General features: G+C 44.3%; 1 protein-coding gene across 4 annotated transcripts; it reads left to right on the forward strand.

Moving 5' to 3' along the window:
* The first annotated feature begins 14881 nt into the window (after positions 1-14881).
* NUP93 (nucleoporin 93) lies at positions 14882-119097 on the forward strand. Of its 4 annotated transcripts, XM_058709517.1 has the most exons (22): positions 14882-14989; positions 33906-34098; positions 43876-43993; positions 83401-83463; positions 88632-88760; positions 97298-97372; positions 99382-99471; positions 101039-101178; positions 104798-104930; positions 106581-106738; positions 107864-108029; positions 108299-108392; positions 109168-109359; positions 109954-110080; positions 110194-110266; positions 110576-110620; positions 112294-112410; positions 113182-113300; positions 114187-114304; positions 114749-114832; positions 116269-116397; positions 118824-119097. In XM_058709517.1, exons 2-22 carry the CDS (start codon positions 33920-33922, stop codon positions 118932-118934), a joined length of 2460 nt encoding a protein of 819 aa, XP_058565500.1. In that variant the 5' UTR covers positions 14882-14989; positions 33906-33919; the 3' UTR covers positions 118935-119097. The 4 variants fall into 4 exon arrangements, with proteins under 4 accessions (XP_058565500.1, XP_058565501.1, XP_058565503.1 ...); XM_058709518.1 differs by lacking the exons at positions 14882-14989; positions 33906-34098; positions 43876-43993 and adding an exon at positions 67394-67785; XM_058709520.1 differs by lacking the exons at positions 14882-14989; positions 33906-34098; positions 43876-43993 and adding an exon at positions 69376-69395.
* The last annotated feature ends 13011 nt before the right edge of the window (positions 119098-132108 follow it).

Genomic DNA, 132108 nt, shown 5'->3' on the forward strand with positions numbered 1-132108 from the left:
TTTGGCCCCACTTTTCCTACTACTAAAGGTCCTTTTTGGAGTGTGTTTAAAATTTGTGACCAAGTGCATTTGAATTCATTTTGTGAAGATGTTTTTGAGAATTTGGTAGTACACTTGGCGATAATTAGACATATTTAAGATGTCATAAAATGGGGGCTTCTTGTATGAAAACAGTGTTTTCCAAACCCGTCTGAAATTAGAAACTAACTAGGCCTAAGGTAGGGGGCCTTACTGAATGTTAGCAGTTAACAGTGACTGTTACATTACAGCAAGCAGGTCTGGAAACCTCAGTCAGTGTTTGGGGTTTCAGAACTGTCACTATGATGCTCAGTCTCCTGTCTGACCTTGAGGATGGTGGGATACCCCTGAGATTCAGTTTGGGCAGAAGCCAAGCTCCACAACTGTTCATACGGGTGATATTTAATAGCAGAAACAGCAAAGTTTCAAAAGACTCTGAGAGAATTCAAGAGAGCGAGCCTTTGGTCCGTCATCCACACAGTGGCCAGACTCATTCTGGTAGGACATGTCACTTCTCTCTCCAACCACCCCCCCCCCCCTCCCCGCGCAGTGATTCACTATTTTCTCTCTGAGTAAAAGCCAAAGTCCTCACATTGGCTCACAAGGCCCTAGGTGACTCTCTCCCATCAACCCATGAGCTACATTTGCTCAGTCTTGTCCTTCATGAGCATAGAGCACGTTCTGTCTTGGGGCCTTTGCACATCCTGTTCCTCCCATCCACCCCCACCCATGCCTGGGATGCTCTCTCGGACCTGCTTCCATCCCCCATCCTTTCCAAGTCTTCACTCAGCCCCCTCCCCCTCTGAAGCCCACCCCATCCCCCCTTCCCAGCTTTATTTTTGAGCAACTGTCGTCTAATCTCCCATATATTTTGACACTTTGTCTATCTCCTCATCACAGAATGCATGCTCTGTGAAAGCAGGGATTTCTTTCAATGGAAAAATTCTTGCTTACTGCAGACATTTATTGACAGGGTGTATACATAAGCAATAAGGCAGACACGGCGGCCTTCCAAATTAAAGATCTCTCTCTTTAGAAACAAGTACATTATTTGAAGGAAACCATTTATAAGCCATCATATAGTTATCGTAAAGGGTGTCTTAAAATTATGGTAAAAATGGTCAATCTTTTTCTGCTTAGTCCTTGAAGCAATATTATAAACTAGCATCTCGGTTTTATAGGCTCCGATGAGATCTGACCTGTGTTTCCCCTGCTTGGTACCTTGAAGGTTTATTCTGCCAAGGAAGACACGGGAACCACGAAAGGCAGCTGTGGGGTAGCAGCCCTGGACTTGAGAATAACCCACATTGGAGAATGAGTGCCAAGAAATGAGCTGTGCTTGCTTGGGTGGTTCTAACAAAAGCGAGTTTAATCACCGATGTTTCTAGGGCCTGAGGTTCTGGGCTCAGCGTTGGATGTGGTCTCTGAAGGCCTGGTGCCGAGCTCTGTCTCTGTCACTCGTAGGCACGTCACCGTGGGCCAATCCAGTGCCCCAAATCGTGCCCAGCACGTAGTAGGTGCTCAGTGAGAAGGCAGCCAGAGATGGCAATGCACTCTTGGAGGTACTGGGGGTGTGGGGAACCAGGAGTCGCAGGTGAGGAGGAGAAGGTAAACACTGCTTTTCCTCTCTTTTGAAGGACTCTGAACAACGTGTGTTCTACCAGATGTTTGCCCATGCCCAGGGCCAGGGCCAAGGTGTGGCGTGGGAGGAGCCTGCAGGGAGGTCAGAGGCCAGCACAGAGGGCCCGCCCTGGAGAAGTTCATAGCCTAGCACAGGTGAGAGACGCCTCACCATCCACCTAACATGGACCGATGTCATCTGTGCCACTGAGGGGCTCAGAGATCACCAAGGAGGGAGCAACCTGTTCTGGGAAGGAGGGGCTGGAAACCAGGAAGTCTTGATGGGGCCTGAGCGAATGAACTCGATACAACCAGGAAGAGAAGGTGGGGGGAGGGGGAAGCATATCTGGGGGGCAATAATGATGTTTTAGTTTCCTTTTTCTCCTTTCCTTCCTCCCCTCCCCTTGATTGCTGAAGTCATGTATTTCCTACTGGTAGAATATTGATAAAGTATAGAACTAAGAAAATCTCACACCCAGAGATGGTCCTCGCTCACATTTTAGTGTCTATCCATGCAGTCTATTTTTGACATTGTTAATTTTTAATCATGCATAATACACGGATATATTCTTCTCGTAAAAAATTAAGACATTATAGATAGGTCTTGGGTCCCCTTAGACAGTCAGCCCCACTCCTGGTCCCTTCCCTCCAGCCCTTGCCTCCCAGATGACCACTCCATCAGGGTAATAAATATCATTTCAGACTGTTCTCTATATACCTGGAGATGTAGAGACCTATTTTTAGTTGGAATTATATTTTATACTGCAAATTCAGCATTGTGGCTGCCTTTTTTTTTTTCACCTCACGCGTGAGTACTTTTTAAAATATATTTATACACATAACTTAAAATATATTGTTTTGTAGTTTTTAAATTTGTGTGAACTGTGTTGCTCATACTGATGTGCAACTTGTGTGACTGAATGATTTAGGGCAAAGGGTTGAGAGTGGAGGCTCTGGAAGCTGATTACATAAATTCGAATCCTGTTTCTACCACCTCCTAGCTGTGTGAGCCTGGGTGGGCTACTTAACCTCTCTGTGCGTGAACTGCCTCCTTTGTGAAAGAAAGCTGTTAGTAGTTAGTATCTCACTTTCTCAAGAGTTGTTGTGAGGGCAAATGAGATAATGCGTATCCACTATTAAAAGCAGTCCCTGCCATGAGGGGTGCTATGAACCAATGTGAGAGTTGATCAATTTGTTAATACTTAGGGGACCAACTCATTCTTAAGGGGTGAAATAGCATAGTGGCTAAGAGCATGGACTGACTGTTCAGCGGGGCTGACTGCCAGGTGGGTTCAAACCCCAGGACCACCCCTGGGCCAATGAACTTTGGGCAAGTTTCTTAATTTTCCTGTGCCTTATCTATAAAAACTTAGAGTATGAACATTATAGGAGGATGAGTTCATTATGCCTAAGTATTTAGAAGGTATGTGCCCTTAAGTGTCAGAGTCATTTTCTCTCTGTCTGCTACCTAATATTTCGAAGATTTATTATAGTCATTTAAAAAGCCATTTGTCTATTAATAGACACTTAGGCCATTTACCCATCTCCTTCCTTGTGCTTGTTTCTCTACCCAGGAGTGGAATTGCTTGGTCACTGGGTATGCACATTTCAATTTCTTAATATTTAAAAAATGCTGGGGCACCTGGTTGGCTCAGTCGGTTAAGCATCCGGCTTTGGCCCAGGTCATGATCTCGGGGTTTGTGAGTTTGAGCCCCGCATTGGGCTGTCTCCCATCAGCACAGAGCCTGCTTTGGATCCTCTGTCTCCCTCTCTCTCTCTGCCCCTCCCCCACTCACGCGTGTGCCTGCTCTCTCTCTCTCTCTCTCGAAAATAAATAAACATTAAAAAATTTTTTTAATTAAAATAATAAAAATTGCACATATAGATTTACTCTTTTAGGTAGTTGGATTAGTAGTATCAGTTTTTCCACTTAACTATACAGCGTGAGTAATATTCAAATAATATTCAAATATCAAATATTCAAATATCCAAATGTGGATTAAACTGGAAGCATTTTCTTCATCCATCATTTTATAACCATTACGGAAAATTGCACACATCTACAAAAGTAGAGAGAATAATAAAATGAACCTCTATATACCCATCCCCCACCCCCAACTCCATTAATGTCAACATTTTGCCATGCTCTGTAGAGCACTGCAAATAATGGCTCAATATGCATCAGAAGCTTGTGCTGTAATTTATTGAATCTTTTCCCTATTGCTGGAAAATCAAGACTTTATTTTTTCATGCTGATAATAGGATTTAAATGTCTCACATTTAGCGATAGAGTACAGGAATGTCTTGCCATTCCGTTTTAGGTATTGCCCTGCTCCCCGCTTGGCCTAGAGCGGATCCTCTTCTGCCCTCAGGTTTCTCAGATGCAGAGCTGGAGGCAAGGATTCTGTGCACGTGACTTCCTGAAGGACAGAGGGAAGCAGAACAGGGAAGGGAAGAGCTGAGCAAGGATGTGTGGCCAGGGACTCTCTAGCCTGACCTTTCCCACCAGGGTGTTCTGGAGTGAAACTCATACCACTGACTTGTCCAGGTATGGGCCGGACTGTGAGCTTTCGCTCCCTCACATCTGTTAGACCCTGGCTGCCCTGGGAATGGGACATAACCTGCCAGGCATCTTAAGGGGAGGCAGAGGCCTCAGTGTCAGGTACAAGAGAGTGACGGCCTGTGGGGGGTGTGGAACGCCCAAACACCCACATCCTGCATCCCGAGACCTTTATTGACACTTATTGATGGGTGAGGTTTCATAAGAACTATCTGTGAGGTTAAAGCAAATCTTCTGAGCTCTTGGATTAAACTGGAAGATTTGGGGCTGGAGAGGCGGGAGGCAGGAAATGAATCTCTCCTCTTTTCATATCTGGCTGCAAAGCCCACGAACGCCCAAGCTCAGGCTGCAGCTAGATATGGAACGAGATGAAAGATCGGGCCACATGATGGCTCAAATGGAATTTAAGACATAAACAAAAAAATCAGTCAGAGAGCTTCAGGAGGCTGCAGGGGATGGGGGGAGGGCAAAGGGGCAGGCAGAGGGAAGATGATCCTGAGCTTTGGCAGATTTCTGGGCCTTTGGAAAAGGCTGGTGGGGGGTAAAGGAGGGCCTGAGGTGGGTGGATACTGAGATTCCGGGATGGAGCTATGGTTTGTCAGGGAGATAGGTGCACACAGACAGGAGGGTGGCGCGGGACTCTCTTGGCTGCCTCGCAAAGTTCAGGTTCGACAGGCAGGTTAGGGTGGGCTCTTAAGGGATTAAATAACCTCATCCTTAGAAGGCTGAGCCCTGATTTTCTGACGGACACGGAAGTGCTGTCCACCCTGCTGCAAGAGACCCAGGTCGGAGAAGGGAGCAGACTTTGCAGCTCACACTCCTGAGTGGCATCATACACACACGTGTTTCCTTTGGCTGGGAAGGGGACTCTAAGGATCAAAATCTTTAAAAATCTGGGGCTCCAGGAGCATTGGACCACTGTTCCCGCATGGCTTCAACGGGACTGTCTCAGTAACGGTGCCCCCTTTAAAGTGTGCATGCCACAATCCCCACTACTCCCTACTGCTTCACACCTGCCTGCTTCACTCATTCACCTGGCCGGCCCTGCGGGGGTTGGGGGGCACTCACAAAGTCTTCGAGAAATCTAACCTCCATCATCTTTTTTCTTCTCAATCATCTTTTGAGGCTCCACTCCCCGCCTCTGGCCGTAGCAATTTGTGTGATGTCCAGGAGAGCAATGAGGAATGGAAGCAGTGGACGGGCCATGCGTCCTGGAACCGGACTTTCTGGGTTCGAATCCTGGCTCCAGTACTAGCTGTGTGAGCTTGGGAAGTTGCTAAACCCCCCTCCTCCACACCGGGGCCTCAGTTTTCTTATCTATAAAATGGGAATAGTGAAATGAATAAACACGTGTAAAGCTCCTAGCAGTGACAAAATGTTCCACAGACGTTAGGTATTATTGTGATCGCTAGCCCTGGACACTGATGTCACCGTGCCTCCCGCTGCGCAAGGCCACTCCAGGGTTGTGCTTCCCCTGGCCATCTGCTACAGCGGCTCTGGCCTGGCCACCAAGATGCTCTCCCAGCCGTGCTCAGCAGTCACCACAGGCCTCCTGTGATGGGGCCCTACCCGCTCCCCCAAAGTCCCAGCAGTAGGTACCAGACCCCCAGGCATTCTTGGATGCATTCTTGGATGCCAGCCTCCATCCAAGGAACCCCTTCCAGGGATCAGTGTGCAGTGGGCCCAGGCCCACCTTGTTGTCCTTTGGATCTCAGGAAGCCATTCCCTTCTGAGCCACATGACCTCCATACCTCCTCTGGTTTCCCTGAGGAAGGGAAATTATACAAATGCCAATTCCTGGGTCACAAAATGCCAACTCCCTGAATTCCATGAATCAGAATCTCTGAGGTCAGGGATGGCGAGTGACACACACACACACACACACACACACACCCTCAGTTTTTCAGATAAAATTACGTTCATGTTGGGGCGCCTGGGTGGCTCAGCCGGTTAAGCATCCGACTCCTGATTTCGGCTCAGGTCATGATCTCACGGTTCATGGGTTCAAGCCCTCCGTCGGGCTCTGTGCTGATAGCGCAGAGCCTGCTTGGGATTTTCTCTCACCTTCTCTCTCTCCCCCTCCCTCTCTCAAAGATAAATAAACTTAAAAAAATTATATTTGTGTTATGCAAAATACACAAATCTCAACTGTGCAGCTTGATGAGTTTGGACAAATGCACACCCCCACCCCATGTATCCCACACCTCGGTCAAGGTGGAACATGGCCATCCTCCAGAACTTTCTTTCTTTGCCCTTGGGACACACTGCCCTCTCCCACCCAGCAAGCACTGTTCTGATTTCTATCCCACATTGGTTGTGTCTGCTTATGAACTTCAAATACATGGAATCATGTACTATGCACTTCTTCTGGCTTCTTTTGCTCAGCGCTGTGTTTGAAATTCATCCATATTGTTGCATGTATCAGTAGTTTGTTCATTTATATTTCTGAGTATTATTCCACCATAGGCATGTGCCACGATTGACTCGTCTCTTCTTTGATAGACATTTGTTTCCAGTTCGGGGCTGTTATGAGGAAAGCTGCTATGAGCATTCTTGTATAAGACGTTGTGTGGACATATGCTCGCCTCTCTCCTGGGTGGAAACCCAGCAGTGGGATCGCTGGGCCTTTATTCCAGGCTGCCAAACTGTTTCCCAAAGCGGTTGTAGCATTTTGCACCCTTACCAGCCAAATAGGAGAGCTCCAGTTCCTTCACGTTCTTGTCAGCACTGGGTGTTGTCAGGCTTTGAAACTGTAGCCATTCTAGGGGTGCCTGGGTGGCTCCGTTGGTTAAGTGGCAGACTGCAGCTCAGGTCATGATCTCACAGTGCATGGGCTCCAGCCCCGTGTCGGGCTCTGTGCTGACAGCTCAGAGCCTGGAGCCTGCTTCGGATTCTGTGTCCCCCTCTCTTTCTGCCCCTCCCCCCTTCCCCTGTTCCAGAGGCTCTGTCTCTGTCTCTCAAAAATGAATAAACATTAAAAAAATGAAAGTGTGTTTATTAGTATTTCATAAAGTGCCTATTTAAGTCTTTTGACCATTAAAAAATTAGCTTAGCTTTTTATGATTAACTCTCAGAAGTCCTTTATGTATTCTGGATACCTATCCTTTGCCATACACATGTATTAGGAAAATTTCCTTTCAGTCTGTGGCTTGGCTTTTCATTTTCTTAATGGTATCTTTTGATGATCAGAAATGTTAATTGTTGATGAAAAGCAGTTGGCTGTCTTTGTTCCTTTTGATTAGGGCTAGTTTTCTAAGAATCTTTGCCTATTAGCCATATCTTTACCAGATAATGGTGAATTATTGCGTGTATTCCCCCACTGGCCACATTCTTCTTAACACATGTGAACACACACACACACACACACACACACACACACACACTTGCCACATGAACAAGGAACCCAGAACTTAAGAATCCATGACATGAGGGGTCAGAGACAATGGGTTTTCACCAAATCTCCATACCACCTCCTCCCCTTTTTTGTGATAAGGACTCAATTATCTGGGGCATGTACCTCCAGTTAAGACATTTCCCAACCTACCTTGCAACTGGGGGGAGCCAACGTGACTAAGTTTTTTCTAATAACTAGTGAATGGAAGTGGAAACAAAACTTTAAAAATGTATCCTTAAAAGGGATGAGGTGCTCCTTCAGGTTTCTGTCCTCCTTCCTGCTGGCTGGAACCTGGGCATAAGAGCTGGAGCTTAAGCAGCCATTTTGAGCTGTGAGGCAGGATGCTAATGGAGCAAGAATGTAGAAGGAGCTTGAGTCCTTGATGACTTGAGAGCCACCACCTCATCTGAATGGCCTCTCTCTTCAGACTTCTCATATATGACAGAGAAAGGATGTCTTATCTTGCTCAAGCCAATAGGTGTTCGTGTTGTTATCATTATTGTTTTCGGTTTGTTTTATGCAGTTGAATCAAATATAAATTCTTGGTTGCTTTCTTGGTTAGGGAGAGGAGGAAAGTCAACTTTCCATTCTTTGGTTAATGGATGTAACCAAAAACAAAAACAAAAACATCAAACCAAACCAAAACCCAAACCAGCCAGCCCAGCTACCAAGGAATTTCTCAAGAAGTTACCCTGTCACACCTTACTTGGAAAGGAGCTTAGGAATCTGGAACTTTCCTATAGCCTTTGCATGTCTCTTTATGCGGCCTCATTGTACCCTGCCAGTTGGATCTGGATGAGCATTACTGACTCCCTCTGATGCATGATGGACTGAGATTCAGAAGGCAAATGTCTTGCCCCCTGTCCCAAACAGGCCACAGACAGAATTCAGATCCCCTGACTTTTCCCCCCAAAGCATCATGGGAATACCTGGGAACCACAACGGTACTGGAAATGAAATGGAAAGGGGATAAAGGTAAAATCCTGTTCCTCCATTCACAGTGGGGTGTGACAGAGCCAGGACTGGGGAAATGCAGGGAGATGCCACTGTTGTGTGCTGTCTCTGCACTGGCATGATGCACCCCCCCCTCCGCCCCCCCCCACCCACCCTTACCTCTCTAGTCTCACCACCTGAGACCCTGCTGTAGGTTGTGTTGCTCGACTCCTCTCTAAACAGCAGAACCTCATTCCCCAAAATCAGTTCTGAAAAGAAAATGGCAAGACCCAGGGCTGCAGCCTTATACCAGCCTGGGTACAAATCCTTTTTCTTTCTTTCTTCTTCTTCTTCTTCTTTTTTTTTTTTTTTTTTTTTTTTTGTTCCTTAGCTATGTGACCTTGGGCAACTTCTTCCACTCAGCCTGCTTTCCTCTTCTGAAACACGGGATGCTTTGAAAGAGTTCTTGGCAGGATTAAATTAAACAGCATAAATAAAGTTTTTGGCATATGGAGTTCCTTCCCCCTAACTTTCCCTTTATTATAATAGGGTTCTCCAGTGTTCCTTGTCCCTGAGAAGTGAGAAACTGTTAATTCAATATATTCTAATTATGCACCCTTCTGGGTGTAAAGTATGGTGCTAAGATTATTCACTAGCTAGAGAGAAAGCAACCCTGATCCAGCAATCCAGGAAGGAGCAGCGCTCTGGTTGTTCAAACACCCATGCACCCGGCTTGCTGAATGGAAGGCAGGGAGCAAAGAGCCCTTTTTGCCAAAATAAATGGCAATAGATCCTCCCTAAATGTTGCCGGCTGGCGAAATGCACCAATGAGCTAAGTCAAACCCATTCACACTCACAACACTGAAGTTATTTCTGTTCTCAGGTTTTCTTTCTTTCATTCATTTGACACATTGATTAAGTGCTCGTTCTATACAAGGCCTTGCATTGAAATGAACATATTTTAAATTTTTTTGCAGTAATATGTTTCGGGGAAAAAAACCCCCAACAACCAGGACAGTTGCTTCTTGACAGGATAGATGTTACAAAAACACCAAAGAAACTGATTATTGTAAAAATCGGCAGGGTGCCTGGCTGACTCACTTGGTTAAGCTTCTGACTCTTGATCTCGGCTCAGGTCATGATTTCACAGTTCATAAGATCGAGCACCACATGGGGCTCCATGCTGATAGCATGGAGCCTGTTTGGGATTCTCTCTCTCCCTCTCTCTCCCCTCCCCTGCTCGTGCTCTCTCTCTCAAAATAAATAAACATTTAAAAAATCAGTACTATATTGGATAAAAACTCCTCCTTTCAGATTTTCCAATTTAAGCTGAACCATGAAACTAAAGATCAGATTTCTCATACTACAAAATCAAATGCATCATAAAAATGAAAATTCTGTGAAGACACTTAAAGATAAAAAAAAGCAAACATATTTTTCCAGTAAAAAATTATCAGCCAGTTGGAGAAATAAAGTTTTGTTTTCACCCGAGCGCCCTCTGTCTTGACTTTCTAAGGATGGTGTTTTCTTTCTTTCTTTTTTTATTTTAAATGTTTATTTATTTTTGAGACACAGAACATGGGCAGGGAAGAGAGACACAAAATCGGAAGGAGGCTCCAGGCTCTGAGCTGTCAGCACAGAGCCCAATGAGGGGCTCGAACTCATGGAGTGCGAAATCATGACCCGGGCTGAAGTCGGATGCTCAACCGACTGAGTCACCCAGGGACCCCTAAAGTGAGACATCTAAGGTAGCCATCGGCCATGGGCTGCCGCCTGGTGGATGTGTGTGAGTGGTTTTCATAAAGGTAAACTCTGGCATTTACCTGGGTGGTAAACCTGAGCTCTTACCTGCGCTCTGCCGGGTGGCCAGCATTTAGCAGTCTTTTCCCTCAAGGCAAGACAAAGTCTGGCCACACCACAGTTTCAGGAAATGCCTCCGGCGTCCAGGAAATACCTGACTACCAGGACCACACATATACTAGCTGGCCCAGCAGCGCCATGCCACACACGCCACGGTCAGAGCACATTTGGGTCAAATGCCGGGGGTGCCAATTCTATTTGAGAAATTCAGGTTCTGCTTTGGAGCATAGTCGATAATTTGGGGGGCTGGAGTCTCCATTCTGAGGTCCCCTGGCAGGTAAGGTCAAGTGGGATTTTTCTCAATTAACATTATTCACCGAGCGCCCCCTGGTGGACACAAAGCTACAAATGCCCTGCCACTGCCTTCCAGGGCTTCAAATCCGGGTGAAAAATTTTGGATAATTGCAATGTCATGCTATGCTGGGGATGGGTAGGTATGCAGCTTTCCCCTGATGGGTCAGGGAAGACTGTATTCAATTCTAGAGTATTGTGGCAACAGGCCTCGCCAGAAATAAAAACAGTTAACACTTACTGAGCACCTACTATATGCAAGACTCTGCTCTAAGCCTTAAACGCTTATTAACTACTTTAATTAATCCTTAAAACAACACTTCCTGGTAGATTATTCTTCTCCCTGCAAGAATACCCACGATGTGAAACAGGTAATCTCCTCCCAAAGTAAACTTCGGTATTCTTGGGTATAGTTACTAAAGAAGGGAGAATGAATGGTGGAAAGCCCCAAAGCCACCCACGTCCACTATTGTTCCCCATACTTATTTGCTGATTCTTGATTTTTCCGGAGTTTGCAGCAAAGGATTAGGTCTTCTGCTTTCTAAGAGTGGTAATAGCTAGAAGTCTGCTTCGGTTTCCTACTTTCATTCTTGGAGACACACTTTTCTTTTGTGATTTAAGTCTCCCCCGCCCCCGCCCCTCCAGCTGCAAACACATTTAATAATCAACCACAACAGAGCCCCTGACAGATGGGCCTTGAAACAGATGGCTCCATTGAAAGGCAGCAATTGAAAATGGAACGTAATTTGAACCAATCAAGAAGATGGGGTCTCTTGGAGGCAAAGTTTCTACAGAAACTGAAACCGTACCCCTACAGCTCCTTTGGTATATTTCCACATCACGCCTCCCCCCCACTGCAGATGAGCCTTCCAGGGGGTGGATCCAACTTTTTTTTTTTTTTTTTAAAACATCTGGAATGTTGAAAAGGAAGAGAGAGAACCCTTAGGGCCTTGTCAATCAATTTCACTTTTCTTTTGGCAAATGTAGCATCCAGTGACAAATTGCACAATTTGACATAAACAAAGTTGATAGATGTCGGCAAAGCTGTTTTAAAACAGCAGCAATGCAGAGATGTGTAGGATGGGGTTTTTTCACTCAACAGTCAGTATGTTTAATAACAAATAAACCAACCAGATGTTTAATAAATCCTACCACCTTCACAATGTCATCTGATAGTAGCTGCTATTGGTTAATGAGACTATGGTATTGGGGCCCCTGGGTGGCTCAGTCGGTTAAGCATTCAAATCTCAGTTTTGGCTCAGTCACGATCTCACAGTTTTGTGAGTTCAAGCCCTGCATCGGGCTCTGTACTGGCAGTGTGGAGCCTGCTTGGGATTCTCTCTCTTTCCCTCTCTCTGTCCCTCCCTTGCTCACGTGCTCTCTGTCTCTCTCAAAATAAATAAATAAACTTAAAAAAAAAAAAGAATGTGGTATTTGTTCCAATCCCAATTCAGGAAGTTGGTAGTAAAGTCCATTTAAGGACTTCACTGGATAGCTCTTATTGTTATAGGAGCTTCTTTTTTCAGTTTTTTAAAAAAATGTTTATTTATTTGAGAAAGAGAGAGAGAATCCCGGGCAGACTCTGTATCGTCAGCACAGAGCCCGATGCAGGGCTCAAACCCATGAACCGTGAGATCATGACCTGAACCAAAATCAAGAGCCCGAAGCTTAACCAACCGAGTCACCCAGGTGCCCCTATTGTAGGAGCTTCTAAGCTCACCTCTGAGAGTTTCTTGGACTAGGAAATATTGGCCTTTACATCCTGAGACTAGAGAGTATAGTCCCTGGTCTGCCACTGTCCCTATGTAACCTTGGGTGAGTCATTTAATCCTCCTGGAGTTTAGGTTCCCCACAGAATACGTGATGATGATCTGCCCTGCCCTGCTTAACCCTGGGTTGTTGCAAAGTTCAAGCACAATATTAGATGAGAATCACTTTTTCTTTAATTTGGAGTGTATTGATTTTTTTTATTGAGAAATAATTTCATCTAGTAAAGCGCACAAATCTTGAAAACTCATCTGAAGTGCACAGGGAGAAGCTTCTCTTTTAAGCTTTTAATGACTTGTAAAGAATATTACTGATCATTCAGCCACGGTTTGAGAAGCTTTATGTAATTCGCCACCACCCACTAGGAAGCCATCTCTGGCAGTGCAGTTCAGGATAGGGGGCAATCGTGGCATTGGATTTTGTCTGTCATTTAAGAAATATTTCTTGCTTTCCTTCACAGTACCACATGCTTGGGATTGTGGGCAAGTCTAAAGACATAAAACAAGGTTCCAAACTGCAAACAGTCGGGGGAGGGGAAGTGCTATGAATTCCGGATAGCAAAACATGTAACATTCCACAGTATAGAGAATATTTCACTTATTTTTTACTTTTTTATTGTAGTGTAATGAATAATATATGTGCGGTAAAGTGCACAAATCTTAAATGTGCAGCTCGATGAATTTTTAAAAAGTGAATACATCCATGCACTCAGCACCCAGATTAAGAAACAGAACATTAACAGACCTCAGAAGCTTCTCTCATTTCCCTTCCCAGTCAACAGCCCTTCCGCCCTTCAAAATCACCACTATTCTGATATCTGTCACCATAGGTTAGTTTTGCCTGATTTGAACTTTAAAGAAATGGAGTCCTACTTTTGGGTCTGGTTCTTTTTTACCATTATGCCTGTGAGATTCATTCATGTTCACTCTCTTAGTTACTGCAGTATTTTGTTATGTATCTGCACCATAATTTATTTATCCATTCTTCTGTTAATGGACATTTTGGCTGTTTCCACTTTTGGGTTAGGGTGCTATCAACTTTGTTGTGTATGGCGTTTGGTAAAAATATGTACACATTTATGCTGGAAATAGAAAGATGGATCCCATGAACATACATATATACACATGTAAAATTGTTGGGTCCTGGGGGACGTGTGTATTTAGCTTTCATATATTTTGTGAGTTTTCCAAAGTGGTTGTCCCTGTTTCCAACCCTTCAGTAATATATGATGGTCCCAGGTGCTCCACAGCCTTTCAAAAATTTTTATTCTCGTGTTAAAGACGCATAACATAAAAAATATACTGTCTTAACCATTTTCAAGTGTACAGTTGAGGGATATTAAATATTTTCTTAATGTGCAACCGTCACTACCATCCATCTCCATAACTCTTCACTTTGTAAAACTGAAACTGTACTCATGAAACAAGAACCCACTATTTTCCTCCCCTTCCATCCAGTGCCTGGCAACCACCCTATCCTTCCTTCTCTCTATAATTTTGGCTACTCTAAGTACTATAAGTATAAATAGAATCATAGCATTACTCTTTTTGCAATTGGCTTGTATCAATTAGTGTGTCCTCAAATTTTATCTATGTTGTAGAATATGTCAGAATTTTCATCCTTTTTAAGGCTGAATAATATTTCATTGTATGTATATACCTCATTTGATTATTCTTCTGTCGCTGGACACTTGAGTTGCTTCCATGTTTTGTTTGTTGTAAATAATGCTGGCTGCTATGAATATGGGTGTACATATACCTCTTTGAGACCTTCAGTTCTTTTGGGAATGTACCCAAAGGTGGACCTGCTGGATTCTATGGAAATTCTATTTTTAATTTTTTAGGAACTTCCATACTCTTTTCCAAAGGGGCTGTACCATTTTACATTCCTATTCTTCACACATCAAGCTTGTTTACCCATGGAGCTTTCACTCTTGTTCGTCTGCTTGGAGTGCTCTGCAGCCAAGACTTTGCAAGACTAGCCCTTCCTCATCATTGTGTTTCAGCTCGGACAGCACCTCTTCAGAGAGGCCTTGGGACGGAACAGGCATTCTCATTCTCATTACCCTGCTTTTTTTTTGGTCATAGCCCTCCTTACAAACTGGCAGGTATTTATTGTAATTTTGTTTCTCCCACCAGCTCGACAACTCCATTAGAGCAAGGATCTTGTCTGTCGTGGTCACCACTGTGCTCCCAGCGCCACTGTGCCCCAGTACCTGGCACTAGGATGGTGCTCAATAAACGGTTAGAAACCCGCGCTAGAGATTGTGCATTCGCTCTCAGCCAACTCTAACCAGGAGGGAAGGCTGAGGGCCAAGGCCACGGGCTAGGGGGGCGTGGCAGCTCAGCCGGAGGCCCCGGCCACAGCCCCGCCCGTGTCCTTGTTCTCCTCCGCGGGTCTCCATAAAGTTTATTTGGCGGCGCGCCGCGCGAGGGCTTCTGGGAGGGCCGACTTCGGCCAATCAGGTAGCGCGGGCGAGCGGCGCGAGAAGCGGCGGCCGCGTTCTCCAGCCGGGACCTGAGCTGCTGAGACTGCTGCAGTGTCAGGTAAGGGTGTCGGTGTCTATGTCCTTCCCACTCGGGGCTTGTCCTTGAACCAACCCGGGGCCCCGAGGCTGGGCGGAGTCCGGTCCGCACGCTCGGAGCCACGTTGCTCTCACTTCCCGTTCGCCGTCTGGCAGCCGAGCACGCTTGACGCCGGCGACTCATCTCCCTGTCGAACCGTCCCCATTATAGTGTCTGGCAGCGCCCTGGGAGTGCCTTCTATCCGCTCTCTTTTTGAACACGGAGCTTTGGCCTCCTGACTCCCCTCCTCCCTTACTGCGGCGCTCTGCCGCGGCGCGTCACGCCCACACCCGCACCCCCACCCCCACCCCCACCCTGTGCACAGCGAACCCACTCTGGGTTGGGGCGGCGCCCCTCTCCGCCACAGCACTCCGCCTGCGTGCTCGCCCCTGGGGATGTACCCCGTCCTCCTTCCAAGGGCGGGGGTGTCGACCCTGTTAGCCTTTCCCCACCCTTGGCCTGTCTGCTGTACCCGCATGCAGGGGAATGCTGCTCCGCACGTAGGGACACGCAAGAGATTAGAACCAGGAGATGGCCTGCACTCTCTTGGCCCTCGCTGCAATGCCTGAGTTTACTGGGTTTCTTTAAAAAATTGCGGGACGGACCCCAGGGATCTTCGGTCAGAGTTTGGACCACCCTTTCACAGATCCGATGGTTTGCCCTTGTGAAGTGAGAAGGAGATTTGGGTTTTTTGTTGTTGTTTGTTTTGGCTGAATTGCTTTTCAGCATGAGCAAGGATCACCTTTTGTATTCTGTCTGCGGAACCTCAGAGGGTGTCCTTGGGCATCATAGCTTTTCTTTCTTTCAGCTGTTCTTCGTGCATTTGTATTTGGGACATTTGAGTTTCCATTCATGATGAATTTCTGTTCAAGGCTCATAGTTTTAAATACTTATGTTTTAGGCTAACAGATCCTCTGTTTGTATCTCCAATGGGGGCTTCTCCCTCGACATCTACCCAGCTACCTATTTTCTATCCCTACCGAGATGGATGTTAGGGAACTCAGACTGAACCTGTCAAGAGAGGCCTAGCAAGCTTCCCATCATCTCCCCTCCCAAACTGCTCTTCTTTTTGTTTTTGTTTTTGTTTTCTATCTCGGTAATATAAAAGATCTAGACAATAACCTTTGAGTCACCCTTGACTGCTCTTTTTCTCATTTCACATCCAGTGCTTACCACCCTGGGCCAAGTCACCACCACCTCTCACCTGGATTATTGAAATAGTCTCCCAGCTGGTCTCCCTGCTTCTGCCCTTGCATTCGTGCCCTATTTTTCAGCACAGCAGCTAGAAGGATCCTTTTGAAACGCAGGTCAGATCATATCACTCCTTTACACAAAAACCCTCCAGTGAGTTTCCGTCTTATTTAAAGACAAATGCCTCCTAGTGAGCCATAAGGCTTTACATAATCTGACCCACTGTTACTTTCCCACTCTCACTTTCTGCTGTTCTCCCTTTCCAGATGTCAGACATGCTTTGACCTCAGGACCTTTCTGCTAGGGGTTCAATATCCATGTGGTTTGCTCCCTCACTTTTTTCAGGTTTTTATTCAGGGATCATGTAGTGAGGCTTTCCCCAGTTTCTGTCTTCATTTCTGCTTCACTTGCTCTTCTTAGCAATTATATTTTAGTTATTTACCTTGTGTATTGTCTTTCCCTTCCAGAATGTGAAGGGCAGAGTGTTTTTATCTGTTTTGTTCCCTGATAATCTTCAGCACCTAGATCTGGCACGCAGTAGGTGCTCAATAAATGCCAAATAAACGAATGTTCCTGACACCTTTAGAGACTTGGAAATACAGTGATGAATTAAACAGTCCTGCCCTCGTTGGAGTGATGTTCCTATAGAGGATACCGCCAGCAATAAACAAACAAATATAGAGTGTAGTATCAGACTATTTTTAAAAGGAGGACAAGGATTTCTGAACAGATTGAAATGAGAGAGCAAGAGATGGGAATATCTGGGGTGAGAGCATTCCTGGAAGGGGAATACCAAGTTGCCAAGACCCTGAGGTGGGAACAGTTGCAGAAGTGGTGAGCTTGAGTGTCTGAATCTGTTTCTTGATGGACTGAAGTAGAAAATAAGGTAGAAATACAGATGTTCCAAAGAGGGGGAGAGGTCAGCAGAGACCCAGAGGTGAGGGCCCAAGGGGGTATTCAGGGAACAAGCCACTTTAATTCATCAGACATGTATTTGGTACCTATTTAATGCTAAACTTGGTTGCTGAGGGTTCAGAGTTGAGCAGTCTGCCTTACAGGAATTTGCCATGTAGAGGAGACAAACATGGGAAGAAATAATTACAACTATTTCACCGGAGAAGAACAGTAACAGAAGGTTCAGAATATTGTGGGAGGGGTGTGGGATGGGGAGGACTGCCCTAGCTGACTTTGCAGGATACATAGGAGTTCCCCGCGTGACAGTGTAGGCTTGGGATGTGTTATAGCAGAATATGCAGCTGCATATGCAGGAGTACGAAGGGAGGAAACCGCGAGAATCGCCCCCAAGAGTAGAGACTTGTTAGGGTATCTTTGGGGGAAGGGGAGTGAGAGATGTGGATGGTAAAAGTGACAGTGTCAGAACGCATGCATTTCCTCCTGGAGAGGACGGAAGGTGTCCCTGGTGAGATTAAGGCAGGGGAGCATTTCAGAAAGACTTCTTGCTAAGGGGAGGGTGAGTTAGAGGAACGAGGTAGTCAGGAGAAAAGCTTGAGGGTCAGACCAGGGGCGAGAGAGATGAGGATTGCCTTTCGCAAAAGGTCTGAGAGGTAGACCTGGATATCGGCTGGATGTTCAGGAGCAGAGGAAGGTGACCCTCATGTGATTCCCAGGTGGTTTCTGGCTGACTTGCTGGGTGCTAATAGTTTTACCGAGAGACCGGGAGTCCAGGAGGAGAAATTGGTGGTGTTGGTAGCTAAGAGGAGAGAGAAGTGATGAGTTTGGTTGGGGACATGTGTGGTTTGAGGCACCCGTGGGTCATCCAGGTGCAGATGTCAGGTGGACAGTTGGAGGTACTAGTTCAGGGGAGAGAGCTGGCCTGGACGTAGAATAATTTCTACTAAACCCTTGTTTTGATAAATTAGGGTTCTTATCTGGGCCCAGATAGTCCTCAGGGGTCTTCGGGTGGCCTTTTGGAGGAGGGGTCCTATGAGCCTCCTGCCATTGTATCTTCAAGAGTGTGTGTGTGGTTCTGTTATGTGCACATGTGTACACGAACATTAGACTCACAGATGTCTGTGGCCGTTCGAAATATTAATAATCACTGGTAGGGGTTCTAGTTGAAGCCATGGCCAAAGGTGGATCTTATCCAGAGAAATACACAGTGTGGGAAGAGGAGGTCCAAGGATAGAAGCTTGGCATTTAAGGGATGGATAGATGTAGAAGCCACAGCAGAGGAGGCTGAGGGAGGGAAAAGCTGGGAGAGCAGGAGGCGAACCAGGGAAAGGTGGCATCTTCAAGTCAAGGGAAGAGAGTGTTTCAGGAAGAAAGGAATGGTCAGGGTGTCAGAGGCTGACAGGAAGGGTTGAAAGTCCATTGGACTTAGCAGTTAGGTCAGTGGTGGCTGCAGAGAAATGGGGAAAATAGTGAGGCAAGCAGAAGTTAGGTTGCAGCGGGTGATGTGTGGATGAGGCATGACAGAGGATGGCCATCTTTTTTTGAAGAGAGAGTGAGAGCTGGAGGAACGTGTGGGATTGAGGATTTGTTTGTTGCTATGTTTGTTTATTTTTCGAGAGAGAGAGCAAGAGCGCATGTGCACACGCATGAGCAGGGGAGGGGCAGAGAGAGAGAGAGAGAGGGAGACACAGAATCCGAAGCAGGCTCTAGGCCCCGAGCTGTCAGCACAGAGCCCAGTGTGGGGCTCGAACACACGGACCACAAGATCATGACCTGAGCTGAAGTTGGATGCTTAACTGAGTCACGCAGGCACCCCAAGGAATTGTTTTTAATCTTTTAATTTTAGAATAATTTTAGATTTACAGAAAATATGTAAGATCAGTACAGAGTTCTCTGTACTCCTCACCCAGTTTCCCCTACTGCTGAGGAATTATCTTAGGAGAGAAGACACCTGAACTCTAGGAGAAGCCGCCAAAGACAGCCATCATTTCCTGAGCTCTGGCTGTGTGCAAGTCCCCGCCACGGGCTTTGCCTGCATAATCTAACGTCATCCTCACAACAGCTCTCTGATGTCTAAATCTGTTCCCTTCCTGGTCTTTCTCATTTCAGTAAGTGGCACATTCATGCTCCCGAGTTACTTACTTAGGCCTAAAACCTCGGCATCGTGTTCGACTTCTTTTCTCTCACGCTCTACATAAGTGATTCATATTTACGCGAAATCTATTCTTAAAATGTATACGTGAGTCAGTCTCTTCCGCCACTACTATCCTGGTCCATACCACTCTCCTGTAGCACATCTGGGTAGTAAGCAGCCTCCTGACTGGTCTCCCTGTTTTTACTTTGTGCCCTTCCTCCCTGCAGTCTGTTCTCCGTGCAGAAGTGGGAATGAGCCTTTGAAAAGGCTTAACCCTTTGGTAGTTCCCATCACACACAGACGAAAATCAGACGTTCTTATTACCATGTGCTGTGAAACCTACACCACGTAGCCCCTGCCGTAACCCCTCTCCCACCACTTTTCCCTGTCATGTTGCGCTTCAGTCATGTGGCCTCCTGTTCTTCACATATGCTAAATTTGCTTTTGCCTTGAAGCTTTTGCAATCGTCGTTTCCTTTGCAAGAACATTCTTCCAGATATCAGTATAGCTCACTCCTTTATTTCATTTAGGTCTTTGTTCAAGTCCTTTTTTTGTAAATGTTTATTTATTTACTTTGAGAGAGAGAGAGAGAGGAGAGTGCAGGTGAGGGAGGGAGGGGCAGAGAGGATGAGAGAGATTCCCAAGCAGGCTCAGCAGCTGTCTGCGCAGAGCCCAACACGAGGCTCGAACTCACGAACCATGAGATCATGACCTGAGCCAAACCCAAGAGTCGGACGCTTAACCGACTGATTGACCTAGGCCCCCCCCGAAGGTTTCCTTTTTAAAGAAGCTTTGCAGAACACCCCAGCTAAAGCAGTCCTACTGTTCGTTCTGCCACATTTCCCTGTTTTATCTCCTTGTGAGCACTTATCAATACCTGGCATCATTTGTCTATTTGTTTATTTTAATTGTCTGTCTCCTAACAGACACAAGTGTTTTGAGTCCCAGAACCTTGTCTAGTTTTTCCACAGCTCTATCCCCAGTGCCTTGAACAGATAGTACCTAGTGCATGGGAGATGCTTAATAAATATTTGTTAAATGAAGGAAGATGGGGCTGTGACTTTGGTGGACCCAACAAGGTCAGCATAGGAATTTAAACAACAGGAGTCAGGCTGGCTGGGTCCAGGGACCCAGAGGAGGTCCCACAGGACCAGCCAAGAGGATTCTTGTCTTTCCATCAGATAGAAATCAAACATGAGCTGAGAGGAAGTGAGAGCAGAGTTTCCTGAAGACGCAGAGTGCAGATACAAACAGAGCATCTGGGAGACTCAGAAAGGAAAGACGAGGGACTGTCATCTATGCTGGGGGGCTGGGGTTCTTACTGAGGATTGTGATCCGTTCGTTGTAAGTGCTTCTTTAGGCATCTGGGAACTGAAGTATTTAGGTGTCCTCTATAAGCCGCTTATGCCCTGGGGCCAAGGGTCTTGGTAAGTCAGTGGTCTGGAAAACATACATAACAGCCTCGCTGGTCACTCCTTAGATGTTGTCTCTTGTGCTGGAAGACTCCAAAGAAATCATTAACTTAAGAATGATTAAATCAAGAAATCATTCACAAGGAGGACATGCACTGTCTGTACTATAAGACGTGTGTAAGGCGGGGGCTCAGGCCTTAGCAAGAATGAAGGCAGCAAAAAAGCAGTCTTTCATGGGGTCCCTTCTGTTTCCCTAATCTCAGTTAGATATTCTTGGCAAAGTTTGTGGAAGTTTATTCTGTCAGTCAGTGACTGTGTTGGGGAATCTAGCTGCTGTTCAAGGACATTGTCGGAGTTAAGAAAAGTAAAGCTACAGAATGCTTTAAACTTTAGGCTTTTTGGAAGAGATGGAGAGTCTTGATATAAATAGACAATAATATAAAACAAATGAAGGAGAGTGATATCAGCACAATGGCAAGCTAAGAGGTCCTGATGCCTGTCTCTACGTAAAAACAACAGAACAACTAACAAAAACCACATATTGACAAAAATAGGTCTGTGAGAGCTCCACAGTGACACAAGGCAGCTGCAGACACCCTGTGGAGCACCAAAACTGAGGATTGGCTACATGGAAATCTGTAAGGCAGATAAATGAACAGAATTTAGGTGAGAGGGGATGTTTGTGGGATGGATGTTTAGGAAAACCATTTGGTAGGTAGGACTTGAATTGGTGGTAAAAATAATAGCTGAGGATTATTGCGTGGTTATTATGTGGCCTGTGAAGAAGATATAGCTCTTTTTCCATTTCACAGATGGGGCCTAGCAAGAGCAATTAACTTGCCCAAAGGCGCCTCACCGGAGAGTGGAGGGGCTGGCTGGAGCTCAGGGGTACAGTGGAAGGTGGGGAAAATGGCATGAGCAGGGCGTACGTAAGGATGGTTAGGAGCAGAGTAAATCGGGTAACTGGTACATAGGGTTTAATCAAAAGCAGTGCCTCGTCTGCATCCCTGTGAGTGGAAGGCATTGAGGCTTTTGAGCAGGAGCAACATAGGGAAAGTGATGGTGGATAGATTGAGGCAGCCACAGCAAGCAGAGTGACGTGGGAGTGGAGTGGGAGTGGAGTGGGAGGGGCTCGAAGACATCCTGGTGTCTCTCAAGAGCTTGGATTTAAAAGGATGGAAGTCCCGCCTCCTGTAATGGTGAAGAAGATAGAAGCAGCAGTTAGACTAACTTCATTGTGGTCGTCATCTCCCAATATGGGCAGAGATACGCATGTTACGTTGTAGATCTTAAACTTACCCCGTTGTTCTGTATCAATTCTATCTGAATAAAGCTGGGGGAGGAAGGCAAGTACCTTTTGCTATCTAAATCTGTTAAGTAATGAGAGTTGGGATAGCACATTTGGAGAGTGAAGGCTATCTTGTCATCTGAATCTAAAGTATTTGGTTTCCTGAGTTTTTGTTAGGGAGGAACAGTGGTTTGGGTAGTGAGAAATACCTGTCTGCTTTCTCTCAAAAAATATATCTGCATCTCTTTGGTTTCTGAGTCTGGAAGGCAGAGAGTACCTGTATATAAACCATCTGAAGTCATGCGCAGATGTAAAGGAGAAGGGCGAGTTAAAACCAGAGAGAGAGGGAGTGAGAGCGAGAGAGAAGCCAGGGGACAGAGTGAAAGAGATGAGGAGAGCAGGTCTTGGGCAGGGGGGAACTGGGGGGTGGGGCGGTTACTGCATTTTGAGATGTGCCAGATGTGACAGTTACGTGCTTGAGTGGAAATGCGTAGGCAGTGCCTGGAAACTCTGGGTTGCAGTGTGAGTGCAGGGCGCAGAGTGGGAGTGTGGATTTGATAGTCATTGCCATCGAGGATTCGGGGCCACTGGTGAGACAGACACTCCGAAGTAGGGGATGTAGAGCAGTTTAGAAATGAACAAGTTGTTGGGGCACCTGGGTGGCTCAGTGAGTTAAGCGGTTAAGTGTCTTACTTGATCTCAAGGCTCGTGGGTTCGAGCTCTGTGCCGACAGCTCAGAGCCTGGAGCCAGCTTTGGATTCTTGTCTCCCTCTCTCTCTCTCTGCCCCTCCTCCACTTACACTCTGTCTCTCTCTCTCAAAAAGAAATAAACATTAAAAATTAAAAAAAAAAATTAACAAGTTGTTTGAAGTTAGACAAGGTCCCATACAGCCATGGAAAAGAATTCAGACAGAGGTATAAGATGGAAAATCCCAACTCTTCCCTTTGCTTTCTGGAGGTAATGCTAAGGTACATTTCTCGCTATGTAATGTTTCTTTTCTGTGAATTATCTTAAGTGTATAGCTCAGTGAATTTTTACGTATTTATCCAATCATGTGACCACTAACCATATTGAGATATGGAACATTTACAACGTGAGCTGCCATAATAAAATACCATAAACTGGGTGGCTTAAATAGCAGAAGTTTATTTTGTCACAGTTCTGGAGGCTGGGAGTCTGAGATCAGAGTGCCAGCGTGGTTGGGTCCTGGCGAAGACCTGCTTCCTGGTTGTTAGATGGCTGCTATCTCACTGTGTGCTCACATGTTCTTTCCTGGTTGAATGTGGTGGTGGGGTGGGTAGCTCCCTGGTGTCCTTTAGTAAGACACCAATCCCTTCATAAGGGCCCCATCTTCATGACCTCATCTGAACCTAATTCCCTTCCAAAGGTCCCTTCTCCAAATACCATCACATTGGGTCTTAAGGCTTCAACATGGGAATTTTGGAGGGGCACTTTCTAGTCGATAGCACCCGGAAAGTTTTGTTCTCCTTTCCAGTCGGTTACTCCCGTGCCCCCACCCTAGAAGAACCAGTGTTCTGATTTCTACCACCATAGATTTAGTTTTTTCTGTTCTTAAAATCCATTTAAATGCAATCGTGCAGTATGTGTTTTTTCTTTAAAATAAATCTGGCTGCTTTAGTTAACCACTGTGTCGGCAAAATTTATCCATATTCCACATAGCTGTAGTTCAGTCTTTCCTGTTGCTGTGTGGTATACCAGGGTATGAATATGCTGCCATAAAAATCTCAAATGCGATACTTCTGTCTATACAATGGTGTTTTTTGTTGTTCGTTTGTTTGTTTCGTGTGTGTTTTGTTTTTTTAAAGTGACATAGCATTTATTCAACTTGATTTTATTTATTTTTTTATATATAATTTATTGTCAAATTGGTTTCCATACAACACCCAGTGCTCATCCCAACAGGTGCCCTCCTCTATGTTTTCAGATTATTTGGTGGTGGTGGAGGGCTCAGACTTTTATTAGAATCTGATAAAAGCTGTAGTGCTTTTCTTATATTAAGAAAAACAATACATGTATTTCCAGGGGTTCCTAGTGACTTTGATGTCGGTGTCATGGCCTTCAGGACAATAAGGTTTACAGCAGGGTTTCTCAGCCTCGGCATTATATTTGAGCCCTATAATTCTTTGTTGTGGAGGCTGTGCTAGGCATTGTGGTATGTTTAGCTCCACCCTCGACCTGTACCCTCTAGATGTCCGTGGTATGTGGCCTGTCTCCCTGAATTGTGACAACCAGAAATGTCTCTAGATATTGCCAGTGACCTCGGGGGAGGCAAAGTTGCCCTCAGTTGAGAAACATTGGTTTAGAGAAAAAAGCCAGAGCCAAAGACCTTTTAGAGGCTGATTTGGTGATCTTCCCTGCTGATGCCAGTTTAAGATGTGGCCGGTGTCATTAATTTCCATCACCACTCAAATGAGGCTGCTCCTTCTAAGGACACATTAAGTGAGTTTAGAGACTGACTAAAGGGGCGCCTGGGTGGCTCAGTCGGTTAAGCATCTGACTTCGACTAAGGTCATGATCTCACGGTTCCTGAGTTTGAGCCCCGCATCAGGCTCTGTGGTGACAGAGTGGAGCCTGCTTGGGATCTTTTATCTCCCTCTCTCTCACTGCCTCTCCCCTGCTTGTGTGCTTTCTCTCTCTCTCAAAAATAAACATTAGAAAAAAAAAAAAAAAAAGACTCACTTAAAATCTCTACATTTGTAGGAGCGGTCTCTTAGGAATTACCTGAGCCAACCCCATCACCTCAGTGGTGATGAGACTGCAATCCAGAGAGGGGGAAGGGTCAGCCCCAGGGCCAGAGGCTGATGTGGGGCAGAGCCAATGCGCAGTTCTTCCATTCCAGGCCCAGCTTCTACTCTGCTATTGCACTGGACAGCCCACTGGACTGCTGAGAGTTTATCAGAAACTTCCCTGGGGGATACTTGATGTTTTTATATGATGCCAGGTTGCTCCTCTTTGCTCTCTGGATATGAAACAATACAAGGGGCATTTTATGTATCAGGAAAGCTGATACTGTGCCTTCTTTACTGCAAACACTGAGTCACCCAGGCCAGTGCTAGTCCCGAATCACCCAGCTCTTTCATTTCACTCTGTCTAGGGTAATTTGTTTTAGCTCTTTGTTTTCTCCAGAAGTCTACCTTCTGAGTAATGATCAGATCCAAGTCTCTTTTACTTAGTCTCACGGGACTAGAAAGAATTATCCAACAACAGATTTTTTTCATCCTTTTCCTAAAGGCATCTGAAACAATAGTATCTGTTAAGATGCAGTTTTTCTCTTTGGTTGTTGTTGTAATTGACAGCTGACAGATACAGCAAAAAGTGGAATGATAACCAAGGTTTACATTTTCAAAAGAAGAGAGGAGAGCAGCACCAGTCTTAAACTTTTGATACCTCGGGTGAGGCTTTACTCATTAATCTTTGGTGCTGAATATTGAACACACTTCTCTTTCGTTTTAATCCTATTAAGCCCAATTAATAAGATGGTTTGAGGGCAAGATTTCTTCTTGAAATTAAATGCTAGATTTCTTTTGAATCACACCTTCATTGTGGAAACTTGAAGTTCTAATAAAAACCACATTTGATAGTGGGTAATATACATTTAAAAATTATAACTGTCTATCAGAAGTTCTTACTGAATGATAATGAAGTTGTGCTTAAGTAAGTTATAATTTAGTATCAAATATTTACTAGAAGATTTTTTTGAAGCAGAGATGTTTATAATTAAATGACAAAATGTTGCCAAATTGGCAACTTTGGAATAAAAGCTAAAATAACATTTTACAATGATGTAAATCAGTAGAGTTTATAAAATCCTTTCTGTGTATCATCAACCCCTTGAAGTAGTTAGGGATTATCATCCTCTTTTTATAGATGAGGAAATTGAGAGGAAAGATTTGGATTTTATCCCAGGGGTAAATCGACCTACTTTAAGCCAGTAAGTGAACGTTGTAGATTCAAACGAGGTGCTTCAGAGTCCAGTCTTCTCCTGTCTACCCATTCTGTTTTAAATATGTATATGTATGTTTTTACTTATTTTACTGTCACGTTAAAACTTTTAAAAATAATTTTCAAAAAGGAGTAACCTTGTTAATTGTATTTTTTGAAGAGAAGAAAGGAGGTGGAAGTAGCACCAATTATTTCCTCTGAAGTATAAAAAAAATCCGCCCCCCCCCAAAGCATCTGCAAAATATAGCAGGCTAAAAGTGCATTTCTTAGATTCCAAGATCTTTGTAGTTGAAAGAGGTAATATTTGGGTGTGTGGTGAGATGAGAATTTCACAGTGAGTACTTAGAAGTCCTGCTTGAGTGTATTGACATTCTGCAGGGAAAATCGTTGGTGTCATTTCCCTGTGCAGTCACCGAACTGAGAGAGATTCCTTTAAGACTGAAGGAAAGACAGAGGCCCTTGCTTTATCTTTTCATCTCTTTGTTACCCCCTTCATATTCCTTGGATAACTGTTCTGTTTGGATTGTGGGTGATAAGGAAAAGGGAAAATGCACATGCGTTTGATATGTTGCCCTGTCCTTGAAAAGGGCAGGGAGTTCCCTCTAGCATTCTGTGCGTTAGGTCAGAAGGACACTTTCTGGATAGATTTCATCATTTACAAAACGGATTTCTTCCCCCAAATCTGCTGTCTAAATAAACACCTTACAGAGGGAAGGGGAATGACAACAGGCCTGTTGTGTTAATCTTTACACGGTAGTGTTTTCACTGCTAGTGAGGGAGCTGTGCCAGGGGCATATAGCCAGTAAGCGTTGAACCTGGATTTACTTACCAAGTCTAGCTCAGATTTACCTAGACAAAATAGGGGTTGGCAAACTATAACGTGTAGGCCTGAGAAGCTAAAAAGGGTTTTTACATCTTTAAATTGTGGGGAAAAAAATCCAAAGAAGAATATTTTATGACAAGTGAAAATTATAGGAAATTCATATCTGAGTGGTCATGATTAAAATTTTGTCGGAGCACAGCCATGCTCATTTGTTTACTGATCATCCAGTTTCAAGCCCAGCTGTGCAGGTGCAACAGAGAATGGCCCACAAAGCCTAAAATAATTTGCTGTCTGGCCCATTACAGAAGAAGCTTGCTGACCCTTGCCCTAGCATACCAGTCTCAAAGACTAGAAACTGGAAAAGAGTTTGGTAGACAGGATGGATGGCTATGAGGCTCTTCCACTCTTTCCTTTGTTTTCGGTCAGCTTTGAGGTACTGGAGGTGCTCGTTTATGGAAATATATCCTGTAAGTATCATGGGTTCACAGCCACCTCTGAGATGACCCAGTAGTTTTTAAACCGTGGTTCCCCAGCTTGGGAGTCCACAAAGCCCTGGGAAAGTGGGAAGGCACCTTCTACTGGTGGCTGATGCTTTAGAAGAAAAGACACTAATGAACCAATAATTAATACCAGAAAACAGATGTGTAGACATTTTAATACAATAAGCATGAATACTGTAAGAAACTGAGAATCAGACCATCTGCAAAATCCTGAAGGGGCCACTCTGAGAATACTGATTTAAAATGGTCTAGAAGTGTGGAGCAGTTTGCATATTTAATTATCCATTTGGAAGGGAAAAATACCCTTCGTGTGTTTCCTTCACTGTCACACTACTCTACTTCACCACCACAGCGCTTCACTTTTGACACCCAGTGTGTGGGTTTTCCACACATCAGGCAATTTTCAGATTGCCTGCGCACCAGCTGGCTGTTACAGTTTAACTCACTTCTGGCACCGTGTACCTGGAGATAGCGGCAGATCCCACCAGTTAAGGGTCCAGTCCCACAGAACCGCGTCCACCCCCCACCCCCCCTCTTTCGGAAGCCAGTCGCGAAGCCAGGTTGCTACATGTGCTTCTGACCTACCGGCTCTAGATCTGGGGTTCCCGCAACCCTCTCCTCAGATTCGACTAATTTGCCAGAGGGGCTCACAGAGCTCAGAGAAACATTTACTTACGTGTTTACGAGTTTGTCATAAAGGATACGGATGGACACCCTGATAGATACTTAGGGTGGGGTCTGGAAGGGCCCCCGAGCACAGGAGCTTCTGTCCCTATGGAACTGGCAGGCACCACCCTCCAAGCATGTGGTCACCAACCCAGAAGCTCGGCAGATCTCATCGTTCAAGAGTTGTTGTAGAGTGGCCGGGGCTGAGAGTTCCAGCCCTCTAATCGTTTGGTCTTGCTGGTGACTGGCCCCATCCCAAGGCTGTCCAAGATGCCCCATCCCCAAGTCACCTCTTTAACATAAGCTCAAGTGTGTTCAGGTGGAGCTCCTTGTGAGTTGCAAAAGACTCCCCATCTCAGGATATTCCAAGGGTTTTAGGAGCTTTGTGCCAGGAACTGAGACAAAGACCAAATAAATTTTTTATTATACTACACTACTCTTTTCTGGCTTGATTAAATATTTAACATGGTTATATTGCGATTGTAAAAATCACCATATTTTTCATAATTAAGACACATCTTAGTAGCAAATAAACTGAAATTATTTGATGCATTTTTTTTTTTTTTTTTTTAAATTTTTGGGACAGAGAGAGACAGAGCATGAACGGGGGAGGGGCAGAGAGAGAGGGAGACACAGAATCAGAAACAGGCTCCAGGCTCCGAGCCATCGGCCCAGAGCCTGATGCGGGGCTCGAACTCACGGACCGCGAGATCGTGACCTGGCTGAAGTCGGACGCTTAACCGACTGCGCCACCCAGGCGCCCCTATTTGATGCATTTTTGCTCTGCCTTTTTATTTAGTTCATCTCATCCTGTAAGCAATTTGGGGATTTTTTTTTTTCCCTCTCGCTAAAGGATGTGTATGTGTCCAGAAGGGGGCAGTTTTTGGGCAGCGAGCGACAGGTGAGTGCTGACTAATTTGAGGAGATGGAAGTCCGCTCAGCCCTTGATTTCACCTGTAGGGAAGAGCTGTCTATAAAGCTGTGGGCTCTAATTTTTTCCTCTGCTTAATTTTCTCAGCATCCTCTAGGTGTGGTGAAGAGATCTGGATTACAGGGACTTTGCACTAAGAGCATTCTTCTAATATAGTGGGGTGCCCTACTGTGGCCTCTGAAAAACCTTGGGTTATTGTCTTTCATTTTGGGAGTAACTTTTTTATTGAAGTATGATACACAGTCTGTAAAGTACACGAATCATGAGTCCAGCTCAGTGAATTTTCTCAAAGTGAACACACTGTTAAGCAGCACTCAGCTTAAAAAAAAACAGAAAATTAGCCCCTCAGAAGCCTCCCTTCTGTCATCCCCCCCCCCCCCCCCCGCCCCAAGAGTAACCAGTCTTGCTTTCTAATAGCAGTGATGAGGTAGCCTTTCATTTTAAAGCTTTTGGTTGCCAGTGTCTGAGGAGGTCTGTGGAGGCTCAGGAAGACTTCTGCTATGTAGCATGGGAGAGGTTTGATGCTCAGGGCCCTGGTATCCTGCGATGCTTTCTGAAGCACCTGTCAGTGTTTCCAAAGTCCTCTCCTGATCAGGCTCAGTCGTTGCTGACAGAGGAGCCCTGGTGTTGGCGGCTTTGTCCTTGCTGGCCGTTTCCCATCCAGCCCCAATTTTGCTGCCTTGACTGTTCGACGTTCCACTTCCGTGGGTCCTCTGTGTGGCATTTTCCTGTCTCCCTCCTCCATACCTCACCAAGGATACAACTGGCATCCAGTCTCTGCATGTGTCTTGGCCAGATTTTCCAACATAAAGCTTGGACTTTGCCCCTTCCTACCCCCAGTTCTCTCTTGGACAAGGTTAGTAAGGTTATTTGCTTGATCATCGTTCAGTATCTTGAGTCAAAATGGATATTTGGTTGGTTTAACCCACTTATTTTATGGCTAACTTGATATTTACTTTGTGGAAGAGATAAAGTTTTTCTTATATTTATGATAATTGTAAATTAAAAAATTTTAATGAAATGGGATGGGATGATGACTACATCGCAGTATAGATTTGGAAGCCCTCATAACGTTTTTATCAATTAATATCCACTGGTTGAGTTATAATGCAGGATAGATCCAGTTTTTCCCAAATATGGCATTAAATATATAGGTCTTTTCTCTCAGACAGACGTGGAACAAGCTTATTTTCAACTCTGAAGTTGAATAATGATATTTTTTCTATATATTTATTCTTCTGGTTTGGAATTCTGTTCACCTGAAAACTGAGCTGTTTCTTCTAAAATTCCACTGGTTTTTGTCTGGGTATTTAGAGGGAAAGTACCAGTCTGGACCAAGTGTGATCTGAATTCCTGGCATTTATACTGTCACTGCCTTATGCTGTGCAGCCTCAGAAATGTTAAGTATCAGTTGGTAGTCGGAAGGGAATGTTTTTGCTCTGGTCTTTGCTTGCCAGTGGGTGCTGATTTGGCAGGAGAGTGCAGGAAGCCTTCAAGAAGAACAGACTCTCCACAAATGGAAGAATAAAACTAGTCATTCCACAAATGAGCACCTACTGTGTGCCAGGCGCTGTTCTAGAAGCTTGGGATCCATTAGAGAACAAAACACACAGAATCCCTGTCCTTGTGCAGCTTACGTTCTAGCAGCGGTGACAGTCAGATGGGGGAGTGCTAGGGACAGTTGCAGCTTGCGCTCCTAAATATTTTGTTCCAGGTTGGCATCAAAGGCCAGGTGACAGTTGAGCTGAAACAGAGAGACAGGGAGTCAGTCAGGAGTGAATCTGGGAGAGGAGCATTCTAGATAGAGGAAACAAGGGGTAGAAAGGCTCTAGGGCAGGACTGTGCTTGACCCGTTGGGGGAGTAGCACAGGGGCCCCAGGGGGACTGGAGCCCAGGAAAGGAAAGGGGGTCAGGGCTGGAGATAAGTCTGGAAGGTAAGAGGAAGGGAGGCTGCTTCTGTAGGGCTTCACTTTGTACAAAAGGTTTAAGCAAAGGAAGGATGTGGCCTGACTTTGAAAGGATCAACTAGACTGGAGGAGGCAAGGGCTGAAGCAGGGAGGCCAGGGAAGAGGTGATAGTGACTTGAATGGGTGCAGGTGGTGGGATGAGGTAGATTCTGGGTGCATTTTGTGGGTAGACTTGAAAGGCTTTGTTGGCCTGGAGGAGTCATGGAGGCCTTCAAAGATTTTGGCCCAAGCAGCTGAGTAGTGGTGGCTCCACACAGAGAAGGCCAAGGAGCGCGTTTTGTTGACAAGAGATTAGAGCTCAGCTTTAGACATATTAAGTTTAAGATGGTGTTTTTAGAGATTCAGCTTTTAGTGTATCGTGGTCAAATAATTCTATTAACTTTTAAAAGTCTTATTTTTGGGGCCATATTAAAGTAAAATGTGACTTTTATTTTGCATTTATTATTTACACTCATATCCATCATTCCACGTCTTTGTAGGGTCACGTCATTTGAGAAGTTGAGCGTTTCCTTTGTCTGAATTTGTCCGACGTGGATGCAAAATGTTAGATGTATTTTTCCCGTTTTTTTCCTTTTTTATTCGTTTCTTTAAAAATATTTATTCATTTTCTGAGAGAGAGAGAGAGAGAGAGAGAGAGAGAGAGAGAACACAAGCAGAGGAGGGAGAGAGAGAAAGAGAGGCAGACACAGAATCTGAAGCAGGCTCCAGGCTCTGGGCTGTCAGTATAGAGCCTGACTGCAAGATCATGACCTGAGCTGAAATAGGACACTTAACCAGCTGAGCCACCCAGGTACCCCTTTTCCTTCTGTTTTAAACTTAGAAAAGTTTGTTTCATTCAGTTCTTTATTAAAGGAGCTACAAGATTTTCCTTATGAAAGAAAAAAAGTATTTCCTACTCCTTGGCTCTGTTAGACGAATTATTTTTATCTTAGAGTAAAAAGGGGTGGGGGGAATTGGCGGCATATTACTTTTCTTTTCCCTTTCTGGTGAGCGACCATGTTTCTGCTAGTTAGTAGAATGTCATTGGCCCTGTTGGTTTCTGAGGAAAAACATTTCTCTATCAGACAGGAGCCGTTGTTTAAAAATACTCGTTTCAGGGGCACCTGGGTGGCTCAGTCGATTAAGTGTCTGACTCTTGATTTCAGCTCAGGTCATGATCTCAACGATTCGTGAAATTGAGCCCCAGCATAGGCTCTGTGCTGACAGTGCGGAGCCTGCTTGGGATTCTCTCTCCCTCTGTCTGCCCCTCTCTCTCTCTCTCCCAAAATAAATAAATATATATTAAAAAAAAAATACTCTTGTTTCTTTCTTCTGTCCCCGAGAACAGAAGAAAGTTCTGCCATCCCCTTGTTCTGCCATCCCCATTTTCCCACAGGTAGAGATGGCCAATTACAGCCTCACTTCATTGGTTCAAAACAAAACAATGGTTATCTAGAAACTTTAGGAAAAAGAGTTAGCATGTATATGACTTTTGCCTAAAGATTAAAGAATACCGAAGTGTTTTTATGTTTACCCCAACTGAGCCATATTTGTTTTAACCTTGTGCCTTTGCCTATAAATTTAGTATCCTTTAATGTCCATTTAAGAGAGAAATCCTCATTTTCCTCCTGTGGATTTATGGTGATAACCATGCCTTTTTTAACATTAACCTGTGCTTCATAGCTTAGATATAATTATATATTACGTTACCATTGTAACTACCATTCTAGACTAGTGGCATTTCAAAGGTGCAGTGAAAGCCATGGGTTTAAAACAAAGAAGAAAAGTATGATCAACAAGGGCTACTGTTTAAAGATTGAAAAAAAAATTTTTTTTAACGTTTATTCATTTTTAAGAGACAGAGAGAGACAGAGCATGAGTGGGGGAGGAGCAGAGAGAGAGGGAGACACAGAATCCGAAGCAGGCTGTAGGCTCCGAGCTGTCAGCGCAGAGCCCATGTGGGGCTCAAACTCACGGACTGCGAGACCATGACCTGAGCTGAAGTTGGATGCCCAACCGACTGAGCCCCCCAGGCGCCCTTAAAGATATTTTCTAATAAATAATTTTGTCAGTCCTTTAGCAGTGTAAGTTTTTTTTAATGATAGTGATACTGTTTATGTTCTGTTGATACAAATAGTGGTAGGAGTTAAAAACATGCTCTTGTTCAAGAATCTTACACAAGGGATGTACAGTATGTATAAGATTCATAAAGGTGTAATATCCATTAAATAGTAACACTGTTCATAGGACTTTTTCTCTGTCAACTGCTGGACAAACAGGTGGTCTTGTTAATAATATTTGTGATCTCGAAGCCAGCTGCTATTTATATTAACACAATTATTAGTAACAGTGGCATTTCTAAAAGTAGTAGGTACTGTAACAATAGAGTCTAATATCCTGAATATCATCTATCACCAGCAGACATGGATCTCTGCTCTCAGTAACCTCATAAGTGAAAGAATGTGTGAATGGACTCTTGAACATGAATTTTAAGACTGTCTTTTAGGTTAGTGGAGGAACAGGTGTGTGAGAATGACACGGGATTAGTCAGGAGACCTGTGTTCCTGTGTTCGTCCAGCCACACTGCAGCTGAGAGTGCTCGGGGCACCGAACTGAGCTCTGTGTGGACTGGCCTTGCTTCTCCTGTCTACTCAGGAGCCTCGTAGAGTTGTTGAGAACCATATGATATAAGGGCCTCATAAATTGCCCTGCCGTCTGTGGATGGTGGGGTTTTTCTAAGACAGGTGGAGGAATAGGAGGTGCCAGGGTGATTGTTCTTTAGCCTTCCCAGCGGGGGCCACCGTGGTTCCATTTCCTTGTTGGCTTTGAGTCTGTGGAAGGAGGCAGGAATTCTGTTCTGTAGCTCGGTATCTTTGCATTTGTTCTCGTGGCAGAAATCAATCTTGGGGCTGTCAATATGCACAGAAATGATCTATTTCTTCACAGTCTGACTCATTTTCTCTGTCAGGCCTGTTCTTGGGCTCTGTTCAGGAACAAATCCTGCTTGTTGATGAGCTGTCTCCTTGTCTGTTTACAAAAAGTCCTCGTGTTCCGTTTAGCTTGTAACAGACTCAGGCAGCATTCGAAGCCTGTCTTTCCCTTGATTTAGGTCTCTTTCCTCCCCCATCTAGGATCTGCATCTCCAATGGATACTGAGGGGTTTGGTGAGCTCCTTCAGCAAGCTGAACAGCTTGCCGCGGAGACTGAGGGCATCTCAGAGCTTCCCCATGTGGAACGGAACCTCCAGGAGATCCAGCAGGCGGGCGAGCGCCTGCGTTCCCGCACCCTCACACGCACGTCCCAGGAGACAGCAGATGTCAAGGCGTGAGTACTGGTGGGGAGGCAGCACAGCTACTGGGTGGCTCAGGGGCAGGATCCGATTCTTTCCTTCCTTGAATTAGGATGCAGTCTGTAAATGACAGACACAAGCCAGATTCTTGGGAATTCAAGAGGTTTTGTAAACAAGTCAGCAGCCTTGTTCTGTCTCCCTGCTCCAGGTTTTCCAACCTGTCTGCCTGACCAAGCCATGGTCCCGTATCACAGGCAGAGATGATTAGGATGGGAAAAGGTGAAGAGTTTTATCACACAGAAACCCGTTACAGTAGTTCCTGATTGGGTTTGCTGACCACGGGGTCATATTTATGACCGGCTCCCGTAGCTGTATTAGTAAATGCCGTTACACAGATAAGTGTTCCCTTCAAAGCCAGGGAGCACTCTGAGATGAGCAGACTTTTTAAGAGCACTCAGAAGAAATTGATGGGCTGTCAGTGACAAAAAGCCATTCAAGTGAGGGGTGATTCTTTCTGGTCATTGTTGGCAACCCCAACAGCTGCTTCTGCAAGGCCTTGCACGTGCAGTGCCTGCCAGTTGCCCATAGAACAGGAAAGTAGGTGGGCCCAAGAGAGTGCAGCTGAAGAAAAGTGCTGACTGGCTGTCCAGCCAGTGGCTCCTGCTGCCACACGGCATCCGCCAGGCTGTTGATTGCACAGTGGGGGTTGGGGCACCACTAGCCAGTCCTGGGCCACTTCTGGCACTACAGCCACGAATTACATGTGGTTCTTGCCCTCAAGGAGCTTGTAATTTTGGGAGACAGGAAAAACTAAACAAAACAAAACTTTGCTGCTTTCCATGAGAACTGTGATTTACTGATTACTTGTGTCAGAAATTTTACTTAATCCTCTCAACGAATATTAGGGCTCTTGTCCCCTCATTACAGTTGAGCAGCTAGGACTCAGAGAGGGCAGGTAACTGTCAGTTCACAGACCTGGTGAGTGTTGAGCCAGGATTCAAATCCAGTAAGGCTGACTCCAGAGCCTTGATGGAAGGGCCATGGGGGGATGGAGGGGTGCTATTACTTGTGACCTTGGTGGGTCTGGAAAATCACTGAGATTCTGTGTGGGTGATGTGGGAAATCGTTAATCGTCTGTTCAGTCTTCATTGTTTGAACTTGAGAAAGACCCAAGTACTGATGTTTCCATGAGGATGTTATTTTGGGTTTGTAACAAATGTCACAAGAGTGAGTATAAGTGCTACATTCTTCTCCCAACTAATCTTGAAAGCTGAGTGCTTTGGCTGCTCCGCTGAGTTAGTAAGGACTTTGTGGAGATTCTGTAGGTCTCCCCAGAATTTTTATTTAAAATGCTGGTTAGTTTTGATTCCATTGGTTTTGGTAAAGGCAAGTCAGAAGAACTCTGGCAGGAATATTTTACCATCCAGCCAGGTGCTCTTCTGCATTGTTTGCCAACACCCCCGCCAGCCTTGAGACAGATCTGCTTACTTGCCCTCCTTGCAGGCTCCTTACTGTTGCTGCCGATCGCCTGCCGTTACCCTCAGTCTTGAGCACGCAGGCTCTGTGCTTGTGTGCAGGGATGCTGCGGGAGCGAAAAGACCGTGATGCCAGCTGAGTTGCTATAGTTATAATTTAATTGCATCAGCTTTACAGCCTATTAAGAGCAAAAAGGGAAAATGTTTTCTTGGTAACAATTATCAGTCATGCTCTCTTTCTTGTAAATTTCCATTCTTCCTCATCTCTTTCTACCTTAAATTCATTATTTTAGGGAGGAGGAAGTTGGAACATTGAAAGAATGGGTATAGGGTGGGGCAGGTGCTTAAAAAGAAACCAAAGGGCTGATGACTGTATTTTTCCACCTTGATAGGCAGACATAAAGTGTGATGTGAATATTTTAGTACAGGGTGAAGGCAGAGAAGAGAACTGAGTAGGAAACATTTTCTTACATGAAATAAATTTTGAAAGAAAATGTGTCTTTAAGATTTTAGTTAAGATTAAATTGTAGATTTAAGATTGAATTGTTCTGTGCTGAATTCATTTGTTTAAATATACTTTGTTGGATTTTTCATTTCAGGGAACAGATTTGAAAGCTCTTTTGCATGTGTGTTTGATATTTTTAAATTGTTAAATTTCTTCACACATAAAGAATATGCATAACATACATAAAGGTGTGAATCAGGGGTTGTCAGCCTGTGACCCATGAGCCAGATCCAGCCCGCTGCCTGTTAGAGTCTTATTGGAACATGGCCACACTTATTTATGTATTGTCTGTGCTGCTTTTGTGCTACAATAGCAGAGTTGAGTGGTTATGACAGAGACCGTATGGCCTGCAGAGCCTGAAATATTTACTGTCTGCCTTTTACAGGATAAGTTTGCTGACTCCTCGTGTAAATAATAATAAAATGAATTGCACGTTGCACAGTGAAGACATAGATATCGTCAGTATCTGTGAAGCCCTCCCTGGGTACCCATTTTCAATCTCATCCCCCCTCCTTTCCCATCAGAGATGCCTCACTGGATTTTTCCAGTCAGATTCAGAAGCCAAACAACTTAGAGTTGTACAAAGAGAAAGCCAGCAGTCACTCTCTGTCCTTAACTTTATCCCCAGAGTAACCAGGGTTATTAATTTGCTTATTCTTTCACACTTCTCTCCATGTTCATGCAAAGCATAGATGCACATTTATGTGCCCACAGTTTCTCAGTAAATTATAAATTTACTTGAGGTAATACCACTAAGCAACCTCTTTGAGCACTTGCTCTTTGTCAGGCATTGTGCCAACCACTTTACATGCGTTATATAATTTCTTCTTAAAATAGCCCTGTGAAATAAGTGTTTATTGTCTCTGTTTTATAATTGAGAAACGTCAGATAGCAAGGGCCAAGCCAGAATTCAAATGCAGCTTAGTCAGTACGAATCTCTCCCATTCCTGTGGCACTTCTCAGTTCCCAAAGAATTGTCATAGGCGTTCTCCTGGCTGATGGTCACGAGCCTGAGAGGTGAGAGAGGCAGAGATTTGTTTTGACATTTGACAGGAAGAAAATGAAGCTTGGAAAACTGATGTGTCTAAGATTTTCAGGCAGTAGTGACAGGTAAAACTTGAACCCAGGCCTCCTGACTTTGTTTCTATTCCCCGTGTGCTCCTAGAACACCTTTTGTCCTCCTCTTCTGGGACTAGAGTGTTTGACTCCAGCCTCTGTGGTTCTTTGCTCAGGAGAAGCTGCCTGGTTTGCGGAAATTGGGGCAGGTATAAGGCAGGGAGCCTTTGGATTTTCTAACCTTACAAGCTAGAAGTTTCTGGTACAGCCTTTATTTGTAAAGCCACCTGTTACCCTAGATTCCCTGCTCCTTTCCTCAGTTTTCAGTCCGTCTCCCTTTCCCCATCAAGGCTTCTGCCTGTGACTGGACAGTTCCTGTGGGTGCTACCTCCCCCCAGATGGGACCTTTCTCTTTGGACTATTCTAATAGCTAGGTTTTCCATGTCAAGGCTGTCAACCCTTGTACACCTTAAAATTGCCTAGGCATTGGGCACATTCCCACATACCACGGGTGGAGATCTGACACTTGTGGGACAGAATTTGGCAGTCCCTCTTCCAGGGTCCCTCTTCCAGCAGTCCCCCTTCCAGGGTCCATCCCAAAGATACACTGGCAAAACTGTGAAAGACATGTGCCCAGCAATATTCATTGTGGCATTATTTGTGATAGCAAAAATTGGAAATGACTGAAGCATCCATCCATAGGGAGCTGGTTGGATAGATGTGGTATTACTTTTCAGTAGTACAGAAGGATGAGAATGTACACTACTATGGAATGACTCCAGGAGATATTGTCAAGTAAAATAGAAAATCAGGTGGAGAAATATGTACAGTACTCTTACTTATTTAAGAAAGCAGGTAAAAGACACCCAGTGTTCATGAATTGGAAGGCTTAATATTATTAAGATGTTAGTACTTTCAAAATTGATCTGCAGATTCAGTGCAATCCTTATCAGAGTCCCAGCTGGCTTTTTTTGCAGAATTGACAAGTTGATCCTATAATCCATGTGGAAATACAAGAGACCTAGAGTGGCCAGATTTTTAAAAGGCAGAAGAAAGTTGGAAGGCTTATAGTTTCAATTTTGTAACTTCAGACAAAACTACCGTAATCGACACCATGTGGTACTGGCATTAAGGACAGACAGTTGAATAGAATTATGAATCCAGAAATAAACCCATGTGTCTATGATCAGCTGATTTTCAACAAGAGTGCCAAGAGCATCTATTGTTTTTGTCAACAAATAATGTTGGGACAACTGAATATCTATATATAAAAGAATGAAGTTGGACACCTTAACTCTAAATGGAATACAGACCTAAATGTAAAGAGCTAAAGCTTTAAAACTCTTAGAGGGAAACATAGGTCTAAATCTTTCTGACCCTAGGTTAGGCAGAACCTTGTTAGGTAGGAAACCAAAAGCACAAGCGACCGATTAAAAAATAGGTAAATTGAACTTCATCAAAATTAAAAAATTTTGTACTTCAAAGGACACAAGAAAGAAAACCCACAGAATGGGAGAAAATATTTGCAAATTATTTATCTGACAAGGGACTTGTATCCAGAATATTGTTAAAAACTTACAACACCATAAAAACACAACCCAATTTAAAAATGAACAGAAGATCTGAATAGCTGTATCTCCAGAGACGATGTACAGTCAACAAGCAAATGAAGATATGTTCAACATCACCAGCCATCAGGGAAACGCGAATCAAAACCACAACATACTGGGGCGCCTGGGTGGCTCCGTCGGTTAAGCGTCTGACTTCAGCTCAGGTCATGTTCTCGCGGTTTGTGAGTTCAAGCCCCACGTTGGGCTCTGTGCTGACAGCTTGGAGTCTGGAGCCTGCTTCGGATTCTGTGTCTCCCTCTCTCTCTGCTCTTCCCCCGCTCATGCTCTCTCTCCTTGAAAAATAAATAAACATTAAAAAAAAAAAAAAAACACAACATACCACTTCACACACACATTAGGATGGCTGTCATTCAAAGACAGACCATAGTACGTGTTGAGCATGTGGAAAAAGTTGAAACTGCCCTATACTGTTGGTGGGATGATTAGTGGCCCAGTAGAGGTGGTGAGGTATTGACTCTGGACTCATTAGTTCATGTTTGAAATTTGCGCTCATGGTCTCTTGGAATTTGCTGACCTTGGGAGGGGCCGTCCTTCCGATGTCAGCAAGGCCCCAGTTGTGAAAGCATCAGATACAGAAAATAAAAAGGCACGATTAATATAAAAAGTAAACAAACAAAAGGTTACTTACTGGAAAGGGAGGGACTAAAGTAGAGAAAACAGGGACTTTTTTTTTTTTTTTAAATAAATTTGACTTGGGAATTGTGTAAATATTTTACATTATTATAAGACAAAATTAAATTTCAAAAAAGGAGTTCCTAAAAAAGGAAGGTAAATGCTTAATCCAGTTGGTGACATAACCACACATAAAGGAACAGTTCCAAGTGATATCATAATCTGTCTTCAGTCATCATGTCGGAGGTGTTGTTACTGCTGTTTTGGGACTGTTGTGTGTATAGTATAGGATAAAGCAAATAAGTGGTTAGGGTGGTGATGTTGAGAACTGGAACTTTTAGTGTGGGAGATGCAGATAGAAAATCTGTGAAGTTAACCCCAAACTTTGTGTTTTAAATTTTAAATTGGAAGCATCAGTATAAACTCATGATGTAATCTATCTTAAGAAAATTGAAACAGAAGTAAAAACTTCATGTCTAGCTCTGCTTATGGAAAAGGCCTAGAAAGAGTGTAGCAGTGAGCAGGCCTAGTGCCTCAATAGTGCCTCTGAAATCTATTTTTTGTTTGTTTGTTTATTTATTTATTTTGAGAGAAACCAAGCATGAGCAGGGGAGGGCCAGAGAGACAGGAGAAGGAGAATGCCAAGCAGGCTCCGCACGGTCAGTGTGCAGAGCCCAACTTGGTGCTCAAGCCCGTGAAACTGTGAGATTATGATGTGAGCTGAAATCAAGAGTCGGACGGATGCTTAACTGACTGAGCCACTCAGGTGCCCCTAAGATCCATTTTTTAATAAAAGCAGCTGGGGCTCTTTGGCGAGTTAGCTGACTCCCGGTCTGGGGCAGGTCTGTGTAAGCTGAACATGAGACACCTCGTCATGTCAAACAGAGGGAAGTTATGAAGGGCTACTTGAGTCGTGTCAGAAGAACTCAGAAACCATCTTCAGAAGGTCTCTACCGGCTGAAGAGACAATTTGAGCATCATAAAGGTAGTAACTACAATGGATTGAAACACATTAATAAGTGTTTAATATATCCCGGTTCACATATCTATGAATGTTTACATTTGTGAGTTCATAATGACATTAAAACGAAACTCATCAGTCACTTTGAGGGTGCTGGAGAACGATCTCCTAATTCAGAGTAACCGCAGTGGATGAAGAGAGTTTCTCTGAAAGGAAATATTCTAGCTGATGAAAATAGAATACCACCATTTTGCAACCCCTTGGGAATTAATGACTCTCAGCAGTGATCACCACTATCTGCCTACATTCCAAAAGAAATAACCAGACATTGCAGACTTCTTGGTCAAAATCTCAAGTAATCTAAGCAAAAAATAATGCCACCCAAATCCAATCAGACCTTTAGAGCTTATTTTCAATTTAAAGGAAACACAGAGCCTGGAGGAACATGTTAAACGGCATGTGGGGTTGCAGTCAGTAAAACCTGTTACGGGAGAAACTACGCCCTTGCTACTTGTAGTGTAGTCCCATAGGTAAACAGGATTGCGAGCTTTTTAGAAATGGGAGAATCTCACGCCCCATCCCGGACCTACCAAGTCAGAGTCTACGTTTTAATGTGCTTTGCAGGTGATTCACATGTACAGTTCAAGTCTGAGTTGTACTGCTCTACAGGGCAAATAATCCAGAGTCTCCAATAAAGAAATTGTAAGGAAAAAAAATGAGATGGGGGAGCAACCCGTAGATTAAAAAGGATTTAGGAGGCATATCGTCATTCACAAGCAAGAGACCCTTATTTGTATCCCATTCCAAAAAAGCCACAAATTTTTAAATTGTGAAATAATTGGGGGAGTATTTTAGATCTACTTCAGAATAATCTGGGTGGTGGAAAGAGGAAGGTAGGTAGGGATTCACATGAAACGGAGTAGGCTATGACATGTTAATTGTTGAAGCTGGATAATAGGTACAAAGAAGTTTACTATTTTAATTTTGTATTTAAAATTGTTTTTCTATAGGTTAAAAAATTTTTTTAACATTTATTTATTTTTGAGAGACAGAAAGTACGAGTAGTGGAGGGGAGAGAGAGAGGGAGACTCAGAATCTGAAGCAGGCTCCAGGCTGTGAGCTGTTAGCAGAACCTGACGCAGGGCTCGAACCCACGAACTGTGAGATCATGACCTGAGCCGAAGTTGGACACTTAACCAACTAAGCCACCCAGGCGCCCCGTGTTTTTCTATAAGGGTTTAAAAAGGAGGGCCCACTAAGATGACTGTATTCAAAAAGGTAATAAATATTGGTGAGGTTGTACAAAAAATTGGAACCCTTGTACATCGCTGATGGGAATATGAAATGGTATAACTGCTTTGGAAAACCATCTGGCAGTTCTTCAGAAGGTTAAACAGAGAATTATTGTATGATCTAGAAATTCTACTTCAAGGTATATATATCCAAGAAAAATGAAAACATATATTCACACAGAAACTTGTACTTGAATGTTCATGGCAGCATTTTTCATGATAGCCCCAAATTGGAAACAGCCCAAATGTCTTCTCAACTGATGAATGGATACATACATAAATATAAAATGTGATGTATCCATATAATGGAATACTGTTCAATTATAAGAAGAAATAAAGTGCTGATACAGGTTACAACATGGATGAATCTTGAAAAAGTGTTATGCTAAATGAAAGAAGCTAGTCGCAAAAGGGATGTATTGTATGATTTCATTTATATGAAATGTCCAGAATAGGCAGATCTGTAGAGACAGAAAATAGATGAACGGTTGCCAAGTGTTGTGGGGAGTTTGGGAAGGGACATGAGGAATGACTGCTGGTGGCTAGGGTTAGGGTTAGGGTTAGGGTTAGGGAGGGTGATGAAAATGTTCTAAAATTGCGGTGATGGTTGTACAACTCTATGAATACACTAAAACCAATTGAATTGTATGGTATGTGAATTATATCTGAGTAAAGCTATTATAAAAGGAAGGAGGGTGTTACCCTGATACCCATGCTCCAGGCTTCACCCAGCACTACTCAGAATCATTGGGAGGAAAGTTGCCTGGGTGATTCTAATGTGTAGCCAGGGCTGAGAACTGCTGTATTAGAAAGTTAGCTATTACGGATTATTAGAAGAGAGCTAAGATTGCCTATCTGACATGGTAGCCTGGAGGAGAAACCTCAGAGATGGCATTCTAGTTAACCCCTCTAACATGGAAGAGACAAAAATCTACAGTGGGGAGCCCTCTGGGTGCACACCATCTATTTCTGTAGTACTTAGAAGAATAGAAATAAACACGAAGTCCTTTCTCTTCTCCAGTAAGTCTGTTAGTTCAGGACTGGAAATCTTAGGTGTCACCCCTATAAGTGTTAGGGTTATTTGTGCCGCCAAGGGGTCTAGCTTCTTCTCAGTTACTCAGAAGGGACATCAACTTTGTCGGTGGGATTTTGGGTACCAAATCATCATCCAGGAGAAACAGTCTAAGCATCCAATTCTAAGTTTCTTTCTTCCAGAGAGTGTTCTAGATATTAGTAAGACTGTGATTTATATAAAAAAACAAACAACAAACAATTCTTCCATTGTTACATTGCCCCAGGTGAGTGGAAGTGAAACTAGCCATATTTTTCCCATCTCTCTTCAAAAGCATTTATTCGGTCACAGGCTCCTGTATTATTGGACTGGGCAACAGAGAGGGAGCTTGAAGATGTGATAGATATGACGTTTGGCATTTATTTATTTAATACTTATTTTGAGAGAGAGTGTGTGCTCGCACCTGCACAGGAATAGGAAAGGAGCAAAGAGGGAATCCCAAGCAGGCTCCGTGCCGTCAGCACAGAGCCTGATGTGGGGCTCTGTCCCACGAAGCATGAGATCACGACCTGAGCCAAAATCAAGAGTCGATTGTTCAACCGACTGAGCCTCCCAGGTGTCCCTAGTGTTTGGCTTTTAAAGAGAAGCCATGGGGAACCAGCCTTGGATTTGGGTTTGACTGCACTTTGCAAATCATTGATGGCCCCAGACTTCGTTTTCTCAGCTGATGAATAGTTTCTACTGGGTTATTCCTGAAGCTTCTAAAATTTGTGGTTCACTATAATCTGTCTTTACAGATGCTGTGAATACAGGATGGTGGTAAGAGTTTGTGCTCTGGAGCCTGATGACCTGGCTCTGCCGTTTCCTGGCTCTGTGACTTTGGATAAGTCAGTCAACCTCTTTGCACTTTAGTTCCCCCATCTGTATGTAAAATGGGGATTGAGAATAGCATTTACCTCATGATTTACTTTGCTGTAAAATGTTTGTAGTAGTCTAGCCTATCATTTTATTGATATTCTATCATTTTATTTAGGCAAGTTCTTCAGTGTAATTCAGGCATGATCAGAACTATTGCTTATTACCAGATACAGCACCGAGTCTATTATTCCATGTGATAGATCTTTATGGAAAGGCATAAAAAAACCATATAAAAGTGTCTGGGCTGTACATAGGAGGTTCTGAATAAAAAAATTACTCTCTAATATTTTATGAAACATATTAGATGTCCTAATCCTGCTTTTTTCTCCCTGCCCTGTATGCTCATGTAGGTCAGTTCTCCTCGGGTCTCGGGGACTTGACATATCCCACATCTCCCAGCGTTTGGAGAGTCTCAGTGCAGCCACCACCTTTGAGCCTCTTGAGCCTGTGAAGGATACAGACATTCAGGTAAGACCTGCCAGGTGCCAGGTCTGGTGCAGGTGGAACCCTAGCATGCAAACCAGGCTGAAGGCCCTGGACCTTTGTTGTCCAGAGGATGTAGGAATTCTAGATTTCTTTGTTAGTTCTCTTCCCTAGAGATTAAGAGAATGGGAGACTCTGCTTTGGAGATATGGTGGGGAACATCGGTTACTTTCACAGTGCTCTGAGAGGCTGAATTTAGGAAAGCAATTCTGACCTGCGCTTTTTAGATTATTGTAATTATGAGAACAGATTTTCCTTCCTTCCTTGGGCTTAATCCAGGGCACAGAGACATTAGTTATAAGTTTCTCTTGCTTTCTGTGCTGGATCTCAAATAATTTTACTCTTTGTCTTCCACATTTCTTTTCTACATCTTACTTGTATTGGTTGGCAAAGAGCTGGGGAAAACTTAGAGTACTGTTTACTGAAATGTACTCATCGATTTCTAGGAAGTATTTGGCTGCATTAGAGGCACCAGGAAATGGTCTAATAGAGCACTCCAGTCTCATTTAACCTAACATGCCACTGGCATAATTGATTGCTGTTTTAATCTAATCAGAAACTGGTATGGGCGTGTGTGTGCACGCACACACACAGATTGTTAAGGAAAACCTTGTGATTCATTTAGTTTTGAGGAATTGGGAGGCTGCATTCACGTTAGAGTGAAGGGACAGTGAATTGTCATTTTAATCATTGATTCACATTTGAAATGAAAGGATGCGGGTTCTACAAAGGCGAACCATTGTACAGATGGGTACTAATTGTGTTATTATTTGGGCTCAGTTTGAATTAATACTCTCTACCCACTATCCTTCCCAAGAACTATTTTTATCCATCTAATGGCCACCGTTCTACTGCAGTTATTCCATTTCAGTAACTGAAAACCCTGTGTTTGTGTTGAGTTAAATAACTATAGATGTTATTTTTCCTGTTATTGATATGTTCCCATAGTCTTCAGTTTTTTTAAATCTTGTGTACTAAATCATATTTGCTTGTCACCTTATAGATGCCTGCTCATTTCCATGTAATCTTTTTAAATTTTTTAATGTTTTATTTATTTTTGAGAGAGAGAGGGAGAGAAAGTGCGTGCGCTTGAGAGTGGAGGGGGCGGGGGCGGCAGAGAGAGAGGGAGACACAATCTGAAACAGGCTCCAGGCTCCGAGCTGTCAGCACCGAGCCCTATGTGGGGCTCAAATTCACGAACTGGGAGATCATGACTGAGCTGAAGTTGGACGTTTAACCAACTGAGCCACCCAGGCGCCCCTCCATGTAATCTTAAAATGGCATGTGTGTGTAACTGTTGTTTCTGTTTTATTTTTAGCTGTACCTTTTTGTCCCTTCTCTTTTACTGCTTGATGCTCTATAAACCGATACTTACAACAAGGATGAGGTGGGCAAAAGGGATAGAGCTCAAATTAATTTGAATAATCATATATTTTGAAGAGAATCCCTAATAGTGTGGAAGAAGTGGCACTCGCTATAAGGTTGTGTGTGTGTTTTTAATATTTAAAATTCCAAAGAAGTTTTTTTTTTTTTTTTAACCACCAGCTTTTAAATGTTCTTTAACATATCTGTAATACATATTTGGAGTACTCGGCACATTTAGTAATGCACTTCATGAATTCCCTCTGATGTGGTACTCCATTTTTTTGATTTGAGATATTAATGACAGGTTCATAAATGTATCGAGTCATGATGGTCTTCTAACCTTCTGTTTAATGCATGAACACTGCTTCAACACCCCCATTAGATGGTTTCCCAGCAGTGGATGCTCGGTCACATCAAAGAGAGTTTCTTAATTTGGAATGAGCATGGCTAAGAGTTTTGGTCCTGCACCACTGGGAAATCTTTGAACTTTGAGAGGAAGCGTGCTTCCATTTCAGAATTTTACCTCAAGCCTTTTCCAGAATAGCTCCAAAAATGCAAAATGGTCAATCCAAGATAACTTTTGATGAATTGGGAATTGATCATCTAGACCTAAAGATTTAAGACTTACTATTTTCAAAATATTCTGTTGATTTCATCTTCTTGCCAACAAAGGCAAAGGAGAACTCAATTTAAGTTTTAAAGGGCTGAGGCCTTGGCTCTATCTGAGGTGGTTCTAATATTGATAGGGGTTAGAAGTTTTGTATTGTGGGACTCACCCCGCCTGTACTTAAGCCTCCTGTGCATACAGTATCTTCTTGTTTAGTAGTTAGATGTAAGTGCCAAGTCAGCTTTCACCCTGAACATGGAGCATTCTTTCTTTTAATCCTTCTCATTGCATTGTTGGTGTTCCAAGAAGAGTCAACTTGGTCATTTTCAGTTTTTTGCTTTTACAAAAGCCAGATGTACTTTTTGACAGACTTTTTTTCTCATTTATTTTAATGGCTTTATTTATTTTATCTTTTTAAATGTTGATTTATATTCTAGAGAGAGAGTGTGCACGGGCATGAGGGAGGGGCAGAAAGAGAGAGGGAGACGGAGAATCCAAAGCTGGGCTCTGAGCTGTCAGTGCAGAGCCCACCTTGGGGCTCAAACTCATGAAATGAGATCATGACCTAGGCTGAGGTTGGACACTTAACCGACTAAGCCACCCCGGCTCCCCTTAACATACTGAGATGCAGTCCACATACCATAAACCTAATGGACTTTTGTGTATAAATTTTTCCAACCAGTGCCGTTTTTGTGATGCGAATGCATCTTAATCCCACATGCCGAGTGTCAGAGTGAATTTATTATGTCAGTTTATAAATTCGTAGAGGGAAATGCTGAAGGATCCTTTGATGGATGCTGTCCGAGACTTTGTACCACCCATTGTTTCTATTACTTAGAAGCCTGAAAAGGCATTTCCCCATGTGTAGATATACATATAGATACGTGTGTAGTCCTTTTCTGTTTGATGAACATTGATTCTGTTTCCTTCTGTTTCTCATGGAAAGTGTGAAATTAATAGAGGATTTTCACTGTTGCTGTTTGGTTGTTTGTCAAGACTGATGATGTTGGCATGCACTGAAAATGCAATTTTAAAAGACTGTAGTGGCCAGCAAAAGTAACCTATTAAAAAAATTTACTTAAATCTATATGTATGGCTAACGCTAGGAGAATTTTTTAAAATATGTATTGGTTTTCTTTTTTGGAAATGGTTATAAAGAACGCCTGCATGTTTGTGTAATAGAAGTGAAGAGCAATGGCTGTTAACAGAGCAGGGCACCGCGATGACCGTACTGCTCTGTCCTAAGTTACTTCGTGGTGCTTGCAAGCACAGGCCTTCTCACAGAGATCCACGTGCTCACTTCTGTCTTTGGAAGAAAAATATCAAGGGCAGGTTGCACATCTTTACTATGATCTGAACGGACCTAATGTACCACGGATGATATGTATTATATAGTAATAAGGTGCGAATTTACACAGTTTGGTTATATTGTGGGCTTTTCACTAAATTACATGTATATTTCAAGAAGGCTGTGCGGAAATTGCCTGAGTTGGCCATAAAAATGGGAGCTGCAGTTTCTCTGCATTAGGCTCTATTACTTCCAAATGGCATGGGACCAAAATATAATAATGTTATTGCTAAACTTTATTGTATTCGATTCCTAGGGCGGTCACAACAAGTTTCCACAAACTTAGTGGCCTAAAATGTTAGCAATTTGTCCTCTCACAGTTCTGGAATCTAGAACTTTGAAATCAAGGTGTTGGCAACACCATGCTCCCTCTGAAGGCTGTAGGGGAGAATCTTTCCTTTTGTAACTTTTGGTGGCACCGAGCTGTTTCTTAACTCCGGTGTCTTCCTCCATCTCCACAAGGTTTTCCTCCTCTGTGTCCAGTCTCCCTCTCCTTTCTCTCATAAAGACACCAGTCATTGGGTGTAGGGCCCATCCTATATCCAGGATGATCTCATCTTGGGATCCTTATCTTAATCACATATGCAAAGATCATATTTCCAAATAAGGTCATATGCACAGGGACTAGGAGTTAGGATTTACACATGTCTTTTTGGTGGGGGGACACAGGTCAATCCACTACACGTACAGTGCCAGAAATTGTAAGACTAAATTAACCGTAATTAATGAAACATCATCAAATCTAATTCTTTCATAGCTGTATGGAGTATTGGGCTAAGACATCTATTGCTAGTTGTTCCAGTGATTGCAGACCTCAACCAGATATCTGATCTCGCCCTCATCATTCTCTTTGGGGCCTTTGGGAAGACCCCTATCTGACTTCAGAGTTTAATAGTAGTTACTCTTTCCAAACAGACTAACGCTCCAATGTGTTTAACATCTTCCGTTTTCTTTCTTTTTTTTTTAAGTTTATTTATTTATTTTGAGAGAGAGAGTGAGTGAGTGCACGTGAGTGGAGAAGGTCAGAGAGGGAGAGAGAGAATCCCAGGCAGGCTCCATGCTGCATGGGGCTTGATTTCATGAACTGTGAGATCATGACCTGAGCCAAAATCAAGAGTCAGATGCATAACTGACTGAGCCACCCAGGCACCCCAAGAGATATCTATAGAGACATTTTTCAAATAGAAACAGTTTACTTTTCTAAAGCATTACATACTAGTGTTTGGAGTATGTATCGGTCGGATTAACTTGTGATACTTTACTGCAGTGTGGGGAATAAACTTAAGAATTCCCTGAGCTTGCACCAATGGGTTAACAAGGCATAAAGAATTAGACAACCATAGGATGTACACACCCAAGTTTGGGTAAACAAGATTAGATAAACGGGGCAAAGGCCCCCAGTATAGGACAAGTGGGGCAAAGGCCTCCAGTATAGGAGGTATAGGTATAGGAATAGGGAATCTCAGGATGAAAACATCCAAGATGAGGTACACAAGATTAGGTATTCAGGGTGGAAACACCCCCCAACTTAGTACAATAGCAGAAAGCTGCTTTCACTGGAAGGAAGGACCAAATTAGGTAAATGGGTAAATAGGGCTATAGACTGCTGCAGGGCGAAGTTGCCCAGAGCAGAGCTAGTTAGCAAAAGAAAGGTGCCTTGTTGACCCTGAGGTAGCATGCTCTGTCTTTCTTGTCCCCTAGACCAGTTTAGGTCAACAGAGGTGGTGCCTCACTTCTGCTGTAAGTAACCTCTCACCTAGTGCCAGGATTTTCTTTTGTATTAACCCAAACCCTTAACACCACCTATCTTCAAAACCCCCTTTTCCCTCACACCCATGAGTTAATGTTCATGATTTCATTGTCTCTTTGTGCACGCCCATCACCACGTTTGTGTCTTCGGATCCTAACAGAACAGAGCAAGGACCCTTAACTCGGGGCTCTTGTCTCCTCTTGGATGTTAGCCTCTCTCGCATTTTTAATCCTGCATCCCGCTTTCTTACTGGACAAGAGAGAACTCCAGACCCAGAGTCTGCAGTGGTAGCCAGTGGTAGCACACTGCAGTAGAAGGAGCTGTCTTGTGTGTGTGCATGCATGCATGTGTGGGTATGTGTGTGCATGTGTATATTTGTACTTCAGCCACCTTTCTTTAGCCTAGAGTAGTGCCTCTGAAATGTCCGAGGCCTCTTTCACGGCCTTCTCAGATCTCTCCCCACAGCCTACAAATACAGTGTGTCCATTTTATTGCCTAGGAAAAAACCAAAACTTTCCAAATGTTTCCCCACAAAGTAAACAGAAATTGAGCTTATGTTCGAATTAATTTAGCAGTCCATTTCGGTCTTACTTAAGTGATTCTTATCTATTCAGATCCTTCTACCAAAAAACAAAAAAACAAAAAAACCCCCAAAACACAAAAACCCAAAAAAACAAAAACAGAAAGAAGGATCCTGTACGGAAGTTCTTCATAATCTGTGTAAATTTCCAGATGGAAATCTGTCCTGCCCTGTATGAGTAAAGAGAAAATGAAGTCTTAAATAGTGGATAAAATAACTGTATCAAAATTGGAGCCAGAGAAACTGATTTATCAATTACAAGGCTAATGATGCAATAATAATTCACTTGTCAGACACTTGTCTTGCCTACCACATTGCATCCATAATAAAATATTCATTGTTTCCTTCCTTTTTCTGCCCTTGGCCTTGGCAATGTAGAGTATGCTCAGACCACTCTTAGCTTATGTTTTAAATAATCAGAAGAAACTAAATAGCTTTAGTAAGTATAAAAATGAATCACTGCTTGTGTAACCCATTATCACCTAAATTGTTATTTTTCCCGGTTTATCTTTTAATTTTACATCTTCGGAATTAAGAGACTGCTGCTTAAATGGAGCTATATATAACAGCTAAGCAGAAAAGTGGTTGTGTTGCTTACTAATTGTGTGTTTGTAGTACTGGCAAGTTGTTAGTGGGGAATTGGTTCCAGAAATCCTGTGGCAGTTTGTTTTGTTGGAAAGAGGGTCAGACTTGCCTAGAGTGATTAGTGTGCTAATAGCAGCTCTTCAGGAATATTACTGGCAAAATATTAATATTGAGGAAGAAGTGTGGTAAGCTTTCCCTCGCTTAAGCCAACTGCGGGAAGGTGCAGTCTGAAGGGATGAACGATATCTGATCTCTGGGATTATTTGTAAGTAGCCCTTTTCATTTGTTTCTAGAAATTGAAACTACTGAGCGTGTATACCGAGGACAGGTCTGACCAGAGCTGCTTTCGTAAATATAAGGAAGAGATGGGGTTCGTTCATTAAGAGTTGCATCTGTTTGTATGCTGATAATTTGTGTAATAGTCCTGAGAAATGTTTTAAGTGGGCAAAATATACCTAGCTCCCCTGTTGTTTCAGCTGTTAGTATGCCTGAGCAGGCTTTTCTGTGGTGGTGATCTAGCCCAAATTGGATGATTAGAAATTTTGAATTGATGGCACCCTGAAGGAATGAGATCTTGCTCTTTAATTGTTCTCACGTAATATAAAAATGTAAGAGAATCTAAGAGCGTGAAGGTTTTTAGTTAAGCATTTGTCTTTATTGACCTCCTTGCTTATATTCCTCTTGCCCCTAAAAGAGTCAGTGGGAAGTTGATGGTAACCTTTCTTTTGAGTTTTTAGAGGACTTTAATGGATATTTGAATCTTGCCCTTTTGCGGCTTTGTAACAGCTGCTTATCCTGGACTTAAATCAAACAACCTATAGCTAATGTCTTGGGTTCACACTAGCTAATGAATCCAATTCTCATGGGATCCAGAGCCCTGCTAGCTGGAGAGAAACCTTTTCCTGGAACAAACACCAGGTACGTTTTAGGCCAGCATTCAGTTGCAGTGGCCAGGCTGCATATGGAAAAGACCTCCATCTCACTGTGCCTCAGCTTCTTGTTCAGGGCGGTCATGGTGCCAGGCTTTGTCTCTTGTGTGAACACTGCAGTGTCCACGTCACTCCCACTTAACAAACATATTTGCTATTCCTTGTCGCTAAATCCTGACCCAGGGTAAATCTCAGAGCTGGTAAAAACCAGTAAACATGTAAAAAAGAAAAAAATAGTGTCTTCCCAGAAGCTGGTTAATATGTCATCCTGTTTTGTGTTTGTAATTAGGTATTCTGATCCTGATTACTGGGGTAAGTACTGAAATGATTTAATTTTTCTGCCTGTCTGTGATAAGGGAAAAGGTAGGCATTGTGGTCTGGTGGAAAGTATGCAATTACATTAAAGTATCCTGTGAATGGAATTAAAAATGGTAACTTTGGAATAAAAATGGGTGTTAAAGGCGTCGTCTGTGGAAAATGTGAAAAACTGCTTTTATGTGAGCCAAGGATATAAGATTTCAGCCTTTTTACTTATCCATTCACACTTACTCCTGAATGCAGGGCTTTCAGAACAAGCAAGTAAATGGATGCTGAATGCATTCTGAGCAAGCAGGAAATGACAGGCTTCTTTGTCTTCTCGGAGGTTTCTTATATCCTATAGTGAGCAAGGGAATATCAATTACCAACTAAAGAAGAAAGAAGTTGGAATGGTTCTGTAAAAGTGTTTTAGAAGAAGCCCATGGCTAAAATATTTATCTAAGAATTTAATAGAACACTTCAAATATTGGCCAGGCCCTGGTGCCTTTGAACCAGAGTTGAGTCATCCCCTCCCTCCTTCATGAGCTGTCTCTTAACCTGCCGATATCTATTGATGCCCCAGCACTGTGGAGACGGGGAGCATATATTGTCATCTTCAGTCTGGTGTCTTTAAAAGTTGCTTGGTTTCAGGAACCAGAAATGGGCATGTCTTTTCATCTGCTGACCTATTTGATACTGGAGTGAGTGTAATTTAAATGGGAGTTAAAACCTCATTGAATATCGAACACATTACTGTAGACCAGTCTGTCGTTCTCAAATGGCAGCCCTTGACCCTGTGTATCACTTTGATCCGCTTGCTGCGGCACCCTGTGATCTCTTATTTCTGTTTTGGATTGTTCGATCTGAAGCTTTCCAGGCCGGTAGCCTGATGTGGCTCCTTCCATTGTTATCAGTTGCAAAGTGTGGTTCTTCGGTGACAAAACTCTGGGGTCCAGGTTCCTACTGTATCCACTAAAAATCCACATTCTGTGAAGGAAGTGAGAGGGAGCTCAGACAGGGGAGACCCCTGGTTTTGCTTCTTTTTGTTTGTTTGTCGGGGACCAGGAACAGAAAAAGCTGGGAGAAAGTCTGGGCAACATCCTTCACAGACAAGACCTGTATTAGAATTTCTTTTGCTGCAGAGCTCTCAGAACTAGTATGTATTGCTTTCTTTTTAAGCTTTTTCCCCGTTTCACAGATGCTTGGCTTCCATCTTGTACTTCAGATATGGAGAGGTTCAGTGAGCCCCTCAAGCTCAGGTTGCTGGCAGCCGAGCTGAGACTAAGGCCCTCAGTTCTGACAGCCCCAGGTCTGCAACGCTAACGACGCCACTTTAATTATCTTGGAGGACGGAAGGGCGAGGCCTTGCCTCTCACCGTGGAGTGGCTGTGAGGCTGAGATGCCATCAGCCAAATCCTGCCTGTGCTTTTGAGAGAACCGCAGCCCTGGAAGCACTGCCCGGAGGCTGCTGCGCGGGGCTGGGCGTGACACGGCTTCCAAGAACTTGTACAGAAAGAAGCCTGGTCATATGGAACATATTTACAACCAGCACCAGGCAATTCATTTAATTTATAAAACAAAGGGGAGGATTAGGTCAGCAGAATGCAAATGGGAGGGTGGATTTACTGACTGATTTTTATTATTACTACCTGATTTGGTCTCTTTCTTTGAGTGACATGAGCAGGATATGAGGGAGAGTTTCCTCTACTCCTCCCTTTTCTTAAAAAAAAAATTTTTTTTTTGTCTACTTTAAAATGCTGTCACTATCTTAGGGACAGGCAGAAATGGCTATGAAGGTTATAATGTGCTTGATTTGTTCAAGGTACCAAAATAATCTGGTGTGATATTATCTGGGAGCACTTTGTCTTCTGCCAGGTTTTCTCTTATCCATGGTGCATATCAGTCTCCCATATTGTATTAGATAGGACCAGCGCAGGACCTGGGGATCCTTGGTTTATGGGCATTCACAGTAGCACTTAGTTCTGTGACGGGGTCCCAAACTGTCCCAGAGGTCTTCACGGCGAAGAAGTATAGTGGTGGGTATTTTTCTTTTGGAAGGTGTTTACTGAATCGGTGCCTCCCAAACGAGTTTGTCTTAGGCTGAGAGATGCTCTTAGAAAAATACAGTACAAATGAATTAGTAGGAGAAAAAAAATGAAATAAAAGACATGCAAAGGATAAGCCTTAGTTTTTCTAATTAAATTCAGTAGACATAAAATTACTCCATCAGCTTGCTATAAAAGTTCTACATGCTTATTCTCTGTTTGGCACCACCTATTTGGGGACTGGTGCTCCTTCAACCACACTTTGAGTAGCGCTAGTTTAAATAGTTGTATTTCCACCACCCCCCCCCCCCAACCTATCCTCTTTCTCCCTTTCCTTCCTTACTTTTCTTCCTTTCTTTAGTTTAAGTGTTTCCTGCTGGTGCAGTGAATCATGGCACTAAAGACAAGTTTTAATTCCTGTCTTCTGTTTTAGCCCAGCTAATATTGAGGAAGCAGAGCTAAGGTTTACTGAACATTTATTTTGTCAAGACACTATACTAGGGGGTGCCTGGGTGGTTCAGTCAGTTGAACCTGCGACTTGGTTCTGCTTCAGGTCACGATCTCAAGGTTCGTGAGTTCAAGCCCCACATCAGGCTCTGTGCTGACAGTGCAGGGCCTGGTCGGGATTCTCTTTCTCCCTCTCTCTCTGCCCGCTCTCTGCTCGCTCTCTCTCTCTCTCTCAAAATAAGCAAACTTCAAAAAAAAAAAAAAAGACACTGAACTAAACACTTCCTGGGTTTCCGGTAACTATTTCAGGCGTATACCATTGTCAGCTGCATTTCACTGATGGGGAAACCTAAGGCCTGCAAAGGCTAGATATGCCAGACTTGAACTCCCTTCTGTTGGTTTGAGTTCAGTACTATGGCCTTAGTCCCCTGGGTTTTAAATTTCATTTGTAGGTCAAAGCTGTTTGGTAAAGAAGTGAATTTTCAAGATATATTTGAAAGAGTGAAGTAGTTGAAGTATTTTAGTAGAAGTACTGCTCAGTGATTGCTCATTTAGAGCAAAATAAAGGCTAGAAAGCCCACAGTGAATGGATGTGGTGGGCATCGCACTTATTTATATACGCTTAGTAGTCAAATCATGTTGACTGAGGGACAAAGCTGGAACATGCTTTCTAAACCTTTACACAAATCCCTGCTGGTTTGGGGGTGTTGGGGGTGGTGGGGGGAGAGAAGTTTTGCAGGAAGGCCAAACGTGCTTCATCTGTTTATCTCCAGGTGCTTGCTTTTTTGCCATAGTTTTGTGCTTGCTGAGCTGTCAGTTTAATTTACTGTCTAAAGCTCAGCCTATTATTCCTCGGGTTTGCTGCCCTACAGGTATACTGTAAAAGGTTTCTGTGAAATCCTAGAGTAGCTTTTAGTTTCGAAATGCCAATGCTTTGTGCTTGTGAAAATAGGTTGTGTTCAGCTTCTTGCTTGATCATCTTTGTTTTGTTTTGCTTTGCTTCTGAAGCGGAGCTCGAGTTAGAAGAATGATGCTAGAAGCAATTTAAAGGGCACATCCAGTTTTTTACTGTAATCCTGAACTATTGATTGTTGACTTATTTGTAGGTTTAATGCAGACCCATTTCCTTACTTAGCGTCTGACTGGCCATTAAGCTCTGGCAGTGTGCCGGAATGTTGAAATCTTGCATCTTATAATATGATTTGGTTGTCTAAGGGTATTATGTGTGTTTGGTTTTTATGGACACACACAAGGCCCTTAACTCTGTGTGTGCTCCAGAATACAGGAAAGAATTTCTCTACAGCGAAATTACTCCTGTCTAGGAGACAACACAACAGTGAGGTGACCTGGAGTCGTGTAGATTGGTGCTCTTTGGACTACCTGGCTCTTGAAAATAAATACAGACTAACATAGCGGAATCTCGAAGAGAAGGCCAAGCAGGGAGCTGAAAAGACATGGTGGTGATCCATAGTAGGGCACAGTTAGGCACTCCCGTGTAGGTAGCCCTCAGCGTGTGCCTGGTGCCACTCTCCTTGTATGAAGTCAGAATTAGAGTCTAGCCAAGGGGCTGGTAAAGTGTTCTTACGGAGGGAGCTAGGCTTAGAGAGGTCGGAGGAGAAGTAATCATTGTCTGCAAAAGACTTTTACCCTCCTCTTTCATGACCTAGACACCTCTTGACTGGAAGAGAGGGTGAAGCCCGAGGGAGTTACAAGAAAACATTAAATTTGGGATTTTGAGAGTGTGAATAGGAACTGAATGGCTTTAGAGAAAATCCGGTTTTCCCCCTAATTACAAAAGTAAGACATGCTTAATTCAGAGAACTTGGAAAATGGCCCCCAAGTACACTTTCTTGACTGGCTGTATTGCCCCTCCAAGTTGTCTGAACAGCCGGCATTTGGAAGTGTTGGATTGTTTTGACCAGGTAGTTGAGATTATAGAACATCAGTTTGAAGTGACAAGGAAAATTGATTTAATGGAGAGATGATGGATTAGTCCATGAAGTATGTGTTAGAGATCGGCTATAAAAGTGACCCTCATAGTTCAGAATTGGTCAATTCTTACAAAACGACATACAGTCCTTTCCTTTATCCTGTAAAAGTAAGGCTTCCTAACGTGTGAAGGGGGATCTGAGACATGGCCGGTTTTATGAATAACTATTATGTCATTGTACTACTCCCCTCAAACCATTTGAAAGAATGGTTATCTGTGACTTTGTCCTAATTTGGAAGATGTAGGGGAAAGGAACAGACCAGGACTATTATGTGAACTTTGAGTGGTACACCATAATAACTCTTCCATTTGTGTGATACTTTTCAGTGGGCTTTGCCCATCACCGTCTTCTTCCTCGTGGTGGAATGGGTTGGATGGGTGTTGGCATTCTGTTTATTTAGAAGGAGAAGATATTGAAACCAAGATGGAGAGTTTACTTACTATGTAAAGGTAGAACTTGAACCCAGACATTTTTTTTTTTTTTTAATATTTATTTATTTATTTATTTAGAGAGCACAGGCGGGAGAGGAGGAGAGACAGAGGGAGACACAGATTCCGAAGCAGGCTCCAGGCTCTGAGCTGTCAGCACAGAGCCCGATGCGGGGCTCAAACCCACGAACTGTGAGATCATGACTTGAGCTGAAGTCAGACACTTAACTGACTGAGCCACCCAGGCACCCCTGAACCCAGACACTTCTTAATGCATTGCCCTGTGTCCTTTTTTTTTTTTTTTTCTTTAAATGTTCTACTTATCCTTGAGAGATACACACAGCATGAGTGAGGGAGGGGCAGAGTGAGAGAGGGACACAGAATCCGAGGCAGGCTCTAGGCTCTGAGCTGTCGGCACAGAGCCCGACACGGGGCTTGAACTCACAAGCCGTGAGATCATGACCTGAGCCGAAGTTGAACACTCATCCAACTGAGTCATCCAGGTGTCCCTTGTCCTGTGTCCTTATTATCATGCCTTGTTCAGGAAGGCATGGGATGAGGGTAAATTGCAGGTTTGTTTTTTTGTTTGTTTGTTGTTTTTGCAAAGACACTAAGCTAGGTCTTTTGTCACTGGTCATTTCTTGATGTTTTGGTCTTATCTTTCCTTTCAGACCTTTCTTTAGCTGTTTCTTTGAAGTTTATTCCTTTCTGTGTGGAAGATTTGCGAGTTGACTAAATCAGTTGTAGAGACGAAAATGTTAGAAGAGTAATACTATAAACTGAATGGTGGCAGACCTCACTTTTCCCGTCTGCGGTACACTTTGGAACAAAAACGATACTGATGTTTGTTGCTGCTGCTGAATAGTTTCCAAATGCCCTTTCTGTGAAGGGGCTCAGTCTCTTGAGACTTGTCATACTAGCTAGAGCCTATCAGCCTTGTTTTTACTGTCTGAGTAGGTCTTCGGTGCCAAGCAACTGCAAAGTGGCCAACTGGAACGCATGTCATATTTGAAACTTCGGGTGGATTGGACTCTCAGAATTGAGAGCCCATTAGGGCTGAGGTTTTCTGTTTTTGTTTTTGCCAGCTTTTGCTTTCTATTCTCCCTCCCTCCTGGTTTCTTTCCTCTTTAGGCTATCCTCCCTTCCATTGTTGTTGTCTGTTCTTTTTATCTTTCCTCCTGTCTTCCTTTCATTCTCACTTTGTTTCTGTCCTCTGCGTCCCACTTTCTCTGCTCCTCTCCCCCCGAACGTTTCAGACTGGCTGTCCCATCAGGAGCAGCTATTGCTAATGGGGCACTGTACCTCCTTTTCCCCAAGCATCTATTAGCTGTGAAGTCATGGCTGTTAGGATGGTTCCTGCAGCCTTGGAGCGTGTACGGCCACAGCTGTCTTGCAGTAGAGAGCGAGCCTGGGCCAGGTGAGAGCTGGGTGCTGTGTGAGCCTGGCCTTGCTGGCTGCCTCTACCTCACATCTCTCATTACTTCTGTTTTCAATTGCATTTGCAAACCCCCAAGGAAGCGGAATTTAGTTTTATCCATCTACTTAACTTGCTTATATTTTGCTCTTTTAACAGAGCAAGGCTGATGTTCAAGTGCATTTCCTTATATTTGGCCCTTTCCTATAGCCTCTGCTGATACTCTGCTTTTGTTTGTTTTATTTTTCGTGCCTGACTCAGTTTGATATTGAGGATATGTAAGAATTTTCTCTACGTAGCGAACTAAGGTTTTGGGTGAGGGTGTTACAACCTTTCATTCTTTTTGAGGATTGGTTTTACATTAAAGCCAGGTCCTAAGAAGAGGGAGTTATGGGGAAGAAAATGACCAAAGGAAGGAGAATATTTGAAATTCTTTCTCATGTTTCGGGAATTAAGTTATAAATTAATCTACCTCCCAGTTTCATATGTGTTCTTCACCATTTGTTAACTATTCATCCAACTAGCTCGTTTCTTGGTGGGGGAGGAGGAGTGTTAGGGAATGGGGTTTATTTTGGAGCAGCAGACATATTGCAGAGCCCTTCAAGGCATCTAAGTTTTTCACTGGGGGTTAGGAAGGGAAAGGAGCTGCAAATCTCATCTCTGTTTTTGTATTAGCTTTCTGCCTCAGGTTCGTTTTAATTTCCTACTCCATTCCTCTCATGCCCTGAATGCCTTTGGCAAACAGAAAGCCTTTGTTGGTTATTCTAAAGGGTGGTGCCCAGACTAGCAGCATCAGCATCACCACAAATTAATTAGAAATGCAGATTCTCAAGCCCCACCCCAGACCTACTAAATCCAGATTTCTGGAGGTGAGGCCCAGAATCTGTTCAGTAAACCCTCCAGTTTGAGATGGACCAAATTAAATGATGACAGAAGTCTAGTGTAGGTATATCCTGCTTCCCTGGCCATCTTTAAACTTCATCCACCTGTGGACCAACCCTGAACTTGGAGCCTGCAAAGCAGTGTGTTTATCTTTTCAGTGTTTGAGTCCATCAAGAATTTGTAACCACCCCTGTTTGTATCTTTGTTTCATGAAGGACACAATGATCAATAAAATATATCTGAAAAACATATATATATATATATAAAACTTATGACTTCTAATTGGTCATTGATTACTTTTTCACTATGGAGGTATCGACTCTGCGACTGAGGCTGTAGCTCAAAATACACTGCCTAAAAAGCAGTCAGAGCCCAGAGGGGAATGAAGAAGAGAGGGAGACAGGAAAGGGAAGTGGAGGGATTAATAATCCCATCTTTGTTAATCATCATTATCCTCTCTGATCGCTGTGAGCGGATGTGCTGTTGCTTCTGCAGATGTTAATAATTCATGGATGGACTATGCCAAAGGGAGGCCTTAAATCTGGTCTCTCAGCAGATTAAATACACCGTCTGCTATCAGTAGGAGCCAGGAGAGATGAAAGATGGACTTGTTGTTTTTGTTCATTAACCTGATTTTCTCTGCCTTTCTCTTCAGCTCCTCTCATCCTCATTTTGTTTACCTTTTCATTTGCTTCTCTATGTGCCCTCCTCCTGCATTAAGTGAGTCCTGGGGATCTTGGTTGGGTCTATTGTTAATGACATTAGATTTTACTTTTCCTTCCCTGCTAGTAACAACAGATGCCGTGAGAGAAAGCAGAGAGGCAGAATAAGTATTTCCTTGGAAATGTCTAAATCAGTCTGCATATTTGAAAAATGTATTAAAATGTGCAGCCTGTGTCTTAGAAATCATTTGAAATGGCTCCTCTTTGTTTTGAAGAGTAATTCTATTATATAGGCAGTTGAAGATACACATAACATTCTTACTCCACGTAGGTCTGGTGTCATTTCCCCATGTTATAGATGAGGAGACTGAGACACGAAGTGAATGACTTGTGTAGGGCTACCTAGAAGCCAGTTCTTAACTCCGAGACCAGTATGCTTTCCACTAGACTTAATTACCTCTTCCTTTTAGAAATCATATGTAGACAGCCTTGAGAGACATTTTATCAATATTTCACCATATTCATTTCGTTAGTGAGGCTTAAACAGAAATTAATTAGATTAAGTTCGAATAATACATAGGTGGCCAGCTTCATAAGGAACACTTCCGATGAAACTCTAAATGTACATTTGCCAAGAAGCACCACAGTCAGAGAAGGTTGATGACAGTCTGCACTTGTGTAAACATCTCTGGAGCTTCTGATTGACGACCCTCAGCAATTTACAGGTTAATCAATAAATATATGATAAGCACTCAACCCTGTGCATGAAGCTTTGTTAAGCACCCTAAGTGGATATGAGACAGTCCCTATCTTTAGTGGATTTTCAGTGTTTTAGGTTTGCCTGAGGGGATTTGCTTACCCGCAATGCCCCACTAGCAACTTAAGCGTGCAAGATGGCAAAGTAGTAGAACTGGAAATGTTGAAGCCACCACAGTAGTTTGCTGGAGGACTTAGTGGTAGGAAGCATGTTAATAAAACTGGACCATTGTCTTTGAAATGACTTCCACCCATGTCACTGCTGGAAGGCTGGTGGAGAGAAGAATGGTATGGGAAAAGCAGATTTTAAAATCAGGCTAATTTTCATAAAAAATTTCAGAATTGCAGGTCTTTTGTGTTCCTGTTGTAGAGGTGAGAGGCGTGCAGCACAGAGATGAAAACCTGACCGGGTGTTTTATAAGGCATCATAAGTTCCTGGGGCCGAGACAGGGCCACCTGTCTCGCTTGCCTTCTTTGTTGTCTGACCTGACCTGGAGCGGTGGGGGTGAAAGGCAGGGCCTCCTCTCCCCTCGGCCGCCCCTGTTGCCTCGCCGGCATCCTGTGGGGCACCTGCTTCACATTCATTCTGCTGCTATTCTCATAAGTTTTCCCCTGGTTATTTTTTGTTTATAATTTTCTTAAGGGTTGCATCCTTGAGTGTAATTTTATTATGTCTTAATGCTACATTTTGTTTATTGCGTTGAGGAATGCCATAGTCAACTTTTTAATAGGGTTAATGAAAAAATAGAATCCTGCCTACAATTTTCCTTCATAGAAAAATTTCAGGAACTGTATTTTGTATGGCAGTGAATTTGAAACCCTGACCAGATAATGGAATGCAGGTTTTTCCTGTTTAAGTCATTGAGGATTGAATAATTTTAGTAATCCTTTTCTTTCTCTTGAGGAGCCTTTTTTTTTTTAATCACTTTCTGATCTTATCAGTGTTTTCCAGCTAATATTAGAAATAGAAAATATGTGCAGAAAAAAAAATTACATGAAAGTTAAAGTTTTAGTGTCTCTTATTTAAAATAATAGTAACAATATGATGAACCTTGCTTTAGTAAGTAAATCCAAACTCTGAATATCTGCATTTATAAAGGAAATCCTGGGGCGATATTTAGCTTTAGAATTCCTTCAAATAACAGCTTCCCTACTGAATTAAAAATAGAATTTGTTTAAAAGAATTCTATTTACAATCAACCTGGTAAGAAATAACATCTGTTGTGTAAAGTACATTGGTAACAAGAACTAGTAAGCTAGAAGCCCTTCTTTTGTATCCACCATTATCCCCATGTAATAACTTAAGATGCCGTGGAATCTGGGACTCAAGCACATACTCGAGCAGTTTTTCTTGGTATGGTGTCTCATAGTGCTGTGCAAAGAGTTCTGTAAACAAGAAACCCACATCCTGAACCCAGGACCTAGACCGGGTCGCTGTGTGACCTTGGCCAGAATCTGAGTTTCTCTGTCCCTTATTTTCTTAATGTGTGCCACAGGAAATAAATGAATTGCCCCTGAAAATTCATGGCTATGATTCTAATGAGTCTTCATATACTTTGGGTTTATATAAATATATATATAATATATATATTAATATAATATATTAATATATTATGTCATATATGGCATATATGACATATGTCATATATATGACATATATGACATATTATATATATATATGTCAAAATCACTTGCTTCCTCTATCTAAATACTGAGGCTGATAGATGCTGTGTGTGTGTGTGTGAGAGAGAGAGAGAGAGAGTGTGTGTGTGTGTGTGTGTGTGTGTGTATGTGTATGTATGGGACAGACAGACAGTCACAGACTGATAGAAAGCTCTCCTCATTCTGAGTTTCTGAAATCTGGGACTGCAGTGAATTGCCCTGGAGGAATATTTAAGGAGAGATCCTTCCTCCTTCCACTTTAGCCTATTCCCATTAATGACTACATTTACTGGGAAACTACTTCCTGAAAACGTGTTTGAAGTGGAAATCTTACTTCTGAAATTACGTTTACCCTGGTGTGTTAAGTTTGGGCCTGCTTCTACACCCTTCTCCCACCCTTTTTGGTTTATAGGCATACCAGAGGCAGAACTGTATTCTGGGGCAGCAGAAACTCCTTAGCTTCTCCGTACAGAGGGAGCTTTCTTTTCCCTGTTTTTTCTTGACCCCTGGGCAGATGAGTTTGCATATGACCATCAGAACCTTAATTTGTTTTACTGCTAAATAATGACTTGCGGAAGTCAGCTGATTTCTATTGACTGCCTAAATCTAGGCCCTCACTTAAAACAATACTCAAGGTGAAATGTCATTGATAAAATTAGCAGATTGCTTTTTCATTCTCAGCTGATTTGTCAGGACAGATCAGCTGTGAATGCCACGCCACTGACTTTGGGCCAGGACCATCTCATCTTCCCTGAACCTCCTTGGCACTAGATAGATGCAACGGAGAAGGAAGCCGACTTTGGGAATTGAATACTGTTGGTCATGATGCTTAGTCACAGAGTAGAGTTCGGTGCCTCTGCACTTTGGCCAAGAACCATCTCAGCATCCGTCTTACTACCTAAGGCTGCAGTGATCTCAGGGAGCTAAAGAGATTTGAAAGAACAAACAACAAGCAAAAGTAATATTTAGGTCCTCTTCAAGTAGTTGCCTGTATCTGCCTGGGTGGGGTCTAGTGAACACTAATACAAATCAGTGAAGTGGTTTTGTTGAGTGTCCACTATGGACAGCACTATGGTAGGCACCGATGTAATTAGAATAAACATAAATTCTGGATACTGTCCTCTGGAAGTTCATCCATCATCTTCTACCTGGAAATTCAAGACTGACCAACATTTCTATAATTGGACCAAGCTGTCCAAGGCAGTGTAGAATGACAGACAGAATTGAATGGGAATGATAAGAGGTTCTCCATGGCTTGGGACTTCAGAGGAGAAGAGTGGGTAATGATGAATGAATTCTGGGGCATTGGGGAAGACCCCCCCCCCCCCGAACAGACAGGATTTGAATGGGCCTTTGAAAGATTACATGGGCATAGCTTGCAGGAAGTGAAAGAGGATATGAGAATAATAGCCTGACCAAAGTCAGGGAGGTGAGAACAGAAGTTATGTGCTAAGAAATGAAATCTGTCAGGGAGGGGGTATCAAATGTGGAAGGAGTGACTGCCAAGTAGTGGAGTGTAGGCAGCACATGCTGTTGAAAGTTTTGGAGCAGGTAAATGTCAAGAAGAAGGGGAGGGGGGTGTGGAGACCCATGGAAGTTGGATTGGCCAGTGGAAAGGATACCTGCTGAGGCGGTGTTCAGAGACAATTGTAATAATCCAGGCATGGTGATGACACCAGGACCAGGTGGGTTGGTGAGAAAACGCAGAGGAAAAGATGTGTGAGAGATGCTTGGAATAAAACATCTGCCACACTTGGTGCCTGATGGGCTTAAGAAGGATGTTCAGAAATAACTTGAAGTTTGTAATGAGGAGAAGGATTGGTGCTGTCGGTCGAGGCAGAGAAGTTAGGAAGATTAACTGGTTGAGTGTTGAGATTTCATTTCAGCTTTTGATGTTCTGGCAAGACATCCCATAGAAATGCCCCTGAAACATTTAGAGATAGGATAAGAAGCACTGTTCAGAAAATAACTCCAGACAGAATTTTCCAGAGCCTCTGGTCTAGAGGTAAGAATTGTGGCAGTAAAAATGAATGTATGGGAGGGGGAATGTTTAGCATGGGGCAAGGGAACAAGGTCTCAGTGAGGAGAGAGCAGCCAGGAGGAGGTTGGTGATGGAGGGGAAGGGAAGCGAGATCCAGCTATGCCTTAGAAGGCTACGGGGTAGGGCACAGTAATTGCCCAACCTCACATGGCCTCTCATTCCTAACTCTTAAAAGCACTTACCCACCAGTGATATTACATTATCTTCCCAGCAGCCCAGTGAACCTGGCAGAAGGTAGAACAGAGCTCACCAGGGATCTGTCAAAGTCTGATTTCTGCATAAAGCCCTGCATATTGTCATGGTACTTTAGAGCTTTACAGTGGTTCACTTGAACGTGGTAATTTCACCTGGCGATTATTATTATAATTCTACCTGAACCACAGAATTTCGATGGCTTGCCTTTTCTTTTCTATAATCTTATTTATTAATGATAACAGGTAGAAAAAAAAGAAGGAATACTAATGCCACACCTTCAACAATGTCTCATCCTTGCTGGGTTTCAAGTGTAGGCCTAAGGAAATTGGCCCCCTTTTCTTCCTACTCAGAAATCTTTCAAACCACTTAACTATATGAAGGTCAGAGAGTCTTCAGCATCTGGATGCCGTAAGTTGGATAAAGTGTTCCTACTTTTTTTCGGAAAAATCTTTGTCCTATACCTGTAGTTTGCTGAGAAGTTCTTTCATGGACTGATTGGTAGGATCTGTAGAAAGATGGATATAGAAATAACAAACTTGAAGCTTTTCTATCAAAGAGTCTCATTATAATGAATTCAAAGGAACTGTGTAAAGGTGTGCTTTGTTGGATTTTGCATAGAATACTGTTTGAGAATCCAAGCCCTCACCTGAAATTCGGAGATCTTTCAAATACACAGAGACCTAAATCCACTTTGTGGCAGTAAGCTCCATCTGTCTTTACACTTTTGGGCGTGTAGATTTTTTATGTAGCGTGTATCTGGTGTACAACTAGCTGTTGTAGTTGGGAATGGTGTGGTGCACAGAGGGTTTTGAAACGTGTCGATCCCTTTGGTCGGAAGGATCCGACATGATCTCCATTTGTATAAACAAGCCCATTTTTATCCCTTATATTAATAAATGCTGAGTTCATTAGTTGTCTACCCTTTTTATTCTAGTTTTTGGTGCTTGGGTCTATATAAGCCAAAACAAAAATAAATAATAGACTACCGAATAAACATTTAGGAATTGATCGCTTTATGTTCAGCTAGTGATAAAACAAGTAGAGAAGTGCCTCCTTTGTAAGGTGGCTGCTTTTCAGTGTTTTTATGATCTCTACGTACGTATTCAGGCCCCTGGGGTCTGAAGCAGATTAGTTAACACTTCTCTGTACCCTCTGCTCCAGGGTCCTTTGCAATCAGAATATTTTGCAACTCATCTGGTTTCCCAGATTGGAGGAAGACAGAATCCGAGCTTGTTTACAATTTGTTCTAGCGTAAAGAAATATCCTGTTAATTTATTTGTTGGCCGTTCTGTCGGAGAAAAATCTCTTAATAGTGACTCAGTGAGGAGGGTTTTTTTAGTAATGGAAGTGGGTTTTCTCACTCTCCTGTAGTGAACTTCAGATGTCTCCGTTGGGAATAGGTTTTAACCATCAGTAAAATTGTTTGACTTAACCACACAGGGGTTTGGGGGTTCTTTTTTTTTCTTGCCCCTTCTGTCCCCAGGCAGAGACTCCTATTGCATACCGACCGGGCTCCAATGCAGTATTTATTTGATCAGAAACAAAAGAGTTTGCTTCTTGCACCGGTTCAGAGAGAGGTCCCCCAGGATTGTCTTTTGTTCGGTAATTGGAGCATAAGCTGAGCCTGGTTAATTTCAAAGCTACCCCCAACACACGTTCCCTTCCCCCCTCCTCCCTTCCTTGTGTGGTTTCTGAGCTGCTAGTGGTACCTTGTATTGGGTCTGGAACAACAACAACAAAAGCTTGAATTGTTCAATGTTAGCTACAACTGCTGTGATACCTGCTATGGCACCTAATAGCACTGTTGGTGCAGTTAATTTTAAGTTAGGGGAAGAAACAAAACTAGAATGCTCTTCCGCTTTACAGTGCTTGTTAACGCATGCACCTCCAAATTATGCACTTGGTGCTATCACAGTGAATAAAACAAAGGAAATCACGAGTTGATTTTTATGTTAGTAGCAGAAGTTCTTTCATCGTTATGCACTGTTCAGACCCCAGTGTGTTCCTATGTTCCTTCTTTTTCGGTCATGTTTTTTATAAAGGCAGAAATGTCTGCAACATCTCAACTCGGAGCATTTAATTGGCTAAAGTTCTGATGTAAGAAATCTAAGTTAATTATATTAATTGTTTTTCTTTTAAAGCAACAAAGTCTAACTTGGTTCTGCTTCTTTAAATACCAAAATGATGACTGCAGATGAATAAGAAGCCCAGGTAGCCAAATTCTAGATGCTAAGTAGCCAAGTTAATATTTGTATAAAAATATATTACAAAATTGGCAAATACCATGTGTCATTCTGGTTCTGCAGTATAGGTGTTGGTTTTGCAATCAACAGATTGCAATTGTAGGGTTTGTGGTTTTTGGTTTTGAAGATGGAAGGGTATTTCTCTCGATTTTTTTTTTTTTTTCCCTGCAATCTGCACCATGATAATGATGGTCCACTACCTGACTAGCCTGACTTTAATAATCGGATGCATGGTTCTTCGTGCAGTTTAATCTTTGCTTTTTCACAAGCTTTCTTGAGATTGCACAGTTCTTTGCTGCATTGAATTTCTTTTAGTGACAATGAAAAGCATATGTTAGTATTTTAATGTAGTCTTTGATTTTCAGGTTATACATTAAAACACAGAAGAAAAAAAAATCCTGTCTGAGGAGCTCTTTTAAAAACCAGTACGGTAGCATGGGAATATTCATTACTTACACATCATATATTTTTCCCTAAATGTTGTACGAAGAAGTGACAGTTGAGCCGAGCATATGTTAATAAAAGGTCTGCATTTTCCTGTGTCACTGACAGTTTCATTGGCTGTATATTCCTGAAACGCAAAATAGCCTCAGTTCTGTTCAAAGCTATAATTAATCTGAATAGTTATTTAAACAGTATTGAAATCTTTTAACTACTGAGAGGCCAAACATTTAAGATGGTGAATGTACTGTTCTGTTTGAAGGATGGTGCAGTTGATGAGGGCACGGCGATCTGAGATGCTTGTGTATGTTGGATCTACACATCCTGTAGGCTAAAATGGCAGAATCTGTCTGCTGCTGTATAAAATCTTTTAACTACCATTTATTTTAGCATCATGGCATGTGCAAATTCCTGCTGCTCAGTTAAGGGACCAGCTTCACAACTGGTGTTACAATCTGTGGCCACAGCATTGCATCACAATGCAGCAAATGCATTTTCCACATTAACCAAACATGACAGCTGAAGCGATTATTAACCATGCAAGATGTCGGAAGTCATCAAAAATTCACATCAGAGTAATTGCAGTGGCTTGGGTCGAAAAAGAAAAAGTATCATAGCATTCCTTGCCTACATGTTGTCTCTCCCCCTCTTAAATCTTAACTTGGTACAGTCCGTTAACAATAAAATACCCTTCTGTAACCTATAAACTGTTACTCCCATCAGTTTGTGCTTTCAAACTGATAGCTGACTTCTCTGAATTTGTGTGGAGCAGCACGAAAGATGACGCTGTGCCCCAGGGGCTGCAGGACACCCTTTTTAAGGGGACCCTGCAGTCTCATTGTCTAATTGGACTCTTTAATGCTTCAGTCATATCACATTTGCTGGGTGTTCTCTTTTCCTTTTTCTTCTTTCTCTCCTCTCTCCATCTCTCTCCTCTCTCCCTTCCTCTTCCTACCCCCCCCCCCACACCCCCTGAATTCTGGCTGTCTGGAGTGGGAAAAACTTGAGCACTGGTTCCAACGGAGCTCATCCCACATAGAAGGTATGGAAGAGCTGCAGTGACCAACAGCATCGACTGGTCTGTAACTCCTAAAATTTGAGAGCTGCAGGTAGGATTACCTATGTTTTGTAAAGAAATTAAGAGAAATGCACCCTAGTAAATAGAGTGACAGCATGTTGTTGCAGTACCTTTGAAAGACGAGATCTTGGCTTGTTTAAAATTTCAAGGTAAATTCAGAAGATTTAACTCATTTGATAGAAAAAGTACTTGATTCTCCTGAGAATTGTTCAGATTTGTGCCTTGTCATTCTAATATTTTTCTTAAAAAAATCCATTGGGTGGGGCAGAGAGGTATTTGCTTAAAGATTTAAATAGTTGGTTATTTTGGATTTTTCAGACTTCATCTTTAAGTAATAAGTAGTTTGGACTTTGTAAGGTTTTTTTAAAAAGATGCATGTGAAGTGTAGAATTCTTATATGAGGTAAAATATTAAAATAGAATTTCCTTTTGATAAAACCAGATCCTTTGGGATTGTAGGTGACTGTGTGTGTGTGTGTGTGTGTGTGTGTGTATTATGCCTTAATCATTTACATTTTGTTATAGGGAGGAAGTAATATTGGAAGTATTTGGGATTATCTCACAGGAAATGCTTTAGCATAAAGCTTTAAATAAGAATTAAATAATAACATCAAAGATATGGGTTTTTAAGTATTATCAGGTAGGCGATTTAAATTAAGGTAGTTACTTTTTCTTTCTTAAATTCATCCTCAAAAGAGTACGAGTCCTTTAAGTATATTTCACATTTTTGGTGTAGAGAATGTGATTTCAGTACATGAGATGAAAACTTCCTAAGTCATGTAAGCATTATCTGGAGGGTAATAAAATTATAAATGTTGCCTATAACACTTTTAATACCTTGATTAATATCAGAGTTGAAAATGCTTTTAATCAGCGTTAAAAAGCAGCTTGCTTGTTGCCTTCCCTTACAAACAACAGAAAAAGACAGTGATGTATAGCTTTTTATCCCAAGGAATGTATTTGTATCATGGGACCTGTAGGGTCTAGACTTCTTTCTGCAGCAGGGACTTGGAAATTGCTCACCTAGTTGAGAGATTAAGCTCTCTTCAGAGGTGGGGGACTTTCTGTACTCTTAACAATAGGAAGATTTGAGGAGCTGTCAAGTGGGGAATGGAGGAGAGCTGCTCAGGGAAGGGAGAGGAACTGAGAATTTTGCTCATCTCAGCATTGGAGATCTGGATTTGCCCACGACTAAGATTCCTTTAAAACTCTGACCCAGTGCAGCATTGCAAAGAATTGATTTGTGAGATGAGACAATGAGCTGTGGTTTGCATTTTGTAAAGATGGAGGAAACCTCTAACACTGACCCTGTATGGGAGATGACTCAATTATCCGTGCCTTGGTACAATTGCAAATTATTTTCCTTTGTCTGAAGTGGGTGGATGCCAGCGCCTTCATCAGAGCTCCTTAATTTAATGTATGGAAAATGTCTCAGCCACCATTTTTAACAATTAGCTGTATCATGGTTGAGGTGAGCTGCATTCTGAAGGCAGCTGCAGGGCCATTTCATTTACATTCGGCTCTGTGGCACAAGAGCTTTGTGACTGTAAAACTCAGAAAATGAATTTGCATACCGCATAGAAGAGTTCTCTAAGAGGGTGGAGAATATTCTCAGAAAGAAAATGGAATCCTTTTGTCTACAGTAAGTATTTCTCATATACTCATATAGCGGGGAGAGATTGAAAATTTGTCTTTGGTTGAAAGGGCAAAATAGACTTTTAAATGAATGCTGCAAATATTAAAGGTGTAACAGAGGTTCTTGGGTGTATTTTTTTTTATGTGTGTGTCAGAAACCAAGTGTAAGATATATATACATGTGTATATATATATATATATGTTTGGAATATAGGTTCTATGAATGATTTTAACACATGTTTTCAATTCATTATTTGGTAATTTAAGTTAATGAGAGGTATGAATCTGTCACTAGTCAAAAGGTGAAAATGACACTTGGGATAAAAAAAAATCCAAATATGCTATATTTAAGAGTTCAGGCATCTTTTCACGGTCTTTTACAAAGAGTTTGTTTTTCAATCCTGAAGAAAATTGCTGGATTTTAATTTAGTTGTTGTTTTGTTTTGTTTTTAGAAGAAAACCCTTCCATGTTAATGATCTGTAGTAGCTGATTGAAATATATAAGAAAAAGTGTTTTAACAAAACAAGATTTTGTCCTAAAAGATCAATAGATTGAGACTTTCACTCTCTTTAATGGGGATAATTCTTAGTGTCTTCTGTTTAATTAATAGTTGTGACTTCAAAGCTACTTGTGGAAAACTCTTGTTTGTGATTGTAAGCTTAGAGATCTCGATTCTTAAAATTAATTGGTTTTGACTGGCTTATTCCTTTGTTCCTTTATGCTGTTCCTAAGAGAAGTAAGTGGATTTTAACTTCGACTTCTGTGTTTATTTTTTTTAAGGCACTTAACCCTGAAGAATGTATAGTAAGTGTATTTTACAGTAAACTGTACCATGAAGAATTTGCTCAAAATGCTTTAGTAGCTGTTTCAGGAGTTGAATCTTCACAGAACTGAGTATCCGAGAATCCTTTTAACTTGATACCAAATTTATAAAGCCAGCTGTTCCTGCAAGTCCTACTGCTCTAGCTGTTATTCATCCTACTCACTGAATGCTGGTTTTCTCTAATTGATAGATGTTTTTGAAACTAAGGGAGAGGAGGATTTCCACATCAGTCTTTTCATTGAAATAGGAAGGCTCACTTTCCTGAGCCCTGTTCAGAATCCTACAAAGATTCCATAAATCTTATATAAATCTCAGGGTTGCAGCAGAAGAGCCTAGATCTCCGTATAATTTTTGTAACCCTGGGAAGGACATTTAATATATTAATTGTTTAGATGTGTGGTAGAATGCAAAGGGATTCCTTCCCCTTGATTTTTACAAGGCTTGCACTTAGAAATAAAAGAGTTCTGGGGCAGCAAACTAGAACTCCCATTTTAACTGCAGCTTTGCTTGCATAAAATGGTTGGTTGGATGGCTTGACGGGTGTCACAAAGCCTTCCATTGAAATTTTTAAAGTAAAACTCGGTTGAAGATTCTGATCTTATTTTCTTTCTCTGGCTTTATGTAAATCACATACAAGGTACTCTGGGGAGATAGCAGAGACCCAGTTGCTTTCCGGTGCTTTGCCTCTACCATGGTCTACTCAAGTTTGGCTCCTGGGAAGAGGCTCTCCTTTCTCATACTTATGGGGGGTTCCCGAGTCTCTTCAATCTAGAAGCTCTTCGGTTTTCTCATGCAGTTTTAGCCTAGCTGCTAATAAAGAGTCAGGGGCTCGCTCTTTTTGCTACAAAAAAAAATGTTCATATCAAACCTTTGAATGCTCTGGCAGTGCCATAATGTAGATAAGCAAGCATGTCGGCCAGCCCGCTAGAAACATTCCGTGGCACTAAGATGGCAGTGAGGAAGGAGTAAAATGGCGTCACCACGAACACTGTGATAAGAGGTGGAGCGCATGAGTTATTTTTCTTTAATCAAGTTTGAGGACACCTCTAGTAGCACTGCTTTGCCAATTTACAGTTGTTTTTTTATCCTGTTAGAAGATGGAAATTTTGAGATTTTCCTGAAGTAAAAGACTTAATTAGCATTTATATCTCAATAGCTTCCGATTGTTCCTTTTAAGAAATTGGTGACAGATATGGATAAAATACATTTTTAAATATTTCATATTAGTGCTTTTGAAACTCCTTGCTTTGTGTTTTCTTCTTTCTTTAAAAAAAACGTAGAAACATAACTTCTTCCAGTAGAGGATGGATTTTAGAAAACAGGACAGTACGAGTCTCCTTTATGACAAGATGAAGCCAGCGTTCCTATGAAAAGATGTTATTTGTTTTTGAGTCTGTTTTCATTCTAGCTCTGTGTGGGCTTTGGTTATTTTATATTTAAAATATATGTTGCCACCTTCAAAACCCAAGTTCATTTCTTTGTGGTTCAAGGTATGGATTATTTTGGAAGTGAACTGTAGTCATGGTAGTAGGACAATGCTAATTTCTTACCTGTTCCCATGTCTCATGGAGTTGGAATTTCGGGAGCCGGCCTCAGAGTTTATGAAGTATTATCAGCTCATCTTGCAGTTAGATACAGTACGGTTTACAGTCGTTAAATAACTTTCTCAAGGTCATCCATCTGGAAAGCAGTTGATTTGCCCTAACTTCAGGCCACCTGACTCCTTATCTTTGCTGTGCTGTGTATGCTACTCTCTACATCTGATTGCCTGTCTTTCTCTTTGTGGGCACACTGGTGACTGGTGGCCCTAATGGATTGAGCTTTCGGCAAAACCTATATTTACCTCAGCCGCTTAACTCATGGAGATGTTCCTACTCGTCTTGCCAGAAATGACTTAATTGAACTGTGCCTGGAGTCTTCCCGGGCCTGTGTTGATAGGCATTTATAAATTTGTCATTTATAAACGAACATTGAAAAATAAGACATTCTGCAAGTTGAGCTTTTAGGTCCATTATGTTGTCTCAGCTCAGAGGAGGAAGTGCTCATCTCCTGGGATAGTCATGAGCGTCACGTCCGTCTGCCCCGAGCTTCGATGGAGCCGGGCATTCTGACGTCCCCTCCCAGCAGATCATTCCTCCAGCTGTAAGGTATGAGGGATCCCGTAGTGCAGGCTTGTCCCTTTTCCTAGTAAGGATGGGCTGGGCGAAAAGTCAGTTTCAGGCTGTTTGTATTCGTAAAGTGGTCTTGCTCTCTCTCCTGTTGTTTGTATTTGCCACTCCAGCTAAGCAGTGTTTTCTGTTTCCTGTACCCATGGTGATTAATGGTGAATGGTGTATCCTGTGGTATTCCCTCAACACTGACAGGGTGAAGTCAAAACGTTTCCAAGCTTGAGGTTTTAGAGAGTGCAATTCCAACGACTGTTAGCAGGGCAGAAGCGTACCGTGGCAAATTCCACGCAAGACAACGGAAGTTAGAAAAGTCTCTGGCTCGTTTTAGTGGACTCCAGACAGATGTCTGAAAAAGAATTTCTGAATAAGAAGAAACTGCAGCAAAACCAAAGCTCCCTTTTCTGTGACGGCCATGATGATCCGTCCCGTAGGCATAGGCAGTGCTGCATAGTGGGAGGGGCTGTGATTTCCGACTGCAGTGTGAGTGACTGACACCGTGTGCCAGTAGGGAGTTAATATGACACGTGGTTCTCAAACATGGCCTTCCCCAGGGGCGCGCCTTTTGCTTGCTAAGTAGAACTGGATCTTGAGCGCTGTGGAGACGGCCTGGCATGGCCTGGCCAAACCCACTAGGTTCCCACCTCACTGGCTTGGAGACACACCCTCCGCTGTCAACTCTCACAACCCCCCAAATCTTGCTTTTGTTTCCTGTTTCCAAAGGGAAAAGACACTAGATAGCAAAGCAGGGGATCTGTGGCTTGTTTTTTTAACACAATATGAGGTTGTTTTACTGAGTTCTTTTAGAGTGGGTTTGGGGGATGGTGGGGGCAGTGGTGGCCACGATAAAGGCCATTATTGGAGCATTCCCATTTTATACCGCAGTGCGTTTTGAGTACCCAAGGTTCTTTGAATGTGGACCGATCCATCTCCAAGATGGAAATCAGTTCCTCAAAGACCTATTAAAACATTTTTATCATCCCTTAATGCGTATCCTCCTTTTCTTACCTTCCTGTCACTTCAGGTGGCTATGGGATTAATATTTTTTCGATCTGTTCATACCCTTGAGTGAGGAGAACGTTCTGGTGCTGGTTTTTAAAGCCAGACATACTTTGCCACACTGTTACATACCATTTGCAAAACTACATTGAAGTTTTCTTTTCAGAATCCCCCCTGTTCTTATGTCCCCAAAGGTTAGCCCGAGCAAGTGCACTAGTTTTTTTTGGTGATGGCAGGGAGGGGGGTGCGCAGGGAGATAAAATGTTCAGAGTTGCTGACCTTGCTTTCTCCCATGGGGCCACCTCAACAGTCTGAGAACAGTTGGCCGGCTGCCCTCCCTCCATCTCTGTCTTGGCTTCTAGTGTTCCTGTTCTTCCCTGCCCCACTTCTTTTTTTTTTTTTTTTTTAATTTTTTTTCAACATTTTTTATTTTATTTTTGGGACAGAGAGAGACAGAGCATGAACGGGGGAGGGGCAGAGAGAGAGGGAGACACAGAATCGGAAACAGGCTCCAGGCTCCGAGCCATCAGCCCAGAGCCTGACGCGGGGCTCGAACTCACGGACCGCGAGATCGTGACCTGGCCGAAGTCGGACGCTTAACCGACTGCGCCACCCAGGCGCCCCCCCTGCCCCACTTCTAGTAGTGGAGAGAGAAGAGGATGGCCAGCAGAGGCCCAAGCCACTGCAGCGTGGCACATCCTGCCGCATCATGGCCTCTTTCACTAGGACACAGGCTCTGGCTTGTTTTTCATGAAGTGGTAAGGTTATCAGCACTGAGCAAGCCACATCATCTCCCCAGACCTCTTGTGACCAGCAGGGGAAACTCATTTATGCAACCCTGAAAGGTTACTGCAGGGCTTTGCTGGATTTGGGAGGCGGGGAGGGGTGTTCTGCCGAAAACATTTTTTCCTCCCTAGTGCCTAAATCGCCCTCGTTTATGATCCTACTCATCTATATTGTGCCCTTACTACTTGATCCCCCTCTGCACGTGGCCCCCAATGACTGAGCTGAACAGATTGCTTTCCTTTCCTGGATGGCCAGAGGTAGGTAACATAACAGGACTGCCCTGGGCTCCCTGCAAGGGCACAGCTGGGTTTGCAGCGGTAGCACAAGCGATTTAAATGGCCCTCACAGGGGGGACAGCCCTTACTTAACCTCAGCCTTACTTTGCAAGGACAGTAACTCAAAGTGCTGATAAGCAGCCCTTGCTTCATGACTTGGTATAGAAATAGGAAGAGGCATCTAGTAGTTATGTGCCTACATTGTGTTGACAAGGGAGGTGTGCTGTGCCCTCCTGCACCCCTCACTGCCGCACACGGGAATGGCATGTCCCCGTTCTCAAAAACCTTCCCTTCTGGGTCATGGTGAGTCCCGCCTCTTACATTGTCTTTCTTTACTCAGTACTGAAAATCTTGGAAGTTGGGTTTTTGTTGTATGGTAATTACTTTCCCTTCTCTTTCTCTTCTTCATTCTTCTGTGGGTTGGAGAAGATAATAAGAAGGGGTCCACAAAAGGCAGTAGGTGGACTCGTGTGAATGGCTCTCTCAAAGGCCTGTGGCTTTTCCAGACGGCACAGACAGGTGAGGTGGAATTTCATCACGCCTGGGTTGGCATGCCCTTGAAGAGACCAGGCATGCCAGCCCCCTTAAGTCAGTGCTGCCCAGAAGGCCCTAGGCAGGTCCAGAAGGAGGCACTACTCAGAGCTGTGTGTTCTTAGGTTTAGAATCTCCTTGGACACATTGAGGTAGATTTAACTTGTGAGAATTTGTAGACCATTCTTTAAACCAATTTGAATTATGGGAGCAACTGATTTGTTTTGCCTTAATGGACCCAGATCTGTCACCTGATTGCGTGGTCCTTTGTTTAGCCCAGGAGTAGAAACCATGTACAAAATGGGACCCTGAAGCCTGACAGTGACAGATGGCCTGGTGCCCATGCGGCGCCATGTTACAGCGACAGGGTTTGCCACCTGTGGCTCCAGAGCTGCCTGCAGGCCTATGGATCTGCTGAGCTGGCAAATGGTGGGACTCACAGCCACTCTTGCAGGGTCTGCTGCCACCTGCTGAATGAGAGTGGCTAGACTTTTGCATAAAAGCACAGTGAAAGATCCTACAACAGCATTAAAAACATGGTACAGTTGGTGATGTCAGCTGCCAGCTTAGCACTGCTTTTTGCAGGGGGATTTTTTTTTTTTAACACTTATTTTTGAGCAAGACAGAGCGTGAGTGGGGAAGGGGCGGAGGGGGTGGGGCGGACACAGAATCCGAAGCAGGCTCCGGGCTCCGAGCTGTCAGCACAGAGCCCGACGCGGGGCTCGAACTCACAGACTGCGAGATCATGACCTGAACCAAAGTCGGACACCCAACCGACTGAGCCACCCAGGTGCCCTGCAGGGGGATTTTTTTTTTTTTTTATGTTTTATTTATTTTATTTTTTTATTTTTTAATATATGAAATTTATTGTCAAATTGGTTTCCATACAACACCCAGTGCTCATCCCAAAAGGTGCCCTCCTCAATACCCATCACCCACCCTCCCCTCCCTCCCACCCCCCATCAACCCTCAGTTTGTTCTCAGTTTTTAACAGTCTCTTATGCTTTGGCTCTCTCCCACTCTAACCTCTTTTTCTTTTTTTTTTCTTTTTTCCTTCTCCTCCAGGGGGATTTTTTAAAGACCTCTATCTGTGCATCTGCTTTTTAAAATATGATGCGGTCTGTGAAGAACAGTTTAAAGTATTAAACTTTTGTAGAAAACAAGCTATGGGATTGACTCTAAATACCTGAGTTGCAGGATAAAGCCTGGATTTGCTATTCATATCGTATTCCTTGTAAAAGAAGATTTCACCGTCTCTTAGGCGTTTTAGGCTGACATTTTATGTGTTCTTACTGTATTGCGTTAAATATTTCTCTGATGAAATAACCAAACATGCTATAAGACCATATGAAATCCCCCCAGCTTTTAAAAATGTTTAAATTTCGGGGCGCCTGGGTGGCGCAGTCGGTTAAGCGTCCGACTTCAGCCAGGTCACGATCTCGCGGTCCGGTCCGTGAGTTCGAGCCCCGCGTCAGGCTCTGGGCTGATGGCTTGGAGCCTGGAGCCTGTTTCCGATTCTGTGTCTCCCTCTCTCTGCCCCTCCCCCGTTCATGCTCTCTCTGTCCCAAAAATAAAAATAAAAAACGTTGAAAAAAAGATTTAAAAAAAAAAAAAAAAAAAAAAAAAAAAAATAAAAATGTTTAAATTTAAAAATTTCTCTGTTCATCTTTTAGGCTTTATCAGTAATGAACATCTCTTTGCACCTGCAAATTCCTCGAGGCGTTCTCCGTGGGCACCACAAGGGAGCTAATGAAAAGCGTGTCCACGCCATCTGATAGGCCCAGCGGCTCTGAGCACTGGCAGGGTTTCCGTTGTGCCCATCTGAAAACAGCATCTTGCTTTGTCCTTCCTCACTTTCTCCTCCAGTAGCAGTTTTACTTTTGTAAAAAATTCACCCAGGAGAAGGTTTCAGAAGAGGTCATTTGTTCAGAAATTGGGAAGATGGGAAATTTAGGAGAGGTTAAGGGAATAGGCATTTTACTCAGAATGAGCAGAAGCAGGATAATGGGTATAACTCACACTCCTGTCTTTTTAGAAATCAGACACGTCTCCGTTTCACTATCTAAAGGTAATGGCTACTTGCCGTGCTTATTGGAATTCTGGTTTCCATCTTGGAGCAGACCCTCTTGAGGATTCCGTCTGTTGAGTTTATTTTTTGATCTGCTTAGTTTTCTTTTCCTTGTTTCATTACCTTCTTAGCTGTTGCTTGTATCTTGGCAATGTTTTTTTAATCCACAGTGACCATTTTCTCCTGTCACTGCTTGGTTGTGTTATTATTTTGGTTTGGAATATTGGTTACAGATCTATTAATTTGTACATTGTATGAAATGAGAGAAGATACAAGGCTTTTACAGCACTCACTATGTGTTTTTGTCAGATACCTTCTCGTAGTTAGTCTGGCCTGCTGTGGGGGCTTCACTTTGAATTTTTGACAGAGTAGATTGCCGTTGACAGTTGATCTTTTGAAGGGGAAGAGACACGGAATGGTCTTTTGTGTTTTGAAGGGGAAGGAGCATGTAAAATACGGCTTTTGCCATATCATTGTATCTTTCTTGTTTAATTTTTTAACGGCCAGGAAATCTGTGTTCAGAGTCTTCATTTCAAACTGTTTACGTAACTGTCCGGCAGAGCACTTCTTCCTCGTAGACGGGAAGCACTTTTCGCCATCTTACTTTCCTAGCTAAAATGGACACCAGAATTCTTCTCCCAGAGACCCTTATTTCTCACAGTTCTCACTTTTGGGAAGCAAATAAGCTAAGAGAATTTGGCCATTTGACAAAAACATCCCTGTGCCCACTCCCGTCTTCTGCAGTAGGAGTTAGCTGCCACTTGTATTCTGAGACCCAGTCTGCCTGGTGACTAAAAATAAGGCCGTTTCATGCCTGTCTTTCCCAACGTGCGCCATTTCAAAGCTCGTTCGGCTGTCAGGTACCTGAGATGTAACCACACGTTTTTTAGGAGAGTTGGCTTAGCTTGCGGTTATGTTCTGGGTGGTTCTTGGGGTTAGTACAGGTGTCCTTTGCTTTTCAAAAGTTTGTGTTATGCCACTTTGCTTTTATAAAAGACCTACATTAGCACCTGTGTGCTAACCAAAAGAAATTCAAAGAGGACTTTTGTTTTTATGAAAAAGGTGAAAAGCAAAAATAGCCTTCAGCATCTGTTTTGTAGCAAGCATTTAGAGAGGCAGCGTGCACCGGGCAGTGGCGGCGAAAGCAGCATCACCAGACTCCTTCCCTGGGAGCCACACCGGCATCGCGGCCTCGGCCTCAGCCGCCAGAGCTCTTTGAACTGTGTCTGTGAGCATCTGTGCTTTCTCTTGATTTATTTTGTGCATCCATTAACAAGATGTGCCTCAAGGTATCAGAAAAGCCTAAGAGAGTTTATTTTTGGGGTCTGGGAAAACGCGGAATTTTTTGCACAGGTGTTAATGGTAATTGCTTCTTCGCTTTATTTCTTTTTAACTTACGAAAGGGTTCAAAGGTATGTTCTACTTTCAATAGCAGGAGAAACCTTTATACATTACAGGGCAGCCCACTTCCTCTGTTAAAGATGGAACATGTGGCTGGAGATCTTGGACAGCTGTACAGTGTGTATTGTTCCACAGCAATAAACAGTAATAAGAGTTTGAGACACCATAGAGTTGACATCTAGAGCAATGATTTCCAGCTTTTTGTCTGTGATCCTTAGAAGCATTATATTTTACACCATGACCCACTTCATACATATAAATGCTTTCAACTATATAATTGAAAGGAAACTTTCACAAAACAGTGTTTACGTATATCACATATCTCTGTTGCATTTTATTTCATTAAAAAAAATGCTAATCGACTTCATGACCCATTTACCGGTTCTGACCCACATTTTGAAAAACACCATTCTCGGGGCGCCTGGGTGGCGCAGTTGGTTAAGCGTCCGACTTCAGCCAGGTCACGATCTCGCAGTCCGTGAGTTCGAGCCCCGCGTCAGGCTCTGGGCTGATGGCTCGGAGCCTGGAGCCTGTTTCCGATTCTGTGTCTCCCTCTCTCTCTGCCCCTCCCCCGTTCATGCTCTGTCTCTCTCTGTCCCAAAAATAAATAAAAAACATTAAAAAAAATAAATAAAAAAAAAAAGAAAAACACCATTCTCAAGGAATGCCACAAACTTGATATTTATCTATTGTCTCATTCTTCCCCTCACTGTGTGACATAAGGGGAAGAAATGAATAAATATTCAGTCATAAAATATGTTTATTCTACCTTGATTTGCTGTGATAGAGACAGTATGGTAGGATGGAAAAAGGTAGAAAAGGGGTCAGAAAATTTGGTTTCTAAGTCCAGGCTTTGCTACTAACGAACTAGGTGATCTAAATAATATGGAACCACAACATTGTAGGGTTGATAGAAGCTCTAGAAACCATCTCGTTTGGCCCTTTCAACGTTTAAACCTATATTAATTAAGGACCTGCATTAAAGTATGATCCAGTTAGGCAGCCCCGAGAGACAGCTTAGTATTGGGTTAAAAGCAAGGACTAGACCCAGATATGTGTAATGCACACGTAGCATGGTGTCATCCCCATAGCCATGAAAGGGTTCGCCTTTACTTGTACTGGTATAACAGAATTCTCTGAGCCTTCAACTCATCATTTGTAAAGGGGAATAATAGGGGACAAAGAAAACAAACTAAAGATACTTTGCTTCCCTCTTGGACTCCCACCTGTTTAGAAAGAAAAGGAAGTTTTTCTTTATTTTCTTGATTTAGAAGAAAATAAAATACAGAATAAATAGAAGTACTATTCCCTAAGTATCTCGGTAACATTTGGTCTCTTGAGAACTGTGTTTAATTTTTGCCTCTTCCTTATCCTTGTTGGGATCCCGTGGTCCAGTTAGTTAAATGCTCAGATTCTGTTTCTTACCTGTAAAATGGGGAAGGGGTGGATGGGGGCAAGGGGAGTGATCATGCCTGTTTTTTCATATTGTTAAAAGATTAGCCATAATGTCTTTGAATTGCTTAGAGCAGCGTCTGGCCCTTAGTTGCTTGCTGAATGGGAGCTGTTATATGTTATAGAAAGCTTGAAACCAAAACGCATTCAAGGAGCCAGTTAGAAGAGGGTCAGTTTCCAGGACTCTGGCAGTGAGGAGCAGTATACAGATGGGGAAGTCAGGAGTAGTTATCTTACTTAGCAGGCCGGTAGATGTTTGTGGAGTGTTCTTTTACTGAGTGGGCTGGCAATAGACCAGTTAGATGGGAGACTCTGAGCAATTAAAAAGTGCTTGTTGGCAAGAAGAGGGGACGTTAGGGATGTGGTGCTCTGAGGGTCACAGCTAAATGACTGGCATCTTAGTGGGAGGTGACCAGGGTGTTCTCTGTAACAGGGAGCCCCACCCGATGAGAAAAGGCACCTTCAGTTCACCCTTCACGCCCTCAGTCCTACAGAAAGCCCATTCTCTGATGAGCTCTAAAGGCATGTCTCTGGGATGCTAGGTGTTAGAGGTGCCTCACAGAAGGAATTGGAAGGAAAGGAAACATGTGGAAAAGGGAAGTCAGGGGAGAGGTCTGTGCGAAACTTGGGCTGAGGCAGGTATTTTTCTGCCCGACTAGTTCTTTAATTTGTTATTTTCCCTTGAGGTGTGTGTTCTTTAAAGGAAAGTAACTGCCACTAGATGGCACACGGATCCCGGCACTATTCCCACTGCATAAATTATTATTCTTTTAAAGATTCTTTTCAAAAGATAGGTCACCAGTGTGTTGTTTTTGAAAATAAAATATGATATGTAGCCTTTTTTTAGTGTTTCATTTTAGAGAGGAATAAAGGATTAAAAATTGAAATTCAAAATCTACGTATCTTGGGGGTCTAGTTTGCGCTATAGAAGAAAGCTCAGTTGTTGAGGTATGTAATGGCTCATGGTCTTTGTTCATAGGAAGATGATGTCTAAAATGTGATGCTCATGCACAAGTGGTTGATTTACTTATTAGTGAGACTTTTGGAATGTAGGTTTATAATGAATATTTTCAAGAGGAGTATAATCTGCCCCTAAAGCAACATCTGTTTTTCTTTCATTCATTACTACTTGACATTTCATCTCTTAGAAAATTTGGAATTGTGTTTCTTACAGAAAATTATGTTGCTTTTAAACAAATGTATCTGATTATTGCTTTGCATCTGTGTTTTAAGAGAGAGAGAGAGAGAGAGTGTGTGTGTGTGTGTGTGTGTGTGTGTGTGTGTGTGTGTGTGTACACGTACCTGGGTTAAATGTGGACGTGGCTACATTAAAGGAATTGGATGGATGGGCTGGTCACTGGAAAGAGCAGAGGAAGTCCAGAGGGAGCACGGGGTGCTGGGCACAGCCCCTCCCACCCCAACTAAAAAGAAAAAAAAATGACACCAGGCCTGGTTAGGCAGTGGTTGTCACCCCCCTACCCCAGAGGTGGCTTGTGTAGACAGTCCACCTCCCAGAGCAGCAGCCGGGAAGAGGTGCAGCAAAGCACAGTCTATGCCTACTCTTTGTTTGTTAGCAGCATTCAGTGACAATTCCATAGCTTTGTTTATAAACTGTGATACTAAAACTTTTAGCTTTAGCCAGTAAAGACTGCTTGTGAAAGGGAAATTACAGTAAAGGTTTGTTGAGTTGATTCATTTGCTGGGAAGGGTATAAGGATCTGTTAAAATCCTCCCCATCATCTCGTGTCTGGTTTCCCATCATCTCACATCTGGCCAGAGGCAGGGATGTGGTGATAAGCTGCCACCTTCTGAATGCACCACACAGGGTCCTAACTTTATGTGCTCTGGTTTAGTGAGGCCACTGCATTAGCAAACAAGTGACGATGCCTTTCCCCACCCCACCCCACCCCACCACCAAATAGCAGCGTAGGTATTTGGAGCAGCCTTCATGTTGTGCCCTCAGCTGCCACAGGGACTGCCCAGAGCAGCCTATGAGGGGAGCATTTCCTGGGCTCCTGGCCATTACCCTTGTTCATTCCAATGTATTGCCAGGTTGGGGTGTGACAGGTGTGGGAGAATCATGGGCGACTACGTAAGAGATCAGGGAAACCTAGAATATTAGTAATATTTTATTTAAATTTATATGCCCAACTATAGTACCTCTCCGCCCCCTCCCCCCAGCCCGCACTGTTTCCCCCCCCCCCCCCCATAAGAATCAGCAACTTCATATCTGGGACTGCTTGAATAACATATATTAAAATGTTATAGTTGTTAAAATATAATAGGCGACCAAAAATTAACCATGGGGAGCTTGGGTGGCTCAGTAGGTTAAGCGTCTGACTCTTGATTTTGGCACATGATTTCGTGGTTCGTGAGTTCGAGCTCCGCATTGGGCTCCATGCTGACAGTGCAGGGCCTGCTTGGGATTCTCTCTCCTTCTCTCTTTGCCCCTCCCAAGCTTGTGTCCACTTGCTCTCTCTCAAAATAAATAAATAAATAAACTTAAAAAAAATTAACCATACAGTAAATTTTTTAAATTTAGCATATCTTAAATAATGGTTTTTTAAATTTAGCATATCTTAAAATCTTTAGCTTAATTCTACTCTGTATTATGTTCCCTCAGAGAGTTCATATTTTGGGGCATTTCTCTCTTTGATGTCACCAACAAATCTAAATCTAATTGATTCCAATAGTAGAGCTACATGTATTAAACCTTGAGTCAAGCACTTGATTGCATTATCTCATTTAATATTCATTTTACATATGAGTAAACTAATAGAGAGTTTGGGTGACTTTGCACAATTCATGCCATCAGTAAATGGAGGCACCATGATTTGAAACTAGGTCTGCATTGTGTTACTGTGTGGTTGTGTTTTGTAGGCATTTAGCCCCGTGCATATTTAACCAGACTTGTGGACTGTCTTCTGTTCCTCCCACCCATATTAAACAAGCAGCTGATATCATCGGACCTGAGATAGGGAGTACACATGGCAAAACCCCAGAAGAAATGTGTAGATTTTGGGGGGAGGGTATCCCAGCCATTGACAAATAAGTGGAAAACACCTGGATGAATGAATGGTGATGCTTCTACTGCAGTAGGAAGAAACTGGAGAATGAATTGAAAGCAATAGAGAAATCTAGACCAAGAAGCACTGTGAGTGGCTGCATAGGTAAAGCTATATCTGTAATGTGGGCCGGTCGGAAATACTGAAGAGCAGTCTTGACTGTTCATTCACATTTGATATGTTTACAGGACGTGGGACTCATGCTACTGTTCCATGGGGACTTTACTTTCTAATGGCCATCATGTGCTTCCCAGAATGAAAGGAACTAGGAAACATCTGGAAAAACCATCTGTTCTGATGGTTTTGAGTTAAGAAATTTCTGTCAGGGTGAAGGTGGACAGGATAGTACATATCCTTATAGTTATTTTTTCCCCCTACAGTATACTTTTTTGATTACTTGAAGGTTAATTTTAACCTCAGTTGTGTCATTTTCCCCCCTTTCCTAGGGTTTCCTGAAGAATGAGAAGGACAATGCCCTGCTGTCCGCCATTGAAGAGTCTCGGAAGAGGGTAAGAAACGGCCCTAGCTGAACTGTGAGGGCATAGTGTATACCCGCAGTACAGGTTCTGGAAGCTGCAGCCTGTGTCCTAGACCCAGCTCTCCTACTTAGTTAATTCACCAGAGGGAGTTCTAGGGAGTTGGAGGAAGATACGATGCTTGTATCTGTGTGTGTATTTAGTAACTGAAATGCATCTGAAACATAGATTTGCCAGTTAATTATTAAATTAATCCTGAAGTGGAAGGGTCAGACAATTCATTATTGCAGTATAAGTGGTATTTTGATTTCTACTGAATCAGCAGTTCAGAAAAGCAGGTATGACCATCAATAATTTTCCTTTGTTTCTTTTCCTTTTTTTTTATCATACAGTTTGACTTTCTGTGTTACCTTTTATATTAACAATTTCCCCAAGCTCTTAAAAAAAAAAGGCTTGGAGCTTGGTGCTCCAAAGGATGATAACTAAGTCGGTGAGAGCAGCAATACTTTGCATCAGGCATTCCCTCAAGATACTCCAAGATTGTTTACTAACATGTGTTATCTCCATTTTTTTCTGACAAGAATTAAAAAAACAAAACCTCTCCAAAACATCCCATTATGGAGTGAGAGATTTTTTAGGCCACTGGAGTCCTTTACAGAGGGAGGAGGAAGGTTAGCAGTCATGTGAACTTGGTTCTAAAAATGCAGCTCTTCCCCGGAAGGAGGCTGGAAGGGTTCGTGCCAGTCTGCCAACGGTGGCTGTCTTGGCAAAAGTGAATAGGGGTGAAGGGAAAACCTCCGTTTTGCTGTTTACTTTATAACTCTTATCAAGTAAAATATGTTTATGTATTATTTATGTCGTTTAAAAAAATAATAAAGAAAACATACGCTTCTCAGTGTGCTTCATTAAAATGTTCTTTGCAGGTGGAAATGTCTCAGGAGGGCTGACGTGAGTGAGATAGGGCAGCAGGGGAGCTTGCCAGCTCTAATTTATAAGAAGATGTTGCGAAGGCATTTCTTTAAATGACCGAAAATTTTAATTATCAGAGTAAAAAATCCCTAAAATTTTATTAAGTATATTTTTGGCAATAGTATTTATCCCTGGAAATAGAGGAATTCACTTGATTCAGATTTGAAAAAAAAAATTTTTTTTAATGCTTTTTCTTGTTCACACTTCAGTGAGTTACTCACCAACATTGATTCTCCTGCTGTAGAGAACCAATGAAATTAAATTAGGATTGTCAAATGCCACTGAGCCTTATTAATCCATTTATCTTGCGGAATGTGTTTCTGGAATTGGCAGCCTCTGAACGTTGTGCCATACTGAGACTAAATGTGCAGCCAGCCAAAACATTTAAGTGACATACCACAGTGCAAAATGTGTGCATATGTATTTGTGAGGGAGATGTTCCGGTGTTGGGGGCCGGCATGGGGGGAGACCTTTCACCTCTCTGGACACCAAGAGGCTAACCACTGAGCAAGAATTATTTTCAAACAAAAGGTGAGCAGCTTCCTGGCATTTTGGTGGTAATTTCATGTTTGAATAACTTGCCAGTGTCCTGCTGAAATGCCAAGAAAACAAGCTACAAATCCACAAATGTGTCCTATCTTTTTCCATTTGGTGCATCCCAGCAAAAACAGAACAACATTATCAGAACATATGTAGAGTTTCTAAAAGCCAGCAACAGCTCAATAATAAATGGGTGTGAAGTCAAAGCATATTGCCCTCTTCCCTTTATGAAATTGGGGTTCGAGTGCTCCCCACCTGTTTTTAATTCAGTTGCCTAGTTCTCTTCCTGCCTTCCTTTCTTAACTGTGTTCAAAGAGATTTACACACGTAATGTGAAAGATTCCAATTTAATTTATAATGTCTCCACTGCTCTGTCATTTTCTGTGGTTTGTCTTTCCTTCCTTTTAATTTTTACACATCCGCACAGCCTTTGAGGTTATTCCTTTTCTCTTCCCTTGGATTTCTTTCCTTCTTGTCCCTACTGTTCCCTACCTTTCACTTTGTCTCAGACCCTCACTGTCCTTCTCTTAGTTGTCAGTTAGTAGCTCTGTCGATCCTCTCTCACTAGCTCTTCTGGTTGACACTCTTCTTTGTACCTAATCCAGTGGTTCAGATGTGGGTCTAAAGGGAATAGGCTGGAATAGGGCAGATGGGTGGCTGATCATTCCTGATTAGCCCACAAATTCAATGTTCATTAGCTCTAATGTAATTAAGATAAGCTGGAGGTTGCATGGTCAAAGGAAGAGAATTTTAATGTTGGGCCATTTATTTTTATTGGAAGCTCCTTATCACACTAATGATGAATGGAACCACAGTGCTGTTCATTCAAGTTGTGGTGCTGTTTCTGAATGAGTAGCCTGGCACACTGCTCAGATGTATCTGAGGATTTGAGCCCAGAAAACTGCCAGTTTTCAAAGGACTTCCCTGTGTTCTTGAAACAGGAGTTCTTGGCACGTAGGTGGGCAGCCTGATGAATAGGTATTGCTTAATTCCCACTCTTTATTCCCATTAAGGGTCACTCTGACCCTTAAATGGTGCTGGAAGTGTGTCCCCACCGTCCTTATCAACAGGGTCTCTGGGTAGTATATTGTCTGTTTTCTTCAGCTGCTTTTACTATTCTGCCTTTCTTTATCAGCCAGAGGGCTTATCCTTAAGAAAAACTCTTGCATCAGTCTGGTGTCTTGGGTCAATACCACAGCTTAGTGCCTCACCTGTTGCAAGCTCAGAAAGCTGTACAGTCCGTCAGCCTTCCCCCACCTCCTTATTTCTGCCTGCCCTGGTCCTCGTGCCACATCACCCTTCATTTTCCGTTGCTGGGAGAGGCTCACCGCTGAGGGAGTTGTTGGTTTGACCACTAAGTGGGAAGAGTTGAGAAGAAATTGCAGTTCACTTGTGCATGATTTCTGGTTATCCTCTAGGGAAATCACCCCTTCTCTTACCCTGCCACCGCCTTTCTGTTCCAGCGTACTTCTCTCTCTTCAAAATGTGGAGCTCTCATATTTCAGTTCAGTAATGTAACGAGAGAAAGTGATTTTTTCCTTGGATATTTTTTCACTCTAGGCTGACTGGAATGGTTCCTTCTGCCTGACTGCAGCAAGAAGCAAGCCAGGTGGAAGACTGTAAAGTTTATGATTATAATTTCTCCTGTGTCTTTAGAATACATATTAGAGAAGAGTTTCATTGATAAATGGACCAAAATCAGACTTGCAGGATATGCCAGCCTTCTTCCTAATAATGTGTGTGTGTGTGTGTGTGTGTGGTATCTACCTCTTTCACATTTTAATAAATATTGGTCCATACTCCAACATCCCATTGGTAGGAAGAGTGTATGTGATTTTTCTAGCAGTTTCCCAGAGCTCATGTATATGGGTATTATCAGTATAAATTATGTGTTGCCAAAAATAAAATAGGCATCGCTAATACTCATTCCCTTGGTGCTGCCTAATTAGATGCCAATCTGATAGCAAATGAAATGGCTTTTTGAAAAGTGGGTTTAAGCTGATGGGAGACATGGTCTGCCAATTAAAGAATAATAGACTAAGAACTTAGGTCATGATTTAGTGTGTCTAGAAGTTGCTTTCACTGATCTCTTCAGAAGGTTTTGTTTTGTCTTCTTCCTTCCCTCCCTCCCTTCTTTTTTGTCTTTCTTTCTTTCTCTTTTCTTTTCTTTCTTCTTCCTTCCTTTCTTTCTTTTCTTCCTTTCTTTTCTTTTCTTTTCTTTTCTTTTCTTTTCTTTTCTTTTCTCTTCTCTTCTCTTCTCTTCTCTTCTCTTCTCTTCTCTTCTCCTTTCTTTCTTTCTTTCTTTCTTTCTTTCTTTCTTTCTTTCTTTCTTTCTTTCTTTCTTTCTTTCTTTCTTTCTTTCTTTCTTTCTCCTTTTCTTTCTGAGCACCTTTATTTTGGCAACAACCTGCTGTATCACCACTAGACAGGAGTGAGGTCTGCCAGACATTTCAGTAGTGACTTTGAGCACAGTGGTAGGAAACCTGATTGTAGAAGGCTCTGTTTTTGTTTTACTGATTTGCCTCCTTCTATGAAAATATTACTGTCTCTAAAAAAAATAAAGACACTGGGAGGATCTTTTGTTTTTGTCTTTTCTTAGATGCTTATTAAAAACCATGGATTTATATAATCCAATTAAAAATACTTCAGTTTAAACTGTGACAATTGTAATATGTAGCCTTATTTCAAAGGTTTAAAATATATATTTATCTTAATGAGCGAATGAAAAGATGTTCAACATTGCTAGTCATTAGGGAAATGTAAATCAAAACCATGAGATAACAACTCACACCCATTAGGATGGCTACGGTCAAAAAAAAAAAAAAAAAAAGTCCAGAAAATAGTAAGCGTTGGCAAAGAGGCAAGGGTGTAGAGAAAGTGGAGCCTTTGTGCATTGTTGGTGGGAATATAAAATGATGCATCCTCTATGGATACGTGGAGGTCCATCAAAAAAGTAAACATAGAATTACCATGTGATCCAGCAATTCCACCTCTGGGTATATACCCCAAAGAACTGAAAGCAGGAGCTTGAAGAGAGATCTGTACATCCATGTTTATAGCAACATTACTCACAGTAACCGAAAGGTGGAAGCAGCTCAAGTGTGCACGGACAGCTGGATGAACAAAATATGGCATGCACATACAATGGAATATTACTCAGCCTTAAAAAGGAAGGAAATTCTGCATACGCTGTATAGCACGGATGACCCTTGAGGACATTATACTGAAGGGAATAAGCCAATCACAGAAAGGCAAACATTGTATGATTCCACTTAAATGAGGTACCGAGAAGTAGTTGAAGTCCTAGAGATGGAAAGTGGTGGTTCCCAGGGGCTGGGGGAAAGAGAAAATGGAGCGTTAGTGTTGAATTGGGGACAGAATTTCAGTTTTGCAAGATGAAAGGAATTGTGGGGTTTTACGGTGGTAGTGACTACACGACAGTCCGAACGTACTAATATCCTGAACCGTACACTCAAAAATGGTTAAGAGGTAAATTTGTGCGTGTATTTTACCACGATTAAAACAATTTCTTTAACGTGTTAGACGCTAAGGATAATTTTTTTAAAGTAGATTGCTTTTGCTCTACTTATGGAAAGATGAGAATCTGAGGGACTTTTGAGTTTCTGTTGAACTTTAAAGGAAACTGTGTTGTTTTCCTGTTGGGGTCATCTCCCTCTGTTCCTCTCTGACAGACCTTTGGCATGGCCGAGGAGTACCATCGGGAGTCCATGCTGGTTGAGTGGGAGCAAGTGAAACAGCGAATCCTCCACACACTGCTGGCATCAGGAGAAGATGCGCTGGACTTTACTCAAGAAAGTGAGGTAGGTTGAGTCCAAAGGATAAGCCACTGCCGGGGCTCCTGGGTGGCTCAGTCGGTTGAGCGTCCCACTTCGGCTCAGGTCATGATCTTGCAGTTCGTGGGTTCAAGCCGCACGTTGGGCTCTGTGCTGACAGCTCGGAGCCTGGAGCCTGCTTGGGATTCTGTGTCTCCCTCTCTCTCTTCCCCTTCCGTTCTCATTCTCTCTCTCTCTCTTTCTCTCTCCTCTCAAAACATGAATAAACGTTAAAAAAATTAAAAAAAAAAAAAAGATAAACCACCAGTAATAAAAATGTGACGTCAAGGAGTGCTTATCTGCTAGACTACTGGCAGTCTTGGCGCAGGTGATCACTATCTTCCCCCTGGAGACACTGTCTTCACTTGGCCTCCAGGATGCCCACATTTGCTGGTATTTCCTTCAGCATGTCTGGCTCTTTCTGCTCAGTGTCCTTTGCTGAATTTTTCTGACCCCTTGACCTGTAGATGTTTGGAGTGTCTGGGACTCAATCCCTGACCTGCTCTTTCTCCCTCAGTCACTGCCCTGTTGATCTCATCTGGGCATGTAGCTTTAAATACCATTTCTATGCCGAAGACTCAGATTTACCTTGCAGCCGCCAACCCCGGATTCATTTATCTGGTGGCCTCTTGGTTCTGCTAGCATGTTTCATGGCCATCTCAAGCTAAATGCGTCCGTACCCGAGTCATGATAGCAACTGCCCGCCACCTCCCTTTCCATGCCAGCCTTCTCTCCCCACAGAGTTTATCCTCTCTACAAATGGCAATTCCATTTTTTCACTCGCTCAGATCAAAAACTTCAGATTCAGTTGTGTAATAATGTGAGCAACTGACCCATAATGGCCATTCCTTACTATTGTTATAAAAAAAAGTAGTTTCAGATGACTTAGAGGTGCAGATTCAAAAGTATAATGTAAAAATTACCATGTAAGACATTTCAAGTAATGTTACCAATGCTTCCTGGTAAATCTTTTTCCTACAGTTTGTTTCACGGCTAGCTAGCATTCATTTCTCACAAGAGATAGGACACCTGAGGGTCAGAGAGACATGTAATATACTGGTTAGGCTCAGGAGTATTGGCTCCACACCATCATTCTGTTGAAGTCTGAGTTTAAGGTGAGTGGCTTGGCAGTTTATCATGCCTACGGGGTAATGACTGTATACATCCCATATCTACACATCTGTTCCTGACTTAAAAACCAGTTTTTTCCATGAAGTTAGCCCCCAAATAAATGCTAAAGACCTTTGTGTTAGGAAATTACTCATTAAGGACCCTGTTCCACATTTCTTGCACTCAAAGACTTCAAAGACTAAGATCAGAGTCTTCGGGAAAGAATTAATGTGTAAAACCCTTGGTCAGCCTAATGTTTCATTCTCTATTTCTTGTGAGTCTGAATAGATAAGTAGAACAGCTCATGGTTTTATAAACTTCAATTTTTAAAATGGTGTTAATAGGTTGTGGTCTGTATTGGGATTTGGAAGTAATTATAAGCTGCTAATGAGATGTTCTTTTTTGATTGCTCTTTTCTTAAAAATAGGTTGGTCTATTTAGAAGAATTCTCTTCCTTGACCTCCAGTCCCCTTGGAAGAAAGTTATCGATAGTTTTGCTGTTCTCTATTATGACACCTAGCAGAATGGATAGCTTTGCTGTAAAAGCTGGCAAGGGATGCAGATGGTTCTCTCTTCAGATTACCTAGGGAATTGCCATTTTCTGGAACCTTCTAGGTTTTATTTGTTGCTGTTCTTTTGAACTTCTTTCCTGAAGTATAATATATATACAGAAAAGTGTGCACATTATAAGTATGCAGTTTGGTGAATTATCACAAATGGCACAGACCCAGATGAAGAAACAGATGACTACCAGCACCCCAACAACCCTCCTTGTGTGCCTTTCCAGTCACTGCCTCTCACCACCACCAACGGAACCACCGTCGTGACTTCTAACATCATAGTTTAATTTTGCTTGTTTTTTTGAACTTTATGTAAATGAAGTCATACAGCATATGCTCTTGTTCCTGGCCTCTTTTGCTTGACATTCTATATATTGTTGCATGTAGTTGTGGGCCGTTCATTCTCATGGCTGAGTAGTATAACTACAATCTATTTATCTGTTCTTGGGTTGATGGACATTTGGATAGTTTCTGGTTCTTTGCCTTTATGAATAGTGCTATTGTGAACGATCTTGGAGGTTTCTTTTGGTGAACGTATGTTTGCTTCTCTGTTGGGTACAGCTAAGAGGGGAATTGCTGGGTCAGAGGATATTCAGCTTTGGTAGGTCCTGCCAGACGGTTTTCCATAATGGTTGTATTGATGTACCCTCCCACCAGCAGTATGTGAGAATTCCATTTGTCCCATACCCTTGCCACACTTTTTTTTTTTGGGGGGGGGGTGTTTTTAAAATTTAACCATTTCTACAGGCTTCTCCCTTGCAATTTTCTTCAAGATGATAGAAAGGTGATGTTCGTCTCCATTTGGGCAGACATTTTCCTCTACCCTATTTATAGAGTCTTCATGGTATGAAGGCCAGAGATAGGCTTTGGAATTCCCGGGCCTGGGGGTCCTTATTATAGATGGCCTCTCAGGAAGAAGTGTCCTAAGGAATGTAGAGCATGTGCACAGTACAGTGCCTTGCCCGGAATGGCAGAGAATGTGCACGCAGCACATCCCAGCAGTCTTTATAGTGGGTGTTAGTGTTTGGTAAGCTGCACATTAAGTTTATTTTAATCATTTCAATATGGATTTGTCCCTTTTTAGGGATTTCCCTTGGTTTATAAAGTATCTCCAGGAATGTGGGGTGCCTGGGTGGCTCAGTTGGTTAAGCGTCTGACTCTTGATTTCAGCTCAGGTCGTGATCTCATGGTTTGTGAGATCGAGCCTGGCGTGGGGTTCTGTGCTGGCAGCACAGAGCCTGCTTGGGATTCTCTCTCTTCCTTTCTGTCTCTCTTGTCTCTCAAAATAAATAAACATTAAAAAAAGAGAGAACACATGTGCTTTGAAGCAAGGAAGAGGCTTTTGGAATCCCTGTGCTATACTTGCATGTGGTTAGTGGGAGGAAGAACACCCCCAGTGCTACACTGCTTGCATGACAGCACATGGGGTTTGAGCAGTGTTGGGAATCCTTGGTGTATCTTAGCCAACTTTTAAAACAGTATTTAAAAGTCAACTTTTATCTAACTTCTGTACAGTCTAGTGCCTGTGTTGGTTTTAGACATAGTCAGTAGATGGGTCTGTAATGTATTGTCTGGGAAATGACTGAGCCTAGCAAGCAACAGGCTCCATTGAGAAGCTAAGTTGTAGCTTAACTGCAGATAGTGAAGGTAACATTTCACACCGTGATGTGCGAACACTGTGTGTTGAATATAATGTCTCGTTTTGATAACGGACTTAATACCAAATTTGTTCAATTCCCGGTCACAGAACTCTTCTACATTTTAACGTCTCTGAAATCAGGGTGTGTCTTAAATCCAGTGTCATAATTTAGTTGACAACATTTTTTCTTTCCTGGTGGTGCATAAATAACATGTCTTAATAATAGATGATGTATTAAGATTCAATGCAGTACAGTAAAGTAGAGACCAACAGAGTTTAATTGGAAAACTCCAGACTGCATGATTTCAAACTGTGTTTTATGACTCCCTGGTAGTTTCCTGGGGCCGGGAGGTGGGGGAGGGATTTGTTTCACATATCAGAATTTGAATAGGATTTCAAGTATAGAAAGCGCTCTGCAGTTCTTTCAAAAAGAAGTTTAAAAAATCCAAACGGGCCCTGGGGCACCTGGGTGGTTCTGTTGGTTAAGTGTCTGACTTCAGCTCGGGTCATGATCTCGCAGTTCATGGGTTCCAGCCGTGTGTCAGGCTGTGCACTGACAGCTCAGAGCCTGGAGCCTTCTTTGGATTCTGTGTCTCCCCCTGTCTTTCTCTGCCCCTCCCCCACTTGTGCTTGCTCTCTCTCAAAAATAAATAAACATTAAAAAAATTCAAAGAGACCTTTCATTTTAACATCGTGCTGTATCATACCTGAGCACCTCCTTGCACAGTATGCTAATGGTAGAGGTGTATGGATACACTTTTGAGAACTCTGCCACCCCCTCCCTCCTCCTGCACAAATGTAACCTCCGACAGCGGTGCATGTGCTGTCCCTGCCAGTTCTCTCTCACGTATCCATGTGCACATTGGTCCACGTACGTTCATCTGATCAGTATCAGTTTATTCCATAAATGACACAATTTTATATATTAAAGTCTACAACTTATCATTATGTTTTGATTCTTTTAAACTTATTTTGGAGGCTTTTCTAGGTTAGTACATGTAGGTGTCTGCCATTTTTTAGTGGCTCGACAGGTTTCATTATTTAAATGGCCCAAGTATTCTTCCCACTTTGTCCGTGAAGAATGAGGCTCCAAAGAAGTTAGATGTCATTACCAAAGGTCAGGCAGTTAGATTGCATTTAGAACCTGGGTCCTCTGGTCCCCAGTTGGTATTTTTCTTCCTAGTAGTACTAGGCTTCTGTGTACAGATTTTATAGCCAGCTATTGTGAATTAATCACTTTAGTTCCATTTTGCTTATGTAAAACCAGACATTCCACTTGGCAATTTTGTGTGTGTGTGTGTGTGTGTGTGTGTGTGTGTGTGTGTGTGTATGTGTTTTAACTCCATACTTCTTTTGCTAGGAATGCTAGTTACATTCCTTCCTCCCTAACTAGAATGTGCCCTTCTTGGGAAAAGAGTTTATTTATATCTGGAGAGTCTTTGTACAAAAGTAGTTGCTTAATAAAAGCTTGTGATTCCCTCCTGCCACCCTCCAGCCACTTCCTACCTGATCTGGAATGCTCTCTTACTGTTTTGGGAATATCGTCTACTCTGAGAAGACTCTTCTCATGTCTGTGCTCCCAGCGGCTGCTGTTTCTTCACATATCGTGTCTCTAGACTCCTGGATGAGTCCCTCTCTGGCCCTGCCCTCTCATCTTCTCTGCCTTTCTGGTCTCTGATTCCCTGCTCCTGTCGTCCTCACTTGGTGCCATCAGGCCCCAGTGCAAAGAAACCCAAATGTCCAAGGGGTTCAGAATGTTACTCCCACACAGCATACTGGTGGCTGCTTGCCCAGCCCTCAAGCAGCTCCTGGGTTTGAAATTCCAGTGAATGTTTGCTGGTTCCTCAGCTCAGGAATGTGCGTGTACACATCCTGTTTCTGGGATAATTGACTTTATGTGCGGTGAGATGGAGACTTGGCCAAGGGCAAATGAAGGAAGGCTACCTTGAAAACAAGAGCATTAGGCAAAATTAATTTAAATGGAAATTCGAAGGCTGAAAACCCAACTACTTTTTAAATGGATAATTTTAAAAATTAGGTTTTAGTACTGGAAAGTATTTCTCAAGGCTGTTTATGTATATGTAGCTGAAACAACTGTGTCCTTGCAGAAATGTTGTTCCCGTTTTTATCCTCTTAGTCATTCCCCTTGATTAGGCTACTGGAATTAACAAGTTTAGTGCCCTGTGTTTTTAAAAAGACTTTGGGATCATCAACATTCAGGCGGTTAGTTCTGTTCTGGAAGGGTGGCTGGCTGTCGAATAGAACAGTCCTCAACTATGTGTTACTGGGAACCCTCAGAGTTAGCAGAGAAAATGAGCTGCTGGGGGTTCTGTTCATGCAAGGATTGTGTTTATTTTAGAAAAATGACATGAGAATTTCCAACCAGCACAGACTGAAATATTTTAGGTTATGTTTCTGTAGTGTCCATATCTATCCATTGGTGTTCACTATAGGATTTATTCCTACGTTCATTATGGTTGTTTATTTTGTGTTTAAAAAGTGGTAGCAGCTAGTGTTTATTGGCCAAGTATTTGGCCGTGTGTTGAGTTCTTTCTACTTATTTCTCACAACAATGCTGTGCGGTAAATACTATTTTTCTCCTTGTTTAATCTTTACCACAGACCCAAGGTGGATACCATGACCTCCCCTGTTTCATAGCTAAAGAAACCGAGGCTCAAAAGAAGCAGTATATGCAATCAAGATCACATGGCTAGTGAGTAGTGGAGCCAGGATTTCTAACCACTGCTCTCTGGTTCTTTGATGGCTGTCCTTGGAAAGTTGCCCTGGGCTGCCCTGGCAGACATTGCGGGGCCAGAATGTGCACTCAAACCATGGCTCCACTGCCTCCTATTGGAGTGACCTCGGACAGGCTGCTTTCTGTGTGCTTTGGTGTCTTCATCTATAAAATTGATAGAATAACAGTATATCATCTTACAGGGTCGTGAGACTTAAGACAGTGCTTAGCATATAGTAGTGCTCAGTAAGTGTAGCTGTTATTATTATAACCTGGTGGTTTTCACCAGTTCTGTGTTTCAGATAGGAATGCTTTCAACTGTGAGTAACGGAAAATCCGTTTCGGCGGCTTGCCTAAGGATTTCTTTTTCTCACCTAACAAGAAGTCCGTGGGTGTGGAGAGTGTGGGCCTCCATTCAATTCTGCGGTGCCGTCAGACACGCAGCGCCTCTCTTTGTTCAGCACCGTCCTCGGCACATCACTCCCTTGAGGCTCACAGGATGGTTGCTGCAGCTCTGCACACCCCATTTACATTGGGAGAAGGCGGGGGCGTTGATCGGCCATGCGAGGCTCTTCATGCTCCCTTTACCAGAAAGAGCAGAAGCTGTCCCCAGAATGTACTCCAGACTTGTGCTTCATCTCATGGACTAGAACTAGGGTTCTCGGCCACTCCTAGCTGCAGTGGAGGCTGGGGAAGGGCATATTCGGTAGCTTGTAGAGGTCAGCTCATGGGGGCCTGTTGTTAAATTTTCAGAAATTTTGCTGTCTATCTGATACTCCTTGGGATAGCTTGAAATCGGTCATGGCGGGAGTACTTATATCATGGAAAGCGGCCAACACTATAGATCAGGCCCCTTCCCCAAGCTGGTTGTTAAATATTTACCAGCACACTGTTAGGTATCTTTAACTCCATATGCCAGACAGGGAATGGAGGTGAGAAGTAAGGATTTGAAATGGTCGTTGGGTCATCAAGCCAGCAGCATCTGCCAAAGTCAGTAGACTGTTTAATGTTTTTAATAGCAGTGACTGCAGAAAATCAGAATTGAGGAGGACCGTCTGAGGTTGTCTAGGGCATCCCCTTCATTCAACTGATGGGAACCTGAGGCTCCAAGAGAATGTGCTCTGCCCCAGACTCCAGAACCAGGGAGTCAAATGGCCCTCCTGGAACCCAGGTGTCCCAGTTCATTCTTAAGAACTTGAGGGCTTACATCTCACCTTTCTGCCTCCTGCCCTCTCTCCTCCCTATGCTACTCTCCGTCCTTACCCACACAAATATTCCTTTTACCAGCTTTGGTAGTGCCAGGATGTTTTGCTGCTGTCTTGTCAGTTTTCCAGAAAACCTATTTTAAACTCTCCCACCTTTTTTTTTTTTTTTTTAAGATTTTAGAGAATACAGCATTGAATTTTTTTTAATGTTTATTTATTTACCGTGTGTGTTGGGGGGGGGGGGTGCAGAGAGAAGAGAGAGAATCCCCCAAGCAGGCCCCACGCTGTCAGCACAGAGCCCAACATGGGGCTTTATCTTAGAATCATGAAATCATGACCTGAGCTGAAAGCAAGAGTCAGCTGCTTAACCGACTGAGCCACCCAGGCGCCCCAGCACTGAATTTTTTTTTAATGAGAGAAACTTAAAGAATTTGCTATAGCACAGTATAAACTATAATGTAGTGGAAATTTCAGAATATACCTAATGGGAGATACCTGATTTTGACCCATACTTGTTCACAGTAGGGACTGGAGCTTAGCTGAAGATTGATTTTAGTCTTTCTTCAAGGAAAAAAAAAAAAATGTAATCAACTTTTCCCTATGTTTGTGTCTAATTGTCCCCATAGATGGTGGACTCTCTGGGGACAGGCTCCATACCCATGGCCTATTGTCATCCCTGTGGCCGTGGCACTTGCACTCAGCTATACGGGAGACAGACACTTCGCAGACATTTACTGAAGCAATGAATGAATGAGTGCCCAATGTAGACTAGCTTCATATCTTCAGATGTAGAAAATTAATCAGCAGCTGTTCTCTTCGTGTGGATTCTGGATTGGAAATGCCTGAATCTCCATATTGTAACCCTTTAAGCCCCAGCCCCTTCACTGTCTGATGTGACTGATGGAAGGAAACAGGAGGCCCACAAATAACAACAGCTTCGCTGGTGGGAACACCTAGAGGGAGAGGATGGGGTGGAGATGGGGCTTGGGATTGAACCGATTGTTGGAAAGATATGCATTTCCAGGAATAGTCATTGACGTCTCCTTACAGTTTATTTAGCCTCCTGCTACTTTTGAGTTGGGTTTCATGCCTGCTCCCTTCTTGTGTATTCATAGGAAGGGAGTATTGTCTTATTGAAACCCCTAAAATCATCATTTTGAGGAAGTCTGACTAGGCAAGAGACTTCTCACAGCTTAAAGATAAATGTATGTTTATAAGATTTTTTTCTTTACATGACTAAATGCTGTTCTTAATGCTGCCTGTGTATTTACCTACAGCCAAGTTACATCAGCGATGGGGGACCCCCTGGTCGAAGCTCTCTGGATAGCATTGAGATGGCCTATGCCCGGCAGGTGAGCATTCTCTCAGAGAAGATCAAAACCAGGAAAATTCTACGTGAGTGCTCAGGGGAGTAAAAGAGAACCAAGACTTCATGTGAAAGTCAGACCCTGAAAGCAAGTTGGGGTTTTGTTCAGAGGACTGGTTAATATTTTGCCACCTCGGTCCCTGGAGAATTCCATCAAATTGGGTAATAGAATGACTCACATTTGACTTAGGGAAATGGAAGTCTGCCCTCTCCCCTGACCCAAGGCGTCTCCTTTTGTATTTGGCAGTAGCCCATGTACAGTACAGCCTTGAGTAATTGCACTGCTTAGCAAATGGGGTTCTCTATTAACCTGAATTACCTAGTGGGCTGATGGTATAATCAGAAATCTTTCTTCACCCCTTGTGGTTGAGAGAAGTTTTCTAAATGCTTTTCTGCCTTGGTAGGCATAGTGTATTTACCACTCTCTAATATTGTTGTCCTGGAGAAGCTCATGATATTTTAGGGGCTGTGGCTCTGGCTGTATGTGATGGTCACACAGTGGCATGGGGTTGGATTGGGATGCTTTGTGGCGAGCACAGGGACTGTTGGACTGAAGCTGCCCTAAGGAGACAGTACAGACCTGGGATTGACTTTTTGAATAAAACAGCGCTGGCTGCCTGCGTGTTTTATTCTGATTTGCTGCTTTCCTACACAAAATAGTATCAAGAAGGAGAAACCATCTTGTTTCTTGAACTGAGGATGGTGAGCTTGCACCCCTTTGTTACGAACAGTTTTCTAAGTCTCTCTCCTTGGGCGTACCATTGCCAGTCCCTCTCCTTCCAACTCTCTTGTGTTTTATTTTCTGCTCCATGTTTTAGATTGCTCTCTTTCTCCCTGCCACACCTCCATCCTTTAAATTTCACCTCCCTCTGTGGCTGACTCCTCCCACTGCCGCGGCCACCACCAGAGTTCAGGCCTCATGAAGTTATAAGCTTGTGAGCAGAGAAGCTGTGCCTCTTTGTCTGTGAAAGTAAGACTCCATGAAACTAACATTTTCCAGACTCGGAGCACCATGTCTCGTTTATGTGGCTATCCCACCAGAGGAGAGTGAATCTTTATATCCTATGTTGAACAAAAAACCTTGCAGAGGGGAGGCCCTTAATAAATGCACAGTGAGTGAATAAACTCCACCTTATCGTGTAAAAACCATTTTATTTCATCCTTATAATGCCCCTGGAAGCTACACGATACCGTCCCTCGTACAGAGTAGGGGGCATTGAGGTTCAGTGGGAGTTCTGATCTGTCGTCTGACCTCACTACTGTGTTCAGTCCTTGGTAGGGCAAGGACTTCACAGGCAAAGAGGAGAACCTACGAGTTCTTAATGTCATTATTTTAGTTCTTTTAAAATAAAATTCAAAGTAATAGTGGTTTTCCCGTACCTTAAACACCACATAGTTCCCTTTTCTTGAGAAAATTTTCCTAAGGAGCAAGGATTCTTTCCTGGAGAAGTGGGTACTCCAGACACGGCGACTGCTGTTCTAACCCATGTGGAGGATTGCAGCCTGACACTCTTTACTCAGTCTACCAGCCTTGGCCTAGAGCCATTCAGTCCTTTTGCCAGCAAAGATTACCAAACTTTGCCCCAGGTTCTTAGGAAAGCAGCAGCCGAAGTCTTCCCATCGTCCTGTCTTCCCCTTTGGTCCTTGCTTGCTGGAACTGGGGATCTGCTGGGTGGAGAGGTGCAAAAGTGCCTGTGGTCTCCTCCACCGGGACCACCCTCCTTCCATTCTTCAGCTCTTAGGAGGGCTGGGGTAGCAGTTAGTTTGGGTGTGTTGATGCTGCCTTCCAAAGTTAAAGGCACATCTGGGAAGCTGGCCAGAGGCCTTGACCTCCAGGCAGTATGGATAGCTCAGCCACACTGAGGAAGGAAAGGTTGGCTGAAGCTTCTGGTGCTGACTGTTGGGCAGAAAGCTGGCTTCGGAAGTGCCTTAAGAGGTTTTAAAAAGAAGAGGAGAAAATAGAAATTGTGCCATTTACTTTGCTTTTCATTTCAGATTTATATCTATAACGAGAAGATTGTAAATGGGCACCTGCAGCCTAACCTCGTGGACCTCTGTGCTTCCGTTGCAGAGCTGGACGATAAGGTAGCGCCCGGAGCTAACCCAAGGGGAGACGCGGTGTCCGGTGTTCAGATGGGATTAGCAGCTTGCTGACTGGGCAGAAACGTGCTCAAGAGACACCCTGCTCTGTGGAATAAAATGTTAACTGTCCTTCAGAGTTTCATTTTAAATAGCTTTGGGGTGGTTTTTTGATGATGATGCTATGTACGTGTATTTTTAATGCATCTTCAGAAGACCCAGCCGGGATCAGTTAATGGGCACAAGAGGTCTCCTTAAGATGTATTGCTTTGAAGTCCTGTCAGGCTTCAATTCTTCCCTCACCAGTGTCCGTCCTTAGACTAACGGACTCTTTTACAAGAGCTGAATTGTAAAGGTGATGTGGTTTTTACACCCGGGAGCCCATTAAACCTGACTCAGATGTGATCTTTAGGTGCATTCTTTGTATGCCGCTGGCTCCCACCCTCTCTGACTCCCCATCTTTATTCCTGTCCCTCAATTCTTATCCCTGGCCAGTTTTCTCACCCTGGGTGGAAAAAAGCAGATAGGTGGATTGTTAGGTGGCCAGGAGGAATGGGAGAAGGAGGGAAGAATATAATGGAAGCAAACACAATCTTACACAGATTGTAAGTATTATTATTATTTTGGTCCTTAAAAATGCATCCAGCTTTTTTTTTTTTTTTTTTTTCTTAATAATAAAATACAAGGCAACGCAAGCAAATCTAAGGAAGAAAGTCAAGAATCCACCTACCATCTCACCACCAAGAGTCACATTTGGGTGGATTTTCTACAGTTTTAGTTTCTGAGAACATGAAAACAGGATTTTGTCTCTTTTTGTGGGAGAAGTGTAAACCTGCTTTTCTCATCAGTGCTCTCTTCTAAGGATTCTTAACTTTAGAATATTGCAGAGCATTCAGGGAATCCATTTTTAAGGAGAGATTTACAGACAGGAGGATTCTTGGGAGAGGGAGTCCCATATGTGTGGTGGTAACACAAAGGAGAGAATGCCCATTCCTTTCCTGGGAGGCTCTCATGGAGGCGTCTTTTGAAGGGAGTGAGTGGGAAGGAAAATGGGAGGCTGTGACACTCACAAAATGGGGTAAGAGCAGCGGCCCCTGGAGAGTCTCTGGGAGGACAAAACCTATATATTATTTAGGTTAAACTCTTTATTTTAAGCCTTAAGAAACTCAAATGACCTTGTAAGGACTGAAATACAGCTACTTGAGTTTAAACTCCTGGAGCTTTGGACAATTATAAATGTATTCACTCTCTTGTAAGGAATAACCCACTGAGATTCAATGTTCCTTTTACTGTTGTGTGGTCTCAATTATGTGGGTGGTTATGTCAGACCTGGAATAGAAACTGATCTGAAAACAGCTCGGGACAGGAAGGTGCTCCTTGGAAGATGGAGTCTAGCAGCTGGCAGGGCACAGGCGCGTCTTCTGTACTGAGCTTAAAGCCTGAGGGCCTCAGACGGAGGACATTAACCTCTTCCCCCTCCTTACCTTCTCTGCCTTTGAGGTCAGAGCCTCGAAGAGCCAGACCGTTTCTCCAGCCCTGCAGCGTTGTCACGTGCAGTTTCATTTGTGCGCAGAACATCTCTGACATGTGGAACATGGTGAAACAAATGACAGATGTGTTGTTGGTGCCGGCGACCGATGCTCTGAAGAGCCGCAACAGCGTGGAAGTGCGCATGGATTTTGTCCGGCAGGCCTTGGCTTACCTTGAGCAGAGGTAAGGCAGCCCTGGCCTAGCGGGGCTGGCTTCAGAACCCCCCAGAAGTCAGCCTTGTCTCGTGTCTAGTAGTCCTTGGGCTGAGTGCCCTCTCTCTGGTATAATTTAAGCAAGGTTGAGCAAGGCTGAGAGATACAATCCTGCTTTCACAAACACACTTCTTTACCAGGCCTGTTTCTGCAGCAGTATAAAGTCATGGTGAATGGGAGTGCTGTTAGACTTTTCATTTTCTCTTTCTCCACTCTCTGGCCCTCGGTATGGAGACATCATGATTATTAGGCCATGATGCCTTAGGTCAGGATCCTGTTCCCTAATGTGGTTCAGCCGTTACTTCTTAAGCTCTTTTGTTCTCTGAGCATTTTAATTTTTACAGCTGGCAATATTATCACCTTCGAGCCTTAGGAAGAGTCCTTGAACCTTTATTTTCTTTCTGGCTCTATTCTGTTAATTCCTATGCATCTGGATCCTTCCCAGCTGCTAATGCCTGTGATTTGTGCCTGGGTTTCTTTGCCACCTCCTCACTAAGTGGAGTCGGTCACTGAGGGGGTTGTGGCTATGCCCTTGTGCCCTGTCATCCCCTGCATTGGTAGGACCTATGCCATTCATCCCTCCCTGCGGACCCTCCTTTCAGCTCTGAATTTGCCAGCAGGGGTTGTCATGAGTGTGCAACGCACCCTCTTTATTTCAGAGCCACGGTGCTGGGCCTCTGCTAGCTCGAGAAGAGAAAGCCAAGTTGAATACACTTGCTAAATTGCAGTTCTTTGCCAGTGAGCTGTGCAGCTGCTGGTCCCCTTATAGTGTGGTTGCCCTTTATCAACAAAATAATACTTCATTAGGAAGTCCTAAGATTTCCTTGTGCATTAACTGAGGTGATTCAGACTTGGTATAGCAGAGAATAGGTTTTTATCAAATACTTTAATAATTATACAATAGTCACATGAGATGAATGCCATCAGACAAAAACTTCCCTTGTTAAGAAAAATTTGGAACTCCAAATGTTTTTTATTCTTTTTTACATAGGCACAAAAGAGCTTATAGAGTATTATAATAGGCTTTTGCTAAATTTTTTAATGTAAGTTTTGGGTATATTGATATGGAGCCATAAAGATCCTAATGTATATGGTAATATTGCTACAAGCAGCAGAGTAAGAGTCAAAATTTCTGACAGTATATAAAAACCTTTAGGACTGAGTTTTTTATAATGTTTGATTTTGAGAGAGAGAGAGAGAAAGAGACCGAGTGCAAATGGGGGAGGGGCAGAGAGAGAGGGAGACCCAGAATCTGAAGCCGTCTCCAGACTCCAAGCTGTGAGCACAGAGCCTGACATGGGTCTCAAACCCTCAGACCGTGAGATCATGACCTAAGCTAAAGTGGGACGCTTAACCGACCGAGCCACCCAGGCGCCCCTAGGATTTTGGTTTTTTAATGGGTATATGACTGCTCGTGACTGCTTTTTCTTTAGTAAACCCACTCTTCAACATTGGTGCTTGACTTCACCAATGGTACAAGGCTTTTCTTGATTTTATATCTGGTAAGCCATCCCATTTAATTTATTCTCTTCATTTTGCTTATTTAATTTTACATATTTATTTGTCTTAAAAATTCTTTTTTTTTCCCCCTTAATTCCTTTGGCAGCACTTGGGAGCTACTTGGAAGTTTGCTGTCCACAATTACTGTCACCCTATTGCCCTTCTTTTCTAGGGCCGTCACTCCCCACCGGTATCCTTTTCAAGGATTTGTTGTCATTTCTTGATAAAGGGACTATTTCATGATAATTATATTCACTTTTTAAAGTAGTTTTGCTGGTGCGAATCGTGATGGCGTGGCAACGTAGAACCAGCCCCAAATGGTTTTTTGCAGATAAGGCTGAAAATGTTGAGAAAATGTAGGACTGGTACAGAAAAATGCCAGAGGCTCTTGTACCTTTTCACATTTCCTCCCCCCACCATCACTTTTTGATATGGGAATATTTTGTTTGATTTTGTTTTTTGTAGTTATGATCCAAATGTGTACAGTATGTGGTTTTATGTAGTTTGCTTTTTAAAATCTTTATCAGTATCATTTTGCAGAACTGCATCGAATTCCATTGAGGTGTTTTTTTTTTTTTTCGTAATTGACATTTAGATGTTTTTCTGTGTCTCTCTCGCACTCTCATTCTGTTATTTTACTTAATCTGGTGTTGAATATCTGTGCATATGGAGCACCTGACTTTTTGAGTTAGTCTGTTTTGTTTTGGACAAGAAACATACTCAGAAAGTTCTTTATTCTGTTAACCCCATATCTGAATATCTGTAACTAGAACCAGTTAATCTTAGTATGGAAGCACCTTAAAAACACTACAGGTTTTAAGGAATTGCACGATTTTAAGAATACTAGCAAATAAATGAAACAGAAATGATACAAAATCCTTTGCAACCATCGGTGTGGTAATTGGTTCAGCAAGGACATCAGTGGAAACTGAAACCATTCAGTAGAAGATTGTTGGTGAACAGAATATTCACATGGCTTCCAAGTATTACCCCACAGAGTACTTATCAATTTCAGAGGGAAAGGTACTTTTACAAAAGGTGGTGAAATCTGGTGAGTGACACTTTTAAGCAGGTGATCAAACCAAATATTACCTGGGGCTCAGTGGGCAGTACCAGCATCAGCTGTGTGGGATTCTTGGCAACAAAGTTGAATCTTAATTAAATCATGAGGAAATGGTCTAGGTTGTGGGACATTCTACCCAACAGCTGGCCTGGATTCTTTTTAAAAGGTCAGTGTCATGGAAAATGGTGGTAGAATTACCCTAGAGTACAGGAAATGGAAACGGCATGAGAACCAAGTGCCATGCATTCCCTTGACTGGATCCTAGACTTGGGGGGAGAAACACAAACCATAAAGGGTATTATTAGGAAATTTGAACGTGGCTTATATTTTAGATAATAGCAGTGTGTTGATGTTCAGTTTCTTGCTGTCATAATGGTATCGAGGTTAGGTAGGAGAATGCCCTAGTTCTTCCAAGGAACATAGTGAAGTATTTACAGATGAAATAACCCCTGCTTTCTGTATTTGTATACATTTTCAAATGATTCAAAAAACAAGTGGGTGTGTATATGTACACGTGTGTGTACGTGTGTATATATATATATATATATATATATATATATATATATATATGTATGTATCAACATAGAGAGAAACATGTGCACAAAGGCTAATAACAATTGATGAATCTCGGTAAAGGTTATATGAGTATTCATTGGGCTATTTTTTTAAATTTTTCATAGGTTTGAAATTTTCCAAAATAAAAAGTTTAAAAAGAATGCACCAAAGCATTCGGTTGTGAGCTGAAGCAACCTGTACATTAGGCCTTAATGCATTGGAAGTCTGCTGTTCTGTTCCTCGAGGGGTGCTTTTGAGCATCCACAGTGATGAAAGATCTGTACGGTGGTCTACTCCTCACTGAATCAGTAACATAGTTTGCTTTATGAAGCATGCACTGTTTCCTCCTCTGCGTTAGGTTTGAAGTCCAGGCCCTGCCCTGTAGAGTTCACAGTCTAATGTCAGGGATGTGGATACAGATACCTGTATGTGTTCTCAACCTTTTTTTTGTTTTCCTTTTCAATTTTTCCAGTTATAAGAATTACACCCTTGTGACTGTCTTTGGAAACTTGCATCAGGCCCAGCTAGGCGGGGTGCCTGGGACTTACCAGTTGGTTCGAAGTTTCTTGAACATTAAACTTCCGGCTCCCTTGCCTGGACTTCAGGTACTGGCATCTTTCTCTGTGTGATGAGTTACACGCCTGGAGTCGTCTCTCTGAGATAGGCATTGGCAGCGAAGATGAGGCTATGTGTGGAAACTGCTGTATGGAAAAGAGACCAGAGTGGGGCTAGGAGAAAGGCTGGGGGGACTTTGCAGGAATCCAGGTGATGAGCAGTTGGTGGCTGCTCAGCTCAGTGGAGGAGGGCTCAGGGGGAGGATGTCATTGGATTCTTGACGTGTTCTGAAAGTAGGCCCAGTAGGACTTGTTGAAGACTTGGATGTGGGAGTGACAGGCAGAGTCAGGGATGACTCTTGGGATTGTTGCTTCAAACATCTGGAAGAATGGAGTTAGATACAGTTCCTAGAATGTGACACTTTTCAGCTCATACATAGTCCAGTTGGGGGAATTATTTTATAGATTTAATACCCTGTGCAAAGCAGCACTAAGCTGGAGCTTTGTGCCAAGGTGGTGGGATACAGAGGAAGCTGTCTTGATAAAGGAGGTGAGGTTCACACTGCGCTTGAAAAATAGGGGCTCACCTGCCACAGGTCTTAGAAAAGGGTGTTTAAGGTGGAGGGAACAACATGAACAGATGCGTGGAGGCAGGAAAGAGTATCTAGCATAGCATATCGGGTGTGAGGTAGGGCTTGGCATACGTGGGACTGGCAGGTGAAAGCCTTGAGTGCCAGGCTAAAGCACTTTGTGTTTTTTTTGAGACAGAGAGAGAGACAGAGCATGAATGGGGGAGGGTGAGAGAGAGAGGGAGAAACAGAATCTGAAACAGGCTCCAGGCTCTGAGCCATCAGCCCAGAGCCCGACGCGGGGCTTGAACTCACAAACCGCAAGATCGTGACCTGAGCTGAAGTCGGACGCTGAACCGACTGAGCCACTCAGGCGCCCCAGCACTTTGGATGTAAATACCTCAAAGGGGTTCAAGTGGAGAAGTGATAATGGTCGGATCTGGTTTTAGAAAGAGTCCTGTGGGGGGAAGGGTTGAGGGACCAAGAAAGGAAGTCTGAGGCCCCCCCCTCTGGAGGAGCTGGAGAGAAGCGGAGAGAAAAGCAATCCCAGGCTTCCGTACAGATGATGACAGAAGCATTTGGAGGATAGACCAGCTCCGGTACTGGGACAGTGGGAGTGGAGCTGCCTTCTCAGATCCCCAGTGTCGAAAACAAAGATAGTCAGTGAATGAACAGCCGACAAATGAATGAAAGTGCCAGTGTCCGTTTGACTAATCATTTGTAGTTAACACTTTATAAACTCAAGTATAGTAATGGTAGTCTCTTACTGGTCGGTAAACTTTAGCCCTTGCTTTGCGGGGGTTGCAAGAGCGCACGTCTGTGAGTTATCACAGAGCATGTTACCCAGTTACTGGCTACTGGGATTCCCAGGTGAATCCACAGGCTGGCTTTCAGTCAGGTGGAGCACTTGGTGTTCTCAAGGAAAAGCTCTAGGGCCAGGTTGCATTCACCAGCTTGGACAAGGTACTTAATGTCCCTGTGCCTCAGTTTCCTTGTTTATAAAACAGGGAGGTCCCTACCTAACGGGGTGGTTGTGAAGCTGAAGTGACTTAGTATGAGAAGAGGTGAGTGTATCAGAAAGCCATCAGTTAGCTTTGTTTGCCTGCTCATTTGAGCATCTTTCCTCTTTTAGGATGGAGAAGTGGAAGGCCATCCTGTGTGGGCATTAATTTATTACTGCATGCGCTGTGGGGACCTGCTTGCCGCTTCGCAGGTGGTTAACCGAGCCCAGCACCAGCTGGGAGAATTTAAAACCTGGTTCCAGGAGTACATGAACAGCAAGGACAGAAGGTATGGTGAACGAGATGGTGCATCCAGAAGACGCCACGTGCCATCAACAGGGATTGCTCAGAATAAGTTTCTGCTTGGGAAAAAAATGAAGTCTAGAAAGCAAGTAGAACTTGCCTGAGAGTATCAGTTGAGAACATTAAAAGAGCCCCGTTCTGATACTGAAGCGTTTGTGTTTGGGGATTTTTCTGTTCCTGTGTGGGAGGGAGGCACTGTGGTTAGGAGCACGATTTTACATATCCTGTAAATCCCGGGCATATCCAGGATGCTTTATTTAAAAACTCCGCTGCATTACACTTCATTTAACACTCAGTGCTTTTGTGGTTGGCCCAATATGAAAATGTGTTGTCACACACTTCGTAGCTCAAAGGCTACAACGAGAAGTTAGTCATTTTGAAGTGCAATCATTGAAACTGGGTTTTTTGTTTGTTTGTTTTGTTTTCAGTTCTTTTCCATTAAGGAACTGCTAAGGATTAATTTTTCTCTGGGTTTTAATGTACTTGGGCTAAGTTCATATTCACTGAAACCCAGTTTAAATATATGTATTTGTATTTGAGACGAATAACGGTGGTTACTCTATTTTCTCCTGTGGAATACTAGCGATACTTTTCAAGGCAGGTTTTTAGACAGTGTTCATGATGCCATGTCCAGAGATTGTCGTAAACCATAAGCCTCTCTCTTTGCTCGCATTAGTGAGTTTAAAGTAGGGTTAATGGTGAAGAGACCCCGAAGCAAGGATCTGAGTGCAAGTAGTTTATTTTGGAGGTAATCTTACATGTATAAGGGAGCAAGGAGGTCAGAGTGGGGGCCAAGACACTTAAGGGAAGGACTCACTTTTGTCCATCATGGCTTGAGGGTTGCTGGGGAGTGCGGTGGAGTATTAATTCCCCAGCATTTCTGACGTGCCCCTGAAGGCCTCTGCCAGAGGAAGCCGGCAGGCGGGGGAGACGAAGGTGTTGGTGGCCTCACGTTGGATGAAAATGGTGGTAGCGGGGGATGTGGCTGGGGTGGTGTCTGTGAAGGAAGGCTGCGTAACTCTGCTATGTGGTTGGGACCCGGGGTGCTTGCAGGTACCCCTGAGGGTCTTCAGCATGTGTGTCTATGCTGTCTGTTCCCTTGTGTCTTTAGGTTGTCACCAGCCACAGAGAACAAGCTCCGACTGCATTACCGCAGGGCCCTCAGGAACAACACGGACCCCTACAAGCGGGCCGTGTACTGTATCATTGGCAGATGCGACATCACCGACAACCAGAGCGAAGTAGCTGACAAAACCGAGGACTACCTGTGGCTGAAGGCAGGCACCGCTTCCCTTGCCTGAGCAGGGCGTTAGCCCTTTCCCTCTGCTTGTGTTCCGCACACACATTTTACCTGCTTAATGTGTGATGCCAGTAGGGTGATAGGGCTAGTGGATTTCCTGCCTCTTGACCCTGTTTTTTGTCGTATAGTTCTCAACCAGTAACCACAGCCATTAGCACAGCCTCGAGCTGCTGAGCAGCGACAGGTCTGCATGCCTGGCTCAGGACGTAGTTTGTACCAATGCGTGTGTTTCTCTTGGGGGTTTAGTTGAACCAAGTGTGTTTTGATGACGACGGCACCAGCTCCCCACAAGACAGGCTCACTCTTTCACAGTTCCAGAAACAGTTGTTGGAAGACTATGGTAAGATACCCTGAACGGAACTACTTTCTCTGTCTTGTCCACCTAAGGTCACAACTTAGCTTTCCTCTAGGAACGTCCTTCGTCTCTGAGCTCCGGATCTTCAGAACACAACACAACACATCAGTGATTTCAAATTCAAGTAGAGGCCATGTGAGCTCAAGCAGTGTGTGTGACTTACATGGTCATACACAGTAAAAGCTATTTTACTCCAATTCTTTGAACTGCTCTGGTAGACGTTTGCTCAGGGAGAGACAGAGGCAGCAGGACTTGGCTATTGCTTCCTTGTGGATCTCGCAATGACTGTATCTGAGCATAAATGAGGGGGACGTAGCTCTCCCTCCTCACTGTTTCTGTTTAAGAATTCTGGGAGCAAAAGAAGGTCCCAACTAGTGGCCAGCATTTATTGAATTCACATACCTGTGAATCTGAGTGAACTGAAGTATCTTTGAAATCTTCATTCCTCTCCTTATCGAGTGACTCTTCGCAGGGCAGAGGAGATAAACAGCCTCTTTTATGTGTCGTCCTAAGGTCCTGAACTCTGTTTCTCTCCCACTTATGCAAGCGGTTTGGGTTTTACAGCACGACCCCACTCGCCAGTTGTGTTGTGAGGTCTGGAGAAGGTTGTGGAACCAGGTCATGGTTCCTGTGGCAGTCCACCGTGCCCGGGGCCCCCTTCATCCCGTCAGCAGGTCCTCTGAGCACGCGGGGCTTCTGCCTGGGGTCGGGGCTGCTGAGAGCCTGGCTCCTGAGTCAGCTTCGCCTCCTCCTCCCCCAGGCGAGTCCCACTTCACGGTGAACCAGCAGCCCTTCCTGTACTTCCAAGTACTCTTCCTGACGGCACAGTTCGAGGCTGCCATCGCTTTTCTCTTCCGCATGGAGCGGCTGCGCTGCCATGCAGTCCACGTGGCGCTGGTCCTCTTTGAGCTGAAGCTGCTTTTAAAATCCTCGGGACAGAGTGCTCAGCTCCGTGAGTATTTGTTGGCACTGGCGTCCCCATCACTCACCCCCTCCCCCATCGGGCGGCAGCACACACGCACCTGCCACCACCGAGGCTTTGGGCACATGGTGCAAGTCGTGTCAGGGCAGTGGAGGTAGCACTGTGTGAAGGGCTAGCTCTGTGGCCAGTCGGTCGGACCGCCCGGAGAATGAGCGGGAAGCAGTCCCTGGAGTCCTGAGTCACATTCCGTTAGGGCCCTAAGCGGAAACCCCAGCCGCCACTCTCTGTGCCCACCTGCCCGGGGCAGGAGAGTCTGAAGAGGGGCAGAAGACAAATGTGGATGAATGCCTGCAGACTCCTTAGCAGTGCAGCCCGGTCTCCTCAGAGCGCGAGCCGTAACGGCCAGCGGTCTCCACCTTCCAGTGTGAGAGCAGCGCGCTAGTAACGGACTCCAGAATGCCGTTTCCCCCTCTGCTTGGAAAGCAGCCGAGGACAGGGTAGTGCAGCTTACATTGGCAAACGTTGGCCAGGCTGCACGGTCTTTGGATTCAGCTCCCATAACTCCTGGTTGCCTGGGTCAGAGGGGCAGGGTGGTCGTGACCGGTTCTGTCCCCCACGGTGCAGTCAGCCACGAGCCTGGCGACCCTCCCTGCATGCGGCGGCTGAACTTTGTGCGGCTACTCATGCTCTACACCCGCAAGTTTGAGTCCACAGACCCGAGGGAGGCACTCCAGTACTTCTACTTCCTCAGGTAACACCCACTTTTGACCATTGACTTCGGCTGGCTCTCATCTCTGTCATCCTGAGAACGATTAGAGACCTCAGGTCCACGCCAGAAACCGTGTTGCTTTTGTCCCCTTCCAGGGATGAGAAAGATAGTCAAGGAGAAAACATGTTTTTGCGCTGCGTGAGTGAGCTTGTGATAGAAAGCCGAGAGGTACGTCGGTCCCTCCTTTCTCCCACGCACGATTTGCAGTGCACACACCCGTGCTGACGTGATGCTGTGTGGTCACGCTAGCATGGCTGTGGCGGATAAGGCCCGGGGCGGGGTTAGCGGGGGGTTCGGTTGTCTTTGCTCTCGTGGTTTCTGATCGCGAAAATACCGATTCAGTCTCACTGTTTTCTGATTCATGTAAAACTTCTCCTGCCTCCGCTGTTTTCTTCCTCTCTTTTGTGTCCAGAGAATTGTGGATTGTGTGTATATCGTTGTCCAGTAAATTGAGTACACTTTTTTTTGTCTCCACAGTTCGATATGATTCTTGGGAAACTAGAGAATGATGGAAGTAGAAAGGTGGGTTAAATGTGCCTCTAGAGATGTGTTAGTTTGCAGTTGGGGATGTACAGTTGTCAAAAGAATATAGTTAAATCTTAGGATTCAAAGTAATAAAGATGCAGATCTTAACGAAATTGTAGTTTAAGCAGCAAAGAATGGCCACAAATGATGCCCTTGATCTTAACACACATCTGTTTCTCTAAACTATGTAAATGTATAGCGAGATAGCTTTTTTGTTCTTAGTAATCTCTACATCCAGTAGGGGGCTTGAACCCACAACCCCAGGATCAAGAGTCAACAGGCTCTACTGACTGAGCCAGCCAGGCACCCCGATCAGATAGCTTTTTTGTTATGTGCAGAGGACTCATCTGTTCGTGCCTGCTGATTTTTGAGCTAAGAAGACTGCATTTCTGTCATTCTTGGCTCAGAAAATATGCAAGAAAAGGAATTATTTACTGCACCTACTCTCCCCAGATAAAAAAGTTAGAAATATGCTTGACCTCTCTCAGAAGGTAGTTTCTGAGGGCTGAGAACTTCACTCTGACCCTGGAGATACAGCTGTGCCTGTGACCTTAGTGATTCCCTGAGACCTGTCGTGCGCAGTGGGAGCCATAGCTAAAGGTGCAGAGGCCCTGGTGCCAAACACCAGTCTGACCCCACACAGGCATTCTCCTGGTGGCTTTGGGAAAGTCACCTGCGTCTCTCAGGAACTCCCTTTCCTCACTTGTAAAAATGGGTGGTTTGGACCCAGCAATCTCAAGATGAGCTCACAATGTGCACACCTTCCAGCTCAGAAGAACGGACAGTGACAGTACTGGTGACAATGGCCATGCTTATTGAGCAGTGACATTTGCCAAGCACTGTGCTGAATGCTTTATAGGTATTTTTTAACTGATCACCACAATAATGATCCAACAAGGTGGTTTTCAAATGAGGAAAAGAAAACAAGAGCAGTTCATTATTTCCCGCAGGATCACACAGCTAGTAAGAAGGGGAGGTGGAATTTGAATCTAGTCCTTCGTGACTCCAGAGCCCATGCTCTTCACTCGTCTCCTGTGCTGCCTCCAGGGTGGCAGGAGCAGGTCACCCCGACTTGGTCTAGCGCTGATGGAAAATCAGAATAGCCTGTCAGATGTCACTGTGTCCACACTAGCTCTTCTGTGGTTCCTAAGGCCTCTCGTGCTCTCCTGACCATTTGGTTGCTGTTGAATGTTAATGGTGATTTTTAAAAAAAAATATCCTGATGCCATTTGCCATATATTTTTTCAGCACCGAATTTCTTTTACCATCTGTCTTAGAAAACAAATCCAGAATGTTTCAGGTATTTTCTCTGAGCCTCCTGGTTTTTCCTCCTAGTGCCTACGCATCAGCAAATTTAAAATCATTGACTCTTTCACCTACCCTCTGGATCATGTTGGACAATCAGGCAGCACAGACGTCTTATTGCTGACTCCTCTGTGCTGCCCGTGAGTCTGCTTCTTCATCTGTAGTTTCCTTGGTCCCTTTCATATGTTTAATAGGACCTTACATCTTCCAGAATGCCAGAGTCTAGCAGATGAAATATATGCATTGCCTAGGGCAGGCATTTTCAGTTAAAGTCGTTTTCAGATCCCAACTGCTTCTGTGTGTTTAAATTAACAGTTCTGCGTACCCATCTCTCTCCTCCTCCCCTCTGTAATTTGTCTTGTCAGCCTGGAGTCATAGATAAGTTTACTAGTGACACAAAGCCTATTATCAACAAAGTTGCTTCCGTGGCAGAAAATAAAGGACTGTTTGAAGAAGCAGCAAAGCTCTATGACCTTGCCAAGGTAAGACATGCCCTTTTCCTTCTTCTGTACTTAATAGATCCGTCGGCCTTTTGGCGTTAAATGCACAAACAGTTTGACAATGCCACTGTTGCACCGCTGTCCTGATGAGGCATTTTCTCCTAGTGCTTGGCAGTTAATGGTCCGGTCAGGGTGAAATTCCCATTTTACAGAGTTACCTCTGCCCATAAAGTATTTCTGGCCAAATAAGAACAACATATTGCCCGGACATCCTGTAGGCCTTGAGCTCTCATCTCACTTGGCAGCAGACTAGGCGTCCATCACATTTCGATGGTGAAGCTTTGGGACAAAATGCCTTCGTGCTTACCCTTCTGGTCGCCACAGACACGCTCGTGAGGCCTGTGTGTTAGGGAAGGCGGTGACAGCTGAGGTGCTTCGAGAGAACTAGAATAAGTCCTTCAACATGAGGACATATGGTGACTGCTGATCATTACGTGGCCTAAAAAAGATTATGCTCTTTCTTTTATAAACTGAGAAAAGTGGGCCAAAAGAAGGTTTATAATTCATTTTTTGTTAATTCAAAGATGTTTTGAATGAGTTCTAATTAAGATGTGGAAAAATGCGCGGACATTAAGGGTCCAGCTTAATGAGCTTTCCATAGGTGTATATCTGTAACCATCATCCAGATCAAGGTACAGAATGTTTTAATCCATCACCCCAGAACGTTCCCTCTTTTGGTTATTTTGTTTTTCCTTTTCTCTTTTACTGATTATTTATAATCGATTCCTTCCTTAATTTTAAAAAATGGAACAGAATGCTGACAAGGTGCTAGAGCTGATGAACAAACTGCTCAGCCCTGTTGTCCCCCAGATCAGCGCACCACAGTCCAACAAAGAGAGGCTGAAGAACATGGCGCTCTCCATCGCGGAACGGTAAGACCGAGAGCTGGCGCCGAGGGGGCACGGCGCCAGTGCCAGGCTGCCCGTGCCCACCACATGCGTCTTCAGCTTTACTAGTCACATCGGGTGGCCTTCCAGAGTCTCCCCATCCCCCCAGCACTGCTTGAGAGTTCTTTTTGCCCCACATCATAACCAGTACTTGTCGCTATCAGACTTTAAAGTTTTGCTAGAAAGAAGGGTATGAAAGCGTATGTCAACATTCTAATCTTGCTCATTAAGTTTAACTCTGGGCATTGTACTCCTCTATACACAGTTATAAGCCATCTTAAAGACATTCTGGAGCGAAGCTAGTGATAGGTGGATGGGGGAATTCTTAGAGATGGTAGTGGCCAGTGTTTAAGAGCCACCTTCTTCCTTCTTTGGTGAGATAACGGAGTTATCAGACTTTATTTGGTGGAGCTCCCAGGCTGAGGCCACAGTCATTACCTTTTGTGCTCTCTACAGATACTCCTAGTAAAGTGACTTAGGGAAAACTGGGTTCGAGATGCTTTCCTGGGGTAGCACAGAAGAAGACTCCTGATCAAATAATCCATTTAGCAAACACTCTACAGTGGTAGCCACTGGACTTTTGACCCATCAGAACCTTTTTATCCTTCCTGGAGATTTGGATGCTTAATGGTGGCTGAGGCCGAGGTGGCACGAGCCATGCTTCGTGCAGAATATTTACAGATGGATTCGTATCAAATCCACCATCAACTTCTTGGCCATTGGAAAAGAAACGCTATTTTCCACTCCTTAATTCACCTCACCTAGAGATTTCAAGAGGTCTTGAGATTTTTCAAATGCTATCCTAAAGTTACAGATTGCATAGAAATTCAAAATTATCCCTGTCCCCTCTTCCCTCTTTTTTGTCTTTCAGGTATAGGGCTCAGGGAATCAGTGCAAATAAATTTGTGGATTCCACGTTCTATCTTCTGTTGGACTTGATCACCTTTTTTGACGAGTATCACAGTGGTCATATTGACAGAGCCTTTGATGTAAGTTTTAAGAGGGCTATTTGAAGTGCAGGTTGATGTATGCCCTTGGAAATCCAAAACACTATATGGGATGCATCTAAAACAAAGGAAATGTTACCAACGTGCCTGTTAAGCAAAGAAGACAAGTATGACCCTGGGACTTGAAAGGGGATTTCTGTGTTGCTCTTTTTTCTCTCTGCTCCCCATTCCTTTCCTCATTAGTCTGAAAATGGAGAGATTTCTTGGAGTAACTTGCAATCTCTGAATTTTAGAATTGCCTCAGAAAATGTGGTTGGGAATTTAGTCAGAAAATTAGAAAGACCAAAGCCTTTGTGTGTTTGAGGGAAGGTAGTATTTTGTATTAAAGAGCCCTTTGTAACATGTGAGATGCTTGCTGTCTGTCTAAGGAGACAAGATGACTGATGGTTATTTCATATGCAGCCGGTCGGGTTTTGTTTTAAACAGATCATTGATCGTTTGAAGCTGGTGCCCCTGAATCAGGAAAGTGTGGAAGAGAGAGTGGCTGCCTTCAGAAATTTCAGTGATGAAGTGAGTCCTTTTCTTCCTGCATTATAGAATTTTTTCCCCACTTCTGCTGAAAGCTTTTGTTTTAGTGTAGCTGATGATGTTAAGAGTCCCAGTACACTAACCATGTAGACTGAGTTTAATAAGGCGAGTCCAATTTCAGATATTCCTAGGTTGGTTTTCTGTGAGTACACATATCCCCATCAGGTCATTGTCCAAATTCCTGACTCAGAAAACACAGTCTCTTTAGTGATTAGACATGTTCTTGGGGGCACAGATTCCTGGTTGATCCTGTGTGGTCTGGTTTAAATCTGTATTATCCACTTGTTCTAGAGGGAATCTTCGTGCTTAACTCTGATCTTCCTTAAGTAGTTCCATTGGGTGTATGAAACATGCACCATGATGCACCTCCTTCTTTCGCTTCTCTGAACTGTTTGTCTTGAGAAGCAGAACAGTGACCATGGACTCAGTTGCCAGCCCATGAGCCCCAGAGCCGCTGTCTCTCTGCAGAGTTTCTAGCACATTGCCACCATCTAGCCCAAGGGTGCGCAGTTGAGCTGCCCACTGGAATGTCTAAGAGGCTGTAAAAAATCTTCATACCCAAGGCCTACCCCAGAAATTCTGGCTTCTCTGATCTGGACTGGCCCAAGACTTCTCTGGTGGTTCCCACATGTAAAAAACTCTTCTCTAGAACCACAGACACAGGGCCAGCTGCCTGGCCCTGGGATGTCACTAGCTGTTTCCATTTAAAACCGTTACACAGTAAGCAAATACCTCTTATGAAGACATGTTTTTGTTTTAGAGGAAGAGGGAAGGCCAGCTTCCGCACGTGGGGGGCTGTTGCCTGCTGTGGTACTCAGTTTAGAAGGTCTTGCCCCTTGCAGACCTGCCTTTCTTACCTGCTGTCATTTCTACCCCAGCCGCTTCCCCTGTTGTTGTTTCTTGCCTTCCCGGGATATACTGTTCACTGCGTTAGGGAATGAAGTGGTGCACCAGGGTCTGCCCTTGAAGACGCTCCCAACGACTCTGCTAGGGCTGGGCAGGTTCAGTGGAGACAGTCTGGCAGGTCTAAGATAGTGGGGAGTGGCGGGGCCTGGAGAACCAGTGTGCACATCCCTACCTACTGACATTGAAATCCAGACTTCTTACGGTAATCACTCTGCTGGCCAGTCCAAGCCTACATAGTGGCCCGATAACGGTCAGCATGCTTTTGGCTCGCTGCCCCTCTTTATGCCTAGGAGGAATGGCATACAGAAAGGAGAAGAATAATCTGTCTCACCTGATCAGCATTGCCTGTGCTTTGCTCTCATGCTTGACATGGCAGTGCCATTGGCTGCTTTTTGGTGACCCTGTAGTTCTCTCCCTGGCAGCTGTGGGATGTGATGTGCCTGGACATACACTGGTTGTCGGCCCCAGGGCTCGGTGCTTTTTCCTTACTTCATGTGTTTTTCTCTGGGCAGATCAGGCACAACCTCTCAGAAGTGCTTCTCGCCACCATGAACATCTTGTTCACACAGTTTAAGAGGCTCAAAGGGACAAGTCCGTCCTCGGCATCCAGGCCCCAGCGAGTCGTCGAGGACCGTGACTCTGTAAGATCCCAGCGTTGGCCAGAACCATCGCTGAGAACCACCTTTCTGGTCTGCTGTCCTCGGCATCTCATGAGACCCCTGCTCCTGACCCCAAATGCTCTTTCCTCACTGCCTAGCTGCTGAGTAAACCTTGTGTCAGGCTCTCAGAAGAAATTGAACATTAACGGGATCACCGCTGCTCTCAAGTTTTAAAAAAAAGTGAAGTCTGCAGATACTACCTTTTAAAAAATCAAACAGAATACTAATTTGTGGTGATTCCATAGGAATTTCATACACATTTTGAAATCGGAATTTCATACACATTTGTGAGTCTCAGCTCAGCACTTTCATCAGAATCATAAGTACTTCTGGTCAACAATGAATTTGATTCAATGAATTTGATTCTGCCCTCATCTGAACCTCTCAGTGACCCCAGAGAGGTACCTTGAGGCAGTGATTGTTATCCCCACTTTACAGCTGAGGGAACTGAGGCCCCGGGTCAGGAAGCAGTTTGCTTTTGCAGGCCCCTCAGGTGATGGTGAAGGAGCCGTGTCTGGAAGCTGAGCCGTCTGACATGCGGCCAGGGCTCCTTCCGCTGCCTTTGGGGCCTCCAGCATCGTGTGGCTCAAGCCAGGTCCAGGTGGATGGTAGCCTGGGGCTTGCACGGCATATGTTGTCCGGTTGATCTGACAAAAGGGCGTAGGTGCTTGACCCCATGAAAACTACCTTTCCCTTAACTTCCCCACTTAATGTTTGAAATCCTGTCTTCTGCCTCCAAGGGTGTGTGTGGGGGCTCTCTCAGCTGTGACCCTACAGGCACTGTCGTGACAGAATTGCTGTCTAGTGAGTGATGGTGGAAATCTTCACCGTCAGCAGTGTAGGTGGCAGTGCTCGGGATGGTCCACTGAGTGGTAGGCCCATCCCCGGGTGCCCCAGAGGCAGCTGCTGGTCTGCCATCCACCCTTTGGGCAGGCTAGAACCTGGACCGCATAAAAGATACACGTCAGGAGACGTGCCAGCAGTGGCTCATTGTGCCTGGGCCTTGGCAGACAAGTGTTGAGGTGGTGGACATTTCCGGTGCTCTGTGGGCTCCTCATAGGGCGGGGGGGCGGGTGGCTGCCCCCCACAGAGAGTGCCGCTGTGGCCTTGCAGGCCTTTTCCCACATGTGAAGGAATAGTTTCAGGACCAGCTGAACTCACGTTCTGTGTGTCTCAAGCTTTCTTTTTTAGACCCTTGGTTTTCACATACCATGAATAAAGCCATTCTCCTGTCTGCCTGTCACCCACTACACCTTTTCTCTGAAAGCTAGGGGTGAGCAGGGTCCCAGAGAGACTTCTGTGTAAAAGCTCCCTGCCCGAGAAGTGGCTTCGTGCTGTAAAGTGCAGAGCTGCCCGTTGAGGGGGTGAGTCCCTCTGCCTGAACACTCCTAAAGTTCACTTACAGTAGCTTCAGATGACGCATGAGAGCCCATGCACTTTTGAAGAAAATCTAATGGGTACTCTCATCATAAAGTAAAAATTTCTTTCGGTTTGGACATTAACTAGGATATATGCTTGCCAGTTTATTTCATCTATCAGGTAAAAAGCCCATGGCTTTCAGATTTCTTCTTGAATGGTCCTTAGGAAGCCTAGTAAGTGACCCCTGCGTTATCCCTAAAAGTCTTGTTACTGGTCTAAAAGAGGTTTGTAGACTCTCCCTTTCTACTCCAGATCTAGTTTCCTTTCTTGCTCCTCTAAGCATCCAGCACATCTCAACACGGGGCAACCCGAAGCTGTTCTTCTAAGTTTCTTTATTCTGTATTTAGTAATTTATCCCCTGGAAATCAGGGTGAAGATTGTCTTTTTTTTTTTTTTTTTTTCCTGTTACTGGAATTACCTGAATTTAAATCTTCTTCCCTCCTGGAACAATCTAGGAACCTCATAAATATTATTACCGAGGAATGGAGGGCCCGGCGCTTATGTCAGGAAAGAAGAAATGGGAGGTGTGGGAGGAAAGAAAAGGGAAGAAGCAGGAGAGGAAAAGAGCCAGAATGTGACTGGACCCACTTTGTGGGGAGGTCTGAGAAGCTCAGACCCCCACAGAGGCAGGTGGTCAGAAACCAGCCAGGAGAGAGCGGGAGGCTCGGAGAAGGAGAGCAGGCCGTCTGAAGCATGGGGCTGTGTCAGAAGCTGGTCCCGTGTGTCAGGCGAGGCAGCTTGTCTGGCAACCCCGTCTGTCTTTTGCTTAGTAGAAGGGTTTTGGAAGTGGGGCCTCAGTGGACCAGCTTTGCTTAAGTCTGCACCTTATGGGTAACATGACAGTTGAGGGTGAGACTCTCATCCACTCACCAGAAAGCTGCCCCCTGACACCAGGGGGTAGAAAATGGAAGAACACGGTGGTTGTTCCCAGTATTGTACCCAGACGCAAAAGCTCACTGGTTTTCTTCTCTTCTTTCCCTTTTTCTCAGCAACTCCGAAGCCAAGCCCGAGCCCTGATTACCTTTGCTGGGATGATCCCCTACCGGACGTCTGGGGACACCAATGCAAGGCTGGTGCAGATGGAGGTCCTCATGAATTAAGTGCAGTGCTTGGCGGGGCTTCTGGGACTGCGCGCTGTCAGTACCTCAGGCGCGTGGGCCCGCTGGGGTGGGGTTTCTGGTTTTGTTTCTGTTGTGTTGTGTTTTGTTTTGTTTTTTGTATTATGTATTTTTGTCAGCACCCAATAAATTTCTTTGATTTGTATTTCTTTTCACATTCTTTTATTTTCATTTTTTTTCCTTTGAAATTTTGTTTCAATTTTTATTTGTGTGGGAGGAAATGTCTTCACTAGTGCTTGGGCCAGAGAATGCTAGGCTTATATAGGCATCTGTGATTTGGTTAAAGTTGACCTTAAATGATTAAAAAAAAACACCCAAAATGAGCAAGGAAATGAAGCCTTTGGGAGTTGCTTTTGTTAGATACAGTATCCCTATGGCAGGGTCACTGTCCATGTTTTACATTTTCATTTGTGAAAGCCACCCTCAGCCGTGGGCGACTTAGGATCTGTGTGTGAACTAGCGAGTGCTCCGTGGCCCCTCTTCTCCCAGATGTGCCCTGGGGTCTGGGTGATCCAAGACCATCCCCCAAATCATCTGCTCTGATTCCAAGATTAATTAGTTTGCTGTTCAGTTGGAATCCCACTGGAAATGAAAACAGCCCTAGAAAAACATAGCTTTAAAAGGGAACGTTGTAGGTTTCTCGGCTGGAGCTTGAGGAAGGGCAGACCTCAACAGCTTCTCCCTCTGTAGCTGCCCCGCCGAGGCGCCCGTGTGGGCCTGTGCACTCCCCTCTTCCGCAGGACTTCTAGGCTCTCTTTTCCCTTCTCTGGTGGTCGGTTCCTCTACTTGGACAGCCCACCTTTCCCTCTCCCCCACTCACGGAGCCCACTGGCCGGGCAAGCTCACGGGTTGCGTTCTGACTGCTGAGGTATGGAATGCAGACACCATTGGGCATCAGCACTGAGGGTGTGCGGTCCCTGAGCAGAGGTTGACCCCCATCGTTGACTCTGTTTCTCCCACCGCCAGTCCCAAAGCTCTGTACAAAACCAGAGAGGGCACGAGAAGTCCAGGCGGGCTGCAGGACGCCAGGCAGCAGTCAGGCCTGCTGGTTTTACCAACTGCTCCTAGGGCCGGCTCTCCCAGAGGGAGGTTAGCGGATCCCGGAGTCTCCACAGGTGCTTTTCCTCCTAAACAGAAGTCTCTCTCATCACTCGGCATGGTTATCCCTGCTATCCTGTGGTGGTTAAAACAGTTGTTAACTTTCCTTTGGGGAAAGCACTAATCTTTCCCAGAATAATAACGGGGCCATCTGCTGTTCATCAGTTGGATTCCACTATCCATCAAGGACGTAGTGCGAGGGTTGGCAGGGGTTGCGGCTGCCTTCCTCCTGTCCCACCTGTTCACCCTGGAGCACTGGTCTTCAGTTGAGCGTCACTAGGAAAGTGTTAAAAGATGAGCCCCGCAGGGGACTTGACTTAGTAAGTTGTACCCTGTTGATAGGTGCTGATTTATATTTTTTAAAACAAGTCGCCCAGTGCTTTAACTGCTTTTTACAAAAAGAGTACTCAGTGGACTTTGCATAAAGTGTGACTTAGTGTTCTGCTTGTAAATATTGGATCTTCCTCGCAGACATGTGGCCGGGCCACAGACGTGAGGAGCCTAAGGTTAAATGCGTGTTTGTTCCCTGGTTCACCGCTTGTTCGTCCTTCCCACCACGGGAATTACCTGTGAATTTGCTGTTCCTTGCATCATGCAGCCCTGCTACCTCCAAATAGAACTGCCTGTGAGCCCTGCATGGGGGGAGGGGGGGGGGGGTGCGGGGGGGGGGGGCTCCACCCTTCAGAGGAAAGCAGTCCCTGTTTGGCACTGAGGACTTGCCCAGAGAGCCTTCTGTAGGAGAGATAGGATAACTGGAATCACACCAGAAGGATCAGACTCCCGGAGCAAATCCCAGGGCCAGTCCTGTCGGCCGGTTCTTTGGTGATGCACGGCCTGCTCCGTGTAGAGACGTGAGAGATGGGAGCCTGAGTCTGCAAGGCATAGAACAGGTTCCCGTGTACCCATGGTTACAGCTTGTGCCCAAAAATCCTATCCTGTAACAGGTCGTTAGTAAAAGTCATCCTCGGATCACCCATTCAGGGAACTAAATCCTCTCCCTCGGTGGTGGTCTGTGATTTTACCACTTGTGCAGAGAAGCAAAGAAAGTGGAACTGGGAACCTTGCATCTTCTAGAGATGTGATTCCAATCTTTGTAACAAAATCAAGGGCACTTGGAGACTGACAGAGTTAGTGCTTGCCTTAGAGTGGCTCACCGTCTTACTCAGACACAGAGGGAAGTACAGACTTAATCAGGGTCCTTTTCAGAGACCTTGAGATTTGATTTCAAGGATTCTGTTCCTTTTATTCATTTATTTGTTTGTTTTAAAGTCAAACAACCCCGGCTGCCTAACTTCAAAGGGGGAAACGAGAGGAGCTGGTGAGCTCTCTGAGAACGGATCCTTCAGTTTTGTCGCTGGTGTGCTGGACGGGCTCCTCAAAGAGCAGGCAGTGCCCGTTCACACTGGGGCCAGGATGTAAGCCCTGCTCCTGCCTCTCTAGAACTTGTGGTTTAATTAGAGACTTTTAATGGTAGTATAGCAGCCATTGTTGTTATTCTTTTGATGCACCTACACACAGTATTATAGACTTTCCCCCCACAGTATCCAGCACTGATGATTTACAAAAAAAAGAAAAAAAAAACAAAAACAAATGGAGGACTATTCACTCTGGATTATCACCCCTGCCTGCTCTGAGTAACCTCTCCGGGCCAAACTCTTAATACTAAATTTAGCAGTTACATGTGGATGTGCCCGTGTCCTACTACCATAGACTGGGTCTCCGCAATCCTTGTTTCTCCGTTAGGCATCAGAGTTTTGTCCAGCTCGTTAGGGAACTCCTATCACTGCCAAGCTTGCACCACTCAGGGGGCGACTCCAGCATGCCAGACCCCTGAATAAAACCCTAGGCTGGTGGGTTGCTCCAGGCCTGCCAAGGTGCTGGCGAGCCCCACACTGACTAGACTCTCACTTAGCATCAGTCAGCCACAGAGATCGGGCCCTGCGTCCAGCAAATTGGGAGAAAATGTGTGTTTTATGGCATTGTTCAAAGTGCTCACTTTATATCCGTAAAATTAGGTTCTTGCACCTGTGTTTTGGATATGTCAGGAAGAAGTCAGCAACTTATTAAAACAGGAATTGTGTGGCCCTCAAGAAAAATGAAGCTTTTGGGAGGGGTGGTCCCCCATTTCTTCATTCTTCCAGGCTGAATTCAGAAGTCACCTGCGTCCAGCCCATCTTCGGACAGTTTCATAGTAAATTAGTACCCCTCACAGGGCAGGGAGAGGAGGGAAGTAAATCTGTCCTCCTGCCAGTTGTTTCTAACTGCAAAGGTTGGTGGAAAAAAACTTAAAGCCACTAACTAAAATGTCTTGAAAACTAAACACAAATGATTTATTTGTGCCTTTCCTCACCTTGTTAGGTAACTGATGTGGCTGGCTAGAATCCAGGGCCTGGTTGAACTAGCCCAAGGTATCTGCCAGCCCAAGTTCAGCTCAGCAGTTACAAAGCCCCTGCATGTACTGGGCCAGGCTCGGTCACTGGGGATAAGCCAGAGTGCTCAAGTCGCCCTCCCAGAGTGTGCAACAAGTCTAAGAATGTGGGCTTTTTTCTTTCTAGTCCTCTTTTTGCCACGATCACCTAAGTGGAAATATCAGTGGTTTGAAGTTGCTAACCCAGGAAAGGAGGAAAATTTTTGTCCTAACCTTGATTGTTGAAATAGCTTCTGTGTGCCTTCTGGGTATACAGCCCATGATGGATTGCTCAGCAAATGTTTGAACAGATTCTTTGCTTTGGCTTCCTGTGCCAGCCCCCTCCCCACATCCTCTCGCCAGCTCCATATGCCTGGATTCAGACTCCCTGTTTCCTACTAAAGGCATTCAATCTGAAAGAAGGTGGAGAGGAGTGTCTCTTGGGGTCAGATGAAACACAGCTGATCTTTGCAAGACGGAAGGGTACAGAGCTGCGTGGTATGCAGGGAAAGTTTGAGAGGAAGGAGGTGGAAATGTGATTTCCTGTTAACAGTAAAGGCCAGATAGAGAAAAGGGAATAGGGAGGGCCGGCTGAAACCCAACATTGCATTGGCATATTCTCCTCCTTGTTGCCTTTACCCTTGGGGATTTTTGAGAATCTGTTTTGGGGGGATGAGAGGGTAAAACAGTGTCTCAGACCATGGCTTCTATTTGAGCAGAAAGTGGGGAGCCAGTGATCCCAGAGAGGACTTCTAGCAGGGAAATAGGCATACCCATAGCCCCTTTGATGGCCTCAGCCTAGCTGGCCTACACAGGCTCTCAGGTGGCATCCAAGGCTGCATGACCTACAGCTGAGGTCCCTTCATCTGGGCCAGATGTAGCAAATAAAAATACAGGACATAGAGTTAAATTTAAATTTCCGATAAACAATAAGTTCTTGGTTGTAAGTATGTGCCAATTTTCTTTGGCTGCCCTATCCAGGCGCTTGCCTCTGCTGGCTTTTGCTGCCTAGAGGCTTCCAGGTTTGGCCGGGGCTCCAGGAGCTCTCCAGCTAAATTGGATTACCCTGATTTGTTGCACTGTTTGTGCTTCTGTGGGCAGCGGAAATGACAGTGAGATATGAAGTCACTTGAGAGAGGGCAGTGACTGGAATTCAGTTTCGATGAGCCAGGCAGGGTGGCTGCGTGGGAGATTGCGGGCACCGGTTGACCCCAGCTGCTATCATCTACTGGGTAAATTTCCATCGGGACTTTCAAATGTGTATCTTATAAAGAAAAGAGGGAGGGAAAGTACAGCCTTTTCTCACTTGGTCAGTAACTTTTATTAGAATCACAGTGGGGAGAATTCTTTGCTTTATTCAGTTATTTCCTTTTGTCTTTGCTTTTCTGATATTGTCGCTGTGTGGTGTTTGTGGGGAGAAGGGCAGGTGGGAGAGTCAGTGTATGTGTTCTGCATGTTCCTTTCTCGTACAGTAACTTCTGCATTTACTTTGTTTAGGATGGTTCTTTCACCACTGCCCCTGTCTGTAGCCAGTAAATTTCTGGAATGTTCTCCCCAAATGCCATGTGCTCCCTTTGTTCCGTCCTTCAGTGGAGCTGAAACCGCTCTTGGGCCTTCTTTCCTGGGAATGTTCTTAGCTGAGGCACAGCCTGGGGCTCCTCACAAGGCAGCAGAAGTGCCTCTTCCCAGCCTTTGGGGATGACTGAGCCGGGCCCCTTCTCCACTCCTTGCAAGGAAGGCTATGGCCTACCCGGTCCCTGGGTCTGCGAAGTCCCCGCAGGTCTGTGTAAGTACAGGACTCCCATACCAGCTCTGAAGTCTTGGTCTCCCCTACTGGCCTCAGAGCTCAGACCCCTGGCCAGGGGTCAGAGTCTGGCTGGAGGTGTGGTGGGGTGATGATAAGAGCGTCTGGTGATCAACCCAGCATGTGGCATGCGTTCTGGAACTTGGAACTGCTAAAAGTCTGTGACTTTTTTTTTTTTCCGCACTCTCAGTGGAAAGCATTTTAAATGGGAGTTGAGAGCCAGTTATTGGCCTTGGGGAAGGGGATACAGGACTTGGGGGATGGGGCGCTATGTTTTGATCAGATGGTGGGAGAGACTGGGGCCTGGTCACAGGACAGATGTCTCTTGCTCTCTTGGACAGTATCTGCCTGTATTTCTGACCAGGAGGGGCGCTTTCAGGGTCTGGGTGTGGGATTTGGCTTGGGAATATGCAAATGGCTGAGGAGGTAGGAGGTGTCCATCTCCGTCCACCACGGGGACCTTGTCCTGGAGAGAGGCTCTGAAGGGATTCTGCTCCAGCTGCATGGAGGCTTAGGGGTCCTGTCCCAGAGGGGCTTCATGGGAGAGTTTCAGCCCATTCCCTTTGCATGGGGTCCCTCAGCTTGTTCTGGCCCCCGGGGCTTATGGGAAATCATTTCCTGATGAATCACCTGGGAATTTGGGCCTCATACATGTGCCCCACACCCCATTGTTGGGTTTAATGGTCTCTCCCAGGACGCTGTAGCACCTCCTGGAATGGCTCACCTGAGCCTGTGGTTGGCGAGGGAAACTGTGGAGGGGGTTGGAGGCAGATGGAGAGGTGGCCCCGTAGCAGAGTGTGGCCCTGTTTTCTAGGTCTCGGAGTTAGAGGTTCTACAGCAGAGCCCTCTGTTTAAACCTTGTAAAATGCCACCCGAGTGGCAAGGAAAGATGACAGGGCCACTGGTCACCCCACATGAAGACCCATTGTGGGTCTGTGAGTGAGCTTTCATGCCGATCAGCCTGACAGATAAACTGGCATGTATTTTCAGGAAAGTTAAACCAAACCATAAAGGGCACCTGGGTTCCTCAAATACAGATGTTTGCCCGTGGCCCTCTGGTGGCCAGCGGCTGTCATTAGCACAAACTGCCAAAGGATTTCCAGACTTCCCTGACAACTCAGTCCTGCAAGGAAAGAGCTCAGCAACAGTGGGGGTGGGGAGAGGGCAGGGTGAGGAAGATTGGGAAAACAGCCCCAAAAGTGAAGGCTTTCAGCGCGCAGAGACCTGAACGGAACGAGCCGGCAGCAGCTCCACCAGGCCTCAGGTCCCGGAATGTTCCAGAGACAACCACAAACTTTGGAGCAAGACTGAAAGTTAGGCTAAAGCCCCTTCTTCATCTTTTGGTGATCGAATGACGGAGGGAAAGTCATCTGACCGCTCTGAGCCAGTTTGCTCAGGTAGAAGGCAGGGACATCAGTTCCTGTTCTGCCAGCCTATTAGGAAGATTTAGGCAGTTTATAGAAGTCACCTACCTATTGCTTATCACAGCGTGGGCCCTCAATAAAGGTTAATGTTGGCCACCCTGCTCCCAGTCTCGTTTAGACGGGTCTCTAGGGTTTTAGGCATGTCCTCTACCATTTGGCTTCTGTCCTTCACAACAGGTTTTTCATATGGGTGCAGGGTAGATCAACTACCCCCACGCCAGGGATGGCTTCCCCCCCCCCCCCCGCAAGAAACAAAATTAGGTCCAAATTGGTGGGCTAAAACTTTGCTCTTAGGTGACAGACATTGCCATGTCAAGTTCAGCTTGTGATTCCTGTTGATTCAGTGACTGCTAAATGGAGAATGTGGGAGCATCTATCCCGTGCCCTGGGCACACAGTGATGAAATGAACCCAGGTCCCTTCCCTCAAGGAGTTTACATTTTACTGGAGTGAGACCCACAGCAAAGGTCCTCTCCCTACAACCTCTTGCAACCACTCACCACCCAACAGAGCTGTGGGGCAATTTCTGGACTGAGGCACGGTCCCTGCTTTCTTAAGCCCACAGTGTGGTTGGGGAAAAGAGATAAGCAGGTGTGTGTACTTGTGCCCACAGACCCACCATAATAAAATAGGAAGCCCTAAGAAATGCCGCAAGAAAAAGCCAGGTCAAGAAGATCCAAGGCAGGATTTCCTGTGGCTGGGGGATGTGGGAGCCCTCTGCAAGTGACCAGGATTCAGACCCACAGACATGGGGGGTGTGGTGTGGGTGTGGCTGACGTGCTTGCCCCAGGACACAGAGAACAGCAGCTCGTCTCTTAGCCGCATACCAGTGGTGTCACGCAACTGTTAATCTCTCCTACCACCTTGAAGCAGGAGCGACGCAGGACTCAGGTGAGTTGAGGGGCCCTGGAGCCAGGTGGAGACCTGCCAGGGGCTGTAGGCCTCATGTTCAGCCCATCCTGGCCAAGCACCTTGTTCAAGAGGTGAGTATGTGGGACCGGGGCGGGGTGGGTGGGGAGAAGGGGGCTCTGGGGGAGGTATGGTCCCTAAGGCAGAGAGATGGGGGGTGGTCTGATTTGGGAGCACACACTTGTCTTACAAATCAATAATTTAAAGGCTACTTGCTGGCCTTGGGCAATGAATTCAGCACAAAGGGCTGGTGGCCTGCTTATGTATCCACAAGTCTATCCAGGAGAAAAAGCTTTCTAGAAACATTTTACAACATGGAAGATAGTTTTTAAGAAACTCTAAATCAGCATTACCTTTACTAAAGAAGACCCAGACTCTGGGCTGCACACAGGCTCAGTCAACACATCTTTTCTCTAGCTCACAGCTCGGGCTGTGCCGGCCTCAGCCCTGGCTACATATGCGGATCACCCTGGGAGCTCTTAAAACTGCTGTCCACACCCCTGCCCCGTGAGCTTCTGCCTTAGTTGGACTGGGGAGGGGCCTGGGCAGTAATTCAGGTTTTTTTTAAAAAGCTCCCCAGATTATTTTCCCTGGGTCAAGAACCCTTGTTCTGACTGAACACAGGGAGTAGAGAAGTAGGCCTCCAGGTCTAAGTGTGGAAGCCCCTCCCCCACTTTTCACACAGGTTTTCGATAAATCCTAGAATGTCTGAGATGCACTAAATAGGAAGATAAAAATTATAACTGGTTAGGGAAACTATGCATCGTACCTAAGCTCACTAGGTTAGATTGCCCATTGTGTACCCACCAAGGTCAATGGCAGTTGTCCAGCCTGGTCTTCAATGCCAGGTGGTTAACCAAGAAAAATGGCCTCCATTAAAGAGCATCACTGGGTGTGTGCGATGGGGGTGGTGCACATTTCGCAGGAAATCACAAGCGAATGACCATCTGACGACTCTGATTGAATCTCTGGTAGTGTCCACCTGCCCCCGCCTTCCTGCGCTCACCATCAGCAGGCACGTGCCTTGACTGGGGCTTGCCCGAGCCTCTCTAGTGCGCGTGCTCAGTGGTGCTGCTAACTGAGCTCTCTAGGGGTAGAGACTCAACTTCCCTTCCACATGCAGCCCCTCAAACTTCCTGCTGGGGGGCTCCATACCCTGCGGGACCCCCACTCTGCCATAGTGACCCAATCTGGAAGGGAGATTCCCCTAGGATCCAACCCCTGCCCCACTTTAGCACAAATGCAGCCTGAGTGGCAAGTGCCATCTTGCAACCTGACCCCCGGGGTGCTGGGTGACTCCGGCAGAAGATCCTTTGGGATTCTGCCTTGGGATACTAAGGTGGCCAACAGCTTACTTCAAGTATCCGGGAAAGAGGCAACCATTGAGGGAGAAGCCTGCCTCACTCTGAGTTTCTAGGATCCTCTGAACATGTCCTGCCTTTTTACATGCAACTTCTGTCAAACAAATCCTGAGCTCTGATGACTGCAAAAGACCAAAACCAACTCTCTGGGTTTCTGCTTCCTAATGCTGAGTGACTCCTCCCATCACTTCTCCCATGCCCCAACTTTTTTTTATTGTTTCATAAACTTTAGCAGCTGCCCTTACCGGAAAATACTGCCTTAAACAGTCGAGATAGGTTGGTTTTCTCCTCCCTTTCTTTCCTGGTAGCTAAGGAGCTGAGATAAAATTATATACATATCATTTACATTGCAGAGTGGTATTAATGTCCTCTGAAATGCTTCTTTTACTCCCTCTCTTGATCATCAAAAAACCCCACTGACTGAGAGGTATTCTCCATTTGATGATGAAGCTAAGGCACGCAGGGACAGGCCTGAGGTCCTGAGGTAGGGCCTACAGAGCCGGGCCCAGGCCTGTCTTGGTTCACATCCTTCCCACTACCTCCCTGTGTGGGCTTGGAGGACCGGGTGGAGGATCTGAGCTTCTGAAGGCAGCTCTGTGATTCTAGACCTCTTGATCCCCGCTATGGGAGCTCCCGGGCTCCATTAAAGAGGCCATTAAAGAGTATTCTGATTAGAAATACACGTGGAATTCAAAATCGAGCAGAATACCCATGTTTCCTATTGCTTTCAGGAAAGGCAAAAAGGGTTACAGTCAAGTTGGAAAAGCTAAAGGTGTATTTAAAATGAAAGGCCAGTCTCTATAGTTCAGGGGTTAGAATGCTGATCTTATAACATGAGAGGCTGGAGGCAGGAGAGATAATGGGTTTCTTGGTCTCTTGGAGAGCACGTTGACAGAACCTGCAAAACAGAAGGACGTGTGGTCATATCTGTTACTACAGGACTGAATTTGTGTTAGAATTCTGGCTTCAGTTTGTGTTGGTGTGGCTGGACTGAGCTTGGGCCACCCTTGCATTGGTGATCCTCTCGGCTAAGCCTGGATGGAGGGGTAAAGAGTTGATGGAGATTCCTTTTCCTCATGAGAAAAGGAAGATGGGGGAAAACTGAAATCTCACTCTTTCATCAGATAGTGACTACTGATCATAATTGTGCTTTTTGCCTTGCCTGCCAGGAAGCTCCAAGCTAACATATGACACTCTCCCTCCTTAAACGACTGCTTATTTCTTTTTACCTTTGTTCTAATTGTGCTATTTTGTATATCCCATGGCCCCAGCCAGAGGCAGCCATCCCTTCTCTGAACCCAGGTAGCATTTTATCCAGGGATTTATGCTGTTATGCCTTAGGTTATGGTTACTGTTGGCTTTGCCTCTTCTGATGAACTATATGTCTCTTAAAGACAGTGATCATGCCTTGTCCTGTGCATCCTCCAAACTCATCAGACTGTGTCTAATACATTATTAATATCTACAATTACTTGTAGAATGAAAGTGGGCTCAATAAGTAAAAAAAAAAAAAAAAAAAAAAAAAAAAAAAAGCAAGCCTGACCATGAAGAAAACGAACAGGAGTCCTTCCTTTAACAATGAAAATATCTTACCAAGCGTGTTTCCCTTTCTGCTTTAGCTGCCAGCAGCTTCGTGACACTTCAGTGTCCAGCTGCTATAACACTGGTAAAAGGACCAGGACTGCAACAGACACGCTTACGTGGTCCGTAAGGCCCGTGAGAAATCTCAGTTTCTTGGGCCTGGTTGCTGGAGAGGTTGCAGGTTGCCAGTGCCTGGTTCCCCCGTAGCTGTTCTGTCCCCTGCACTGTACGGGGCTTTGAGCGTGCCCTCCTCTTCCCTGCTGCCATCCAGTCTGTGAGCCCCCCGCGGGCAGGGACCCTGCCTCCATCCGTCACCGCCCTGGCACCGCACTGGCCCCGGGCGGCCATCGGTCGGGGAGGATGCTTGCACGGGGCTCGTTGCCATCCCAGAGCCGCGGAACCACGTGCAGAGGAGGAAGCCGGCGGAGTTCTGGTATCGTTGCTGCAGCTGGTGTTGTGAATCAGGCCGACGAGCAGCGCATCCTCTTACCCGGCTATTTCACGACACCAGGGTTGCATCATACCCATCCTCTCCAGGCGAGCCTCGTGGGACCGGGCGGCCACGGACGTGGGGATGGGGTGAGGTGGGAGCGGGGAGTCTGTGTGTGGAAGATTATGGTCTTTAACTCCCCGGATCTCAGCACGCTCCTCGGGATCCCCCGGGGAGATGCCGGCCCCAAGCCCATAGACTCTCCAGGCTGGGGTCACAGAGTCAGCGTCTGTTAGGGGTTCCGGTGTGATGCCCGAGACCGCGTGCAGTCAGGGGACGGCCCGGGGGCTCCTAAGCCAGGCTGCCGTCTGTTCCTGCCTGGCTGTGCGGTAACCCCTCCCGACCCTCCCCGGCCCTGTTCTTTCTGCCTTGCCCTGCTTGCCAGCGGCTTCCCAGAGAGAGGTGACATCTCGAAGTCCAGGCCCCTTACCCTGGCACTGCCAGGCTTCCCTGCTCAGCAGCGATGCTGCCGTTGGCCCCATAGGGTCCTTCCTGGGCCCTTCCCTCCAACCTCCACGCTCTACGTGAATCCATGCGCTGGGCCTGTCAGCTCTGCCTTCACAACACACCTCAGGTCCCAACAGTCCTCACCCCACTGCCACCACCCACAGCCACTGCCCTGGCCTGGCCGCCACCACGGTGCACCTGTGGTAGTCCCCGACTAGCCTTGCCGCACCTTGCCTCCCTCAGTCCATCGTCCATCCAACAGCCAGAGTGATTTCTGGTAAATGGAAATCTGACCGTCACATGATGGAATATAAACCTTCTGACCCTGGCTTATGAGGCCCAGTGATCCCTGCGTGTCTCAGACCCCAGCTCCTCAGTCCCTCTGCTCAACAACACCAGCCTTCTTGCTGTCTACACTCCTATCCTAGGGCCTTTGCACATGCTCTCTCCTCCTTCTGGAAGCCCTGAACTCATTCCTGCTGGCATATGGGCGGCTCCTTCTCATTGCTGGAGCCTACCTTGAATTTCTCATCCTCAGGCCTAAATGCCCCTCCTAAAAAAATTTCTTTTAAAGCTTTGTTTTCTTAATAGCACCTACCACTAAATGTATCATAATGATTGTTTGTTTACTTACTGTCTGTCTCCCCACTAGAATGTAAGCTCCCAGAGGGCAGGGTCCTTGTCTTTTTCTCCATGGTGCTTCCTTTGCCTACCACAGGGCCTGGTATGCAGTAGGCACTCAATAAATGTGTGTAACTGAAGAAACACCTCACATTCCCCCTTTCTTCCCTCCTCCCCTTACTCCCATGGCATTGTGTGCTCCAGCCCCGGCCACCTCTTCCTTGCGCTGACCCCAGGCCCCAGAATCCCCACCCTCTCTGGGGCAGCCGCCCCCTCTCCTAGCCAGTTGCTGGTTTGCCTGCCAGGCTAGGTTGTGAGTTCCAGTGCCTGGTATGCAGGAGGAGCCTAATAAATGCTTGAGTGGCTCTGTGGCCTCGAAGCCAGGAGGCTCTGAGATGCAGCGGTTGCCTCAGGCCCTCCTGTCCTCACCATATCAGCCCTGTGGCTAGAGTTGTCGCTCCTAGGGAGTTTCTCGACCACTGAGTCACTTCCTTTCCCCCTTCTGTTCTCCATCCCCCTCGGGAGACACAAGGAGCCCGAAGTCTCTCCGCTGGGGGTTGACGCTGGACAGGTGAGCCACCAATGACCCAGGGCAGGTGGCTTTCCCATTTTGCTGCTGAGGCAGCTGAGGCTCACCGCAGTCAGGTGACGTGCTCAAAGTCACGTGGAAACTGAGGCCTGGGGTGTGAGCCTGAGACTCACATCACAGGGCTTGGTTCAGGGTACATCCGACTTTGAGTCCTGGGTCCCAGACCTGCGGGACTCTGGGGCCCACATGGAAGCTGGTGTCCCGCAAGGCAGGTGTTGTGTCTGACCCAGCACTTTGTCCCCCACCTGGAAAGTGTCTCCAATTGGATCACTTTCCATCCACGTATAAGAATCTGCTTTCCTGGGGGTCTGTGCTTTGGGACCAGGTGTTCTGACAGTCCCTTCAACGTGGTCTTTTGATAAGCCCTTCAAGGGGTCCTGTTTAACTCTCACCTCACCCCAGAGAGATGCAGAGGGGCAGGAGTGG

This window comes from Neofelis nebulosa, chromosome 17, assembly GCF_028018385.1.
Source record: "Neofelis nebulosa isolate mNeoNeb1 chromosome 17, mNeoNeb1.pri, whole genome shotgun sequence".
Classification (NCBI taxonomy): domain Eukaryota; kingdom Metazoa; phylum Chordata; class Mammalia; order Carnivora; family Felidae; genus Neofelis; species Neofelis nebulosa.

Coding starts and splice junctions, on each gene's coding strand:
- NUP93 (XM_058709517.1), top strand. CDS start 33,920: ATGGATACTGAGGGGTTTGGTGAGCTCCTTCAGCAAGCTGAACAGCTT. Junction 108,393..109,167: donor ACAGTTGTTGGAAGACTATG/GTAAGATACCCT, acceptor CTCCTCCCCCAG/GCGAGTCCCACTTCACGGTG. Junction 110,081..110,193: donor CAGTACTTCTACTTCCTCAG/GTAACACCCACT, acceptor GTCCCCTTCCAG/GGATGAGAAAGATAGTCAAG.